The sequence below is a fragment of the Pseudorasbora parva genome, chromosome 4 (assembly GCF_024679245.1).
Source record: "Pseudorasbora parva isolate DD20220531a chromosome 4, ASM2467924v1, whole genome shotgun sequence".
NCBI classification, from domain to species: Eukaryota; Metazoa; Chordata; class Actinopteri; order Cypriniformes; family Gobionidae; genus Pseudorasbora; species Pseudorasbora parva.
This window is the reverse complement of record NC_090175.1, coordinates 1,894,841-2,014,840: the sequence shown is the minus strand read 5'-3', so window position 1 is coordinate 2,014,840 and position 120,000 is coordinate 1,894,841. Positions and strand designations below refer to the sequence as shown.

Below are 120,000 nucleotides of genomic sequence, written 5' to 3'. Positions count from 1 at the left end.
CCATAATCATTCACAAACACAATCATTCACAACCATAATCCCATCATTCACATTCACAACCATAATCCAATCATTCACAATCATTCACAACCATAATCCCATCAATCATAATCACAACCATAATCATTCACAACCATATTCCCATCATTCACAATCACAACCATAATCCAATCATTCACAACCATAATCCCATCAATCCCAATCACAACCATAATCATTCACAACCATATTCCCATCATTCACAATCACAACCATAATCATTCACAATCACAACCATAATCCCATCATTCACAACCATAATCATTCACAATCACAACCATAATCCCATCATTCACAATCATTCACAATCACAACCATAATCATTCACAACCATAATCCCATCATTCACAATCACAACCATAATCATTCACAATCACAACCATAATCCCATCATTCACAATCATTCACAATCACAACCATAATCATTCACAACCATAATCCCATCACAATCATAATCATTCACAACCACAACCAATCCCATCATTCACAACCATAATCATTCACAATCACAACCATAATCCCATCATTCACAATCACAACCATAATCATTCACAATCACAATCCCAATAATCACAATCACAACCATAATCATTCACAATCATAATCATTCACAATCATTCACAACCATAATCATTCACAATCACAATCCCAATAATCACATTCACAACCATAATCATTCACAATCATTCACAACCATAATCATTCACAATCACAATCATTCACAATCACAATCATTCACAACCATAATCCCATCATTCACAACCATAATCATTCACAAACACAATCATTCACAACCATAATCCCATCATTCACATTCACAACCATAATCCAATCATTCACAATCACTACCATAATCCCATCATTCACAATCATTCACAACCATAATCCCATCAATCATAATCACAACCATAATCATTCACAACCATATTCCCATCATTCACAATCACAACCATAATCCAATCATTCACAACCATAATCCCATCAATCCCAATCACAACCATAATCATTCACAACCATATTCCCATCATTCACAATCACAACCATAATCATTCACAATCACAACCAATCCCATCATTCACAACCATAATCATTCACAATCACAACCATAATCCCATCATTCACAATCATTCACAATCACAACCATAATCATTCACAACCATAATCCCATCATTCACAATCACAACCATAATCATTCACAATCACAACCATAATCCCATCATTCACAATCATTCACAATCACAACCATAATCATTCACAACCATAATCCCATCACAATCATAATCATTCACAACCACAACCAATCCCATCATTCACAATCATTCACAATCACAACCATAATCATTCACAACCATAATCCCATCACAATCATAATCATTCACAACCACAACCAATCCCATCATTCACAACCATAATCATTCACAATCACAACCATAATCCCATCATTCACAATCACAACCATAATCATTCACAATCACAATCCCAATAATCACAATCACAACCATAATCATTCACAATCATAATCATTCACAATCATTCACAACCATAATCATTCACAATCACAACCATAATCATTCACAATCACAATCCCAATAATCACATTCACAACCATAATCATTCACAATCATTCACAACCATAATCATTCACAATCACAATCATTCGCAACCATAATCCCATCATTCACAATCATTCACAACCATAATCATTCACAAACACAATCATTCACAACCATAATCCCACCATTCACAATCACAACCATAATCCAATCATTCACAATCACTACCATAATCCCATCATTCACAATCATTCACAACCATAATCCCATCAATCACAATCATAATCATTCACAACCATATTCCCATCATTCACAATCACAACCATAATCCAATCATTCACAACCATAATCCCATCAATCACAATCACAACCATAATCATTCACAACCATAATCCCATCATTCACAATCACAACCATAATCATTCACAATCACAACCATTAGGGATGCACCGAATGTTCGGCAACCGAAATTATTCGGCCGAAAATAGCCAAAAAAAGCACTTTCGGCATTCGGCCGAATAAGTAAAAAGGCCGAATAATTTTGGCCGAACAATGACGTTTTTAATGACGCGATCAAAAAGTAACCCACGTAGAGTGAGAGCCGCGTGCTTTATGCAGCAAACATGTCAGCAGTGTGGAAGCACTGTTTAGTGCTGCATCTCATGTCATCGATGAGAAGAGGAACCGACTTTCATGTGAGAAAGCAGAGAAGCTACTTTTCATAAAGAAGAACCTGCCACTTTTCCTGAAGAAGTAGGCTAAGTAGGCTTATGTCTAGGACAGTTATTTATTTGTTGTGGGTTCATCCACATTTTTTGCACTATTCAATGCACATTTGTTGTTGTAGACATACAGAGTTACATTCTTTCAGCAGTCAGTTATAGGCCTAACATAGGCTATTCAAGAAGGGGGGCTTCTAAGATGGCCAAATAAAAATATATTTTTTATTTTACTAATTATTTATTTTAAGTTATGTTGTGCTTAGTTTGTATAATATCTGCTGGAATGTTAAAAAAAATTCAGTGTTAAATAAATATTTTGAAATTGTATTTTTGTTATTTGATTTATTTCTCTGAAAAGCAACACAAAATAGTAAAAAGCACATTTTTACTATTTAATTATTGTAATGGTAAAAAAAAATTGCCAAATAAATGGAAAAAATGCGAAACACCGCGTTCGGTATTCGGCCTTCGGTCTTCGGCCAAGAATTTCATTATTATTCGGTTTCGGCTTCGGCCAAGAATTTCATTTCGGTGCATCCCTAACAACCATAATCCCATCATTCAAAATCACAACCAATCCCATCATTCACAACCATAATCATAATCCCATCATTCAAAATCACAACCAATCCCATCATTCACAACCATAATCATAATCCCATCATTCACAATCACAACCATAATCATTCACAATCACAACCAATCCCATCATTCACAACCATAATCATTCACAATCACAACCATAATCCCATCATTCACAATCACAACCATAATCATTCACAATCACAACCAATCCCATCATTCACAACCATAATCATTCACAATCACAACCATAATCCCATCATTCACAATCACAACCATAATCATTCACAATCACAATCCCAATAATCACAATCACAACCATAATCATTCACAATCACAATCCCAATAATCACAATCACAACCATAATCATTCACAATCATTCACAACCATAATCATTCACAATCACAACCATAATCATTCACAACAATAATCCCATCATTCACAATCACAACCATAATCATTCACAATCACATTCACAACCATAATCATTCACAACCATAATCATTCACAATCACAATCCCATCATTCACATTCACAACCATAATCCCATCATTCACAACCATAATCCCATCATGCACAATCATTCACAACCATAATCCCATCATTCACATTCACAACCATAATCCCATCATTCACAACCATAATCCCATCATGCACAATCATTCACAATCACAATCCCATCATTCACATTCACAACCATAATCCCATCATTCACAACCATAATCCCATCATGCACAATCATTCACAACCATAATCATTCACAAACACAATCATTCACAACCATAATCCCATAATTCACAATCACAACCATAATCCAATCATTCACAATAATTCACAACCATAATCCCATCAATCACAATCACAACCATAATCATTCACAACCATATTCCCATCATTCACAATCACAACCATAATCCAATCATTCACAATCACTACCATAATCATTCACAACCATAATCCCATCATTCACAATCACTACCATAATCCAATCATTCACAATCACTACCATAATCATTCACAACCATAATCCCATCATTCACAATCACAATCCCATCATTCACAATCACAATCATTCACTACCATAATCCAATCATTCACAATCACTACCATAATCATTCACAATCATAATCATTCACAACCATAATCCCATCATTCACAATCACAACCAATCCCATCATTCACAATCACAACCATAATCCCATCATTCACAATCACAACCATAATCCCATCATTCACAATCACAACCATAATCATTCACAATCACAATCCCAATAATCACAATCACAACCATAATCATTCACAATCATTCACAACCATAATCATTCACAATCACAACCATAATCATTCACAACCATAATCCCATCATTCACAATCACAACCATAATCATTCACAATCCCAATAATCACATTCACAACCATAATCATTCACAACCATAATCCAATCATTCACAATCACTACCATAATCATTCACAACCATAATCATTCACAATCACTACCATAATCCAATCATTCACAATCACTACCATAATCATTCACAACCATAATCATTCACAATCACTACCATAATCCCATCATTCACAATCACAACCATAATCATTCACAACCATAATCCCATCATTCACAATCACAATCATTCACAATCACAATCATTCACTACCATAATCCAATCATTCACAATCACAATCATTCACTACCATAATCCAATCATTCACAATCACAATCATTCACTACCATAATCCAATCATTCACAATCACTACCATAATCATTCACAATCATAATCATTCACTACCATAATCCCATCATTCACAATCATTCACAATCACAATCATTCACAACTAGGGTTGGGTCGATTCTGATTCCAATTCTTACTTTCGATTCTCGATTCCGATTCTTTGAGGGGTGGAGTCAAAACATGTCACATCGATATTCAATGCTATTTTCAATACCATGGGGGAAAAACACTGCATATACTGTCAATTAGATATTTTTTATATAATTTTTTTTTTTTGTCTGTCTTTTGAAAGTCTAGGCAATCAAAAAGTTCTTCTGAAGAGATAATATAATATATAAACATTGATCAATTACTATTAAAATTCTCTCACAAATATTTGCTATCTCAGTGTATTTTTACAACGGGGTCATTGTGTTGCAATAGCTTACACACAGCACAAGAAAGCTTGATTTCGAACGGTAAATTGAATTTAAAAAGACGACTAAACAGTCATTAAATAAGAACGAATAAACATATTACAAGAAATAGCACAAATAAATAAAATAGAATAAAATATATAAATGAAATAGACTGCTTTATTTTGTCAGGTAAGTCTAGCATTCTGAATTTAAAAAAACGCAAAGTGGCTAATTAAATTTAAAATAACAGTGGATAATGTTTTTTGCAAAAAATTAAATAGTTTCAGATGCGCTTCAGATGTGAGTGCAAAATCTGAGGGATTCGTAGACTTATGTGCGATCCCGCACGAAATTCAGACCAAACACACACTAATACTAACACGCTGTCGTAAGGAAAAGTCCAGCAGAACGAGCTTTCGCTGTGTTCAAAGGGTTAACCGGGCTGAGTGAGAATATGCGGCTGCGCGTCAACTCGCTGTCGGTCAGAGAAGGAGAGGAGAGGAGCTGGGATCGATACTGTAGAAACTGAGCAGGCTATCGTATCTTTTCAGATATTGCACTGTGCCGACCCAGGCTTTTTAAAAGTGAAATAAATCCACACTTCAGAGCCGCTTACCGGGCTTCCATGGCTAAAAGAACAATCGGGCGCGCAAGCACCGGAAATCAGGTGGCCATGGAAACCAAAACTTGCGCGTTTGGAACCGAAAACAAAATTATTTTTTAAGCGGTTCCAAGTTCCATGCCCAACCCTATTCACAACCATAATCCAATCATTCACAATCACAATGTCTCCTCACCTGAGGGTCTCTGTGTCGATGATAAAGAGGATGGGGTCGTCATCCGGCTTATCATCCTTCAGTATGCACACCTCGTTCTCCTCACCCTTAGGGAGGACACACACACACACACACACACACACACACACACGGTCAGATCAGAAACACAAGGACCGGCCAGAGAGAGAGAGGCGTGCAGATACTCACAGTGTAGGGCAGGACCCCGTTCACTCGAGACCGAGCCAAACTAAAGCCCACCTGCAACACAGACAAGCGTCCTGATGAGAGACCACACACACACACACACACACACACACCTGATGGCAGGACGGGCGCTTACCGGGGATTCGCCCTTCCCCGACGGCAGAGTCAGAGACACCACGTCGACGTCCAGTGTGCCGTTAGCGAAATAACCGAAGGTGTTCAGATGGACGACAAACCGCGTCTCGTTCTGAGGGACAAGAGACGGTTCATGAGGGAAAATATGATTCAATAATCATTTCATGAGGAAAACATTATTACAAAACATCCGATGTATGATTATAAATGATAAAAATGATAAAATAAAAATAAGCTAAATTAATTAAATAGGTAAAATAATTAATAATTTTTTTAATAATTCATCCTTAAAAAAGACAAATCATCAGATATGACAAATAAATGACAACCATGAAAGATAAAGATTAGCTAAATATATTAGGTAAATCATTAAATAGGTAAAATTCCTAATTTTATGAATAATTCACAATTAAATTACATTAAGCATCAGATATATAAAACAAAAGCTAAAATAAATGATAAAAATAAGCTAAATAAATTAAATAGGAAAATTAAGTCATAATTTTATTAATAATTCATCATTTAATAACATAAAACATCAGATGTGTGAAATAAATACTAAAATAAAACAGAAACAAATATTTAAATGAGGTAAATCATAAATAGTTAAAATAAAACTATAATTTTATGAATAATTCTTCATTAAATAACAAAACTTCATATGCTACAAATGATAACAAGAGAAAAATAAGCTAAATAAATTAAATAGGTGAAATAATTTATTGTTTTATGAATAATCATCATTAAATTACATAAAACAACAGATATGTGACACAAATGATAAAATAAGATAGAAAAATAATAGAAATAAATGAAATAAATTAGGTAAATTATAAATAGGTAAAATAAAACTGTATGAAATTAATCCTTAAATAACAAAACAGCAGATATATGAAACAAATGCTAAAATAAAAGAGAAAAATAAGATACATAAATTAAATAGATAAACAAGAATAAACAAGAATAAACAAGACACATAATCAGATAAGACAAACAAATGCTGAACTAAAGCTAAATAACGGAAGTAGGTACAATAAGCCATATCTTCATGAATAAACCCTGGCATGAGATGAAACATGAAATGTGTGCCGTAGAGGCAGAAAGAATGATAATAAAGCAGATTAGCGAGATATGTTTATGCGTAAATAAGTGCGCGAGACCTTGAGTTTGAGCTGGTGGATCCGCGCGCGACTCACGGACACGGCCAGGATTAACAGCAGCAGCGCGCACGCGGCGACGGAGCGACCCATCCTCAGACACACACAAACACTCACACACACCCGCCTCTCGGTCACTTAACGTTACACGGGCCCGTCAAACGACTGAAATTTACTCAACCGATCGCCAGCTTGTTTCCAAAACTTCTTCTTTTTCTTCTTCTTCTTCTTCTTCTTCTTCTTCTTTGATGTTTAACGGCGGTTGGCATCCAAATTCAATGGTGCATTACCGCCACCTACCGTACTGGAGTGTATAGATTCAATAGATTCAATATTACTACAAAATTCACACACTCCTTATATATGTTTACCAATAATGCATAAATATTTATTTAACCCACAATGTCCAACCCTCAGTCTAGTAATTTCTTCCCTTCGATTCCTTCCATTGATCTTCCTTGTTCCAACCTTTTGTTGTATACTGTATAGATGTCTCCCTTTCACCTCTGCATCCCAGCATCTCTGCCACTTTCCCATAATTTTCATCCAAATTCGGACCTTAGCTTTACTTAATAAAATTGTTATTTCAACAGCTTCCATTTTGCTGGCTCGCTTTGCCAAACCATCTACCATTTCATTTCCTTTAACCCCAACATGTGCTGGTACCCATGTGAATTTTATTCTTATACCCAACTGGCAAATGCGTGAGTAACATTCTAGTACCTCATATATTATATCCTGCCTTGACAACCATACTGGTTATCAAACTGCAAACCACATGGCTATTATTACACATACGACACATCACCTTTATAACCAGAGCATTAGAATCTGAATGAGCTCAGTGATTCAACCACTACATGACGATTATTTAATCATCACTAAAGAGCCAAATCACCTGGCCATGGTTCTTTCTTGGCTTTCCATGCTGTAATAAAAGTGCTTTGTAAACACAGTTAAAGCAGCCAGAAAACTAATGTGAAAGAGATAAGGGTCAAGAGCCCAACTAAAGAAAACACTGCTCACCATCATGGTTATCATCAGGTGTTCATCATTAATGCTCAATCATCGCTTAATTATCTCATTAACGTCAACACTGCCTCAGTGGTACTTTAACTCAGTAGTGAGCACACACATCAACACCGGGAAGTGTTAATTTAACATGAGCATTTTTCAGTGTGCTTTTCCATAATTCTTAACTGTTTAATTTACGTATAACTGGCATATATCAATCACATTCAGTTTATTAATACAATTACACAAATCTTACCTGTTTCATTTATGTATACTTACAAATATGAATCACATTAACTTTATTAATTTGTTTATGTAAAAAAAATCCAAATCCATTGAAAATTTATATGCAATATAAATACATAAATCTTATGCTTTTTGTTTCCTTTTTTCTTTTAGTCTTTAAATTTTTATGTAATACTTACTGGTTTTATATGTATGTAAAAAAAAAAGCAAAAAAAAAAACATTGCCTCCTCTAACCACGCCTAATTTTGAATTTCATAGTGTGCATAGTTTCATAATTCTCTGGTAACGGCAGCTGCCAGCGTTTTCCCGTAAAAACAACAGTTTTTCCCCATAAAATTTACGGTAAAAAAAACGGCAGCAGTGGTTGCCAGAACTTTACCGTAAAAAATACGGCAGTAACGTTTTAGGTTTTACGGAACAGCACCATATAATTTAAAGGTTTATACTGTAATTATTACGGTTAAAAACCATTTATTTTACAGGTTAAAACTGTATAATTTAAAAGTTTATACATTTTATTTTATTTAACAGTAAAACACAGTTAAATGTACAGTTTTTCGAAGCGAAAAAGAACAGGTCATTGTGTGATTAACAGTGAAAAACCGTAAATTGACATTCCCAGAATTCCCCACGTGACACTTCGCATTTGATGCATTTTCATTGAATGAACTATGTTTCTTTTTAGTTTTTTCTAATCACTTATGTACATTAAGGTTTTATTTTACATCTAATGTTGTTAAATTAATGTTTATTGCATTTTTAAAAAGCCATGTCTGTAACAATGATGGTGTTTGGTGGTTAGTGTTTGTGTGTGCACCTTCTATATGTTAATATTGTCCCTCCAAAAGCTGCTTGTGATGAGCTTTGATTCCTCATGTGATTCTCATCACCACCAGAGAGATGTGTTGATGATGTGTGTGAGTGCTGGTTAGAGTGTAGGGGAGATGGTTTGTAGAAGATGTGAGGGGATGGGATCTAGAGGGCAGGTAGTGGGATGGCTGGAGAGGAGAAGTTTAGATACTTCATCCTCAGTGAGTGTAGAGAAGGAGGAGAGAAGATGTTTGGCTGTGGATGTGGCTGATTTAAAATTGTGTGTGTGTGTCTGAGGTGCTGTTGATTTTGTTGTGGAAATATGAGGATTTAGCTGTATGGACATCATGTCAGAAGGAAATGAGCAGAGATTGGTACTTACTCAGGTCAGATGGGTCGTTTGATTTGCGCCATTTTCTCTCTGCTGCCCAAAGTTTGGTCCGGTGTTCACGAAGAACATCAGATAACCAAGGGTTAGAGGGAGTAGAGCGAGCTGGCCTGGAAGACAGAGGGCAGATACTATCTAGACAAGAAGTTAAAGTGGAACATAAAGTGTCTGTTGCAGTGTTGACATCCATAGAGGAGAATTGTGTGGGTGACAGAAGAGAGGATGACACAACGGAGGAGAGGTGAGAGGGAGAAAGAGAATGCAGGTTTCGTCTGAAACTAACTGGTAGAGGAGGTGGAAGCGTACGAGTAGTGAGATGTAGATTAAATGTGATGAAGTAATGATCAGAGAAGTGTAAGGGTTGGACCAAATTGTTTTCTGTAGTGTAGTTGCATATGTAGACGAGGTCAAGTTGGTTGCCAGATTTGTGTGTGTGTGAGGTAGTAAGGAGTTTGAGATCGAATGAGGATAGGAGGGAGTGAAAATCTGTAGCATACGGTTTGTCCAGGTGGATGTTGAAATCACCAAGGATTACAAGAGGGCTGCCATCCTCAGGGAATGAGAATAGCAGCACATCTAGTTCCTCAACAAAGGTGCCCAATTTACCTGGAGGGCAGTAAACGACTACAAGATGGATTTTAGCAGGAGCTGTAACTGTAATAGCATGGTATTCAAATGAGTTGTTATTACATAGAGAGGTGTGGGTTGAGTATTTCCAATTGTTTGAGGTGAGAAACCTGTGCCTCCACCTCTGCCAGTGTGGAGAGGGGTGTGTGAGAAAGAGAAATTATTAGAGAGAGCAGCAGGAGTTGCTGAGTCTTCTGGACGGATCCAGGTCTCAGTCAAGGCCAAGATATTCAGATTGGAATGAGTGGCGAAGGCTGGAATGAAGTCAGCTTTGTTTACAGCTGACTGACAATTCCATAGACCCAGAGAAAAGGAGGGAGGAGTATTAGTAGAGGAAGGAATAGGACGCAGATTAGCAGTGTTGCGCTGCCGTCTGCGTCTGATAGTGGAGCGAGGGGTAGATATAGTGGGTGTGTATTGAAAGCACATTGTGAGATTAGAGAGAAGGAGAAAGAGGGCAGAGAAATAAATACTTAAGTGCGTTCTCTGTGTTCGTTCTACGGTGGAGTCGATCGTAGGTAGAGTCGAAAAAGATGTCTTTAGACCCGTAGGTCTTAGTCGATCGTAGGTTGAGTCGAAAAAGATGTCTTTACACTTGTCGGTCTTCACAAGAGGCGGCTGAACACGAAGGCTGAATGCTCCCAATACACACTGATCAGTACTTGAGCTGTGGATGCTTTTATAATTATCCCAAAGATTAATCAGCGCAACAGGCTGCCAATGACTCAAATCGAAACCAAACTATGACTCACTACCTGTGCTAAAAGCCACCAATTATTATTTGATAACGGCTGACAATTGCGTACAGCGCACTTCAAACTGCCCTGGTTAAAGTGCAATTGTAAATAGCTCACGTAATAAAGTTATGAATAGAAAAATAAGTTCAAAATCGAAATGTATCTTCCTTCTAGTAATTAATACACAAAGCAATACAGCAAATACAGAGTATTTCAGAAACACTTACTTGCGATTCGAGCTCCTTCACTGACCGACGCGCTTCTCCAAGATTTTAATCCATGATGGTGTAGTGTGTTACTAATGGTTTTCTTTGAGACAGTGGTCCCAGCTCTATTCAGATCATTGACCAGGGCCTGCCGTGTAGTTCTGGGCTGATCCCTCACCTTCCTCATGATCATTGATGTCCTACGAGGAGAGATCTTGCATGGTGCCCAAGAACCAGGGAGATTGACTGTAATCTTGAACTTCTTCCATTTTCTAATAATTTTGCCAACAGTTGTTGCCTTCTCACCAAGCTGCTTGTCTATTGTCCTGTAGCCCATCCTAGCCTTGTGCAGGTCTACAATTTTATCCCTGATGTCCTTACACAGCTCTCTGGTCTTGGCCATTGTGGAGAGGTTGGAGTCTGTTTGATTGTGTGTGTGTGGACAGGTATCTTTTATACAGGTAAAGAGTTCAAACAGGGGCAGTTAAAGGTACAGTATTTTCCCCTACTATGGTAGTCAATGGTTGTTCCATCTGCTTGGTGACAAACTTTCTTACTATCCCTTTAATGCAGGTAATGAGTGGAGAACAGGAGGGCTTCTTAAAAAAAAGCTAACAGGTCTGTGAGAGCAGGAATTCTTACTGGTTGCTAGGAGATCAAATATTTATGTCATGCAATAAAATGCAAATTCATTATTTAAAACTCATACAATGTATTCTGGATTTTCGTTTTAGATTCTGTCTCTCACAGTTGAAGTGTACCTATGATAAAAATTACAGACCTCTACATGCTTTGTAAGTAGGAAAACCTAGGTAGATTTCAACAGATTCTTACATAATGACATTTCCTCTTCCTTTACTTGGTTAAAATCTTACTTGAAACAAAAATCATCCATTGATTTTTGGTTAATATCTGATAGTTTAATCTCTTTTGTTAAATCATATACTATTTCAACTGCACCGTTAACTAACCACGCAGGTATTGAGTAAGACATTTCGAAACTCTTAGCTCTTTAAGCTCTTTAACTCTTTCCCCACCAAACACAAATTTCCGTTATTTGTGAGAAAATGCTTCCCTGCCAAACACGTTATTTTCCGTGTTTCAATATTTTCACTGTTAGACGCTAGGGCTGTTAAGCCTCTTCTGAATGAGTTCTGAATCTCCTGATCAAAACACACGAAGAAGATGCAGTTAAACAAGCGATCGTATGTAAACAGATGTAAATGTAAAAGATTGTGATGATCATCATTAAACATCATATAAATCAAAACTATCTAATGTTACTGAATGAGATGTGGACCCAGGATGAGCTAGAGGACTGTGAAGTATTAGGGGTGTTGATGGACTTGATCCGTTTTTGATTATCTCCGAATCTGATCTGGATACAGTCTTTCACAAACACAGGGATTTTTCAGCTTTTTGTTCAAAATGTTGCTTTTTTATGAATCTTACCCATATTCAAGTCTTGATAAAAAAGGAACGCATGAAGCGAGAAAAAAAAATTGTTTAAAAGTGTCAGCTCTTTCTTTTGATATATTGTATGCCTAGATATTCCTAAAACAAAATATTCCATGGGCTATTACATTTTTGTGGAAACGGTCAAAAACCCTGGCGGTGGCTGGCAACTTTTTTTTTTTTTTTTTTTACGCAGGCGGTGAAAGAGTTAAGTAAGCCAAGGTATTGGCTATGGAAATTAAATACCTCATAATTTTAGTTATTATTTGGGCATTAAAGGTATAATTGGGGCAGAGTGGACCTGATTGGCAGATAATCACAAGTGGCAGGTTTAGAAGGGAACAAAACAGATAGTCTTTGCTAAGTATTCTTGAGCAAACACAAAGGATCCAGCATCAGTGCTAGGTACAAATCCATACTGGATGATGCACGCAAAAGAGTCCAATTACATAAAACAACCATTACCAGAGAAGCTGGTCAAAAAGGTCTGAGCAAAAGTCTTTCAGGGTAGACCAAACAAGTCAACACAGAAGCATAGGCTAGGCAAGAGAACTTCAAGACTGAGCAAAGTTAAGCTTGGAACATACTCTGCAAGAACAAAGAAATGCGTTTGTTTTCTCGAGGTGGCAAGAACAAGAACAAAGTTCATTCTGGCTAGCACATTCCATACTTCATGAGAAAAGCAGGTGCCAATCATCTGTGTTTCTCAGCATTAACCACGCCCACTTTAAATCTCTGACCAATCACACAATAGTTCTCGGACACCTGCAAGAAAAAGGTTCTGCTCAGGCGGTGTCGAGAAGAAGCTGCAAGAACTCCCAAACCAGGGCTGCGAGAACAAACTGACGTCATTTTGTGATATGTAACTGTAATGCGGTCATAAGAGCTGCCTGGAACTACGTTCGCTGTGCGTTTCCCAGAAAATAATTGCACACCTCACACCAATCAGCCAATCAGATTCTAGCATTCAACAGCCCCGTAGTATAAATGTGGATCTTCGCTCTCTGTTACTTAATCCTGATTAAAAAACTTGTCAGTTTCCATACTTTATTAAAGGGGAACTTCAGCGCTGGGAAGATGGCTCTGTATTTAAACTGGGTAATCAGTGTAGTAGAAATGTGAAATTATTTTTGAATTTGGTGCCTTATAGACTGAGAAAAGGCAGAAAATATATTTTTGTCTCATGGGGATGAAAGACTACAATTCCCAGAATGCTTCGCTGCCCTGTGAGGCCACTCCCACAGCCACCGCTACTATGACTGAGTTGGAGAAGACACTACAATTAAAAACTGAACGTGTGTGTTCAATATAATGAGTGAGTCGCCGCGCGAGTCTCACAGCACTGAGCACTGACTGCAGGAGTGAGATAAATGAGCTGATGAGCTCTCGTGATGAGAGCTGAGGTAATCGCGACTACACTCGGGGCATACATTCACAACGCGAGTTCAGTCTGCCGCATTTCATTTCATGCCTTTGCAAGCTTAACTTTCATAGAAATTAATTAGAGAAGTTAAAAGACTTACATTGCTCACATTAGCTCCGTTTAAATGATCCTGTAGCTGAGCTGAGCTGTGAGTGTGATCTCCATCCTCATGCGCGGGTTCAAAACATGCGGGAATGGCTCCCTCTGCTGGCTGTAGTCTTTAGTCTTTGGCCAAACATTCCTCCTATGATGCAAATATCGTCAATTTGCATCATAGGAGGAATTTTTCCAGAAATAAAAGGCATAAATCTCTCGTCTCAGGGGGGTGTGAGGGGGAAAAGCACAATCATTTGAATATACTCCAGGGTTTCTACTGATACAAAGCCATTTGCTAATCGCTGAAGTAACCCTTTAAGCTGCACAAGTAACTGTATACTGTAATAGTAATATGATTTTTGAGCAGCAAAGCAGCATTATTAGAATGATTTCTGAAGGGGCATGACACTGAAAACTGAATGCAGCTTTGGCTCACTGAAAAAAGTTAAAATCAGTGATTTCACGATTGTACTGTTTTTGCTTCACCCCTCTACAGAAGTCAAGTCGTGTGCATCTTCACCATCCTCCAGTTCATTTCATCATGCACTGCCTGCTGTCCAAACACTTGAACACACACTACACAAACACACTAAAAAGGGAAGCACAGTACCTGATGGTTTTCAGACCAAATGTGACGGCTCTCATCAAATTCTAGTCGCATTGACCAACTTCAGACAATCGGTATTAATATTGGTTAAAATGTTTCTGTATTCAGGCCAAGAGCCGACTCCGCATTGAGGCAATCTGTGTTATGAGAAGTGCTATGAATGTGACTCGACGTGACATTAGACATGAAGAGAGTCTGCCTGACATATGAAGTGTTTTTATGTGCCGCCCCCTTCAGCTCAGAGAGGAGTGTTGCAAGCGGAATGGTAGGATCTGCTTTGTTTTTTGGAGAAAAATGTTTCTGGCTGTTATTTTGTGCTTGATTTGTCATGTTCAGGGCACCATTATATGTTACTGTACCTGTAGTGTGTGTGTCCATGACTGGATCATTTCAGCTTTGTGTAACAAAAAGTGACTTACTGAAATAAGAGTCATTTCATGCCATCATGTTTTTCAGTAAAGAACTGCTAAAAGAGTTAAGGCTTGTCATTCTGTCAGTGTGATTAAATACCGCATAAACACACTTTAATCCAATATCAAACACTGATCTACACATTACAGTGAATTTAAAGTTGTCACAAAGAAACAGATTTTCATCCAGCGCACTCATTTCTACACAGTAAACAATGCTCTAGAACTATTCTTGTTTTAGGTTTACCTTTTACAAGCATAAAGTAGCGTTACTGTAAGAGTGTAAGGTGTTTTTTACACAACAATAATGACACGATGAAGCTATGATGGTTCAGGGTCAGCGAGTTTCTTCTGGTGAGTCTGAAATCCCCATTTAAAAGCGAATCTCTCGCCACAGATGGAGCATTGTGAGCATACAATGTGAGCATTTAAAGGGTTTTTCTCCTGTATGTATATTTTTAAGTCACTTAGCTTATAAAAACCCTTCCCACATTCACTGCAGGGATACGGTCTTTCTCCCGTGTAAACTCTCAGATGAACTTTGAACGGATATGGACTAGCAAAGCTTTCCAGTCAGAACACAGGTACGGTTTCTCTCCGGTGTGAATCCTCTCATGGGTCAAATGATGGAAACGTTTCTTAGTGTATTTCTGGTGTGACTTCAGAAGGTTTTTCCACATTCACTCCACTCTCTTTGGAGTGTGTGAGTAGATGTTTCTTCAGTTTAGATCCTTTGGTGAAGCTTTTCTCACATTGAGGGCACTGGTGCAGCTTTTTCTCCCCGTGGTATCTCATGTGACTAGCAAGATGTCGTTTGGTGCGTAAATACTTGTTGCACTCGCTGCATTGGAAAGGTTTTACGCTACGGTGAGTCTTCTTATGGCGGAAGAGGCTAGCAGAGGAATTAAAATCCTTCCCACACGGACCACAACGAAACTCTTTCTTCATACGGTGCTCTTTTGAATGAAGTCTCATCTCTTCTGAGGTAGGAAAGCTGATGTCGCATATCTTGCAGGTGAAGTCTTTCTGTTCTGTGCATTTTCTCTGACGTTTTCTCTGACGTTTTCCACAGTCAGTCACTGTCCGTCGCTTTTTGGATGTTGAGGCAGTTTCTCCATCAGAAGATGAACCTGCGTTGTCATCTGAAAGGAACAAAATGGGCTTAAGTAACTTTTTTCTATAACTTCCAGAGCTGAACTATCAGTACTATCTGGAAAGTATTCACAGTGCTTCACTTTTTCCACATTTTGTTATCTTACAGCCTTATTCCAAATTCTAGATCTGAAGGATCAGTCAAAAGCCATTAATATCCGTGCAGAGCCAAGCGAGTGTTTTCAATGAATTCATTTGGAAGTTGAGCTTTCATAGGAATGAACTGAAAACACTCGCTCTGCTCCGCGCCTAGATTCGCACCATTATGAAAGCCGTACACATTTTACTTCCGCCTTAGACACAACAAAACAGCGCAATGACAAACTCCCCTAAATGGGCGCTTTTACATGTCGCTTTGAAACCAAATCTTCCGCCGTCGTCTTGTCAGTCAGCTCCTCACTCTCTGATGAATTAAATCTGACTAATGCCAGAGGTGGACAAAGTACACAACTCTATTACTTGAGTATCAATATTACTCCGTTACAAGTGAAAGTTGTAAAAACAGATTCATTTTTCAAAAGTACTTAAGTATAAAAGTACATTTCCTTTTTTATGCCAATGCATTATTGTATTATAGTTGTATAAATGCACATTATGCCATCATGGTTTAAGCCCGTCAGTGACGCTCCATCTGACACACTAGCAGACGACTAACTTAAACTCATTTAAATACTTGTAGAAAAGTTACAAAGCTCTTTATAAAGCTGCTGTCACTTTAAGGCCGAATGCACGGATCCAATACACTGATACACATCTGATATTCTCCCAACTTTACCATTCTCTTTCTCCCAGATGTTTATATTTTTTATATTTTATATAAAATGCGCGTCAAGTTTAAACATCTCCCCAAACGGACGAGCCGTGCGCAGTCAACGAGACGAGGAAAACAAACAAGCATACAAATGGAAATTATCGCGGCCGGAAAAATTATTGAGCTCATTTTATTCATCGTGCGATTACTTGATTTATTGACTATCGCGATAGGCCTACTCACGCTGCATTGAGCAGACATGTTCGGGTTTTATTTGTAGTGTCTTTTCTCTAACTGAACTAAATTATTTGTATTACTATTAAAACTAATCAAAGCAACGGTAGGCGGTGGGCAAGTGATGTAAGTGGAGTTGCGGCTGAACTTTGGTAACAGAGTATCACAGCCAGACTAGATGAAACACACCTGAAATAAGAACATCATCATCCTCAATCTGATCTTCATCCTCATCCTGATCATCATCTTCATCATCCTCCTCCTCATGGCTCTGCTGTTGTTCGTCTGCAGTGGTTTCATCTCCTCTGCTCTCTATCAGGTTTCTACAGTCCTCCAGTTTGATGAAGCAAATCTTCAGCGGCGTCTCCTGGATCTGCTGTTCTCCAGCGTTACAGTCAGAGGTTTGATCAGCGGATCCATGATCCTGAGCTTCTGTCCCATCATTCCCATCATTGTCATTATCATCAATCCAATCATCTTCCTCCTCATGGCTGTGCTGTTGTTCATCTCTTCTGTTCTCTATCAGGTTCCTGCAGTCCACCAGTTTGATGGAGCACATCTTCAGCGGCATCTGCTGTTCTCCAGCATTACAGTCAGAGGTTTGATCAGCGGGTCCATTATCGTCAGTATAACACAATAAAGTGAGGCTGAGCTCTGAATCCTGAGCCTTTGTCCCATCAGTCACACACACTGAAACCTTCTCCAGATCCTGACAAACACATCACAGATAAACACAAATAAAGGTCAACCTGTTGATATTAGCCTCATTACTCAGCTGTTATCTCTAGAGGTTATACTGATGGCATATTTTGCCGCTGGCTTAATTTGAGATGTGTATAAGAAGTGAGAAGCTAACAAAACTTTGATTTGATTGAGCTGAAGGATGAAATGATGAGCGGCTCAAACCTCTCTGTTGGGTTTGTCTCCTCTTTCTCTCAGCTTTGCCTCCAGTGACGCCACCTCTTTCTTCAGCTGACAGATTTCACTGATGAAATCCTCAATATCCAGCATGGACAGATCAGTTCCTACTGATTTACAGCAGATCACATCCATCTGCGCTTTCATGGTCAACATCTGAACACAAACACATCATTACTATAGAGACACATTTATTATAATGGACTTATTTGCATATGATTCAGTGTTTTGTTATGAAACAAATGGATTTACTATCATTTTACTCTATTTCCTTCAAATACCATAGCTCATTTAATCTAATTTCTTTATCATTTTCACACAATAAATACTTAAAGTGAATGGTAGAATATTTTATAATACATCACCATTATCACAAAACACATTTATAATACTCAAGGCTCAAACGATTATTTGCATATAATTATCTAAAGTTTAGTTTCTTAAACTTTAAAAACAATGGACTTACCTTAATTTCACTCTATTTTATGTAATTATCAAGTCTCATATTTTATCTCAAGGACAGCCTTTATATATAATTTTCACTCACAACTAATAAACTCACTTATTAGACTGAATGTTCAAATATTATGTATATTTAACAGTTGAAAGACTTCATTCAAACTCCATTACTGTCTGTACACTCATATGTTAGTGCTTCTTTGTTTACATCATTATAGTTTTACCTATGTACATATATTTAATACAAACCAGTATAAAGAAGCAAACCACAAAGGTATAATACAACGTTGTGACTTTTACACAACAAAAACGTTTAAATAATAATATTACCTTAATTTAAGATCGTCAGCTGCTGGATTTATCAGTTTTCTGCTCGTTTCTCCTTAAACTATAAGCACATAATAATGTAAAACCACATCATCGATGTAAAAAACGATAAAAACACACAAGGGATGAATATATTTACCAACAGAACTGCTCCCGCGGTTTCACACAGCAACGAATGACGCACTTCCGCCTCCCGCTGGACTGGAGCGACTGTACAGCTCAATACTTCTGACTGGGTTATCCATTGTCCTGAATGATTAATGCAAGTAATGTATTTTTACTGTCCCAATCATACATTTAACAATTTTAATAAATATAATAATTTACACTCAGTACTGTTTTACAACACTGAGGTACAAATTGTAAGTAGAAATATCATCTTACTACTATTTTACACAGTTTACAATAGTGCAAATATCTAACGCTAATTAAAGTAAAATTATACATTTCAAAGTTTATGGCCAAACTTTCACCAAGAAAAATGTACATCAGCAATTAATTAATCAACAATTATTTAATGCACAGTTACATATAAAGATAAATCTTGCTATGCATCTGTTTTGACATTGAACATTGAGATTTATCTGTCATGTAGAACATCATCTAAAAAACACTTCTGATGATTCAGTGCAGGTCCACATTAATACTGCCTGGCCTTGAACATGGGCTGGTTATATGCCAATTTGGGGAGGCGTAAATATGAATGATCCCGATGGTTCCTTTAAAGGGATAGTTCACACAAATAAAATGTTGTCATTTACTCACCCTCATGTCTTTCCAAAACCAAAGACTTGTCCATTTTCGGAAAACACATGAATTTTTTTTTTTCCTCATCATTTTTTGTTAATCCGTTTACAGTCTAGATAATCAACATTTCCAAGCTACAAAAGTCAGTAAATTATAACGATTTCATTTTTTGATGAATCAGCCCTTTAAAGAGCAGCCCTCCAAATTCCTCAAAATGTGTGAGGTATGTGTGTCATGTCTGTTTTAATACTTCAACAAAGTTTAGAAAAGAGATTTGCAAATGAAAATTTTGAAAAGTGATTTGAATGTAGGGAAAACATGATAGGCTAGTCTACAACACTGGACAAATTGCCTTATCCAATCATTGAAAAATCCTAGGCCTAGGCTACTGAATTTGTTTCCAAGTGTGCAAATATGTTTAACTTAAAGTAAATGTTCTGCATTGTGCTTCTGTTTTCTATCTTAGATTTTGATGTTGATTCAGTGAGTTAATGTTGACAACAGAATGTTGATTTAACATAGTTTCAATGCTGTTTGCTATCTGGGGCTGAGATTCATCAAAAATATCAATGCCCAAATCTGCTTGGTTGCAAACATTCTTTCAAATATCTTCCTTTGTGTTCAGCAGAACAAAGACATTTGTACAGGTTTGGAACAATTTAGAGCATGAAGAAATGATGAAAGGATTGGGTGAACTTTCGTTTTAAGGACTTAAGGACAGAGCGTTACAAGCTCTTGAGGTAAACCACACCCATTTTTCCAAAACACCAGTAGATGATTCATTGTACAGAATTGCACACAGGTAAGATGTATTATCTTTCAGGATCTTTTGAAGTCCATGTAGTCGAGTCAAACACAGATCAATGAAGTAATTACTCATCGGAAGAAGAGCTTCATTCAGTCGAGTTTAATAAGAGAAACATCAGAAATGTGCTGAGGAGGAAACCTTGCACATCTGATCTGTTCTTGTACAGCAGGAAGGTTTAATTTACGCCGGTTTTCAACGAGGTATGATCTCATTTTCTCTGTATCACTTGTGAAAGAAATATTTCTCTATTAAAAAATGTATTTTTGCTTGAATTTATACATTTACATTATACACAAAATACTCACTCTCTTAGAGACAACCAAGATGAAGACCAGTGAGGTGCAGAAAGTGAGATTTAGGCTCTGCTGATCATAAAACACAAGAAACTGCAATAGAAAAACAGTTGAGAAACATTGCAATGACCAATACAAATGATTAGTCCAGTAGAGGTTCTGTCTTTTTCTGATGTAGTAAAGCTGTGTCAAACACTTTAGTATGGGAAACACATACTCAATATGAACTATGAATGAACTGCTTATTAATAGTAAGATAGTTGTCAAGTTTAGATATTGGGTGAATTAAGGGATGTAGAATAAGGTCATGCAGAATAAGGCATTAATATGAGCTTTATAAGATCTTATAAACAGCCAATATTCCAGTAATATGCATGATGATAAGCAACTGAAAATGAGAATTGTTTCCCATACTAAAGTGTTGCCTCAATTTGCTGGTATTTTAAACAAGATTATTTATTACACTATGACTTTATGGAGAACGTTTTGACTGGTCAAAATGGTTAGAGAGTAAACTTGGTCTTCATGATAATATTTACAATTAAATATTGAGACACAGAAAGTCTCTTAATGAAACAGAAGCAGATTAATAATCCTGATATTAATAAACGCTGTAATGTTAGAGTGTATGCTTTGTTAGGCCAGTTGTTTTCTACATTTTAATGGCCTTTTTTTCTAAGAGGCTTTGAGAATCTACAAATAATTTAGAGGTGTTGAGAAGAGTTTAGATGTCAAATATTTTACACAGTTAAAGGTGCCTATCCAAAAACATACTTGGGGGAGAAGTGTCCATATTTCATTGTTTTGAACTATAGTATTGAAAAGTAAACATTTATCTTAGATTTTTTTTATCAACTTTTTAATTTTTTCTCATTTTAGTATTGTGAAAAGAACATTGTAAAGAAACCGGTCCAACCAGTCATCACCATATTTGAATTGCTTTGATTATGCTAGACTCTTGGAAACGTAAAACTGAAAACTGAAACCTTTCAGCAGATGATCTTACAGTGCTAGACATTTGAATATAGTGACCCTCTGAAGAAAGTCATGCAGGTTTGGAAGGACACATATTTATTCATTTTTGGGTGAACAATTCTTCTACAAAATGCTGCCTTATCAATACTAATAATAAAATGCATGTCATTGGATTAAAAAAATGACAGTTATATTTATGCAAGTATGGAGAATTAGAAAACAAACATTTGTTATCATTACGGAAAGATGCAATCCATGATGACAGAACATATTCCAAAACATTCCTCAAAATAATACTTACTTTAATAGTGAAGTCATTTTACTCAAAAACTGTAATACCCCAATAAACAATACTCTCTGAAATAAGTTTAATTTATTGTTAAAACAAAAGTTAAAATTATTCTAACTTGCAACTTATTGGTCGATATCGAAAAGTAATAATTATTTATATTTGATATTATAGCCGATAACTGATAAGTGGCCAATAAATCTAAATCCAAATTTTTGTATAATTTAGGAGAGAATTTAGATAATTTTGTATAATTTTGATTTCAGAAACAAATCTCATCATTAAAAACCATGTCCTAAGCACTTTAACATAAATCAAACATATACAGGACAAACTGGTTCAAACTCAGTTTGAACCAATGTAAGTTTTAAAATTGTACACTTCTATTCTTAATTTTTTTATATATATATATGCCGTATTATACATGCGAACCCCCCACCCCACTACCCTAAACCTACCCAAGAGAGCGTGTCATATATACGCCATAAAGTGCGTATCAAATGCACGCCAAAATGAGTTTTGCCGTATACATTCCACAACATTGCACACTCGTACTATCTTGAGTGTGTGTGTGTGTGTGTGTGTGTGTGTGTGTGTGTTGACTTACAAAAAATAAAGTAATGCCTAAATAATGCAAACAAGTCATTGGACTATATTATTTGCATACAATAATAAAAAATCATATGCCATTAATAAATAAAATGGAATAGCTTCCACATCTGCTTAAGAATGTGATTGCACAAGTGAATGTTCTAGTTAGTATGTGTAAGTCCTGTTGTGGAGGTGCTCTTCCTGTAACAAAATGCTGAAACAAGGCTACGAACAAACAAACAAACAAACAAAAATATTACATTATAATATTCTCATTATACCTGACAAGTGTAAAATTTGGTAGAGGGGGATTATGGGGTGGGGTTGTTTTTCAGGGGTTGGGCTTGGCCCCTTAATTTCAGTGATAGGAGCTCTCCAAGATATTCTAGACAATTTCATGCTCCCAACTTTGTGGGAAAATTTTGTGGACAGCCCCTTCCTGTCCCAGCGTGACTGCGCTCCAGTGCACAAAGCGTCGCTCCATAAAGACATGGATGAGGAGTTTGGTGTGCAGGAACTGGACTGGCCTGCACAGAGTCCTGAGCTCAACAGCTTTGGGATGAATTAGAGCGGAGACTGAGAGCCAGTGCCCGGTTGCATAAAACACCTTAAGATTTTCCCTTAAGTATGATACGTAAGGCGTGATTTCCCCTTATCAAAGGGAATGATTTAAGGGTGTTGCATATAATCCCTTAAACGGTTCTCTTAGGTAAGGGAAACCGTTAAGTGTTTCACGACTGCGACCCAGGTTTTACCGTTATAAAATTCTATTGTTGCCATAGACACGCTGGCGGGTTAGAGAGTGAAGCTGAGATTCAACAAGAGGATAATTACACGGAGTGAGAACATTATTGTCTTAAATCAAATAAAAATGATCACTGCTGAGGATAAACGATTTGAAGATCACGACAAAATAAAATATGCTTGGTAACGTTATTTGTTTCACACGTTAGACCTTCTCAGCAAAAATCAGCTTCAACGCCGGCAGAGCGCCAGCAGCACGCCAAACCATGCAGCAAAGTGAGGTTTTATTGCTTGTTAACAATTATTTTAGTCTATTGTTAATTTTACTTAGAACGGCCTTGCTATTATTTTTTCGATTTTTTTCATTATTCCTTCAAAACACTGCAATTAGAGATCGAAAAACTTAAAAAGGAGAAGGAAAATCAAGACCTTTACAACTTCATTCTTAATAACAAACTAATGCAGCTACAAAGTGAAGGAAAAATAACAATCACATCAATTGATGAATAATTTTTTATATATTTATTATTCACGAATAATTATTTTAATAATTTTTTGTATGACAGATCTGACAGGTTTTATATTTATTTATATTTTATTTATTTATATTTATGACTGTTGTCCATAGGCTACTAGCTAAACTAATTAAAGAATGCATTTACGATGGCATCTCTGACAACAAATCCAGCCCGTTGGAAATCTTGTTGATTTTCTTCATGAGCCTCTTCTGCTTCTGCTTCTTGAGCCTCTTCTTCGACATCATCTCCCTCTTCACAATACATCTTTGACATGTTAAAAAGAACAACGCTGGCGACAGTAATTCTGCAGCCCTTGGAGGCTCGACGCGCAGCTCGCTGTGGAGACAGTGAAATCTGCGTTTGAGCTGTCCGATCGTCCTCTCAATTATAGACCGTGTGTGTCAACGCATTGTTGTATCTTTCCTAGGATCAAATGATGACCATAATTATCAACAAGTCAAAATACATTTTAATACATTGAAAAAATATGATCAATAAGTTGACAATAGCCTATATGTTTTTACTTAATTTTCAATTTTTAAAGTTAATAGGCTATAGCCTAAAAATCTCAAGTCAGTTTAAGTTGAAATGATTTGTAAATCTAAGTTGTCTGTAACATTATTAAATACATGCCTGTGCAGCGTTACGGGGATTCATGAAGGGCGTCATGAGCCATGGTCGGCAGGGGTAACCACTGTCCCCTAGCAGAAGACCACCGTCCATCCCAGCCTCAAAATCTCTTCCGATCTTGCTCTCTGTCAAAATCCTAGAGTCACGTGTACTCCCTGGCCATGATGCAACATTTCTAATTTTGCACAGATGGTCACACTAGCTGCACATTAACAGAATGGTCATTTTTTCTGTTAACATACTGATCTTCATGCGTGCGGGGAGCCTGAATTCTGGCATGTGTGCCATCTATTACACTTATTCGAGGAAACCCCGCTTTCCGAAAAAAAGAGGTTTGAATAGCATCCAGTTCAACACGCAATGGAAATGTCACAGTTTGGCTTAAATGACGGCAGAGAGCCCCTGCAACTCGGTGAATAACTCTACTAACTGACGATTTATGAACATGGAAAACATCTCCCACTACAGACTGGAAACTCCCAGTTGCAAAGAACCGAAGTGCTATAAGCAACTGTAACACAGAGGGTAGTGAGCGGTTGGGTAACATGATCAAAATCGCCTTCCAGTTTGTTAGCGATCTCATTCGCGAAGCAGTTTTTCATCGCTAAGATGGTCCAGAGCAGGGCTATTCAAATCTTACCCTGGAGGGCCAATGCACTGCAGAGTTTAGCTCCAACCCTGATCAAACACACCCACCTGTGATTTTCTAATGATCCTGAAGACATTGATTAGCATGTTCAGGTGTGTTTGATTAGGGTTGGAGCTAAACTCTGCACTGCATTGGCCCTCCAGGGTAAGATTTGAATAGCCCGGGTCCAGAGGATTCTCCCTATCGCAAAAAATTCGCCTTGGCACATTTACATCTTCAACAGGATCAATAAACTCAGCCATTTTTTTCTCATTAATGTTCGTCAACTCTTAAGGTAAAGTTTTCCTAACCTTAAACTATACTTAGGAAAATGACAGCTAAGGGGTTTTATGCAACACTTAACGGTTTTTAAAGGATTACTTAAGTGAAAAATAGACATTTGAGGATAATTCTAAGGGTTTATGACGTTTCAGTTTAAGAAACCCAGATACAGATATACAGATATAACAGATAAAACATTCTTTTACAGTAGTATTCTCATATTTTTATGACAGTCTTGTTCCGCAAATGTGGAACTGAACGGTATTTTCCTTTTTGAAGTGATTCAAATCCTATTTCGAGCAATTAAAAACCATCATAGTGAGAAGAGTGCATTTGAAGTGTCTCATCTGAAGGAAATAATGCATTGCCCCAATATGTAAGGGATAAGTTTAAAGCCAGTGGCTCGACCAGAATCTTCCTGTCAGTATCATGAAGCATTATAAACTCATATTATACAAGGCGACAGGATAAAGCTATAAGTCTGTTTAAGAATCAAATTGTTTTACTCAAGTCAGAAGTGTAACAAATTAATACATAGTCAATTTATACAATTTATCCAGCATAAATATTTACCTGTATCCTATTTCAAATTCATAGTTGTTCATAGATGGATATTTTACAATAATATACCAGCTGCTGAAATTTATCTTTGAAAGGTGTGACATCACCTTCCAACACAATACTTTTTTCCTTCCATCATCTGATGATGCACCAATACTCGACATACAAAACACAACAATGGTGACACTCAGCAAATAGTGATAATAAAAAAGACAAATTCAGAACATTACAAAATAAACAAACACTAAACTGCTAAAAGTGAAACAAAACTAAGTTAAGCACACATAAAACCAACAAGAATCAAGAAACTCCTCAGCATAATCTATATTCATGCCTCACCACATGCTAGAAACTTTCATAGTACATATGCAGAAATACTAGCCTGACAAGCCGGAGCCACATCCAGATGTTTGGTCTGGAAACTCACCATTGACGGCTCAATCTGAGGGGCGGATTAACGGCTGTCTGTCAAACTCCCTCTGCACGCGATAGGATAGCGCTACACCAACCAGAGCAATGAAGGTGAAGCGCAGCTGACAGATTAAACATTCGCCGTATTCGGTCGGCTAAACTCGAACACATCTTCCCTTCTTAAGAATGACTTCAGTGCCGTTCTTTGTTCTTTTCTCAGAGAAAAGCTTAACTCCAAGTCTTCCAGTCAAAGCGGATTCGAAAGACCGCCGTTCGCCAGTTTCTTTGTTTACTAGAAGCACACAAACACAACTCGGCCGTCGTCATTATGGCCCCGTCCGCCGACTCTATCACGATGTGATTGGTCCGTCCAGATTTTGAGGAACACAGCTCAGAAGTGTATTGAGAGTTCCTAGACGACACTTGCGGGCAAATTAAATTTGCTGCCACTAGGGTGCGTCTAGATTTCTAGGCTACAGAAATTCAGTATAATATTGTGGATTTGACAAGAAATTTCCAAGAGAGCAATTAGATACAAGAGGATATATGGAACATACTGTCATTTCATATCAAAAAAAATTGTTAACAGTGTATATATATTCCTCTCTCCTCCTAAGGTTAAGGACCATGATTGAAACATTAAATGAATTAGCCCATCTGAGAAACGCTAGGTTTGGCCAGCCCTGGCCCAGACACGGACTCAAACTCCTCTACTGGTTTGCAAATGAATGCATTTTTTTTGAAAATGGAAATATCAAGAGTGAATGTGATCCACACAAAGGAGATTTCGGTTTTCACTATTTTGAGAACAGATATGATGACGATGGGGATAAACTTCTCCCAGACATAGATCTCCCTTACTATGTGGTTGGTAATCTAAATTCACCGGGAGCTGAAAAACTTCCTGAATACGTCTCAGAAGACAAATCTCCTGACCTGCACAACAGCAACACAGACCGCATCATTGTCAGTCTCGACGATGAGGAGCAGTTTCATAGGGTTTATTTGACTCAACACCACGACCGATCAAACTATGATCCAAACGCCACTTACCGGATCTCCAGAGGTCTTCTCATGATCATCAGGAGGCAGTGTTTAAAGGACTTTCTGGAGGAGATGGGTTATTATACATCCATACAGCCTTTCTTACCAACATCGGTCATCAACTACAATCCTCAAACTAAAAACACAGTCAGGCCAGATGTCACTGTGATCGCTCCATCATCCAGTGATTCAGAGGACAGTGAGCCTCCTGAAACACAGAGAAATCACACCAACATACAGAGAGATGACAACAAGACAACAGGTTATCACATTCAGCCCGCCTTACCAACATCGGTCATCAACTACAATCCTCAAACTAAAAACACAATCAGGCCAGTTTTCTCTGTGATCGCTCCATCATCCAGTGATTCGCCACACAAACAGCCTCCTGCAACACAGAGCAAAAACACACACAGCATAATCCAGATGCCTACCCCAGATGCATACCCCTCAGAGAACTTACCCACCAAGGGATTCTGGGAAAGTTTCTGCACCATACTTTAAAACAGACTATCATCTACTGCTGCACAGTATGTCCGTTCCAGTAATTTTGGTTGGACTTGGTTGGATTTTGGTTGGACTCACAATTTCACGTTTCTCTATCCCATGGCTACAAAAACAGAAGCAAATAATGAACATTAACATGTTTACACTTTCTTGCAACCACAAAGATTGATGGGAAATAAAATTGTGTTTTTGGCACCTGTAAGGTTGCCAGAATAATAATCATACACTGTGTGTTAATAGGCCAGAGGAGAACTGGCACCCCGACTGAGTCTGGTTTCTCCCAAGGTTTATTTTTCTCCATCATGCCCTGATGGATTTTTGGCTCCTTGCCACTGTCGCCTTTGGCTTGGCTTGTTTAGTTCGGAACACTACATTTTCAACCAAATATCCAAATAAATGTACTTACTAAACTAAATCAATTACATCAACTAAATTATTGATCTGCTGCATTGTCGCTATATGATAATTGAAATGAACTGATAACATTGTTTTCTCCAGATCAATATTGTCCTGTTTAACACTGTGAAGCTGCTTTGAAACAGACAGTCATCATTGTAAAAGCGCTATATAACGTAGACTTGACTTTTGCTTAGGGTCCATTTTATGATTTGTGCATCCTGTTGTGTACGGCCTTGTTGAGCACTGTTGGATCTGGCCTCCTTAGTAAGAGTAAGTAAACTCAAATTTGACTGTACATAAATGTATTGTTTCTTTCTTTTTATTTTGATTCTGTTTGCAGTGTAATACTGCGTCTTAATACCAGGAGTGTGATTTTCCTAAATTCATCTCATTGTAACTTGCCATGAATGACGACGTAGGTGTTAATTGTTCCTCTTTGAAATGGCGTCTTGAGAAACTCTGTTCTGTACTGAGTGTGTTCAGACGGAAGCATTTGAGAAAAACAACTGAAACCTGTTATTCAAGAAATTCAAGACATCCGAGTGAAACTATAGCCCTATTCGCAAAAGATTAGTTTTATCTGGGGACCTCATGCAAATTAGAAATGACGTCCCCATATCTAAATTTGGCGCATTTGTAGCAAAGCCTGTGATTTTACTCATATTTACTGACTTATCTGTCAGACGTGTGGACACTATTTCGGGATTAAAAATACATAAACACAAGCAATGAGTGACTATTATTGTGTTGCAAGGACCTGAGGAAGAGCCGATGGCGGATGGTTTTATCTTTGGTTGTCCAATCAACAGAAAAGGGGAGTTTCATTCCTGTCTAAATGTTAGTCAAATATTCTACACTTCTAATGGTTCATAACAGAACAACATTAGGGTTCTTCAGCTTAACAATAGCAGAACCCTTTTTATAACTGAAAGTACAGGAAAATTTAGTTTTTTTACAGGACCTTAATGGGGTTATACATAACATTTTTAATAATAATTTAGTTTTATTTATATTATTATATCAGTATCCTTAATAATAACATTTTATGTATTATTTTTCAACATTGCTTTTTTTAATGTTGAGTTTTATTTCCATTCATTCTGTGTTCAGTCACCTAAAGTATCTTAATGCACAGCTGCTCTGAGACTCCTGAGAATGTGTTGGTGCTCTGCACCAATAGGGGGAAAGCGATTGTATCATATGGGTGGAGTTAAAGGAAAACAAGCTCTAACCAGGTAGAAGTGAAAGTAAATTAGGAAATGAAGACAACCTTTCGAGGCTTTAAAGCTGCGTACACTGGGTGTTGAAACTGCACCATATTCTGTGGTAAGTTCAGAATTTATTATTCATGTGAGCATGTAGTCATGAATTTAAACTTGCCTTACTTTTGATATTTACTCCGAGCTTCATGTATAACATCATTACAATCAGAGGTGGAAAATTACTAATTACAAATACTTTTGTTAAAGTACTTGAGTAAATCTTTCAGTACTTTTGGTACAATTAATGCTTATTTTTTTATTAATATTATATTAGTATTTTTATATATTATTTATTTATACTGTTTTGTGTGTGTCTGTGTGTGTGTGTGTGTGGGGGGGGGGGTGTTTCTGACTGGTCTTATAAAATTGGCCTCTATTTTAGTTTTACATTTATGTCAATTAGCTACTTTAAAAAAATTGACATGGCAAATTGTTGCAAATTGTAAATGACGTTAAAAGATGTTAATTGTTCCTCCTTTGAAACGGTTTCTTGAGAAACTCTGTTCAGTTCTGTACTGAGTGTGTTCAGATGGAAGCATTTGAGAAAAACAATTGGAACCTGTTATTCAAGAAATTCAAGAGAGTGGAGCTATGTTGAGATGGTAATCAAAACACCCACATACATCATATCTGATGTAACAGTAGATTAATTGAGAAATTACAGGTAAAGAGAGACAGCGTTGATATAGACAGATACACAGAGAAAGGCAGACAGTTGAGAGACTTTTTTCCTGCATACAGAATTATGAGGTGATTTTAAAAAATATATATATGAAAAAAATATTATAAACAAATTATTATTATTGCACCCATGAGATCAATTCTCTACTAAGTGTGTTCCCAACAACTGAAACACATTTACATCAAACACCTTACAGAGCGGCATTCATGTCTTTCCTTCATTGGTGAGAGCCAGATAACAACAGAAGTGATGCGCCAACATTCTGGTCAATGACCAAAACGATGGACGTTTAATTAATGCTTCTACTTTACATGCCAATGTCTATTTCATGCAATCAAATTGTGGCACTTTTACTTGAGTTGAATACAAAGTATTTTACTTAAAAAGTACAGTACTTGAATACAAAGTATTCAACTTAAGCTACATTTGTTTTTTACCAAAAGTAAAGTCAAAAAGACAAAGGCGCAGATGGAGCAACAGGGTTAGCTGGCGTGTTAGCTGCGCTTCAGACAATACCAAACAGGCCAGACTCAGGTGCAAAACTTCCAGCTCAGCTTAGGGGCAGGGTGATAAAGAGTCTATGCCCAAATTGTAATTTTGGCAGCTCCTGAAATGGGTCATACGATTGACATTACCAGAGAACTGTGCAGTTAAAGTAAATAGAAAACCCAGCTTATACGTGAAGTTTTATTAACTAATTTCGGGAGGAGCACATACATATAATTAAACCAATTAAACAACAGAGCCGTCAGCTAATCAAACCTAATTAACAAGGGGAGCATGTCAGATAACGCAACCTATTTAAACAAGTGGAGCATGTCAGATAATTAAACCTAATTAAACACAAGTGGAGCATGGTAAGCTAATCAATCTAATCAACGACAAGAGGTGTACATATACAACAGATTTACCTTCTCTCGTGGGGGGGGGGGGGGTACTCTGGGTTCGGGCAAAAAATTCAGAGCCCGGAGCGCTCCCCTGGACAGCACGCCAAATACGCATTATCTTTACTCTATTTAATTTGATGTAAGTGTGAACTCATGAAAAGGACAAAGTTACTGCAGTTATTGACAAAGCAAGAACAATGTAAATGTCTAAAATGTATGTACACAATTTTAAAACCTCTTGCATCTTTAATAATGCAGTTAATACTTCATACAAAGCAAAAATAACCTCAACATTTACAACAACACTAAATTAAAAGTGCATGTTTTCTGATCAGATGCAGGTAAAAAAGCATGCTCTTTTACAAAGCATAGTGTGCTACCATAGCAACAGTGTACTCCCAGCACATTTAACATGTTTAATAAAGCATTTTAAACATGTTAATCTTTACCCCCTTTATTATTCTTTATTATTATTGGTTTTGTTTATTGACACCTTTTTATTCATACAATTGTAATCCCTCATTTATTTAATCAAACCTCTCACTTACCATTCTTTGCCTTTGTCCTTAAAGACACAAATACTTTTTAGAGTTAGATGTTAAACAATCGTGTTTGAAATAAATGTATTGGTCCCATCTTGCATCTTATCACAGAATGAGACAGAAAATGTATGATTTCATAAAATTTTATACTGTGATAAAGTATATGTCAATTAACGTTGCATTATAAATATACTATATTCTTAGGAAAATACCAGAGATGGCTGGAAGAACATAAACAATATATAGATAAAAGATTATTCATCTCATGTATGTGTTTATTGTCTATAAATTAAAATGTCTCTATCTGCATGTTATTAAGCTGCAGTAAAGTCTGAATAACTTATGTATGAATAACTTATGAAGTAATGAACAACTGCAGTTGTTGTTATGAACAATGACTTTGAGTTTAACGGATGCATGCAGGTAGGAAGACGTAGACACAGAAGATGAAGATTCAAACAGGTAACTTTACTTATAACCATCCAATAGGTGGTGATCCATAGAATGAAGACAAACACACACCCCATAATGTTAACGTGACCGGACCGAGAATGAATGTGAGGGTACAACTTAAATACGAACTCAAAGACAAGATGATTAATAGAGCACAGCTGAACCAAAAAGGCTCATAATGACGGTGAACATTGATAGATAAACTCCTTCAACACATAGGCTTGTGGGAGAATGCTGCTTTATTCCACACCATGGTGAATATATTGAAACAGAGTGAAACTACAGAAAGGAGATGTAAATGATGGAGTTGCTTACTTATCTCCAACAACATAACACTTATATAAATTAATTGTATATAGTTCTTAAATGTTTAATCTTCTGCACAACATAGCTTTATAAATAGTAAATAGAATACAAATGAATCATAAACTTACAGACAATGCTTTCTACAGCGGATTATAAGATGAATGTCTGCTTCAAGTTTCTTCTGTGTTGAAATAACTTTAACTGATGCAATTAACTGAATTTAATTTTGGAATGTTTCTATAGCAACCTTTCTTTTTTTAAAAGAAAGCTACTCGACTAGGCATTGGAATCAATATCAAACACTAAATAGATAATCCAGAATAGGCGGGAAAATCAAACAAAGGATCATATGAGAATGAATGAAAACAAAGTCCATGATAAATAAGAATAAAATTGGACATAACTGTGACATAGTCTCTCTATTTTAAATTTTAATAGTCTCTTGTCTGAACTGCAGTTGTTCTGAAATGTAGTGTACTGAACTGATAAATATGTGCTGCTCCTCTCTTAAGCTGCATATTTGTATGTCTCCATGATTACCTTAAACATTTGTGTAGTTTAAAGGTGCACTATGAAGTATTTTTTTCAGTAAAATATCCAAAAACCACTAGGCCAGTGTTATATATTCTGTTTAGTTGAGTACCTACAATATCCCAAATGTTTCCAACTATTTGTAAATTATGAGAAAATTGCTATTTTAACCAAGGACCGGGACATTTCAGCATAGCGTTTGAGCGAGTCGCCTGTCAAACGCGTCATATTTGCGCTACCCTCGGTTTTATTCTGCAGAGGCGCTTTTCTCTTAGCAGTGTGAACATGTCACAGAAGCGCCAAGCGAACGCACAGAGCAACATCATAACAATTTTAAACACACTAAACTGTATCTGATATGATAAACAGAGCTGCTTTACCTGATCGGAAAAAGCGGAAGTGCCAGCGCCCGGCGACTGTGTCCTGTCCCATCATAATAAAAGTCCCGGTGCTTGCAAGCCGTGTGCTTGTATAACAATCGCTCCAGCGGCCGTGCTTAGCTTCACAACATTCGGTCCTGTTCTGCTTTACACTAAAGTAACGTTAATAACCGCATCCATGAACATGATTTCTGCCCGTGTCCTATTTTCCACCGGCTGTGAGGTGAAGACCACATGTCCCAAGATGCTGCGCTCACACTTGGCGTCATCAAACTGCGCCTTTGTTTAGAATAGGCGCCCTCCAGTGGACAGAAAGTTGCATAGTGCACTTTTAGTGTACAAGGCATATATGCATCATGCCACAAAGATAAGTAAAAGATGACAAAATTTTCATTTTGAATAAACCATTTTCTCAAGTTCTATGAGTTGAAGCATTTTAAATGCAATACAGTTTCTCATGATGTAGTGCAACGTTTTTGTACAACACAAAACTGCATAGAGACATATCTAAAGCAACTATTAAATGTCTTTTTCTTTTTTTACTCCTTCCAAAGAAAAAGTCAATCTCTCAATGCTATTTTGAGAAATAAGCGTAGGAGGAAAGGGCCTCTAAAATGAGTGTCCATAAGAAGACAGCAGATCAGGACAATGATTCTCAAATGAGTTTTCCATCTCCTGAATCAGACAGCGTGTCTATGAAGAGTGATATAGCCATTATGGAGCCTGCTGAGTTCAATGATGCAACAGTGACCTCTGACCCCAGGTGAGACACTAACTGTTTTAGCATTTGGCTGATGTGTTAATTCAAAGTGAATAACAGTACATACAAGAAGTCTGTGGTCAATCTCTGTGCTTTATATTACATGTTATTGAAATGCTTTGATGTATTTCTTATTTACTGTTTGTAAAAGTAAATGATGCATTTAATAGGTGTACATGTCTATTCAATTTATAATGCATGTGTTTAAAATTATGTTTCACTTTGCTTGTATCATTATCAGAAGGAGGAAAAAACTCAAATTAGAGTCTCCAGAAACCAGCTGTGTGTCTATGAAGAGTTGCAAATCCATGAATTTGCCATTTGGTTTTAGTGATGGACCAGTGACATCTGACCCACCGTAAGTATAAAAACAATTTTGCTAATTTATTATAGTGCATCTGTCAAGAGTAATGGTTTAAGAAATCAGTAAACTTACACTGAATGTTCTCTAAAATATGCCACATATGCTCTGTACAGGGGTGAAACAAAAGGATTGTCTAAGTCTTATCTGTTAAATGATGTGCTTCTAATGGTCTCCAGTGATCATTGTAATCACTGTTATATATTTTTTCTACAGAACTTTTTTAACTTACACTGTATGCCAGGAGATAGGAGACCTGCATAAACAAGTGGATGATGTCCTACAGAGAGTCAAAGACCAGCACAAAACCAGCATGAGGAACAATTATGAGAGATTATATGAGGGAACCAAACTCCAAAAGAATGAAACCCTCCTGAACAGGATCTACACACAGCTCTACATCACAGAGGGAGAGAGAGAAGGAGTGAATGAAGAACATGAGGTTTTACAGATGGAGAAAACAGCCAGAACACAACACACACAAGACCCTCCAATCTACTGCAATGACATCTTTACAGCCTCAGCTGAACCAGAATGTGAGGAGAAACAGCAGATCAAGACTGTTCTTACTAAAGGCATTGCTGGAATTGGTAAAACCGTCTCTGTGCAGAAGTTCATTCTGGACTGGGCTGAGGGAAGAGCCAATCAGGATGTAGATTTTATGTTTGTGCTTCCATTTCGAGAGCTGAACTTGATCCGAGATCATCAGTACAGTCTTCACAGACTTCTGCTGGACTTTCATCCTGAACTTCAAGATCTGGACTCAAAGATTTATGAGGAGTGTAAAGTTGTTTTCATCTTTGATGGTCTGGATGAAAGCAGAATCACACTGAGGTTTTCAGATGCTCTGGAAGTTTCTGATGTGACTGAGACTTCATCAGTGGATGTGTTGATGTCAAAGGAAGTTTATGATGTGACTGAGACTTCATCAGTGGGTGTGCTGATGTCAAACCTCATGAAAGGAGAACTTCTTCCCTCTGCTCTCATCTGGATCACCTCCAGACCAGCAGCAGCCAATCAGATCCCCTCCAAATACATCAGCCGTCTGACAGAGATTCAGGGATTCAATGAGCCTCAGAGGGAGGAATATTTCAGGAAGAGAATCCTTAACGAGCATCAAGCCAACAGAATCATCTCACACATCAGAAGAACAAGAAGCCTCCACATCATGTGCCACATACCCGTCTTCTGCTGGATCTCATCCACTGTGCTTCAAAAGCTCCTGGAAGAAGATCTGAGTGCAGAAATCCCCCAAACTCTGACTGAAATGTACAGCCACTTCCTGCTGATTCAGATTACCATGAGGAATCAGAAGTATGAAGAGAGAGATCCAGAGAAACTCCTGCCGTCCAACAGAGAAGTGATTGTGAAACTTGCTGAAGTGGCTTTCAAACAGCTGATGAAGGGCAATGTGATGTTCTATGAGGAGGACCTGAGAGAGAGCGGCATAGACGTCACTGACGCCGCAGTTTATTCTGGGATCTGCACTGAGATCTTTAAGGAGGAATCTGTGATCCATCAGAGCAAAGTCTACAGCTTCATTCATCTGAGTGTACAGGAGTTTTTTGCTGCTTTATATGTGCTTTACTGCTATTTAAACAGCACCATGGAGGCCCTTAAGGTTTTTGATGCAATGCATAATTTGCTTAGAGGAGCAGTAGATAAAGCTCTTGGCAGTAAGAATGGACAGCTGGATCTGTTCCTGCGGTTCCTGCTGGGTGTCTCGCTGGAGTCCAATCAGAGACTCTTACAGGATCTACTGACACACACAGAGAAAAGCTCAGAGAGCATCAGGAGAATCACACAGTACATTAAAGAGAAGATCAAAGATGAACATGAACTCTCCACTGAAAGGTCCATCAATCTGTTCCTCTGTCTGCTGGAAGTCAAAGATCAGACTCTGTCTAGAGAGATTCAGGAGTTTGTGAAATCAGACAAACACTCAAAGAAGAAACTCTCTCCTGCTCACTGCTCAACAATCGCCTACATGCTTCAGATGTCAGAGGAGCCGCTGGATGAGCTGGACCTCAAGAAATACAACACATCAGATGAGGGTAGAAGAAGACTGATACCAGCTGTGATCAACTGCAGAAAAGCCATGTGAGTGTTTAATTGATTTTTAGTTTGACATATCTAAAGAGTCATAATTGGAATGATAATTTATGATGTTTACAATGTTATGTTAAAATTTGCAAACAACAATTTGCAGAGTCAGATTAACAATATATTAACAAACTGTTTTACTATCTTCTAGTCTTCGTAGATGTAATCTCACTGTTCTGGACTGTGAAATTATGTCATCAGTTCTACAATCGTCAAACTCTGTCCTGAGAGAGCTGGATCTGAGTAACAATGACCTCCAGGATTCAGGAGTGAAGCTGCTCTCTGATGGACTGAAGAGCTCAACCTGTCAGCTGCAGATACTAAGGTGTGTAAGAAAATATAAGGGAAAATGTACAGTCAGTTGGTCATAATGTTTGTGCGTGTATATGTTATTAATCTAACTGTGTGTTTCTAAAGGTTGTCTGGCTGTATGGTGACACAGGAAGGCTGTGGTTATTTGTCTTCAGCTCTGAGGTCAAACCCCTCACACTTGAGAGAGCTGGATCTGAGCTACAATCACCCAGGAGATTCAGGAGTCAAGCTGCTCTCAGACAAACTAGAGGATCCAAACTGCTCACTGCAGATACTCAAGTATGTTGAGAACTATAGATTAGTTGAGAACATTACATTAAAAGTCCATGCTCATTCCTACAAATGCTTCTAAACTATTCAAGTCCCAAAAGACAAACTAGAACACACTGTCTGTAAATCTCCTGACACACAAAAAGATGCACAGAAAGACGTGTGCCAGAATCAAGTTCTCTTTTGCACTTGAACAAACAATACTGCACAAAATTGTGCCAAAATGTCCCTTTGGTCAAGTATTCTCATAAGAGCAGTGGTAAATGTGTTACATGATGTTTTAAAATATCTTAAAGAGTTTTGAGAAAATTAGATGATCGTGACAGCACATTAGATCTGCACCATGTTCGTCAGCGGCAGATCTTAAAGAGACAGCAGCCTGATAAACCAGTGGCTGTGATGTTTGTCATTAATGTTAATCAAAGGACAAAGCTAACAGAGAAAATTTTAGCTTTAATAAGGATTAATATATATTTAATTAATTATTTATGCAGTGCACACTGCTTGATAAAGTTATCCAATTACTGTATATTTCCTTTCTGTTAGAAAGGTAGGAAGGTCACAGGTAAATATGACATTAATTATAATGGGTTTATGTAAAGATTGTTTTAAGTTAAATTAAAAGTTTTTTTAAAAACCTAATAAATGTTGAAATTGATCCAGCTTCCAAATATACTTTATAATTGAATGTCTATCATTAATGTTTAAAAAAATCAATTTCATTGAGAAATTCAGTAAAAGTGTTAGTATCAACAATAGCCTTCATTTATAAAAAGTTAATGCAAAATATATTGTCTTTAATTTGTTTCCACATTAATTTGGAGAGTAACTGAATATATGAATTAGTTCATTTTTTGTAATCAATTGACACAACTACTAATAACCCTTTGAGACATTTGGATCACACCAGTGTGATCTGAAACTTTTTGACATTTTTAACATTTTGTCAGACGCTCTAGTATATTAAATTGTAATTTGTTCAGTAGCATAATGTATTAAAATGTATCTCTATCCTATGAAAAAAAAAATTCTCAATTTATCCAAAATATATCCAAAATTGTGTAGCTGTATGGAACACTAACCATGCTGTAGTCTGTGTGACTGTTTTTCTGACTGGGAAGCTGCCAATTTAACCTAAAGTTCACCCTGATATCAACCATTCATCATCAAAAATATTCATATTTATGTTGTTACATTTTTTTTCTATTTACTCAATACAGGGGCTGGTCATATAATTAGAATATCATTAACAAGTTGATTTATTTCACTAATTCCATTAAAAAGTGAAACTTGAATATTATATCCATTCATTATACATAGACTGATATATTTCAAATGTTTATTTCTTTTAATTTTGATGATTATATCTAACAACTAAGGAAAATCCCCAAATTCAATATCTCAGAAAATTTGAATAATACTTTTAATATTATAATATCATATTAATTTATAAGGTTTTTTTGAAATATTGTCGAACTGAAAAGTATGAACATGAAAAGTATGAGCATGTACAGCACTCAATGCTTAGTTGGGGCTCCTTTTGCCTGAATTACTGCAGCAATGAGGCATGGCATGGAGTCGATCAGTATGTGGCACTGCTCAGGGGTTATGAGAGCCCAGGTTGCTCTGATAGTGGCCTTCAGCATTTCTGCATTGTTGGGTCTGGCATATCGCATCTTCCTCTTCACAATACCGGTCAGGCGAGTTTGCTGGCCAATTAAGAACAGGGATACCATTAAACCAGGTACTGGTTGCTTTGGCGCTGTGTGCAGGTGCCAAGTGCTGTTGGAAAATGAAATCTGCATCTCCATAAAGTTGGTCAGCAGCAGAAAGCATGAAGTGCTCTAAAACGTCCTGGTATACGGCTGTGTTGACCTTGGACCCCAGAAAACACAGTGGACCAACACCAGCAGATGACATGGCACTCCAAAGTAATCATCACTTTCCTCTGACTCTCCTCTCTTCCTCCAGACTCTGGGATCCTGAATTCCAATGGAAACACAAAATGTACTTTCATCAGAGAACATAACTTTGGACCACTCAGCAGTCCCTTTGTCTTTAGCCCAGGCGACACACTTCTGACACTGTCTGTTGTTCAACAGTGGCTTGTCACAGGGAATGCGACCGACAGCTGAAACACGTCTTCCATACGTCTGTGCGCAGTGGTTCTTGAAGCACTGACTCCAGTTACAGTTCACTCTTTGTGAATCTCCCCCATATTTTTGAATGGGTTTTGTTTCACAATCCTCTCCAGGGTGTGGGTATCCCTACTGCTTGTACACTTTTTTCTACCACATCTTTTCTTTCCCTTCACCTCTCTATTAATGTGCTTGGACACAGAGCTCTGTGAACAGCTAGCCTCTTTTGCAATGACCTTTTGTGTCTTGCCCTTCTTGTGCAAGGTGTCAATGGTCATCTTTTGGACAACTGTCGAGTCAGCAGTCTTCCCCATTATTGTGTAGCCTGTAGAACTAGATTGAGAGACGATTTAAAAGCCTTTGCAGGTGCTTTGAGTTAATTAGCTGATTAGAGTGTGGCACCAGGAGTCTTTAATATTGAACCTTTTCACAATATTCTCATTTTCTGAGACACTGAATTTGGGATTTTCCTTAGTTGTTAGTTATGATCAGTCCCTCCAGTTTTTCGCGATTCCGTGATCGCTAAATACAACGCAAAATCAGCAAAATTTTGCATTTTTTTGCGATCCTGCATAATTTGCCATTTCACCGCAAAAATAATCAAAAATTATTTAAAAAATATCTTCAATTACAAAAAAATAAATGAATATCGAATTGAACTATGTCTAATTTATTTAAAGCTTTAATACATTGTTTTTTTTAGGATTACAGACGTTGTGGTGCTTGCACTGTCTTTGTAAAAGCGAAAGTGATTCTCTCTCGCCTGCCGTCGCACGTTTCGCATAGGGCTAAGTGCCAAGGACCAGGCAAATTGATTACTCTAGATGGATGAATGACCAAATAAAAGTAATATCTGCGAGATCACAATTAAAATAAGAGTTAATAAAAGCGCTGTATACCATGAACTCAATTCGCTCCATCCTGACACACGGACCGGTGTCAGACTGGCTGAGGATTCTGTGTGTTTGTCGCCTGTCAGCGCTCGCAAGTATACAGATCTGTTCTATAGGCTTAATGCCCTTGAACAATCATAATCAAATACACCCATGTTTATGCCTAAATGTCCGTCTTGGAGGTGTCTTAAGTGAATAGGTTTGGGACGTGTGACAGGCTATTAGGTCCATGTATTCCTGTAGGCAGTAATATTTAGTGAAGCAATCTATAGGTTATATATAGCAGATTATAGGCTGTTTGTATCTTTATGTTGTATTTATTTGTCCTCATATCATTTGTTTATTAGTTCTTATTTTATTACTGACTGTTTAGGCTACTTGATAAATTAATTATTTGAGAAGGTTTTATATTAGACTATTTTGCTTATTGCTGTGATTTACTTTTCCCAGATATTTCCCACCCTAAGCGATCATGTTATTAAAGCTATAGAACACCACTGGGCTAGCCTTTTTTCTAAAATACCAAAATAAAGAAGATTTGTGCATTTTTTTGTTCTAAAAAAATTGTTAAGTATGACTATTGTGCATTTAGTTTGTTCTATTGTTAAGTATGACTATTGTGGATTTAACATAATATATAATATGGTAAATGTGGTATCTTAATTATAAAAAAAAACATTGCAAATTTTTTCCCAAATTTCTGGAAATTACCACCGCAAAATCAGTCATATTGACCGCAAAAATCATAAAAAAATATTGCGAAATCCTGGAGGGACTGTGTAATCATTCAAATTAAAAGAAATAAACATTTGAAATATATCAGTATGTGTGTAATGAATTAATATAATATACAAGTTTCACTTTTGAATGGAATTAGTGAAATAAATCAACTTTTTGATGATATTCTAATTATATGACCAGCACCTGTATAATAATACTGAGACTCTAAGTAGAGTAAAGTTGAACAGACATCAGAAATAGTGGTTGGACTCCACCTGCTATTATATAAATAATCAAATGTGCTTGTGTATACTATCTAGTTTGGAACATGGAGAACATTTCAGGATTACACCAGGACTGCGAAAATGTAGGTTATATACCTCTCTCTCTCACACACACACACACACACACAAACACCGCACACACACATATATTTAAGCATGTCGGGAATTATCTTTGACACATTTCTAATCTCTCTTGTTGTGTTCAGATGCCTGTGATCTTACTCTGGACCCAAACACAGCACACCCTCAACTCATCCTGTCTGAAAACAACAAAAAGGCAACACGTGTAGAGGAGCCGCAGCCATATCCTAATCATCCAGAGAGATTTGATGGCTGTGAGCAGATTCTGTCTCAAGAGAGTCTGACTGGACGCTGTTACTGGGAGGCTGAATGGAGCGGCTGGAGTTTTGTAGGCATGTCATATAAAGGAGTTAACAGGAAAGGAGGGAGTGACTGTTGGTTTGGATACAATGACAAATGCTGGAGTCTGGACTGCTCTGAAAACAAATATATGTTCTGTCACAATAAGAGCACTGATGTAACTGTCCTTCCACATGGCTCTAATAGAGTAGGAGTATATCTGGACTGGCCGGCCGGCACTCTGTCCTTCTACAGCGTCTCTGACACACACACACTCACACACTTACACACAGTCAACACCACATTCACTGAACCGCTCTATGCTGGGTTTGGGGTTTATGGCTCATCTGTGTCGCTGTGTCAGATTTAACAATACACACAACTAACTGAAAGAAACATCCTCACTTAATCTTTAATAGTGCACATACACATACAAAATGTATTTGTGTGTTATTTGTGTACATGTAATTTTTTGTTTCTTTGAATTAAGCCACACAGACTACACAGACATAGGTTTTCTATTTTTGTTGTGACATTGTTGTCTCTTTAGTCTGACACTGCAGATTCACAGTTCAGATGTGTGTCTGTCTAGATTAAAATATTTAGTATAACATTTTATCTTTATGTTCTACAGTCTTAATGCGCAGATCTTTTGACCATATCTGAATTTTTGGCCCATGTGTTTACATTTACTTTAAATTGGTATCCGATATCTGTGTTTCCATTAATTCTCAAAGACTGCTTTACTATTCATATGGTAGACCCTCTGGGTTTGCATAAAATGATTTGTATAATTCATGTCAGTGGCCATGATTATTTACCAGCATTCGACAGCTATAGACCGAAATATAATAGTAGTTATCTTTTATAGATCTAGACATCTGAATTGAAATAATGTAGCACTGTAAGATTGCATATTTTTTTATTTAAATAGAGCAAATTTTGAGAGAGTAGCCTAGTGAAGCTTGTTGATTCAATAACAGCAAAGTTATCACCTCATTGCTGAAAAATATGATGTAGATTTCATTATTAAAGCTGTTTTATTTATACAACCCTAGGGGCAGAGGTTGAAAACCCGCTCCTGAATGTGTGTACAATTTCTTTAATTTATGATGTTATCTCCCCGATAAAAAAGTTGTGAGTGAGCGCATACGGATACTGCTTCACAATCCAACATTCAAAGTCAACTTGGCTCAGATCTGGTGCGAAAAAATCATATATCATGCAGATTTTGGTGTTTAGATGGGAGTAAAAAAAAATCTGATTTTTTTTTTTTGTGGCAGTGTAAACGCACCCCAATGTCTGATTACTTTTTGCATTCAGTATGTTTTTTACACCGGAAGATTGCGTTCGTCACATGTAAGTTTGTAACCTGCTAAGTTGTGCTTCCACAAAGTGATAAAATAAAAAAAGATGACAAATTATAACTGTATACTTTACTTCCAATATCATTTTAAAAAAATCCATAAAGTAGTACTCAATAAGGACAGACAATGTAAACACAACCATATCTGTATGAAACCAGACAATGAACATAAGAAAAGCATGAACTTAAGTAATGCAGATAACACAGTGATAATTAAACACAGCTGAACCCAATGAACTCATAATGATGTGTGACCATGGAGACGGAAGACAGGCGGGAACTCGAAGGACTACATGTGATGAATAACAAACTAAAAGTCCATGAAATAAAAACAAATGAACATGACTGAACATAATCGTAACACAAATAGCTCTGTTTAATTTTTATCATTACATTATGGAAAATAATTAACTTTATCACAATATGCTAATTTTTGAGAAAGACCTGTATATACAGTGAAAGCTGAAATTCAGGGTTTTTGCTTCTTATCAATCAGATCGAAGTACTTGAGTAGTTTTTTCATCGAATACTCTTTTTTTACTCTTACTCAAGTAACTATTACGATTGTTACTTGTACTTTTACTTGAGTAAATATTTCTGTAAGTACTTGTACTTTTACTTGAGTAAAGATTTCTGTAAGTACTTGTACTTTTACTTGAGTAAAGATTTCTGTAAGTACTTGTACTTTTACTTGAGTAAAGATTTCTGTAAGTACTTGTACTTTTACTTGAGTAAAGATTTCTGTAAGTACTTGTACTTTTACTTGAGTAAAGATTTCTGTAAGTACTTGTACTTTTACTTGAGTAAAGATTTCTGTAAGTACTTGTACTTTTACTTGAGTAAAGATTTCTGTAAGTACTTGTACTTTTACTTGAGTAAAGATTTCTGTAAGTACTTGTACTTTTACTTGAGTAAAGATTTTGGCTACTCTACCCTTCTCTGCTAATCAGCTGAGGAGGTCATTCAGTCGGGTTCAATAAGAGAAACCTCTGAAATGTGTAGTGCTGAGGACAATCTAGAATCGGTTTTAATTCAGTCAAAGTGTGAAGTTAACTCACTTTCCATAGAAACGACACGCCCACACCGGCATCTGGCGAAGTGTTTCTCAGATTGTCAGCGAGTTTTTCAGGTTATCTGCTCTTCTACAGGAAACAAACTGATTTAAACATAAGACGCTTTTCAAAGAGGTATGGTCTCATTTTCTCTCTATTTGACTTTTCTCTATTTATTTATTTTTTTGTTGTGCTTTTTATAAATATACTGTATGCATTATATGCACATTCACATTATTATTGATTTAATGTAATTTTTGCTATATGCTATTTACTTAAAATATTTAATAAGTCAACATAACAACCAGAGAATCAAATTAATTGTAGAGATGTTTAAATAGAACGACTAATGCAAACATAATAAATGATACTATTATTGAAAGGTGTTTGAAACAAGACCCGTATGAAGACGATCAGAGAGCTGAACTCATCTGACACTCATTTACACGTTCTCTCTATTTTTGCTATTTAAAATGCAGATGTAGTAAGGTTGTGTGAGCTCCCTTAAAATTGCTGCCATTTCAAAAAAGAGTGTGTATTACACTATGACTCTAGGAAGCAGTCTATGATTAGACTGTAAGACTGGACTTGAGTGGAGAGAACAAAACAATACAGCTAAACAAGGAACTAGTTAAAGAAAAAGATCTGAAAGAAACAGAAGCATTCATAATAATAATGATATAAACATGATTACTGTAATGTTGGCGTATATGCTTTAGCCAGTTGTTTTCTATTTTAATTGACTTTTTTAAAGTGTAAAGCACAGATTGTCCGTTTCTACTTAAAAACACGAGACGGCAGCGATTCTCTGATTTTAGTATTTTTAATGTTTCAGTTTTGAAATGAAACCGTCAAACCTGTTTTCTCATTATTCTTTCTGTGTAAAACACTCGGACACAGCAGATCTTAAAAACAAAACCAATTTCATGAAACCTGTTATCTAAATATTTTTGATAAAATTTGCAGCAGAGACTTTTGCAGTGGTTTGACATTTTAATATAGTGATTTTTAATAAATCATCAAGACTGATCATGACCTGTTTTCAGATTTAACTCAAGTTCATTTATCTATCGAGTATTCTTAAGAAAACACATTACTATACTTTATGGTCTGTGTCTGAAAGGGATCGGAAAATGAACATTGTGTCTTTAATTACACACCCTCATGTTTTGAAACTTGAATGAGTTTCTTTTATGGATGGTCCAAACTGCTCTTAAAGTGAGCAGAGACTACAGCTATGCTGTCAAGCCAGACTTTAAAGTGAATAACACATTTCTTCAGAAGTGCTTTCCTTTTGTGATTCCCTGAAGAACGTCATGCAGGTTTACAATGAATTGTAAATAATTTTGCTTTTTAAATAAAAGGAAAGTTAAGTTTATGTGAGCATCATTTGAACCGCTTGTTAGGGAATTGTTTTGCCAATATGGCAATATTTTTGAAGAATAAAGTTTTTCCCTCATAAATGTAAATGTACAAGTATTTGTTTTTAACAAGTACAGATTCGCCAAAATAATACTTAAATTATTTGTGAAGTGATATTAGTGAAATACCTTACACATCTGAAATAACCTCAGAATAAAGTCACTCATTGTCAATTGCCTGACATGAGGCAGAATCTCACTGTCAGGGTTTATTTTGCATCAGTTATATAAAGTCATATTTTACCAAGCTACAGGTTATAGTTCAACTGTTCATATGCAGTGGACCTGGCAGGACTTCAAACTTTACCAATCAAATCCAAAATACACAATGACTGACGACAGATCCATTCAGGATACAGCAAATGATAACCGCTGGAGAAATGCAACGACATATTAAAACATTGTAAAAGAGCCCTAGTGAAAAATACCATTATTGAGATTCATATGCTGATCCTTGACATCTGTGTGTGTCTAAGTATTGTGTAGATGAAACGTTTTTTTTTATTTGATTACCACAACACTGCTGGATCTCATTTTGTAGAATCACACTATTATGAATATAAAATCATAATAATACCATATTACATATAATATGAGATCAGAGATGCATGCCACGACATGATTATGTCAACAATAAATAGCCAACATCATCTGAACACATTTTCTCTTGTTTTTTTCTTGCGATAACAAATGTGTCAGATAAACGCAGTTACAGCAGCCAGAGAAACTGAATGAGTGATTTTTCTCCTTCTCAACTTTACTGTTGTTTTACTGATGATTTCAGAGACAGCAGGTGATCTAATAAGCTGCATTCACACTGATGCACAGCTCTCTTTTGAAATATAAGATTAGGGTAAAAGTCTCACGGGTATCTGTGGCAATAGCCAACAATACATTTATGGGTCAAAATTACACATTTTTATCAGATCATTATCCATGAAGAAATGTTGTAAATTTCCTACTGTAGATGTATGAAATATTTATTTTTAGTAATAATATGCATTGCTAAGTACCTCATTTGGTCAACTTTAAAGGAGATTTTCTTAATATTTAGAGTTTATTGCACCCACATATTCCAGATTTTCAAATAGTTGTATTTTGGTAATATATTGTCCTATCCTAACAAAGCTTGTTTATTCAGCATTCAGACACACACACACACACACACACACACACACACACACACACACACACACACACACACACACACACACACACACACACACACACACACACACATATATATGATGCTTTCTTAGAGCAGTTACGGAAATACCTTCAGAGGAAAATACAGGCGGGCTAGAACGTGCACTCACTGAGTGTACATCACGCAAAGCATGCATATGTCAATCAAAATTCATGTTTTTTAATAGATGATTATATATTCCTCTCTCATCCTAAGGTACAGGACCATGTTCGAAACATTACATCAATTAGCTGATCTGAGAAACAAAGAGTTTGGCCGACCCTCGCCCAGACATGGACTCAAACTCCTCTACTGGTTTGCCAAGGACTGTGTTTCTTTTAGCAATGGAAATATCAGGCTCTCTAAATGTGACCCAGCCAAAGGAGATTTCGGTTTTCACCCTTTAAAAAACAGACCAAATGAATTTGTGAATAAACATACTTTAGGTTTAAATGAAGGTTACGATTGCTATGTGGTTGGAAATCTAAATGTTAAAAAATATCCCAAAGCTAAAAAACTTCCTAAATACATCTCAAAAGACAAATCTATTCACAAGCTCAAAGGCAACACAGACCGCATCATTGTCAGTCTTTCCAAAGAGAGACAGATTCATCGAGTTTATGTGACTCAACATATCGACCAAATTAACTACGATCCAAAAGCCACTTACCAGATCTCCAAAGGCCTTCTCACAAACATCAAGGATATGAGTTTAGAGGCCTTTCTGGAGGAGATGGGTTATTATACAAACAGACAGACTTACAGTCCTCAAACCACAAGCACTGCATTATCCAGTGATATAGAAGACATTGAGTCTGAAACAGAGAACAGTGACAGCATACCCCTGATGAACATGGGCACGTCTACGAAGGAAACCTCAAGGAATGACTATAAGGAGAAGGAATCATGCAACGAATGCTGCATCATACTTTAAACCAGACTTCCTCTATTACTGCACTCAAACGCTCCTGGGAAATTAATTCAGATGTGAAAATCATCATTACCACAGGATGTGCCTTCCAGTGATTTCGATTAGACACACTAGACAATTACATATTAAATTCAAAGATTGATGGATTTTTTCCCTCCTCATCAGAACCAAGTGTTTTATTGTGTTGAGCTTTATCACCATTCTTCACCAACGCAACACTAAATGTGAATAAACTTATTTGTACAGTCAGCATTCACAACTGATGATCAATATAATTTGCAGTAACACTTTACTTGAAGTCTTTATATATAATGCATGTAAAGGTATTCATAATGTACATTATGAGGCATGTATATTTTCATAAATAATAATAATATTCATTAAAATATTCACATATTCCTTTCATCTGAAAATGGTTGTGTCGTGTTTTAATGCATTATACTTAGGTGTATCATAAGGTATTATAACTGTGGTTAAAATTATTCATAAGAGCATACAATACATTATTAGGTACATTACAAAGCATAATTCGATTAAAATACTTCTATAATTAATTTTACATAAAGGCTTTTTATCAACAATAACCTCTCACGTTTGCCAATGACGACAATCCAAAAAATGTAAGCCTGATGCTATTCACCGAAAGCAAGAACCGAAATTCAAAGAAAAAACCCAAAGCTCACTACCACCTTACAGACCAGATGAATAAGTGCACTAAAAGAGCAGCTTCAGACTAATTTACGTGTGTAAAACCGCTCGTGACTTAGACCCTCAGACTGGCTGTGAGGAGGTGGTTAAGAGTATGAATAACAGGAGTTAAACAGCCCACAAAGTACACTTAAATTAATATCACACGTTACTTTTAATAGTTTTAGTGATGATGTGATTAAGTAGAATTAGAGATGTCAAGACCTGCAAATAAACCTTTTATCATACAGGTCTGACATGCTTTACCTGACGTGTATGAGAAGGACTGTATGATCCTTTCAGCAGTTCAGCCAGATTATCACACATAAACAGTGATGAATAATCCAGCAAATGAGAGTCCAGTGTCAGTTTAGTAAACATCTCCCTCTAGTGGCGCACATCACCATCACTTCTCAAGTAACATAACACACATGTTAAAGTGACAGCTCACACAAAATTAACATTATCATCATTTGCTCACCTTCATGCTGTTCCAAACCTGTGTGACTTTCTATATTCTGTGGAATAATACGATATTTTGACATTGCCATCTTTGATATGTACTGTAGACACCAGGGGCGTAGCAGCGCTCTCATAACATATCCAATCGGAAAGGTGTTTATTGTCAAATAAAGACGAACATATTTGAAAAGTGGAAATAAAGTGTCTAAAGTTTGTTGAACCGCTGATCATGTTTTGTATCTGGACAGGTTGTAGCGACAGTTTTGGTTTATGTAGAAATTTAATATAAAAAGATTTTTTATAAATATCGAATATGGCCCTATATGATGTCATAAAGGGTGGAACTGCTTGTATGGACACATTTCCCGGAAGATATTTTGATATTGTTGGTTTTTATTTTTTGGAGTTGTGTCTCCCAGTAGTCTCCCAGCACTGCCCAATTAGGGTATACAAATGTAAGAAGCAAAACACACTGCATTTATGACATGTCTAAGTGTCCTAAATTTGAAGCATACACATTTCTTTCTTTTTTTTCACTTCTGAACTGTCTTGTCCTCAACCTCAGGGGTGGGAAACTATAGCTTTAGAAGTCCAGTGTCCTTCAGGGTTCAGCTCCATTCCTAATCCATCATATCATGCAATTTATACAAGATATCATTTTCTAAATAATCCTGAACACTTTGGTTAATTTTTCAGGTGTGTTCCGCAAGATGATAGCTCTGAACAAGGTTCTAAAAGTGCCTATAAGGGTCGTCCATAAGGGCCCCGGTCCTGGGACAAGATTTCTACTGGCACCCCAGAACACACAATAATGCAATAATCTGTACACTGGGCTCAGTTTAAAGCAGAGGTGCATCTACAATCGACAACAATTTAACCATGTCATCATAATTAGAATTTTACATACGTTTCTGAGAGTTTTTGTTTTCTTCACACAAGCTTCTACAGATTCTTGAGATCAGGAATCTCTAGATTCAACTACTACAAACTGGGAATCCAGGAGCATCCAGAAGATGATTGAGTCACAACTATGACGATTGCTTACATAGAGTTGTGCTGAACATTATCAGAGTTATGTTTTTCTAATTATATCTGTTGCTGACATCCATGATTGAAAAGTTTCTAGAATCTTGTTTATGTCAGTTGTTTCTCGGCCTCTACAATGTCCATTAAAATGTAGTTACACCTGTGCCTATGTGACACAGAGACACTGAGGAATCATAAACCCTAAATCCAGCATAGAGGGGTTCAGTGAATGTGGTGTTGAATGTGTGTAAGTGTGTGAGTGTGTGTGTGTCAGAGACGCTGTAGAAGGACAGAGTGCCAGCAGACCAGTCCAGATACACTCCTACTCTATTAGAGTGGTGTGAAGGGACAGATATGTCAGTTCTGTTATTATTGTGCGAGACAGTGAATCCATTAGCAGTGCAGAACAAATTCCAGGATTTGTTGTTGTATCCAAACAGACAGTCACATCCACCTTTCCTCTGGATTCCTTTATATGTCACAGATATTCCTGTCTCCAGTCCATCCCATTCTGCCTCCCAGTAACAGCGTCCAGTCAGACTGTCTTCACACAGAACCTGACACCACGTATCAAATCTCTCTGGATGATCAGGATATGGCTGATGCTCTAATACACGCGTAATTTTCCTTTTCTTCTCAGACAAAATTAGTTGAGTATGTGCTGTGTTTGGATCCAATAAGAGATCACGGGCATCTGAACACAAAAATAAAGAAATAAGAACACAACAGCAACAACCCATGGCATAAAGATGTGTGTGTGTGTGTGTGTGTTTACACCTACATCTTTGTGGTCCTGTTGTCATTCTGATCTCTCCTCCATAATCTACACTATAACACACACAAATCTGGTCATAATCTCTCATGTTCACTGTCAGGACAGCTATCACATTCAGGTTTGCTTATTAACATCCTAGCCAACACTTTATGGTGGAGCCAATGTTTGCATGATATGGGCTTGAGCTATGGGTTTGTCAATGGGTTTAATTTTGGCTTTACATGAATTAATTTTAGAATGTGCTCAAGTAGACATAATTACTTTGTTTATGAATTATATCTGTCATGGTTGAGGTTAGGCGTCAGGCGACAAGTCAAAAATGCATATAAATGGGTTTTAATAATAATAATAAAATAAAACAAGACAAGACAAAACAGACAAAAACTAACTGAGGGGAAAAAACAAGACTGGACTTGGCTTGGCACAAGGAAGAGTGAAATGCAAGGCATTTCGTACGACAATGATCCAGCCCAGGACTGCAAACACAGGGAGAATAAATAGTAGAGGTGGGGGACTCGAGTCAGACTCAAGTCGCACTTTTGAGGACTTGAGACTTGCTTGACAATTATTAATAAAAGACTCGACTTGACTTTGACTTGATATTCATGACTTGAGACTTGACTCGGACTTGAGACTTGCTTGACAATTATTAACAAAAGACTCGACTTGACTTTGACTTGATATTCATGACTTGAGACTTGACTCGGACTTGAGTTAAATGACTCGAAATTACTTGTTTTTGTCAATAAATATTGTTTTTTGAACGTAGTGGAACCTAACCTTGTGACGCAGCAGGCAAGCAATATAGAAATGTTTCTATATAAAAATGTTGACACAATGTAAAGTATTTGCTCTGGCTCTTATTTTCAATACATTTGCTCAGTTTTTATGCTTCTTGTTGTAAACTGTTGACATTGTACAAGCAAAATGTGATGGTTGGTCAGTGTTGTGTTTGTGAGTAGACGGCTGGGTTAAAGTCACTCCAACATTTCTGTGTGTGTTCTGCATTGGAGCTGATTTTTGACAAATTATGTAACAAAAAGAAATTGCTATACTCTCCCATTGACTGAAATTATATAAATAAAAATGCTGAAATCCAGCCAACACTGCACACATGTAAAACATTTTAGTGAAACATGATCTAAATGAGTAATATTAGCTACATTTTGTCTATTTTTAACACATCTGTGTTCATTAAGTTTATTCATTATAATATTATTCATCACCTGGTCACGCTGTACAGAACTATAGAGAGAACATTTTTTAGATTTTTATTGTATTAATAACTTAACAACTGTATTTAGATACCTTTTTTTGGGTAGAAATGCATATTGCATTTTTTGTTGCAAATAAAAATCTCATAGTCCTACTGTAGATGTAACTAATTTTAATATATAAATTCAGTTAAATCATCGAACATTATATGACTTGCCAGTGACTTGCTTGACCCAAGCTATGACTTCACTTGACTTGATTGTAGGGATGGGTATCGTTAAGGTTTTAACGGTATTACTACTCTTACCGATACTGCTTATCGGTCCGGTACTTTAACGGTATTCTTATCGGTACTTTTTGAGATTTTATATATATATATATATATACACACACACACACACACAATTAACAAAAATACACAGCCTATACATTCAGTGCTTTCATTTCAGGAAGAATTCTTCTAATCAAATGTAAAATAACACTGTTCGTCATAAATAGCCAAATTAATGCTTATTAAAGCTGAAGTTATTCATGCAAGAGCTGTGAGTGATTTTCTCTTTTCATTTGGTTGTTTAATTCGCAGTAATTCGTCAGCATGTTTATTTACACCGCTGCCTCTTTAAGACAGATGTGCAGATCTATAGGCGACTGATAATAGGACTATATTTTCTCCTGACTATATCCATAATAACTACGTCCATTTTAGACACAAACTGTGTTGTGTTTAAGAGACTCTCCAAGCCGGTCATTTTGCCATAGATGTTTGTGTACATTTGATCCTTTAGACGCGAGTGTGAAACCGAAAGTGTAATTTGCTCGTCTCGCTGCGGGCTGTTTCAGAGCGCGCGCCGACTTGGGAACAATCTCTTGCGCACATTTTTGTGCATTTAATCGCTCTTTTTATTATTAAACGCGTCCCACAATTTACCAACAGTGGCTAGACTGTATTTTACAACAATCACTGATCGTGCTGATTCTGTCATTACGTTTTAGTTTTATGGAGAAATGACAGCGTAGGCTACTGCTGCAAAGGGAATCAAGTTGGGCTAGGCATAAATATTATTATTATAATCTTTGGAAGACAAAATCTAAAATAAAAGCAGACTATCACAGATCTAAAGTGTAACCAGGCTACGTTTGAATGTTTGGTTCTGTCCTCGGCTGTCGTTTGCGGAGCTCTCTCTCTCTCTCTCTCTCTCTCTCTCTCTCTCTCTCTCTCTCTCTCTCTCTCTCTCTCTCTCTCTCTCTCTCTCTCTCTCTCTCTCTCGTCACGTGTATTTTCAAAAGTACCGACAGCAGAACCGATAACGTCCGAGCTTATCGATACAACGGTCTTTCAAAATTCAGCCCCGGGGCCCGTTTAATACCGGTTTTCGGTACCCATCCCTACTTGATTGTCACAACAAATGACTTGGACTTGCTTGAGACTTGCAGATGTGTGATTTACTCCCACCTCTGATAAATAGGGAGCAAACAAACTAGGGAAGACAGGTGGGGCAAATTAACCAATAATCAGGAAACAAGGTGGGCGGGGCAATACAATAGACATGAGAGCACATCGCACAAAGAAACACAAGAAGTGCTGGAATCCGAACACCAAGCTCTCAACACAAACTCACAAGGACAGGATACAAGACAGACAATACAGTGTCAGGGTTCTGTCACAAAAAAAAAAAAAAAAGAGTAAGCTAGACCGAAGTGTCAGTGACTGACTGACTATATTTCAGTGAAAAAGTTTACCAGAGGTCCCAAAAATATATATTTTTTAATCAGATTTTACCCCTAAATACAGTCTGGTCTCATTGGAAAAACGCACCCGTGGCAATGTTTTTGCAAACCACAAAATACTTACCAATATGTACATATTGTGACAGTTTCAAAGTGAAATGTCCACTGGGTGGTGTTAAAAGCTTCGTTTTTTTCCGGAACAGAAAAAAAAGAACAGTGTGAATCTGACTTGTTTTGTTATGTTGTTTTTTTAACGGACACCCACACTAAACCCTAAACCTACCCGATAGTGTTAACAAAAGCAAATGTGACAAAAATAAATATGTACCTATGACATTTAGCATGTGTTTTGAACTTGTCTTTAAGGTCTTTTATCATGCCCCTTTTTGATGGAATTCGTTCCCGAGCCTTCAGCATTGCAATTACAAATCTGTACCAGCTGAGCTATCGAACAAGCTTAATAGGTCAGAAAATCTGAATATATGGACCTGGTTAAGTGACGCAAATTTCAAAATGTATTCATTTCCAAATCATGGACTATGAAAAAAAAAAAAAAAAAAAAAAGCACGATAAAAAATGCTTTGCTGTTTTACTGCCTCTACTGTTCATTTCTGTTGAAAACTGCAGTGATATGTATGTATTGGTATGTATTTTGTGGTTTGCACGTTTGCCAACGAGACCATGTTGCCCAAATACAGTATTTTATATGTATAATTCCCACATACCTTAGTATCTCCAGTGAGCAGTTTGGATCCTCTCGTTTGTCCGAAAGCAGCTTGACTCCTGCCTCTCCTGGGTGATTGTAGCTCAGATCCAGCTCTCTCAAGTGTGAGGGGTTTGAACTCAGAGCTGAAGATAAATAGCCACAGCCTTCCTCTGTCACCATACAGCCAGACAACCTACAGACACACTGTCAGATCATCTACAGACACATGACCAGCTGACTGTACATTATGTTCTTACACACCTCAGTATGTGCAGCTGACAGTTTGGGCTCTTCAGTCCATATGAGAGCAGCTTCACTCCTGAATCCCGTAGATCATTGTTGCTCAGATCCAGCTCTCTCAGGACACAGTTTGAGGACTGTAGAGCCGATGAAACAATTTCACAAGACTGACCAGTAAGACTACAGGACTGCAGTCTGTGGAGAACGAAAATAGATGTATATTAGACAGGTTTTATAATCTGGAGCACAGATTTGAGGTTAAAAACTGAATTAATTTTAAAGATGGCTTACAGTGCACTGCTGGAGTTTTTGATCACTGGCATTAATCTTGTCACTGCTTCATTACATCTTATGTATTTATGGAGCTCAAACTTCTCTTGAGTGTCTTCTGACATCAGGAGCAGAAACACCAGAGCTGACCATTGAGCAGAGGAGAGATTCTGTGCTGAAAGATTTCCTGAGCTCAGATTCTCCTGGATTTCCTTCACAGAGTCATCTTTCAGTTCGTTTAAACAGTGGAAGAGGTTGATGGTCCTCTCTACTGATTTTTCCATCTCGATTGTCTTTTTGATATAGTCAGCAGTGTCTTTAACATTCTCTGTTTTTAGCTTCAGTTTTGGCAGCAGTTCCTTCAGGTCACTCTGATTGGACTCCAGTGAGAGACCTAAGAGGAACCGGAGGAAAAGGTCCAGGTGTCCATTCTCACTTTTTAAAGCCTTGTTAACTGCAGACTTATGAAGGTCAACTAGTGATGTTCTGGAGAGTTTCCACGTCAGTTTTTTTCTCCAAGATTGAAGAAAATGATTTCTTCCAGAACATTTGTGTTTGAAAAACACATAGACAGCAGCGAGGAACTCCTGGACACTGAGATGAATGAAGCTGTAGACCTTTCTCTCTGAAACAGCCTTTTCCATTTGAAAGATCTGGGTGCATAATCCAGAGTACACTGACCCTTCACTGACATCTAGTCCACACTCCTCAAGATCTTCTTTGTAGAAAATCAGATTACCTTTCTGTAGCTGTTTAAAGGCCAGTTTCCCAAGCTTCAGAAGAATCTGATCAAAAGACTTGGCTTTGGGATTAGGTTCAGAATTACCACAGTATTTTTTTTTCATCTGTTGCTTCTGAGAAAGTAAGAAGTTTGTGTACATCTCTGTGAGAGTTGTGGGTGTTTTGTCATTGCTCTCTTGAGCCAGTTGAGGCTGAAGAACAGTGAGAGAGATCCAACAGAAGACCGGGATGTGGCACATGATGTACAGGCTCCTGGATTTCCTCATGTGACGAATGATGTTTCCAGCAACCTCAGGACTGCTGTTTTTGTGGAAGTATTGCTCCTTTTGCTCATCGTTGAATCCTCTCATCTCTGTCACCTGATCAATGTAGTCTCTGGGTATCAGACCGGCTGCTGCTGGTCTTGATGTGATCCAGATGAGAGCAGATGAAACCAGATTTGTCTCAATTAGATTTGTAACTATCTTACTCACTGTTGTTTTTTCATGCACATCTGTAATTCTTCTGTTATCTTTATAGCTCAAAGGGAAGCGGCATTCATCCAGCCCATCAAAGATGAACATGACCTTACTGTTATCTTCAGGAAGAGAAGGCAGTTCCTCTGGACCACTAAAGAAGCATTTGTTTAGCAGTTTCATGAGACTGTACTTTTTTGTAATTAAATTCAGTCTACGGAATGGGAGTGGGAATATGAAGAGGATATCCTGATTTCCATTTCCTTCAGCCCAGTCAAGGATGAATTTATTGACAGAGATGGTTTTTCCCACCCCTGCGATTCCCATCGTCAGCACTTTTCTGTTTTGTCGACCCATGTGTACTTTGAATATGTCATTGCACTGGATTACTGTGTCCTTGTGAGAACATTGGTTGCGTTTCGATTCAATCCGTCTTACCTCATGGTCACTCACTATTCCTCCAGTTTCATTCTCCACCACATATAGATCAGTGTAAATATCATTTAGGTACTGCCGATGACCTGTCTGAGAATTACCAACCAATATCCGCTTATAGTCCTCTTGTAATTTGTTCTTCAGTCTGAGGCTGATCTTTCTGTAATCATGAAGATCAATAGTACTGTACTCTGCAGTTGAGGCTGTAAGGAAAAATGGCATTGAGTATATAATGTTTTTTGTAATACAGTTTCTTTTTAAATTCTAACCTGTTACAACAGCTTGCAAAGTCATGGAAATGCTTGTTTTCTATTTAGTTTTTTAGGGGAAAAAACACTTTTTCGAATTCCTCCTAGACCATTCACCAAAAATAAAATGCACATTTGTATGTGCCATTGTAATCATGCCCTGACAATGCAAGTTTTGTCACAGTTTCAACTACTGGTTAAAATTCTAAGCATTTTAAAGGTGTCATGAACTGTCGCTGACGTTCGCATGGTTTTTACATTCAAAAACATCATAACTAATAAGTAATAGGCTATTTTCTTCACTGGCTTTGAGGCTGTCTCCAGAACGCTCAGTTTTGATGGGCATCTTTGCCTTTACGTTTTGGTAACCCATCTGGAAAACACATAGCCCTGGGACATTGGGCTTTGCGAGCCCCCTGGCCAATAGCATTACATGTCTGATCTGATGAGAGATATATCCAGCTGCAGCCCCATAGCACCGAAGTTTAGAACAGCAGTTTTAGAACAGCAGTTTCAGAACTGGAACTTAGGAACGGGACTTAAAAAGTCATAGTTGCACTACCCATACACATGATTTTCTTATAAGCTGTTTTCACATGGATTTTGTCATATAGTCATATAGCATGCATATCATGATGTAGCTACAATGATCAAAATTTTAAAACATTTTTAATGTCAATGAACGGATACAAACACAGTAGTTTAAACTTCATGGATACAGGCTACAACTATACACCATTTTTACTACAAAAAAATAAACATTATGTGTAACATGTATGTAAACAGTATTTATCTGAAATGGAAAGCTTTTGCAACATTGTACTACCGTTCAAACGTTTTGGTTCTGTAACATTTTTTTGGGGGAAAGAACTTACTACATTAATACATTTAAAACATTTATTTAACTATTACTAGTGATAGTATAGACATATATTATAATGGGACAAGTTCTTTTGAAATTTCTATTCATTAAATAATCCTGAAAAAATGTAAACAAATGTTTTTAACATTGATAATAATCATAAATGTTTGTTGAGCATCATATCATCATATTAGAAGGATTAAGGATCATGTGACTCTAAAGACTGGAGTAATGGTGATACATTCAGTTTAGCTAAAAAGAGAATTTAACAAAATAAAAATGGGATACACTTTATATAAAGGTGACAGTTACATTGTACTTACTCAAATAAGTATTGAGTTATATAACTACATGTACTTAGAGGAGTTACAGTTATGGTTTGGTTTAGTTACTTGTAATTATGCATAATTTACTGTTATTACTAAAGTAAGTACAGTAGTAGTAATGTTTATCTATTTACCTTAAAAATAAAGTGCAACCTAAAATACAATGACATAACACATTACCTGAGCACAGGGGAAAGATAAAGCTGAAAGCCAACAATTTCTTTATTTACTTTAAAAATACACTAATTAAATAAAATAGATTTCCATGGAATTAATGTAATTTTAATGTTACCTTTTTTATGTTCATTCTCTAACTCTTCAGCCCGAAGGTTCTGGTTCATCTTCCTCAGGATGTTCACGGTGACCTTCACAGCTTCCTCTGGTCTAAATTGTGCCACCATTTTATCCACTGTGTCTAAGATATCTGCGTTCTCCATTTCAGAATTTGAAACACCCTCATGATTCTTCAAGTACCACTGAAACGTCTTCAGATCATCTTTTACTAGTTCCTTCAGTGAGTTCACAAGCAGCTCTTTAACAGATGCCATCCTCATTCACCAAATCAATACTGCATGACAAGAAAAAAAAACATCTTTTTCTTAACATGAGGATCTAAGTGCCCAAATGGATAAAGAAATGAAGCTGGGATTAAATCGCTCATTTAAATCGCTCATTTAAATAAGCTGGGATTAAATCGCTCATGGGATTAAATCGCTCATTAAATCGCTCATTAAATCGCTCATTCCAAATTAATTTGGAATTTCAAACAAAACATTTTTAAAAATGTATTAATTTATTAAAATCTCAATATTATCTACAATCAATGTAATCTAATACATGACACTTTGAATCTACACAGTAATATGTTTGATTAAGTTGCTTTTTTATTAACTTACCATGAATAATGAGGATATAGATGTTTCTTCTTCCTCTTGTAAACTGTTGTGTCATTGAGCCGAAGCTCAGAAAGTTGTTCCACTTCTGCATTTTCATAAAGTGGGAGTGTTTTTTTTTGTCAGAATTTAAACCAGTAAAGGCAGAAACACTTCAGAAAAAAAGAAAGTTTTTCCCCAGACTCCAGATTGATATGAGTGAAAGTATGTGGAATGGAGAGAATCAGTAAACATGTAGAATTGAGTACAAACGAAACATACAGATAAAGATAGACAGACAGAACCAGAAGAGACACTCTGGTTTATAAGGTGGAGGGATTCATTTCAATATTTACAAATATGAATATGGTTGTAGCCTAAAACTGAGTAATGAAGTCATCTAATCTGAGACTTTTGTTTGTCTACAAAAACACAACTATGAGTATACATAAATTAAAAATTCAGCCACGGTGGCAAAACAAAACCAGTGCATGAGGCACAGACACAATTACAATGACAGTTGTGAGTTTAACTTGAATTTTAATGAACTCTGAGCTGCAAATGTACCGCTTTGAACTATATTTGTACTGCAGTGACGCGCAGATACATTTTAAGATGTAAATTATCATTGCATTATAAATGTACCTTATTCTTACGGAGATGACTTGAAGAACAGATAAAACATGCATTGGCACAATTGTTTGTTTATTGTCTCAATGTTTCATCAGTCAACACTGATTGATAATCTGTTATCTTTAAAGGCTACACAAATATGTATTGTATTATAAAAAAACCAACCAACTTTACGTAAGTGGATGATCAGATACCACCAAAATAAATTAGTCCAGGAAAAACCCTTCCTGAGTGAAACTGAAATTATTTGCGTGGCACGTGCACGTCAGTCGATGACACTGCGAAAGGTATTTAAAATATGTTTATGATGCTCTTTAATTTTTACAAAAATAATAATAATTAGTATTAGTATTATATTGTTATATTTGTTCTGACATACTCTTTTTTTTATTTGTAATTATGAAAATGTGATTGTAATGGTAATATTTCTTATTTTTAAAAATATTTTTAACAGTAATAATAATCATAAGATTTATTATTAGTCACATTAATATATAAACACAAAATGTTATATACACACACTTCATTTGTAAAAAATAATAATAACAATAATCACATTTTCAGGCCCTCTAGGGGTGTCCAGGGCATGCGCCCCCGGGATTAAAAAAATAAATAAATTCCATATTTTAAAGCATCAATCTGATCTTTTTTTGCCAACCTGGGGAGAGCTGGAGAAACATAACTTCAGCCATGAGTCAAAAATTATCTATTCTACCCCGTCATTGAGTTTGTGTGTGTGTGTATGTGTGTGTGTATATATATATATATATACACACACAACAATTTAAAGGCTGGTGAAAGTTAAACTATACAAAAACAGCACCTACGCCACATTACAGTCTAAACACAAATAGCAAGAGTAATTGCATCTAATAGGGCTGTGAATCTTTGGGTAGGCAGTGAATCGATTCGATTCACGTTTCTTAGGTTTCGATTCGATTCACGATTCATAGGTTTCGATTCAATTCAAGAGCGATTTTTGCCAATTCAGAACGATTCGATTCTCTTTAAAATTCAATAAGATTTGATTAATTTGATTCGATTATGCATTTTCTTATATGGATTTATAGGATTATTAAAATGCTTCCCCTAAAGTGTCTTGTGAATTACATTAAATACATGAATACATGAATTAGCGGCCTTCAGGGATCAGAGAGTGGGCAACACGCCCAGTAAGAATTTAAAATAAGGTTCATTAGTTACCATGAACTAATAATGAACTGCACTTATAAAGCACTTATTTATCTTTGTTAATATTAATTTTACCATTTATTAATGCATTATTAAAATCTTGGTAACATTAGCTTATGAACTAACATGAACAAACCATGAACAGCTGAATTTGTATTCACTAATGTTAACAAAGATTAACTAATGCTGATCATAGGTGTTTTAATGGTTAGTTCATGTTAACTAATGCAGTAACTAATGAAACATTGTAAAGGGTTACCAAAAAAAAAAAAAAAAAAAAAAACTGTTACACTTTACAAAAAGGTGTCATTAGTTACCATTAGTTATTTTATTGACTAACATGAACTAACCATGAGCAGTACATTTGTTACTGTATTAGTTGGTAAAAATCCAGCTGTTGATGATGGTTTGTTCACGTTAGTTCACAGTGCATTAACTAATGTTAACAAGCTTTTAATAAAGTATTGGTAAATGTTGAAATTAACATCAACAAAAATAAATAAATGCTTCATAAGTTCAGTTCATCATTAGTTCGATAACTAATGAACCTTTCTGTAAAGTTTTACCCCCCCCCAGCCCCCCCCCCCCCGAAAAAAAACCTTTTTCCATTGTTAAAACTCGATTGTTTGATTATTATTACACACTTTACTTTAATAGCCTATATAAAATGTCATTTGTAGAAATTTAAATAAGCCACACAAAAAAAGGCTTTAAAAGTATTGTTAGTTAATGCTTACTATTGTGTATGATAGTGTTAGTGTTACAGACACAATGCTTCCATGGAGAGGAAATATCAGGCACTTTTCCAGCTAATCCTAAACTAACTTTTCTTCACGGAATAGAAAGAAAAGTCTTCTTTGTTCTCTTTTATACGGAACATTTTCCTTATGTTGATGATTCTGAAGTAATCAGGCTGGTGTACTGTTGCTATAGTATCGGACGCAACTTGCGCCTCTGAATAACAGATAACCCTTATGATAAACCTCATTTCAGTGTTGTTAATGTTGTAGTTACTTTAACAGTTTGCTTCGTATGTTCACTTAGACGATATTATGTTAATTTCATGTATATTCATCAGAACTGTGCATATGGATTTTAGACACTTACAAATGTGTTTACTCCGTCCATGCAATAAATGTGCGCCTTCAATAGACGGGGTTTACACTTCAAATGCTCAGGTATTTCCCTAAAACTTCAGTATTGAATATAAATGAGACGGACACAAGCACAATCCAGTGAAGGCGGTAAAGAGCGCAGCGCATCCGTCTGTGAAGGAGAGCTGTGACTGGCACGCGCTCCTGTTCGCAGTTCACTGAATCGCCGTTCGCTCTCGCCGTTCGCGCTCGCAGTTCACTGAATCGCCGTTCGCGCTCGCAGTTCACTGAATCGCCGTTCGCGCTCGCAGTTCACTGAATCGCCGTTCGCGCTCGCAGTTCACTGAATCGCCGTTCGCGCTCGCAGTTCACTGAATCGCCGTTCGCGCTCGCAGTTCACTGAATCTTGCGCTCCCTTCTGGCACGCGCTCCTGTTCGCAGTTCACTGAATATGAACCCCCCCCCCCCCCATTTTTTTTTCTCATCGAATCTACACGATTCACGCAGGTCACCTATTTTGGTTTCAAAACGGCGAATTTCGCCGAAAGGTTAGGGATTTTCATGTATGCATTTTAAATCACAATCGCAATTTTACCCAGAATAATCGCAAATATATATTTTCACCAAATTCACCAAACTCTTGGTCTTGTCTTGGTCTCAACCCATCAAACTCTTGGTCTTGTTTTGGTCTCACCCCTTCAAAGTCTTGGTCTCAGCATACATGGGTCTTGGTCACAAACCCTGAAACTCTTGGTCTTGTCTTGGTCTCAGCACACATTGGTCTTGTCTTGGTCTCATCCCATCAAACTCTTGGTCTTGTCTTGATCTAAGCACACATTGGTCTTGTCTTGGTCTCAACCCATCAAACTCTTGGTCTTGTCTTGGTCTCAGCACACATTGGTCTTGTCTTGGTCTCAACCCATCAAACTCTTGGTCTTGTCTTGGTCTCACCCCTTCAAAGTCTTGGTCTCAGCATACATGGGTCTTGGTCACAAACCCTGAAACTCTTGGTCTTGTCTTGGTCTCGGCACACATTGGTCTTGTCTTGGTCTCGGCACACACTGGTCTTGTCTTGGTCTCGGCACACATTGGTCTTGTCTTGGTCTCGGCACACACTGGTCTTGTCTTGGTCTCGGCACACATTGGTCTTGTCTTGGTCTCAGCACACATTGGTCTTGTCTTGGTCTCAGCACCCATTGGTCTTGTCTTGGTCTCGGCACACATTGGTCTTGTCTTGGTCTCAGCACACATTGGTCTTGTCTTGGTCTCAGCACCCATTGGTCTTGTCTTGGTCTCAGCACCCATTGGTCTTGTCTTGGTCTCAGCACACATTGGTCTTGTCTTGGTCTCAGCACCCATTGGTCTTGTCTTGGTCTCAGCACACATTGGTCTTGTCTTGGTCTCAGCACACATTGGTCTTGTCTTGGTCTCAGCATACATTGGTCTTGGTCTCAACCCCTCAATCTCTGGGTCTTGTCTTGGTCTCAACACACATTGGTTTTTGTCTCAGATTAGGTGGTCTTGACTACAAAACAACTGTTTGCTCAAAAAGCTTTTAGTAAACAATAATTTCCACCCAAGCTACAGCACAACAACATTGAAGGTTCAAGAAAGCATTAGGAAAACTGACCAGCGGCTTTAACAGCGCGAGGTGTTCGCTTGCGTGGGTTTTTTCTAAATGCAGAATGTTTTAAATTTACACAATTGTGAGTCACACTCAGTAGCTATAGCGCTGCAGTTGTTCACATGTACTTCTACATTATATGACTATATACGTCTAATTTGCATTTTTGTAGCTGTATTGTGTAAAATAGTAGCCGTTTCTCAATACCTTACCAGGTTAGACTCAGGAGAATGAACTCCAGAGGATGGGCTGATTTTTCAAAAAGAAGAGCAGTGTTCTTGATAGCGACACCATCCTATTTTTGTGTACATGTAAAAAATATTAAACATTAATATTTGGTTCAGGCAATGTGCGCATATGTACTCTGATTATCTTCACAGTAATGAAATGAAATATGACAAAACACAACCCAGTCTCTTTTTGTTAAAAGTTTTAATAATCAATAAAAGCTATTATAGTATAAGAAAAAAGGCAAACAATTTAGTCAAACACCAGTCAGCGCATGGCTTACATTCATCCCTAAACCCCTGTCATTTTTCACACAGAAGACTCACAAGAGCACATGCTAATGGCTAGAATGGCAACACTGCCTAACACAGGTGTGTAAAATGATCATTCGTCAAAATAATTATTAGCTATTGCGCTAGTAGAAACCCTTACAAGGAGAGGTAAGGTTAAACTCTTATTAAGGTTACAACAACATTTTCACAAGGAGTCAGCAGGAGGGACTCTTCCTCTAATTCTCCACACTCTCCAACGTTCTCTGTTCTGCTTTTGACTCCAAGAAACTCCCACAATGAACCGGAGAAAAGTCAAATACATCCTGGGACGTAACATCTCCACCCCTAGATTACGAACTTGAGCTTGCGGTAGTATCGTGAAGATGTTGTAAAAGGTACAGCTCCTCTTTCTGAAGAACGGAGATGAATTTCGCTTTCATGGCATCACTGTGTTTGCGTATAATGTCACAGATCTTTCTCATGCTCTCCTGACTGGTAAAAAAAACTGTGTGATTTCTGAATATGTTCCTCATTAATAATTGTTTGATTATGCAGTTTATCTGCAATTATCCAGACAGCTTTAACCCTCTGAATGAGATCTGGCCAATTGTTATAAAAAATTGTGGTTTATCTGCCTCATTACTAAGACGTGACTCGTTTCTCTTTCGATGAATCTGTTCATCTACTCAAGTTCATTTTTCTCAATTGTTGGAGTCCAAACAGTCTTCTTATCCTCTGCTCTGATAAGCGTCATCTGAAGATCATTCTCCAGACGTGTCTTGATCTTGAAGAAGTTTGGGGGAGTTTCTCTTCTGAATGTCATCCCTTCTTTGGGATGGATAGTGGCACCAGGAACAGCAAGAAAGTGTGGCTTTTTCATCTGAAATGGCCGGTCAGGTCTAGGATACTTGATTTGGTGACTTGATTTTTCATCCTTCTCAACTTTTTCTTTTTCACTGTCATCAAATGGAAAAATGTAGACATGTAGAATGAGAGGATCTTTATAAGGCATGTAGATAAGAAGATCGCAGTGTTCGTACCATTGCTTTATCCAACTTATAATCAATGTTTTCAGAGAGAAGGATGGTTGGACAATCTTGGCATGGAATCGGGTCAACTGCACAGGTTCTGTGGTTATTCCCTCTTCTTGTACGGTCAGGAGTTTCACAGCATCTTTGAGAGAGGGGTCAGACTCTCCTAAACAGGCGTAATGGGGCAGATGAACTTCCTCCAGTTTCCCTGAGATCACCGTCACGTCCATCACTGGAGCGATCCGGTGGCTTTGCAGCCTCTTCAGCTCTGTGTTAAGGAAGTATCCATCTACGGTACGGTACTGAAGGGTGACATTACAGTCACAGACCCATCGTATTCTGGTCCTGACACACTCGAAACGACCTGGGCCAGTGCTGACGCTGAACTTTGACCCTCTATCTGTACAGGCCGACGGCTCAATCGGAACCCACTGATCAGAATCAGCGATATGGACACAAGACTGACAGTTCAGCAGCGGGGGAACATTGAGCCCAGAAGGTTTGGACCTGTGGAGAACCAGAAGAAGACGGAATGAACAAGTGAGATGGTTATAAATAAAGAGAGTACCAAATTAAATAAATGATAAACTAAAAAAAACAACTCTCACCAGCTGGCTGGCAACTAACAATGATAAATACTTATAAAGAGTTTATTAAATCTCAGTTCACATTAATTTCAACATTTATTAACGCATCATTAAAATCAAACGTAAAACAATAATCTTTCTTCCCTTTCAGTCAAGTCACGTTTGACATTCAGGGAATGAGGGTTACATACATAACTGAGACGTTGAAAAACTGAAACTGAAATAATTTCTGAAAAACTTTCAACACACACAGGCAGATTGTCAACAAACAGGTTCCACTCCAAGGCATAAGCTTGTCTCGTAGATGGTGCTATCAACATTTGGTGGCATCCAACAGTGTTCCAGGAACGAACAAGGCAGAACTCACATTGCATCCCAAAGGAGTTATGTGAAGTATAACTGCTGATCCGTATGTCCACAATGCAAAAGAGGGGAACCAGCCCTCCTGAAAGGGGCTTTCTTAAGGAAACGACACAGGTTTCTGTTTAGGAGCTGCCATGGAAAAATGTATGGGATCCCCCCTCAGGGTAACTGATATATACTCAGCCTAACACTGGTACTCAAGGACTCAGTGGGAATAGGCCTGATGCCAGATGCTCCGCCACGTCAAGCATCGAGGGTGATGGAGGACTTGATAGTTCAGGACGCAGCAAGCCGAAAAGAACCTGGGCCTCCCAGTGATTCTACATATTTGAGGAGGCTATATAATCTGGCGAATGTGTTAGGTTTCGCCCAGCTTGCAGCTCTACAGATATCTGACAGCGAGGTGCCCTGTGCCAGCGCCCAAGAGGATGCAACCCTTCTAGTTGGGAAATTGGTGTTATTAAAGACTCACCCTAATGCCGTTCCACACCTGTAAGACCTCCGTTCATCTTCACACACAGTTTAAGATATTTTATATTTAGTCCGAAAGCGTATCCAAGTGTATACACACTATACTGTCCATGTCCTATGTGACATCAGTTGGTTAATTAGAATCTCTTGAAGCATCGAAAATACATTTTGGTCCAAAAATAACAAAAACTAAGACTTTATTCAGCATTGTCTTCTCTTCCTTGTTTGTGTTCAAACCTCAAATAAAGATTCAAACTGTTGTGAATCAGTGAATCGATCAATGATTCGGATCGCATGCCAAACTGCTGAAATCACGTGATACTGGCGATCCGAATCATTGATCGATTCACTGATTCATAACCGTTTGAATCCCGCTTAATAACTAAATATAAAACTGTTTCAATCCCACTTCCCGCTTCATAACTAAACATAGAATATCTTAAACTGTGTTCTGAAGATGAACGGAGGTCTTACGGGTGTGGAATGACATTAGGGTGAGTCATTAATGACATCAATTTCATTTTTGGGTGAACTCACCCTTTAAGTGTGCTCGCACCGAGCGGACAAGGCACACCTTGTGCTTGGTAAACCAAGGTGATGGCTTCCACTGTCTATTGGGCCATCCTCTGCTTGGAGACAGCCTTTCCCTTCTGCTGACCTCCATGACAGACAAAGAGCTGATCTGAGGTCCTGAAACTTTGAGTTCTCTCCACATACAGTCGCAGAGCGGGGATGGTACAGAGCAAGGCCAGGGGTGAGTCCTCCTCTGGAGGCAGTGCTTGCAGGTTCACTACCTGGTCCCTCAATGGAGTGGCAGGAATATCAACTGCATAGTCAGGCCGGGATCTCATTACCACATAGGTGTCACCCGGCCCAAACTCTAGGCATGGCACCCGAAAATGCCTGCAGGTCCCCATTCCTCTTGATGCAGCCAGCAGCAAAGTCTTCATAAAGAGAATCTTTAGCTTTTCTGACTGCAGAGGCTCAAATGGGGCATTCTGAAGTGCTCCGAGCATCAGAGCAAGATCCCAAGAGGGTATGGAGGAAAGTCAAGGAGGATTTAACCGTCACGCCCTCTAAGGAACCTGACCAGGTGGTGCTTCCCAACCGACTTACCTTCTACGGGGTTGTGATAAGCGGATATTGCAGCAGTATAAACTTTGAGGGTGGAGGGAGACAGCCTTTGCTCCAACCCCTGCTGCAGTAATGAAAGCACTGACATGATCAAACATCTTCGGGGGTCTTCTCGAAGAGAAGAACACCACTCCACAAACAGGTTCCACATCAAGGCATAAGCTGGTCTCATAGACGGTGCTCATGCAGTAATTATGGTGTTAACTACCTCTTGGGGTATGTAACCTAGAACCTCCGTGTCCGGTCCAGGGACCAGATATGGTGTTTCCAATGGTGATCCTTCCTCGGGAGAATGATTCCTAAAGAATCATTATGGGGCGGCCTGCTTGCGTCCAGCTCTTAAGTTTCTTAGGTAACCTTTCTTTCTGGAATACCCAGCACTGTTGTCACTACACATGTGGTAGTATGTTTTAAGGGGAAAGTATTAACAGGATAAAAAAAAAAATGAATAACCAACATTGGTCCTTGGGGGTACAATTTAAGGGTACCACCCCAGTGATGGCTACTTGCATATTAAAGTGTACAGTTTTGTAATCTTATTTCTTAGTGTGCAGCCGAAGAGTTACATGTTACATTTGCCGCCATCTACGAGTGGTTTTAATTTCATAATTAAAAGTATTTCAAAGTTTTTAAAATTATCAAGTTTATTATCCCTCTCACACTTGTGAATTTACCTTTAACTATTTTATCTTCAAAATGTTAATATAGTAAGATTAAGAAAGTCCATCATTTCTGAGGGAAAAATAACTAAGTTTGAGGCCAATATAAACTCCACTTGTTTCTGTTTGGTACTCTGACTGGACTTGCTTGGTTTGTGTGCACTGAGACTTACTTGTGACTTGAACATGTGTCACTTGTTCCCACCTCTGCTGTGTAATCATGAAGATCAGCTTTGCTGTCCACAATAGAGCCTTTGATAAAGAGCAAAAGACAGTAAAGAGTAAGCAAACTATTTTTTAATCTGTTGTACATGATAGTGATGAGAAGTTTAGATCATTTTATCAGCTCTTTCACACAATCATATTCAGTCTTTTTTGCTTTGTGAATTTGTGCAGTGTTAACGTGTGTTCATTTCAACAGCCAAACTACCACAACACATTCAGCTATGCAATAGCTTAAGTCTAATTACAGACTAATTCCAAAATGGATTGCCTTAATTATTTTCCTCAATTATCCAAACAATACCCCATAATGAAAACGTGGAAGAAGTGTGTTTTAAATATATATATATATATATAATACAGCTCTGTAAAAAAATTGAGAGACAACTTAACATGGATTTCTCAATGTTAAGTGGTCTCTTCATTTCTTCCAGAGCTGTATATATATCACAATTATTCACAGTTCAATGGTCTGTAGACCTCAGAGACAGGACTGTATGGAGGCACAGATCTGGGGAAGGATACAGAAACATTTCTGCAGATTTGAAGGTCCCAATGAGCACGGTGGCCTCCTTTATCCGTACATGGAAGAAGTTTGGAACCACCAGGACTCTTTCTAGAGCTGCAGCCCAGTCAAACTGAGCAATTGGGGAAGAAGGGCCTTAGACAGGGAGGTAACCAAGAACCTGATGGCCACTCTGACAGAGCTCCAGTGTGTTCTGTGGAGAGAGGAGAAAAGTCCAGAAGAACTACCATCTCTGCAGTTCTCCACCAATCTTGTTTGGAAGAGTGGCCAGACGGAAGCCACTCCTCAGGTAAAGGCACATGACAGGTTGCCTGGAGTTTGCCAAAAGGCACCTGAAGGACTCTCAGACCATCAGAAATAAATTCTCCGGCCTGATGAAACAAAGATTGAACTCTTTGGTCTGAATGGCAAGTGTCATGTCAGGAGGAAACCAGGCATCACTCATCCTTAGGCCAATCCTAACAATAAAGCGTGGTGGTGGCAGCATCATGATGTGGGGATGTTTTTCAGCGGCAGGAACTGGGAGACTAGTCAGGATCACGCTCTGGACCTCAGACTGGGGTGAAAGGTTCATCTTCCAACAGGACAACGATCCTAAGCACACAGCCAAGATAACAAAGGAGTGGCTACAGAACAACTCTGTGAATGTCCTTGAGTGGCCCAGCTAGAGCCAAGACTTTTAACCCGATTTAAGAGTTCTGGTTACAAATTTGGTGACAATACCACCTATTGATTAAAAGTTATAAGCCATTGTTTTACACAGCAAATAGCTTTATGTTTTTAACGGCTAATTAACCATTTAATGAACACTTGTTCTAACGGATGCTTGCAGGTATTTTCTCTTGTACCTACATAAGATTCGGTCCATGATTTGAGTGTGATTATTGGGTATAAATGTATTGTTCTGGAGAGACAGTGATCATTATTTCGGTTTTGAATCAGCTCCAACAGTGGAAGAAGCCTTTAAACTGATCAGATCACACACACACATCAGCTGAGCAAAGAGTATTGTTTGTTTCACAATTCACAATTACTCCATTCTTCACATTGAATCCATCACTGTACTAAACAGTCACTCCAGACAATGAAAGAAAACATTTCAACTTAATTTCTGAACATTACCTTCCTTGTGTTTTTTCTTTAACTCTTCAGCCAGATCATCCCGGTTTATCTTCCTCAGGAAGTCCACCGTGATCTTCACAGCTTCTTCTGGTCCAATACACGCCACCATCGTGTCCACTGTATCAAAGACATCTGCCTTCTCCATTTCAGGTGGAATGTGTTCATTATTCTTCAACTGCCACTGAAACTCCTTCAGATCATCTGGTCTTAGATCCTTGAGTGACTTCACGAGCAGTTCTTTAACATACGCCGTTTTCTTTCGCTGATTCATTTCTGCAGGACAGAGAGAAAAAGACCTTCAGTATTTCACTCTAGACACATGGATCTGAGCACTCAAATGTTATTTAAAAGATGAAGCTGCGATCAGATCAGATCAGGTCTCGTCTCTCAGAGGCTTCTCATCCAAACTCTTCTGTCAGTGATTTCTCAGAAAAAGTGTCACACACAAAACTAAAAAAAATAATAAGTGTGAAAAACTTTTTCTTGAAAGCCTGCTGCGTGCAAGAAGTGCCCCACACTATACACATTTCACATCACGACACTGCAACAAGTACTGGGAGAGGTAAATGTGTAGAGACATTAATAGGCATATTTATGAACATATTTATCTAAGTGTCTTCAACATGAATATTTACACAAATTTACGTGAATATTCTCGACATGTTTTATGGCATAATATAATATTCAAACCGGAGAGAAGTTTCTTGCAGATTTGCATTCTTCTACATTACACAATGATAATAATAATGACTAATTCAATCTTTTTCAAGAATACACAATTATAACATGTCAAGAAACCAGTCATTTTATGACAACAACTAAAATTAAGAGCGCATATACTCTAAAAGAAATCAAAGTAGCCTATTCCCTCAGTTTCCCAGCCACGTTCAGCACTGGCTCCCTCAAGATTTATGTGTAAAGCCATTGGTAAACATAACTCGACTAAACTTTGACGTTTTTTTTGACTGGCATTTTTTGACGGGTTTGACGTTGGATATTCGCAAATTTAGGGACTGTCTCTATTTCTATTTCTAAATAATCTTATTCCTGTTTGGGACAGAAACAAGATTTTAATCAGTATTTTGCCAAACCTCACTTCATTTTGATTTGATTTCCAGAAAACAAGAAAAAATATGTAATTTTATTTTATAGTAAATGCATCTTGATTTATGAATTTGTAGGTAATTAGACTGCAAACAAGACAAAAATACTCAATAAGAAAAGCATTTTACTTGATGTTGCTGTGTTTGGAAGGATTTCAGGACCAGAAGGAAGTTGGCCAACACCTTCCTGTCAAACAGAGTCTAATGAAATCTCCAAAGTTATGACATTGGTATACATGTTTCTAACTTTAATCACATTTGAAGGGAATGGCTTACAGTCATAAAACCAACTGTTAAGTGTTTATCTAGATGTCTGCTATGATCCACACCTTTTACATGTTTTGTATTTACTCAAATAAGCTGTCAAATCATGTGTAAATGTTGCTGTTTTCCACTACTGTATTAGACTGGGTAAACCCAGCCCGATCGGCAGCGATTTGATTTCCCTTCAGCTCGAGCTGGAAACCTGCACATACTTTTATCCTACAAATTTGAGGGGACCAATCATAAACCGGCTTATCCACCTGGCGCCATTGGCAGGGTTAACACGATGACGGATAGAGAAACGATGGATCGTTGGTCTGATTGGTTGAAGGACTATACAATTTTGTACAGTCATTTGAACTATGCTCGTTGATCACGCCTCTTGTGGTCTGATTGGTTGATGGTAGGGCTGTCAACGAATATTCTAAATTCAAATATATATTTGAATAGTTTATAATAAACGAATTTGGAAGGCGAAAATTATCATTCAAATAAAAAAAAAATTGGGAAAAAAAACGCCCGCGTTAGTAGAGGCCTGGCTGTCTGCTTTGCGAGTGGGCGCGCCTGAGGGTCCAGCAGGTCAGGCACAGCTTCAATGCTGAAAGTTGACGCGTCTTGCAGTGAAGATGACAGAAAGTGTAGAGCCCAACTCGGCCGCGGCAGAGAAAGCGATTTTTTAACCCTCCAAAATCTAAAAAGCCATGTCTGGAAGTATTTTGGACTTTGGTCGGTAGGAGGTAAAATTGTTGAGCCGCGAGATAAAGCTATATGCAAACTATGCAAGATACAGTTAGCATACCATGCCTTATTTTATTTAACGTTAAACAGAAACATTACTAAAGTTTAGGCTGCTGTACTGACTGAATAGATATTGCATGAATAAAGGATAAATGCACTGCTTCCACCTGTTTGATTATTTACCATTTCATGTCAAGGAAAAGTTCTATGTTTAGCAGAGCAGAGCTCGCTCGGAGCGCTCAAAATGCTGTAAAACTTAAATTAATATTAATAATATTTGTTTCAATCACTGATTGAAGCCTGCTATAGTTGGGACAAGAGTCGCGACCTTAAATTGTTGCACGAAACTCTTTATCAGCACTCAAAAGTTTGTTCATTTAAACCGTTATGCGCAGAGAAGGTGAGGGCGAGAGAGAGTGAGGTCTGCGGTCTGAGGTCTTGGTTATTAGTTGATTTACTTGTTTTTGTGTAAGTAATATGTTGTCAAATATGTTTAAACTTAAATAGACTACCTATACAAGTAGTTTTAATTTGTCCTGTTATTGACGTAATTAACAAAATGTGGAACCAGATGTCCAAATATTCGTGTTTTTTTTTTTTTTAGAGGGAATATTCAAACGTCATTTTTGAGCAATTTTGACAGCCTTAGTTGAAGGACTCTCCAATTTCGTACAGTCATTTGAACTATGCTTGTTGATCACGCCTCTTGTGGTCTTATTGGTTAAAGGACTCTCCAATTTCGTACAGTCATTTGAACTATGCTTGTTGATCACGCCTCTTGTGGCCTGATTGGTTAAAGGACTCTCCAATTTCGTACAGTCATTTGAACTATGCTCGTTGATCACGCCTCTTGTGGCCTGATTGGTTAAAGGACTCTCCAATTTCGTACAGTCATTTGAACTATGCTCGTTAATCACGCCTCTTGTGGTCTGATTGGTTAAAGGACTCTCCAATTTCGTACAGTCATTTGAACTATGCTCGTTGATCACGCCTCTTGTGGTCTGATTGGTTAAAGGACTCTCCAATTTCGTACAGTCATTTGAACTATGCCCGTTGATCACGTCTCTTGTGGTCTTATTGGTTAAAGGACTCTCCAATTTCGTACAGTCATTTGAACTATGCCCGTTGATCACGTCTCTTGTGGTCTTATTGGTTAAAGGACTCTCCAATTTCGTCAGTCATTTGAACTATGCTCGTTGATCACGCCTCTTGAGGTCTGATTGGTTAAAGGACTCTCCAATTTCGTACAGTCATTTGAACTATGCTCGTTGATCATGCCTCTTGAGGTCTGATTGGTTAAAGGACTCTCCAATTTCGTACAGTCATTTGAACTATAACCGTTGATCACGTCTCTTGTGGTCTTATTGGTTAAAGGACTCTCCAATTTCGTACAGTCATTTGAACTATGCCCGTTGATCACGTGTCTTGTGGTCTTATTGGTTAAAGGACTCTCCAATTTCGTACAGTCATTTGAACTATGCTCGTTGATCACGCCTCTTGAGGTCTGATTGGTTAAAGGACTCTCCAATTTCGTACAGTCATTTGAACTATGCCCGTTGATCACGTCTCTTGTGGTCTGATTGGTTAAAGGACTCTCCAATTTCGTACAGTCATTTGAACTATGCTCGTTGATCACGCCTCTTGAGGTCTGATTGGTTAAAGGACTCTCCAATTTCGTACAGTCATTTGAACTATGCCCGTTGATCACGTGTCTTGTGGTCTTATTGGTTAAAGGACTCTCCAATTTCGTCAGTCATTTGAACTATGCTCGTTGATCACGCCTCTTGTGGTCTTATTGGTTAAAGGACTCTCCAATTTTCGTACAGAGTCATTTAAAATGACTCAGAACCTCTTTATTGCATCGCAACAGCGTTAGACCAAAGATAAAAAGATTACTACTTCGATACACAGAAAAAGCAGGCAGCAAGTATGATGCTGCAAGCACAGTTGGGTTTGAGCAACGAAAGTGGTGGAAAAGACACGGTGTGCCACCCAGAGGACAACCCAAAACCCAAAAATTCACGCAAGGACAATCAATATGCACCTATTTGACATGTTTGACAAAGTTCTGGAGGAAAATGTATCGCATGGATTTAGGATTAACCCTACCACGTCACAAATGGATGCCTACCTCGCAGAAATCCCAAAACCTCTTCAATGCTGGTGTGTCAATTAAAGCAGAAAAGCTTATTTTTATAAAGAAGCACTTGCCCTGTTTCTAAAGCAGTAACCTTAATACTTTATAACAGCAAACAAACTGTTCATGAGTTTTGAAATGCGTCAAGTCATGTCTTAATCTTTATGTTAAACAGATATATGTTGATTTGAAATTATTTAATGTTCTAGTCCACAATACACAAGGACTTAATGAACTGTTCATGAATTATTAAGTAATTTTATCATAATATTCTATTGTTAAGAAGTAATGTTTATGCTCAATTTATTATTATCATTGGCTCAAACGTCTTGGACAATAAAAGAAAACAGACTGCACTTTAAGGGGAAAAGCAGACCATTTTGGCATCTGTTAAGTTTAATAAATAAATATGTTCTAATTTTTGTCAAATATGAGTTCATGTTGTTAATAAAAGAAATACTGTATAGCAAGTTTTTTTTTTTTTTATCTTGCTTCTCTTATAATGTTGGTCAGATGAACGTTAAATGGATCAAACCCATGTTTAGTGAAAATAATTTGATAAAATTAGTAATAACTAGCTAGTACTGTATAGTATTGTATGCAAGTGACAAGTATCGGCCAATAATAATTTGTTAAAATCGATATCAGCCCCAAAAAATCATATTGGTTCATCCCTACATCATAGTATTTTTTATTCTTGAAATTGATTATTAGGTACAGGTACTTTTTAACCCATTGGTTAATGGTAAATAATACAACATAAAAAAGGTACCATTGAATTCCAGCGGGAAAAATAAATGATGTCATTTCCTGAAAATGGTCTCCGTGGAATTGTGGTCTTTTTTGGAAGTCAGGAAATACATACTAACCAGATAGAAGATGTCTTCAGGGACACGGCAAGTTAACAAAATTAATAAAAACCTATAGTTTCACTTGATTTATATGAACGATTAGAGGCAGATTAGCCTAGACTAAAACATCATCTAAAAATATTTGAGATTTTTGTCACTTTATGGTATGTAGTTGATTACTTTGCACCGAGGACATGATAAAATACAAAAAAGTGTGTAAAATACCTCAAAATACTATTGTTTTAATGTCTATTATATCTTTTAAAGTGATAAAGAAGACCTGTAGGCCATTTCTTATGTGACTCAGTAAAAACGAGCAAGAAAATCAGAGACAGAAAAGTCACTGTTTAACAAGAACGACTAACCTAGTGAAGTTAAACGTCTAAATGTCGTGTAACTTTAGAGACGGTTCCTAAATCTGCCCATATCGAAGGTCAAGCCAACTTTATATGCCAGTGAAGTAGCGTATTAAAACGTGTATCAGACGCACCCATAGCCAAACCGCGAATTTTGTAGTAGTTAATAAGAATTATGTACTATTTAGATATTAATACGTTAATATGTTAATTGTTAAAAACGATTCCCATACATGTTTAATAAGTATAACTGTTAATGCATGCGAGTGTGTGCCGTGTTGTAGAACAAACCGTCAAAGTATTATCTGGGGTTTTGTTTACCACAGGCTTAATGTGTAGATTATTCATCGTCGTCTTGCCTCCCTCAAACTCATCATCTCTCTTATGATCCCCTGTCACTGCTTAGCACGAAATGTTCTGATGAGTTAAAATAATATTATCGCTGTTATTTAGAAACTTACTTTAGTTCCGTCGTGTTTTCTAGCCTACCTCGTGCAGCCCAAACGCAACCTCCTTCAGTTTCTGTTGAAGACAATACGGAAGTCATTTACCCTGCACTTCATCGACAGGCCACTATGACAAGCTCCAGAAGGAGCAGAATATCATTGAGCCTCATGTAAAAACGCCCAACTTTACAGCAGAAAACCACATATTTACCGCCTGGGACACATTGTGCTTTTGGGTTAATTTTCCCCTTCATGAGAACTGTGAGGGGGTGCATTTTAAATTATATTAAAGGGATAGTTCGCCCAAAAATTAAAATGATCCCATTATTTACTCCCCCTCAGATCATCATAGGTGTATGACATTCTTCTCTGAAAAAATAATGAGTTACATTAAAAATGTCCTGGCTCTTCCAAGCTTTATAATGGGAGTGACTGTGCATCCATCCATCATAAAACTGCTCCGCACGGCTCCGGGGAGTTAATAAAGGCCTTTTGAAGGCCGAATTTATGCGTTTATGTAAGAAAAATATCTATATTTTAAACTTTATTATGTAAATTATCTAGCTTCCCGCGAATCACCTTCCATGGAGCAGTTATATGATGGATAGATGCACTTTTATTGACTTCAAAAATGACCCAACAGTCGCTGCCATTTTAAAGATTGGATTAGCCATTTTTAATATAACTCCGATTGTATTCATCTGAAAGAATAATGTCATACACACCTAGGATAACTTCATGAAGTCATACATAATTATGGGCGTGGCCACTTGAGTGACAGGTGGATTGCCGTTGCTGTCACTACTGGCTGTTTGTCTGCTGTCTGTTCACTCCACCCACTCCACATGATAGCTCCACCCATTCCACATGTTACCCCCACCCACTTTGCATATAAACTCCACCCACTCCATTTGTTAGCTCCAGCCACACCACCTCTTAGCCTCACCCACACCATCTGTTAGCGCTACGTTAGCCCCACCCACTCGACCTCTTAGCCCCACACACTTCACATGTTAGCCCCACCCACTCTTAGGCTTTAGAAATGCTTTAGATTTTACTGGCGGCTTAAAAGGTGCATTAACGCCACCTACTGGACTGGAGTGTGGACAACAGCTTATTATGAAGGAAATATGATATCTATAAGGGGCGTGTCCACTAATGATGGTGAGAAGAGAGATATAGCCAATCAGCAGATAAGGGGCGTGTGTACTAATGATGGTGAGAAGAGAGAGTTAGCCAATCAGCAGTAAGGGGCGTGTCTACTAATGATGGTGAGAAGAGAGAGTTAGCCAATCAGCAGTAAGGGGCGTGTGTACTAATGATGGTGAGAAGAGTTAGCCAATCAGCAGTAAGGGGCGTGTCTACTAACAATGGTGAGAAGAGAGAGTTAGCCAATCAGCAGTAAGGGGCGTGTCTACTAATGATGGTGAGAAGAGAGAGTTAGCCAATCAGCAGTAAGGGGCGTGTCTACTAACAATGGTGAGAAGAGAGAGTTAGCCAATCAGCAGTAAGGGGCGTGTCTACTAATGATGGTGAGAAGAGTTAGCCAATCAGCAGTAAGGGGCGTGTCTACTAACAATGGTGAGAAGGGAGAGTTAGCCAATCTGCAGGTAAGGGGCGTGTCTACTAATGATGGTGAGAAAAGAGAGTTAGCCAATCAGCAGTAAGTGGCGTGTCTACTAATGATGGTGAGAAGAGAGAGTTAGCCAATCAGCAGTAAGTGGCGTGTCTACTAATGATGGTGAGAAGAGAGAGTTAGCCAATCAGCAGTAAGGGGCGTGTGTACTAATGATGGTGAGAAGAGTTAGCCAATCAGCAGTAAGGGGCGTGTCTACTAACAATGGTGAGAAGGGAGAGTTAGCCAATCAGCAGGTAAGGGGCGTGTCTACTAATGATGGTGAGAAAAGAGAGTTAGCCAATCAGCAGTAAGTGGCGTGTCTACTTACAATGGTGAGAAGAGAGTGTTAGCCAATCAGCAGTAAGGGGTGTGTCTACTAATGATGGTGAGAAGAGAGTGTTAGCCAATCAGAAGGTAAGGGGCGTGTCTACTAATGATGGTGAGAAGAGTTAGCCAATCAGCAGTAAGGGGCGTGTCTACTAATGATGGTGAGAAGAGAGTGTTAGCCAATCAGAAGGTAAGGGGCGTGTCTACTAATGATGGTGAGAAGAGAGAGTTAGCCAATCAGCAGTAAGGGGCGTGTCTACTAATGATGGTGAGAAGAGAGAGTTAGCCAATCAGCAGTAAGGGGCGTGTCTACTAATGATGGTGAGAAGAGTGTTAGCCAATCAGCAGTAAGGGGCGTGTCTACTAATGATGGTGAGAAGAGTGTTAGCCAATCAGCAGTAAGGGGCGTGTCTACTAATGATGGTGAGAAGAAGGCTCAGAGCACATCCTTATTCACAACACACGACACACATTAGCTGAGAACTAATATATGCTGCTTTTGCTTGAATATGCTCGTGTGTCATGTTCGCTTGTTTGTCCATTTGCGATCGTATTGTGTCTCACCTCAGCGATGATAAAGACCCGTTCATTTCCACACCGTATGAGCATCTAAATCTCCTCACTGTCTGTTTCAAGATCAGCTCACTAAATGTGTCTGACAGGTAAGATACTATACTCCTAATGTATGTTTGCTTCCACTTTCATGATCTATATAACCCTAATCCAGTTATAATTGTAATAAGTCGTTAGCTGGACTGTCGGCTCGTGTACTATCCACAGGGGCGTAGCTAGCAGTTTTGGGCCCTATGAAAGAATATCATACCAAACATACAGGCCAACCGATATCAATCCAAAATCGTTGTCAGACATTTAATTATATTTACACTACTCAAACTAAAGTTTGAGAATTGTTTGATTTTTAAAAATGTTTTTAAAGAAGTCTCTTCTGCTCACCAATGCTGCATTTATGTTATTAAAATACAAAAAAGCTGTAATATTGTGCATTATTCTTCAAATGTAAAATAACTTCTCTATGTGGGTCTATAGTAAAGTGTAATTTATTCCTGTGATCAATGAGACATCAGTGGGTTCATTAGAATCTCTTGAAGCATCTAAAATACATTTGGGTCCAAAAATAACAAAAACTACGACTTTATTCAGCATTGGCTTCTCTTCCAGCAGTTTGACACACGATCCGAATCATGAATCAATACGCTGATTCATAACCGTTTGAATCTTTATTTAAGGACTGAAAACAAACCCATAGACACTTGAGGCAAGGATTCAGTTCCAGACTTGAATTAGTGATTAGGCATTGATAGTAATTGACAGCACAGTCAGACCACAGGGCATCGTTTATTCTTAGATAGTGGACATAGTATAGATGTGCTCTGAAATCAACAAAGATAACAATCAATAGACAGCAATAACAATAAATTGTCATAATAGTCAAGAAACAGTCATATATAGGCCTAATTATAGTCAAATACAAGTATTCAAATACAAAAAAGGAACTATATGTAAGAAATGTATTTCAATTGATCATAAAATGGCCCTGATATGTCTCTAGACATTGAGAAATCATGTTCATTTCAAACACTTCTATCACTGCCAGCAGTAGTCCGGCAGGATATTGTCATTATAAAGTTGTTGTTGCAGCCCTCAACTGATGTTGATGATGTCATGTTAATGGTTTGGCCTGAAGCTCCGCCCTCAACCTATCCACCAATCATGAGTCAGTAGTGTTTGGGGTTGCCAGATCTGCTCTAGTTCCCACAGCTGCAGATCTACAAACGTTCGGCTGATCCTGCAGCCAATCTGGCAACCTCGAGTCAGGGGGAGGGGGAGACACCGCTCTAGTCATTGGAAAGGGATCGCAGTACCAGTTTTCCGCTGTGGAGGTACTGATACGCCTCAGTACTTTTGTAACTGCGCATTGTAGACCCATCCGCACCAAGCGACAACACAAAATAATTAAATATGTCCTCGTGCGTTATATGAGGCCACTTCTTCATGTCATCCTCCCACTCGTGAAGAGTTTGAGCGTGTGGCACTGACCTGCCATTTAGATTATGCAGCGATTTTTGGAAATGTTCCCACGACATAGTTCCCTAATTTAGTTCAGATAACCTTCGTTAGCCCAGGGAAGCGAGGGAACGGAAGTGCCGCACAAAAACCGGAATTGGACCCTACTTCCGCGTTCGAAAATAAGAGGAATGTTAGAAAATGTTAGAAAAAAAAAGAAAAAAAATGTGCAGCAGGCGTGACGCCTCTGTTGTGAGTGCGACACACACTGTTTTCTATAGTTTGCTCTGTAAATTAAATTGAGAGTATAACTAATGCATATATGCTGTTTTAAATACTGTGTATTCCAGATATAGCCTACATTTTAAAATAATAAACGCTAAAATATCTCATAAGCACCGTGTTTATTTTCTGTCAGTGAAATAACAAAGCCTGCAAAACAGTTAAATGATTATAAGTAAATAATGGTAATCTTAAGAATATAAGAAAATTAAATATTTGTTTTATGGCCTCTTGCCCCGCAGAGATGCGTCGTGCCGGTCTGCGCGAGCTGGATTATAGACACTGTCTCGAATATCTTCGTCTTCATGTTTTGTCCGGATGTTGTTAAAGGGCTAAAGAGCGAATTTGATTCAGGGTCAAGACATTTAAGGTTTGATGTAGGTGTCTGATTATTCCCTGCTAGAGAAAACGAAAGTAAAACCGCTGCGTGGGAACGGCGCTTTTCAAATCCACTTGACGCGCCTCTAATAACAAGTCTAATAACAAGCACAAATGTGTTCAATAATATTTCGTCCTTCAGTGTTTTTCTACTTTACCACAGTAAAGATGTGAATGGGTGTAATAGACTTAAGCAGACGAAAGGAAGTAACGTTTATAATTCCCTGTGAAAATGAGTGCGACGCGAGTGAAGATTTGGGAAAGAAACGAGATGTCCCGTGGGATGAAATGGACTAACGTCAGGCCTATTGTTAAAATTCACGGAAATCGGAATATCGGATGACCAGATCGCAAAACAGAAATAAAAAGCTGGCGAATCTTAAATTGGGCTCAGCTCCCTCTCTCATTGGGCAGAGCCGGTGTTCATGGCGAATATATTTCCCTTGTAAAAGCTGTGCTTCACCCCTGTGGTAAAAATCACGTAAAACATGCGTTCACATACAAAACACTGGGTCAATATTATAGTTCAAAATTATAGTTAAGTAATAGTATGAAAGGAGATATTAAAATAAAAAGTGCACAACTCCTCCTAAGTGGAAGCAAGCACACCCCCCCCCTTCCCTCACGTGCAAACTAGCGCAGATGCGTCCTTATTTTGGTTATAATACAGTTTATAACAAAATATAGTTTTTAAGTACAAAATAGTATTTATATAAAGAGATAAAATACAGAGTAGCCTATAGTAATTTTTTTTATACAAATAAAAAAATTCAGAATAAAGACCTGAAATATTTCAGTTGGTGTGCAATGAATCTGAAATATATGAAAGTTTAATTTTTATCATTACATTATGGAAAATAATGAACTTTATCACAATATTCTCCTTTTTTGAGAAGGACCTGTATATATAAGCAAAATTAAACATATGAGTGTGTCGAGGTGGTCCTGGATTTCCTCATGTGATGATGATGATGATGATGATGATGATGATGATGATGATGGGGTTCAGTTTCATGTCCTCTGGAGTTGAGCCTTTGAGAAAGAGGAAGAGCGATAACATGTCAAAGAGGACGAGATCTCACCATACTGGTTTTAAAACCATCAGCTGTGTTTGGACTGAAATGCTGCTACACCTCAGGTGTGCCTCATTATTTTCTTATTATTCAATGAACCGGAGTCCATTATTCCACTCATATTACAGTTCCCACGCCAAGAACAGTGCTCTTATTCTCACTAGTGAGAAATGTCATGTAGCTTTCAAGAGTTTAAACTATTTTACTGATTAAATGATCAGAGCAGTGCTGACAACATGATTCTGTGTGAGTGTGTGTCCGTACTGTGTGTGTGTGTGTGTGTGTGTGTGTGTGTGTGTGTGTGTGTGTGTGTGAGCGGGAGAAAGAGAGAATGAAGCTAAAAGTATGTAAATAACGTGTGGTTTTTCTCCTATTATTTACTATATTTATTTGCTTGGTCAGTGTCATTTAGGGTTTCGGCTCTTTTGGCTAGATTATTGTAATGCTCTACTGTGTGGTTTCTCTGCACGCTTAACCCCTAAAGGTCGATGATCGCGCGGCGCGACCGCCTCTATTTTTCTTATCAGTGCCGAAGAGAAGCGGTGAGGAATAATCCTGGAATAATTTACCTCAGAAGAAAAGCTGTTTATTTCTAAGAGCAACAAATTCAGCCAATTTCGCTGGGTTTTGATGGGCGTGTCACTGGAGACTTGGAAGTAAACGCCCACAACTGGGATTGGATAAGATTTGCATATTTAATGAGCTTCAGCTCTGTCAGTTCTCATGAGGGATTGATTTGAAAGCGGCACCAGAATGATTCTCTCGACCACAGGGCTCGTAAACGTCTTTATCAAACAAACACAATGATTTATTTCTCATCCACCTGCGATTGATTAGACTATTATTTTTGTATTACATGGCCCGCCCGATCGGTCGATACAAGCGCGAACCGCGCACACACGTTCAATGTCAAGTCAAGAGAGAGTGAACAGCGCAGATCAAGAAAGGAATATTATGAGATTCACCGCCTGCCGAAGGGCTTACGTTTCGGTAGCTCGTCTGTAAAACACACAGCCCCGGGACGTTGGGCTTTGGGAGCCCTGGCCCATACATGTCTGAGTCCAGCGTGCTAAAGGTATGCTCTGTTAGACACGTACACATAAGCAGAACGATCTATAACAATGCAAAACTATTACATATAAAAACACGTTTTACTCACGTGTTGCATTCCTGTCTGATCCAATATAGAAGGCAGAACATTGTGTTTTAATCTCAAATGTCTGCAAATCCAGCATCGACCGGAGATTAGTTTATAAACGATCCCGCAGTGAACTGAAGTGAACATGTCTTCCCCACGTGAGCTGGAACTTCATTAAAAATAAAGTTCAACCACTCATTCCTAATATTAGGATCCGAAGGAGGCTTATGCAGCGACTGTGTTCTTCCACAACCAGGAACAGCGCAATATCTTGCTATCTTCTTCTGCAGGTTTATTACTGCTGGCTAGCGTGATCCGAACGGCTCCATGCGTCGGTGGGCGGGGCTACTGAATTAGATGAGTCAGTGGGCGGGGCTACGGAATTAGACGAGTCAGTGGGCGGGGCTACTGAATTAGATGAGTCAGTGGGCGGGGCTACGGAATTAGATGAGTCAGTGGGCGGGGCTACAGAATTAGACGAGTCAGTGGGCGGGGCTACTGAATTAGATGAGTCAGTGGGCGGGGCTACTGAACTACACGTGCTTATTACTCTGTAGAGGCGGCGTTTCGTCAGTCGATAACGTCAGGATGAAGCACACGGTCGTTTTCTGGGCCTGGTGTCTATAAAAGCTTTTCTTTGACTAACAAGGAAGTTTTCAGCTCTGAAACTTACAGGATATATTCTTATATTACCATGACCTTTAATATATCAATGTCTCAAGGGAAAGGTGATTTCTCAATCCATCAGCCCTTTTTAAACGCATTTTGTTTCATATTGATGTTCAAATATTATAGCCTAATGTTATTTTTTATTTCATCTATTGATTATGAAAAGTGAACAGCACGAGTAAGAAAGGACACTGATCATAAGATGTGCAATATGTCAGAAGAGCGGGTCAGACATGACTTTGAACACTTCATTAAGTTTTGTTTTGTAGAAAGCCTTTCTTTAAAGTGAATTTCGTTTTGTATAAATTGTATCTTAATTTTAATCAATGTTTCATCAGCCAATTGTTTGTATTTAATGAATGAGAAGCAAATATAGCAGACAATAGCCTATAATAGGCTCATGTATTGCAAGGCGGGTCTTATAAATGAACTGAAACTTGAAATGATATTTGAGTATTGTACGTCTCAAAAGTGAATGGTTGGGGAGGCAATAACTGTGTCTGTAGATCATCAACGTCATTTTCAGTCAAAACACATCTGGTCATTACTTGTAAGACATTGGAAATGCAATCGCAAACAGACTTTGCTTTTCCATTTGAAAAGCATCTGAAATGTTTCGTGCAAGACGCTCAATTCGTGCCATTTGAACTGGACGCGCGAATGAGGCGGAATCGCGTCCATCAGGACCTCCAGGCGCGCGTCTTTGACTTAACATGGAAATCATTCGCTCCAGACGCTCTATTTGCGCTCGGTGTGAACGTTCCTTTAGACAGGTTCAGATATTTATCCTGCTAAATACAGGGAGTGCAGAATTATTAGGCAAGTTGTATTTTTGAGGATTAATTTTATTATTGAACAACAACCATGTTCTCAATGAACACAAAAAACTCATTAATATCAAAGCTGAATATTTTTGGAAGTTTTAGTTTTAGCTATTTTAGGGGGATATCTGTGTGTGCAGGTGACTATTACTTTGCATAATTATTAGGCAACTTAACAAAAAACAAATTTATACCCATTTCAATTATTTATTTTTACCAGTGAAACCAATATAACACCTCAACATCCACAAATATACATTTCTGACATTCAAAAACCAAACAAAAACAAATCAGTGACCAATATAGCCACCTTTCTTTGCAAGGACACTCAAAAGCCGGCCATCCATGGATTCTGTCAGTGTTTTGATCTGTTCACCATCAACATTGCGTGCAGCAGCAACCACAGCCTCCCAGACACTGTTCAGAGAGGTGGACTGTTTTCCCTCCTTGTAAATCGCACATCTGATGATGGACCACAGGTTCTCAATGGGGTTCAGATCAGGTGAACAAGGAGGCCATATCATTAGATTTTCTTCCTGTACCACTGCTTGAAGAAGGTGTCTTCCAGAAACTGGCAGTAGGACTGGGAGTTGAGCTTGACTCCATCCTCAACCCGAAAAGGCCCCACAAGCTCATCTTTGATGATACCAGCCCAAACCAGTACTCCACCTCCACCTTGCTGGCGTCTGAGTCGGACTGGAGCTCTCTGCCCTTTACCAATCCAGCCACGGGCCCATCCATCTGGCCCATCAAGACTCACTCTCATTTCATCAGTCCATAAAACCTTAGAAAAATCAGTCTTGAGATATTTCTTGGCCCAGTCTTGACGTTTCAGCTTGTGTGTCTTGTTCAGTGGTGGTCGACTTTCTGCCTTTCTTACCTTGGCCATGTCTCTGAGTATTGCACACCTTGTGCTTTTGGGCACTCCAGTGATGTTGCAGCTCTGAAATATGGCCAAACTGGTGGCAAGTGGCATCTTGGCAGCTGCACGCTTGACTTTTCTCAGTTCACGGGCAGTTATTTTGCGCCTTGGTTTTTCCACACGCTTCTTGCGACCCTGTTGACTATTTTGAATGAAACGCTTGATTGTTCGATGATCACGCTTCAGAAGCTTGGCTATTTTAAGACTGCTGCCTCCCTCTGCAATATATCTCACTATTTTTGACTTTTCTGAGCCTGTCAAGTCCTTCTTTTGACCCATTTTGCCAAAGGAAAGGAAGTTGCCTAATAATTATGCACACCTGATATAGGGTGATGATGTCATTAGACCACACCCCTTCTCATTACAGAGATGCACATTACCTAATATGCTTAATTGGTAGTAGGCTTTCCAGCCTATACAGCTTGGAGTAAGACAACATGCATAACGAGGATGATGTGGTCAAAATACTCATTGCCTAATAATTCTGCACTCCCTGTATTTCATGGGTATCTGCGATGCGTCAGGATTTCTCTCAGATCTTGTCGTCGATATTCACATTATGCACGAACAAGCACAGATTAGCCTCAGATTTCAGGCTTTTGTTGGCGATCTCCAGAAAACTGCCACTGAGTGAAAATTGGGCTTAAAGGGATAGTTCACCCAAAAATGAGACTTCTGTCATTATTTCCTCACTCTCATGTCGTCCCAAACCCGTAAGACTTTCATTCATCTTCAGAACACAAATCCTTTTGATCCCCATTGACAGCCACTCAACTAACACTTAAAAAAAGTCACTTAATACATTGATATTTGCACTTATTTTCTTTTGTAACTACATGAGATTAAGTCTTAAATATGATAATGGGGTAAATATGTATTATCCTGAGCAGACAGTGATCATTACTTACCCTCGATCTGTTTTAAATCAGTGGAAGAAGCCTTCATACTGCCTCAGTCTGAGCTTTGAGAGAAAGATGAAACTGAATGAAAGTGACATCAGATCACACACACACACACACATCAGCTGAGGAAAGAGGAACGTTTGAGTCTAACAATTACTCCATTCTTCACATTGAATCTACCACAGGACTAAACAGTCACTCCTAACTAAACATTTCAACTTCATTTCTAAACATTACCTTCCCTGTGTTTGTTCTCTAACTCTTCAGCCAGATTATTCTGGTTCATCTTCCTCAGCATGTCCACCGTGATCTTCACAGCTTCTTCTGGTCCAAAACGTGCCACCATCTTGTCCACTGTTTGTAAGACATCTGTGTTCTCCATTTCAGAAGCTGGAATGTGTTCATTATTCTTCAAGTGCCACTGAAACTCCTTCAGATCAGCTGTTGTTAGATGCTTCAGTGACTTCACGAGCAGTTCTTTAACAGACGCCATATTCCTTCGCTGAATCACTTCTGCAGGACAGAGAGAAAAAGACCTTCAGTATTTCACTCTAGACACATGGATCTGAGCACTCAAATGTTATTTAAAAGATGAAGCTGCGATCAGATCAGATCAGGTCTCGTCTCTCAGAGGCTTCTCATCCAAACTCTGTCAGTGATTTCTCAGAAACTCACACAAGAGTCACACACAAAGCACGACACAAAACTAGAATAATAAGTGTAAAAAACGAGTAGTCAAGTGCAAAATCAGACTAACATTATATGTTTCCATGGAAGGACTCAATAATGAACACATCTACATTATCTTAATGAATTATATGAGCTAAATAATGTTGTAAAATGACCATTACTTCTAGTACGAAGCCCAGATTTGAGCTTTAATGAATAATTTACGTGTCCACAAGAAACAGTGTTGTGAAAATTAACTCAACAGCAATAATGTGTGCATAATTCATGGGTTTATAAAAAAAAAAAAATGGTGGTGTTCAGGCTCAACACCGGTTTCATCGCTTGGCCACCACGGCACCGCTCCACCGTTGTAGGTCTGTCTGCGACTAAGGATTTACACATCTGAATCCGAATTGTCGAATCTTTCTATGGTTGACTGATAGTTGAATCATCTATGTGTGTGTGTGTGTTGGGAGGGGCACGACACTAGTCAGCAGGATGGTAAAACCATTTTTATTTTCCTTTACACACTGCACACAGCAACAAATTTAATAAAGCGACCAAAACTGCCTGCCAACTGACAGACGAACTGACAACGGCTTTATTCTTATTTAGGTTTAAATAAAAGCTAATGTGGTGGATAAACATTCGTAAAACGTTTTCTCATAACATTTTAAAGCCGCGACCGTATTACAGAACATCACACAAATATATAAAATAACATTTTGATAAATAAACCTAAAGAAAATAACTACCTAGAGAGGAAAATAAGACTTTGAGTGCGTTTACATATTCTTAAGCCGACTGTGCCTAAAGGCGTTCGCACTCCGGATGCGAAGCTCAGCGCAGCGTCTTTAAAATATTGAGCACCCCCATATTGCCAAAATGGTATGATCCTCGTTTCCGCCTCCGCATATCGATGCATCGAATCCGAATCCGCCTCCGCATATCGATGCATCGAATCCGAATCCGGCTCCGCATATCGATACATCAAATCCGAATCCGCCTCCGCATATCGATGCATCGAATCCGAATCCGGCTCCGCATATCGATGCCTCTAATCCGAATCCGCCTCCGCATATCGATGCATCGAATCCGAATCCGCCTCCGCATATCGATACATCAAATCCGAATCCGCCTCCGCATATCGATGCATCGAATCCGAATCCGCCTCCGCATATCGATACATCGAATCCGAATCCGCCTCCGCATATCGATGCCTCTAATCCGAATCCGCCTCCGCATATCGATGCATCGAATCCGAATCCACCTCCGCATATCGAATCCGAATCCGGCTCCGCATATCGATACATCGAATCCGAATCCGCCTCAGCATATCGATACATCGAATCCGAATCCGCCTCCGCATATCGATGCATCGAATCCGAATCCACCTCCGCATATCGAATCCGAATCCGGCTCCGCATATCGATACATCGAATCCGAATCCGCCTCCGCATATCGATACATCGAATCTGAATCCGAATCCGCCTCCGCATATCGATGCATCGAATCCGAATCCGCCTCCGCATATCGATGCATAGAATCCGAATCCGCCTCCACATATCGATACATCGAATCCGAATCCGCCTCCGCATATCGATGCATCGAATCCGAATCCGCCTCCGCATATCGATGCATCGAATCCGAATCCGCCTCCGCATATCGATGCATCGAATCCGAATCCGCCTCCACATATCGATACATCGAATCCGAATCCGCCTCCGCATATCGATACATCGAATCCGAATCCGCCTCCGCATATCGATGAATCGAATCCGAATCCGCCTCCGCATATCGATGAATCGAATCCGAATCCGCCTCTGCATATCGATGAATCGAATCCGAATCCGCCTCCGCATATCGATGCATCGAATCCGAATCCGCCTCCGCATATCGATACATTGAATCCGAATCCGCCTCCGCATATCGATACATCGAATCCGAATTCGCCTCCGCATATCGATGAATCGAATCCGAATCCGCCTCCGCATATCGATAAATCGAATCCGAATCCGCCTCCGCATATCGATGCCTCTAATCCGAATCCGCCTCTGCATATCGATACATCGAATCTTTGACTATTCGGAGTCAATTTTTATAGTAATATAATCATTTCAGAACAGACCACAATTAAAAACTGAACATGTCTGCTTAAAGGGGGCTCACTATTGGCTGGCTCCTGCATCAGCATCACATGCATGCATCATGGTGCTCACATGAACAGCACCGGCCAATGGTAAACCGGCGTTCTGACTCATTTATCTTTCACAGCATCTCTGTGTTTGCGTCTAATGTCACAGATCTTCCTCATGCTCTCCTGACTGGTTAAACTCTGTGTGATTTCTGAATATTGTTCCTCATGAAATAGTTCCTGCTGACACAGTTTATCTGCAATTATCTGGACATTTCTAACCCCCTGAATAAGTTATCAAATAAGCCAATGGTTATCAAAAAACTGTGCTTTACCTGCTTCACAATTCAGAAGTGTCTCGTTTCTCTTAGCATGAATCCGATCAAGATCATCCTTCAATATTTTTGCAGTCCAGACCTCCTTCTTATCCTCTCCTCTAGTAAGAATCATCTGAATAGCATTCTCCAGAAGTGTGTTGACCTTGAAGAAGTTTGGGGGAGTTTCTCTTCTGAATGTGATCCCGTCTTCGGGTTGAATGGTGGCACCAGGAACATCTCGGATGGCAAGAATGTGTGGCTTTTTCATCCTAAATGGCCGGTCAGGTTTGGGATGATTGATTTGTTGACTTGATATTTCCTCCATCTTAATTTTTTTTTCTTCACTTTCATCAAATGGAAAAATGTAGACATGTAGACAAGTTTTATAAGGCATGTAGATAAGAAGATCACAGTGTTCATACCATCGCATTATCCGACTTATAATCAATGTTTTCAGAGAGAACGATGGTTGGACAATCTTAGCATGGAATCGGGTCAACTGCACAGGTTCTGTGGTTATTCCCTCTTCTTGTACGGTCAGGAGTTTCACAGCATCTTTGAGAGAGGGGTCAGACTCTCCTAAACAGGCGTAATGGGGCAGATGAACTTCCTCCAGTTTCCCTGAGATCACCGTCACGTCCATCACTGGAGCGATCCGGTGGCTCTGCAGCCTCTCCAGCTCTGTGTTGAGGAAGTGTCCGTCTACGGTACGGTACTGAAGGGTGACATTACAGTCACAGACCCATCGTATTCTGGTCCTGACACACTCGTAACGGCCTGGGTCAGTGCTGACGCTGAACTTTGACCCTCCTTCATCTGTACAGGCCGACGGCTCAATCTGAACCCACTGATCAGAATCAGCGATATGGACACAAGACTGACAGTTCAGCAGCGGGGGAATATTGAGCCCAGAAGGTTTGGACTCAGAGAACCTGTGGAGAACCAGAAGAAGACAGAATGAACAAGTGAGATGGTTATAAATAAAGAGAGTACCAAATTAAATAAATGATAAACTAAAAAATAAAACTCTCACCAGCTGCCCAACAACTTTAACAACATAAGTTAACATCGACTAACAATGATAAATACTTATAAAGAGTTTATTAAATCTCAGTTCACGTTCATTATAACATTGATTAACGCTTCATTAAAATCAAATGTATGATTATTGTAAAACAATAGTCTTTGTTTCCTTTCAGTCGGGTCACGTTTGACGTTTCAGGGAATGAGGGTTACATACATAACATAGACGTTTTATTTATAACTTTGAAAAAACTTTCAACACACACAGGCAGATTGTCAACAAACAGGTTCCACTCCAAGGCATAAGCTTGTCTCATAGATGGTGCTATCACAAACACCAACACTAACAGTTGGTGGCATCCAACAGTCTTCCAGGAACGAACAAGGCAGAACTCACATTGCATCCCAAAGGCATTATTTGAAGTATAACTGATGATCCATATGTCCACAATGCAAAAGAGGGGCACCAGCCCTCCTGAAAGGGGCTTTCTCAAGGAAACGACACAGGCTTCTGTTTAGGAGCTGCCATGGAAAAATGTATGGGATCCCCCCTCAGGGTAACTGATACATACTCAGCCTAACACTGGTACTCAAGGACTCAGTGGGAATAGGCCTGATGCCAGATGCTCCGCCACGTCAAGCATCGAGGGTGATGGAGGACTCGATAGTTCAGGACGCAGCAAGCCGACAAGCTTCTACCTATTTGAGGAGGCTATAGAATCTAGTGAATGTGTTGGGTGTTGCCCAGCTTGCAGCTCTCATTATGGGGCGGCCTGCTTGTGCCCGGCTCCCTGACGCCATTTGGATTTCTTAATTACTACACATGTGGCGAGGTAGTCGAGCGAGAGACATGGAAGGAGCGAGCGAGACCAGGGGGGTGATTGAGAATGAGCATCACCTGCGAGGCACACCGGTCTCGAGTCCTCTCATGAGGGAGCTCGGAGGCATATAAGGACGAGCGACACCAGTGAAGGACGAGAGAGGACCAGGCCTGGACTTTATGTTGTGTTTTGTTTACGTTTTATTATGTGTGTGCGGCAGTCGTCCGTGAGGGGCTGCCCGCATGTACTGTACTTTCGTTTTGTTTATTTTATTTGATTAAAGTTGTTGAACGTTCGCCAGTTCCCGCCTCCTTCTTCCCACACGAACATGCTACATTACAGTATGTTTTAGGCAGAAAGTATTAACGGTATAAAAAAAAGGTCCTTGAGAGTGCCCATTAAGGCTACCACCCCAGTGACGGCCACTTGTACCTTAAAAGGTAAAATTTTGTACTCTTATATTTGAGAGTGCAGCAAAAGTCTTTGTGGAAAGTGATGTTTCGTCACTAAACAAACCTGAGGTTTTAAAAGAATCGGTTCAGTAATTCAGGGACCCAGTTACTTCCATTGTTCCAGAACAAATCAGCAGAATGTATGCTTCTATGACTCGTTCATTACAACAGAGGCCGATGTAAACTCCACTTGTTTTTTTTTTTTTGGCACTCTGACTGGACTTTCTTGGTTTGTGTGCACTGAGACTTACTCGTGACTTGAACATGTGTCACTTGTTCCCATCTCTGCTGTGTAATCATGAAGATCAGCCTTGCTGTCCACTAGAGTTGAGCCTTTGATAAAGAGGAAAAGACAGCAAAGAGTAAGCAAACTACATGTTATTACATGTTTATTTTGTAATAAACATGGTCTATGATTTCCTTCACTAGCAATTACTGATTTTTAAACTGTTGTACATGATAGTGATGGGAAGATTAGATCATTTTATCAACTCTTTTGCTCAATCATATTCAGTCTTTTTCACTTTGTGAATTTGTGCAGTGTTAATCAGCACTGGGTAACTTTTGCTCTTGGGGTCCCCCTACAGTTGGGAAAAAATAATGTCCTCAACTACTGTCGTAAACTCTGTCGTCCTACATCAGGGGATGCCATCGCGCGTGCATTTGTTGACATGACAATCCTGATAGCCCTGAACTAGTGATGCGTGGGTCGTCTCATAACCCGCGGACCCCGTATGTCTATTTAATGGTCGCGGGTGCGGGCGGGTTGTAAAAATATATACAGTGGTGCGGTGCGGGCCAAATAACTTCATAAAAGCGTCCCGCGGGTCGGTGCAGCGCTAACAGTTCCCCTGAACACTGCAGGAGGAGTTCACATGCAGGTGTTCTTCTGGCGGCACGTGGGAAATGTCTTCATCCCAGGTGCAGTCAGTGGCATATGCTTCAGCATGTCATATGAATATCATTTCATGGGTTTTATTTTTTTCAAACGCCAAATAATCACAATGCTCACGTTTACAAGCCAGCGTCATTATAGTAGTCTATTGGTTAGCGTTTTACAAAATCTATATGATACTTCAGTTCAATGTTTGAGTGGTCGGTAATCACCGTAACAAGCAGGACAGCATCGGTCGGGCACGCCTCCTTCACCTCACGCCGACGAGCAAACGCTGGTCACATGCTGATCCTCGTCCTGCCTTTAATCCCATCACTCTCTCGTTTCCTCTTATTGCTTTCCTCCAACAAAACCTTTTCTTTCTTATTTGTCTGTGCTGCTTCGGACATGACTATATTATCCGACGAACAAAGTTGGGCTCGCACATCCGAATGTAAGGAAGTGTGTGTGTTGGTGGAAGTGACGTATATGCCGTAAAGCAGTCGAATTTTGTAGTTCTTTTTGTTCTCGGGTTACTACACGAAACCCGAAGTTTTAAAGTACGATTAAAAACGATACAGACCCCGTGTCATTCAACCTATTGTAAGTCGATGTATCATCACAAGAGTCTTGAAAATATATTATGAAGGTTGAAAAGTTACCTAGTGCTGTTTAACGTGAGTTTATTTCAATAGCCAAACTACTACAACACATCCAGCTATGCAATAGCTTAAGTCTAGTTACAGACTTATTCCAAAATGGATTGCCTTAATTATTTTCCTCAATTCTTCAAACAATATCCCATACTGAAAATGTGAAAGAAGTTTGTTTGATTTCTGCAGCATTGAAGGTCCCAATGAGCACAGTGGCCCATTCATGGATAAAGTTTGGAATCACCAGGACTCTTCCTTGAGCCGGCCGGCCAAACGGAGTAATTGGGGAAGAAGGGCCTTAGCCAGGGAGGTGACCCAGAACCTGATGGCCCCTCTGACAGAGCTCCAGTGTGTTCTGTGGAGAGAGGAGAAACGTCCAGAAGAACTACCATCTCTGCAGTTCTCCACCAATCATGTATGGGAGAGCGGCCAGACGGAAGCCACTCCTCAGGTAAAGGCACATGGCACCTGAAGGACTCTCAGACCATCAGAAATAAATTCTCCGGCCTGATGAAACAAAGATTGAACTCTTTGGTCTGAATGGCAAGTGTCATGTCTGGAGGAAACCAGGCATCACTCATCCTTAGGCCAATCCTAACAATAAAGCGTGGTGGTGGCAGCATCATGATGTGGGGATGTTTTTCAGCGGCAGGAACTGGGAGACTAGTCAGGATCACCCTCTGGACCTCAGACTGGGGTGAAAGGTTCATCTTCCAACAGGACAACGATCCTAAGCAAACAGCCAAGATAACAAAGGAGTGGCTATGGAATAGGGCTGAAACGATAAGTCGACATTGTTGACAACGCTGACAACAAAACATCTCAATCAAGTTTAATTTTTGGCCCTTCATAGGAAAAAGTTTTGGGCACCCCTGTTCTAAATAATTGGTAGATTAGTCGATTATCAAACTAATCGTTTGTTGCAGCCCTACACGGAACAACTTTGTGAACGTCCTTGAGTGGCCCAGCCCGAGCCCTATTTTCTCTTGTACCTACATAAGATTCGGTCCATGATTTGAGTGAGATTATTGGGTATAAATGTATTGCTCTGGAGAGACAGTGATCATTACTTACCCTCTATCTGTTTTGAATCAGCTCCTAAAGTGGAAGAAGCCTTCATACTGCCCTCAGGCTGAGCTGTGAGATAAACCAGATGAACATCAGATCACACACACACACACATCAGCTGAGCAAAGAGTAATGTTTGTGTTTCACAATTACTCCATTCTTCACATTGAATCCATCACTGTACTAAACAGTCACTCCAGACAATGAAAGAAAACATTTCAACTTAATTTCTGAACATTACCTTCCTTGTGTTCGTTCTTTAACTCTTCAGCCAGATCATGCCGGTTTATCTTCATCAGGATGACCACAGTGATCATCACAGCTACTTCTGGTCCTAAACGTGCCACCATCCATTCCACTGTATCAAAGACATCTGCGTTCTTCATTTTATAAGCTGGAATGTGTTCATGATTCTTCAAGTGCCACTGAAACTCCTTCAGATCATCTTTTGCTAGATCCTTCAGTGACTTCACGAGCAGTTCTTTAACAGACGCCATATTCCTTCGCTGAATCACTTCTGCAGGACAGAGAGAAAAAGACCTTCAGTATTTCACTCTAGACACATGGATCTGAGCACTCAAATGTTATTTAAAAGATGAAGCTGCGATCAGATCAGATCAGGTCTCGTCTCTCAGAGGCTTCTCATCCAAACTCTGTCAGTGATTTCTCAGAAACTCACACAAAATACGTTTTCTTGAAAGCCTGCTGCGTGCAAGAAGTGCCCCACACTATACACATTTCACATCACGACACTGCAACAAGTACTGGGAGAGGTAAATGTGTAGAGACATTAATAGGCATATTTATGAACATATTTATCTAAGTGTCTTCAACATGAATATTTACACGAGTTTACATGAATATTCTCGACATGTTTTATGGCATAATATAATATTCAAACCGGAGAGAAGTTTCTTGCAGATTTGCATTCTTCTACATTACACAATGATAATAATAATGACTAATTCAATCTTTTTCAAGAATTTACAATTATAACATGTCAAGAAACCAGTCATTTTATTACAACAACTAAAATTAAGAGCGCATATACTCTAAAAGAAATCAAAGTAGCCTATTCCCCCAGTTTCCCAGCCACGTTCAGCACTGGCTCCCTCAAGATTTATGTGTAAAGCCATTGGTAAACATAACTCGACTAAACTTTGACGGTTTTTTTGACTGGCATTTTTGCTTATTATTGGTCGAATACACTCAAAGAACTATCAGTGCACATCTGGAAGAGTATTAACGTAAACACAGTCGCAAACAGTTCAGGAAGAGCGAGTAACAGGAGCAGTGTTTAGGATCCATGCGTCTGTTAGTCTTAAAGGGACCGCAGTCATTTGTTATTCAGACTACAAAAAGACAAACGATCAACTGCTCTTGACTGATCAACTTGTGTAACTTTAATAGATTCATCTGTACGCTATTGCATTTTTACAAAGAACATTATCCAATGTTGTTTTAAATGTAATTATTATGCACTTTTTTATTCAGTTTCTTATCTGAATGTTAGACCTACCTGAAAAAATAAAGCAGTCTATTTAATTTGTATCTTCTATTCTATTGCATTTATTTGTGCTATTGTTTGTAATCTGTTTATTTGTTCTTATTTTATTACTGTTTACTCGTCTTTTTAAATTCAATTTACCATTCGAAATCAAGCTTTCTTGTGCCGTGTGTAAGCTATTGCAACACAATTACCCCATTGTAAAAAATACATTGAGATAGCAAAAATTTGTGAGATAATTTTAATAGTAATTGATCAATAATTGTTCAAATCAAAACGATGCCCAACCCTAAGGAACATGCTGGCCACATGAATTTTTAGTAAAAAATAACAATGAATAATAACAAGTTCTGTTGTCATTTTAAGCATCTTATCTTTTTTTTTTTTTACTGTGGTATCGATTTAGTATCGATATATCGATATTTTAGTCTGGTATCGTATCGAAGTCATAAGTTTGGTATCGTGACAACACTACTTGTAATTAGTGTTTGCAGGTTAACATTTTACCATTCTTCGTGTCCTGAAGTAAATGTCCCGTTTAAGCAGCACCTATCATTGATCACTTTTTTCGTCAGAGGAATTGCAGCTGATTTTTTATTTTATATTTTTCAACTGGAAGAGAACAGAATATTTAAACTATGCGTAGAAAACGTGTGTGTGTGATTTGAGTTGGACAGAAATCTGAGAACTTAAAGAGAATCAACTGTTTAGTTGGTTCAAAGTTCATTAAAACAACCATTTCGTCGAATAATCGTCCAAAACGTACTGATTAGTCATCAATGGCGATGATAAACCAGATGAACATCAGATCACACACACACACACACACACATCAGCTGAGCAAAGAGTAATGTTTGTGTTTCACAATTACTACTTACATTCTTCACATTGAATCCATCACTGTACACTGTACACAGTCACTCCAGACAATGAAAGAAAACATTTCAACTTAATTTCTGAACATTACCTTCCTTGTGTTTTTTCTTTAACTCTTCAGCCAGATCATACCGGTTTATCTTCCTCAGGAAGTCCACCGTGATCTTCACAGCTTCTTCTGGTCCTAAATGTGCCACCATCGTGTCCACTGTATCAAAGACATCTGCGTTCATCATTTCAGAAGCTGGAATGTGTTCATTATTCTTCAAGTGCCACTGAAACTTCCTCAGATCATCTGGTCTTAGATCCTTCAGTGACTTCACGAGCAGTTCTTTAACAGACGCCATATTCCTTCGCTGAATCACTTCTGCAGGACAGAGAGAAAAAGACCTTCAGTATTTCACTCTAGACACATGGATCTGAGCACTCAAATGTTATTTAAAAGATGAAGCTGCGATCAGATCAGATCAGATCCGGTCTCGTCTCTCAGAGGCTTCTCATCCAAACTATGTCAGTGATTTCTCAGAAACTCACACAAAATACGTTTTCTTGAAAGCCTGCTGCGTGCAAGAAGTGCCCCACACTATACACATTTCACATCACGACACTGCAACAAGTACTGGGAGAGGTAAATGTGTAGAGACATTAATAGGCATATTTATGAACATATTTATCTAAGTGTCTTCAACATGAATATTTACACGAGTTTACATGAATATTCTCGACATGTTTTATGGCATAATATAATATTCAAACCGGAGAGAAGTTTCTTGCAGATTTGCATTCTTCTACATTACACAATGATAATAATAATGACTAATTCAATCTTTTTCAAGAATATACAATTATAACATGTCAAGAAACCAGTCATTTTATGACAACAACTAAAATTAAGAGCGCATATACTCTAAAAGAAATCAAAGTAGCCTATTCCCCCAGTTTCCCAGCCACGTTCAGCACTGGCTCCCTCAAGATTTATGTGTAAAGCAGGGGCGAGGCTACATAAGGGCCAGGGTGGCACTGGCCCACTCAGATTGACGGCTGGCCCACCCAATCAGAACAGACCAAAAAAAAAATAATAATAATTGGGATAGCAGAAAATAACATGCCTATGTGACAACACAAATCACTTTTTCTCTGGGTCTATGGAATTGTCAGTCAGCTGTAAACAAAGCTGACTTCATTCCAGCCTTCGCCACTCATTCCAATCTGAATATCTTGGCCTTGACTGAGACCTGGATCCGTCCAGAAGACTCAGCAACTCCTGCTGCTCTCTCTAACAATTTCTCCTTCTCACACACCCCTCGCCACACTGGCAGAGGTGGAGGTACAGGTTTTCTTATCACAAACAATTGGAAATACTCAACCCACACCTCTCTCTGTAATAACAACTCATTTGAATACCATGCTATTACAGTTACAGCTCCTACTAAAATCCATCTTGTAGTCATTTACCGCCCTCCAGGTCAATTGGGCACCTTTGTTGAGGAACTAGATGTGCTGCTGTCCTCATTCCCTGAGGATGGCAGCCCTCTTGTAATCCTTGGTGATTTCAACATCCACCTGGACAAACCGTATGCTACAGATTTTCACTCCCTTCTATCCTCATTCGATCTCAAACTTCTTACTACCTCACACACACACAAATCTGGCAACCAACTTGACCTCATCTACATACGCAACTGCACTACAGAAAACACTTTGGTCAAACCCTTACACTTCTCGGATCACTACTTCATCACTTTTAATATTCATCTCACTACTCTTATGCTTCCACCTCCTCTACCAGTTAGTTTCAGACGAAACCTGCGTTCTCTTTCTCCCTCTCACCTCTCCTCCGTTGTATCATCCTCTCTTCCGTCACCCACACAATTCTCCTCTATGGATGTCAACACTGCAACAGACACTTTATGTTCCACTTTAACCACTTGTCTAGATACTATCTGCCCTCTGTCTTCTAGGCCAGCTCGCGCTACTCCCTCTAACCCTTGGTTATCTGATGTTCTTCGTGAACACCGGACTAAACTTAGGGCAGCAGAGAGAAAATGGCGCAAATCAAACGACCCATCTGACCTGAGTAAGTACCAATCTCTGCTCATTTCCTTCTCACAGGACGCCCATACAGCTAAATCCTCATATTTCCACAACAAAATCAACAGCACCTCAGACTCACGCACACTTTTCAGAACTTTCACCTCTCTCCTCTGTCCCCCTCCACCACCTCCCACCACCTCTCTTTCTGCAGACGATCTTGCCAATTTTTTTCACAAACAAAACCACACTCATCAGCAGTCAGTTCACACCTCCACACAGACACACTTTTGAATCAGCCACATCCACAGCCAAACATCTTCTCTCCTCCTTCTCTACACTCACTGAGGACGAAGTATCTAAGCTTCTCCTCTCCAGCCATCCCACTACCTGCCCTCTAGATCCCATCTCCTCACATCTCCTACAAGCCATCTCCCCTACACTCTTACCAGCACTCACACACATCATCAACACATCTCTCTCCACCGGCATCTTCCCCACCACATTCAAGCAGGCTCGGGTAACCCCACTGCTTAAAAAACCCACATTAGACACATCACTTGTAGAGAACTACAGACCTGTTTCTCTCCTACCATTCATTGTGAAAACACTTGAAAGAGTTGTTTTCAACCAGGTCTCATCTTTCCTCTCGCAGACTAATCAACTGGACGTAAACCAGTCAGGCTTCAAAAAGGGCCACTCAACTGAGACGGCATTATTGTCAGTTACTGAAGCCCTGCGGCTGGCTAAAGCTGCATCCAAATCATCAGTCCTCATCCTCCTTGATCTGTCTGCTGCCTTTGACACTGTGAATCATCAGATTCTTCTGTCCACCCTCTCATCACTGGGCATCACAGAGACTCCACTCCACTGGTTTGAGTCCTATCTCACAGGTAGGTCTTTTAAGGTTGCCTGGAGAGGAGAGGTATCCAAAACACATCAACTGACCACGGGGGTTCCTCAGGGCTCAGTGCTTGGACCTCTCCTCTTCTCCATTTACACTACATCACTGGGACCCATCATTCAGGCACATGGCCTCTCATATCATTGCTATGCTGATGACACACAGCTCTACCTCTCATTTCAACCAGATGATCCCACAGTAGCTGCACGAATCTCAAACTGTCTAGCGGACATCTCGGCATGGATGAAAAAACATCACCTGCAGCTCAATCTGGCAAAGACTGAGCTGCTTGTTTTCCCTGCTAACCCCACCATACAACACGATTTTACCATCCAGCTAGGTTCATCTCTGATTACTCCTTCGGGGTCGGTCAGAAATCTTGGAGTAATCTTTGATGACCAGCTGTCCTTCAAAGACCACATCTCGAAGACGGCTCGGTCATGCAGGTTTGCATTGCACAATATCAGGAAAATCAGACCGTTCCTTACGGAGCATGCAACACAGCTTCTTGTCCAAGCCCTGGTCATTTCTAGACTTGACTATTGCAACGCGCTTCTGGCTGGACTTCCATCTTGTGCAATCAAACCGTTGCAAATGATCCAGAACGCTGCAGCACGTCTTGTATTCAATGAGCCCAAAAGGGCTCATGTCACACCTCTATTCATCTCTCTGCATTGGCTACCACTCGCTGCCCGGATCAAATTCAAAGCCCTGACTCTTGCTTATGGATCTTCCACAAGCGCAGCACCCGCATACTTCGACTCACTCCTACGCGTCTACACACCCACCAGAAGCCTTCGCTCAGCTAATGAACGAAGGCTTGTGGTACCATCACAGAGAGGCATGAAATCCCTCTCTCGAACTTTCTCTTTCATTGTTCCGGGTTGGTGGAACAACCTTCCGTCCTCCATACGCACAACAGAATCACTCACTTCGTTCAAAAGACAGGTAAAAACTCATCTCTTCCATGAGCACTTAATCTTACATTTAAAAAAAAAAAAAAAAAAAAAAAAAAAAAAAAATATCCCCCTCTATTTCTCCTTTCTTCTTTCCTTTTCTGGTCTTTGCTACTCTAAGCAGTGTACAAATCTTAGTATTTAGGGCACTTTTTGTGTTTCGTTGCCTCTTCTTGACGGATCGCTTCCTGTTCTCCTGAGTTGTAAGTCGCTTTGGATAAAAGCGTCTGCTAAATGCATAAATGTAAATGTAAATGTACTTAAACACGTACAAAAAGTTTCATTAAAAAATAGGGCTGTCAAATATGTTAATAACGCGTTCATTTTAACAGCACTAAATTTATTAACGCAGCGCGCATTTTCTGTTTGATCCGTGGCATAGGGCGTGAGAGCAGTCAGACGCAAAGGATGCAGCAGCAAACATTAATAGGGAAAGAAAAGGGTTGACATTAATATTCTAAACCAAAAGTGCAGTTATTGCCTACATAAGCTACCACATAAGCTACCACATTTTTTGTTTAACTTTTATTAGACTTCAGAAACAAAAGGGCGTTTTTTCACTGAGCACATTCTCTGCAGTCTGAGCGCGATGCACTGCAGCTCACTCTCGCTCATGTCTGAGGTAAATCATTAACACCATCACCGCTTACAGTACACCTGTTTTATTGAACTAAATACATTACAATCGGCTAAAACGAATGCACAGGTTACTTTTCTGAACAAGAGCGCTCCCGAGTCCATGTTCTTCACACTGTCCACGTAATGGGTCCTGCACACTGTGCGATTTTTCAAAATCCTTTGCGAATGTCCCTTGTCAGACTGTACGAACATGATCCCCGTGTCACACTGTAAGATCTCAGTTGTCATTAATGTCAGACTGCACGATAGTTTAGGCGCGCTAAAAACGGACGCGCGCAAGAAAACTCACCCGGAGTTTTATATCATCAGTGAATGACGCGTTTGGTGACGGTGAGCTGCATTACACGCGGGACTGAAATGCTGGCTACAAATAAATTTCTAGCTCTCGTCGTGGTCATAGTTTGTCTTGAAAAACGGAGATATTTGACTGTTGTCGTAGGAGAAGTCACACTGCAGGATTGTGTGCCAAATCTTCTGACACTGCCAGAATTTCGTCTGAGGTAAAATTTGATCGCATCGCTCATTAATCAGCTGCCGGTGAACATGTCAAACTAACGACCAAAGACGTCAGATTTTAGCCTAGGATCTGAGGAATCTTTTAGGATTTCCTAAATTTGTCTCAGACGGCCAAATCGTGGCCAAAATCGCACAGTGTGCACCCGGCTTAATACAGCCCAGTTCGGCGCGCACACGCAAAATACCGGCAGTTCAATAGGGAGCGCGCGTCTCTTAAAGGGGCCGCACTATATTCCTACTCGTGTAATATGGACCTCCTCCAGGTATGGTGTGGTTCTGGTGCGCTCACTGGTACACATTAACAATTTTTCATACGAACTGTGCCCTGCTCTGAATTAAACTGCCAGTGTAAAAACTCCCTTTATATTCTTAAAATGAGAGAAATCACTGCTTACTCTTGATTTTTAAGTTTAGGCTTAAGAGACATGAACAATTTCTTAAATAAACATCTATGACCTTTGATACATCTAATCTTCATGCTGTATTGATTATTATTGAATAAGTATGATTTCACTAATAAAAAATGCACATTTGCATAAAGCATGCATATTTGTCCATACTCATGTTGATTAGAGTATTAAAAACTTAATTTTAGATTTACAATTGCTAAAAATGTGCGATTAAATTGCGATTAATCGCGAGTTAACTCATGACAATCATGCGATTAATAGCGATTAAATATTTTAATCAATTGACAGCCCTATTAAAAAATAATTACTGTAGAGCGAAAACATTTTCATATAACTGACTTATTGCAACAGCCAATCAATAAGCTTAGTAGTAATGTTTAGCCAATCGCGTATTGTTGAGGGGATGGGAAGATGAGTTTACGCCTGCTAGTGAAATAAACTTTTAACACTGGCCACGGTGCATAACACAAGACGAAATTCTCACAGGTTAAGCTGCAAATACATGTTTGACAACAGTTATACTGAGTTGCATTAGTTGACAAGAACTGGTTATTCCATTTTAAAATTACTGAACACTGATGTCTTGTTAGTGGTCATATAGCAGCACAATATCTATATTTGTCTTCCATGCAATAGGCTTTGTAGCTGCTTATTATAAATTAATTTTTATGAATTATATGAATTTGTTGGCAAAAAATAAATCATATATAGCTTATATTTACTATCAAGTGATTTTTGTCCCATATTGTTAAATTTCTGTAATTTGAGAGTAGTCATTGAGGTCCACCCTATTCCACCAAGGTCCACTCAGTTAAAAATTTCTGGCCTCGCCACTGGTGTAAAGCCATTGGTAAACATAACTCGACTAAACTTTGACGGTTTTTTTGACTGGCATTTTTGCTTATTATTGGTCGAATACACTCAAAGAACTATCAGTGCACATCTGGAAGAGTATTAACGGAAACACAGTGGCAAACAGTTCAGGAAGAGCGAGTAACAGGAGCAGTGTTTAGGATCCATGCGTCTGTTAGTCTTAAAGGGACCGCAGTCATTTCTTATTCAAACTACAAAAAGACAAACGATCAACTGCTCTTGACTGATCAACTTGTGTAACTTTAATAGTTTCATCTGTACGCTATTGAATTTTTTACAAAGAACATTATCCAATGTTGTTTTAAATGTAATTACTGTGCATTTTTTTAATTCAGTTTCTTATCTGAATGTTAGACCTACCTGAAAAAATAAAGCAGTCTGTTTAATTTGTATCTTCTATTCTATTGCATTTATTTGTGCTATTGTTTGTAATCTGTTTATTTGTTCTTATTTTATTACTGTTTACTCGTCTTTTTAAATTCAATTTACCATTCGAAATCAAGCTTTCTTGTGCTGTGTGTAAGATATTGCAACACAATTACCCCATTGTAAAAAATACATTGAGATAGCAAAAATTTGTGAGATAATTTTAATAATAATTGATCAATAATTGTTCAAATCAAAACGATGCCCAACCCTAAGGAACATGCTGGCCACATGAATTTTTAGTAAAAAATAACAATGAATAATAACAAGTTCTGTTGTCACATTAAGCATCTTATCTTTTTTTTTTTTTTTTACTGTGGTATCGATTTAGTATCGATATATCCATATTTTAGTCTGGTATCGTATCGAAGTCATAAGTTTGGTATCGTGACAACACTACTTGTAATTAGTGTTTGCAGGTTAACATTTTACCATTCTCCGTGTCCTGAAGTAAATGTCCCGTTTAAGCAGCACCTATCATTGATCACTTTTTTCGTCAGAGGAATTGCAGCTGATTTTTTATTTTATATTTTTCAACTGGAAGAGAACAGAATATTTAAACTATGCGTAGAAAACGTGTGTGTGTGATTTGAGTTGGACAGAAATCTGAGAACTTAAAGAGAATTAACTGTTTAGTTGGTTCAAAGTTCATTAAAACAACCATTTCGTTGAATAATCGTCCAAAACGTACTGATTAGTCATCAATGGCGATGGCAATAATTGATGGTTAGTCGATTAATCGTTCTAAATAATCGGTAGATTAGTCGATTATCAAACTAATCGTTTGTTGCAGCCCTACACGGAACAACTTTGTGAACGTCCTTGAGTGGCCCAGCCCGAGCCCTATTTTCTCTTGTACCTACATAAGATTCGGTCCATGATTTGAGTGTGATTATTGGGTATAAATGTATTGCTCTGGAGAGACAGTGATCATTACTTACCCACTATCGGTTTTAAAGCAGCTCCAAAAGTGGAAGAAGCCTTCATACTGCCCTCAGTCTGAGCTGTGAGATAAACCAAATGAACATCAGATCACACACACACACACACATCAGCTGAGCAAAGAGTAATGTTTGTGTTTCACAATTACTCCATTCTTCACATTGAATCCATCACTGTACTAAACAGTCACTCCAGACAATGAAAGAAAACATTTAAACTTAATTTCTGAACATTACCTCTCTTGTGTTCGTTCTCTAACTCTTCAGCCAGATCATACCGGTCCATCTCCCTCAGGATGACCACCGTGATCTTCACAGCTTCTTCTGGTCCAATACACGCCACCATCTTGTCCACTGTATCAAAGACATCTGCGTTTATCATTTCAGAAGCTGGAATGTGTTCATTATTCTTCAACTGCCACTGAAACTCCTTCAGATCATCTGGTCTTAGATCCTTCAGTGACTTCACGAGCAGTTCTTTAACAGACGCCATATTCCTTCGCTGAATCACTTCTGCAGGACAGAGAGAAAAAGACCTTCAGTATTTCACTCTAGACACATGGATCTGAGCACTCAAATGTTATTTAAAAGATTCAGATCAGATCAGATCAGATCAGGTCTCGTCTCTCAGAGGCTTCTCATCCAAACTCTGTCAGTGATTTCTCAGAAACTCACACAAAATGCGTTTTCTTGAAAGCCTGCTGCGTGCAAGAAGTGCCCCACACTATACACATTTCACATCACGACACTGCAACAAGTACTGGGAGAGGTAAATGTGTAGAGACATTAATAGGCATATTTATGAACATATTTATCTAAGTGTCTTCAACATGAATATTTACACAAATTTACGTGAATATTCTCGACATGTTTTATGGCATAATATAATATTCAAACCGGAGAGAAGTTTCTTGCAGATTTGCATTCTTCTACATTACACAATGATAATAATAATGACTAATTCAATCTTTTTCAAGAATATACAATTATAACATGTCAAGAAACCAGTCCTTTTATGACAACAACTAAAATTAAGAGCGCATATACTCTAAAAGAAATCAAAGTAGCCTATTCCCCCAGTTTCCCAGCCACGTTCAGCACTGGCTCCCTCAAGATTTATGTGTAAAGCCATTGGTAAACATAACTCGACTAAACTTTGACGGTTTTTTTGACTGGCATTTTTGCTTATTATTGGTCAAATACACTCAAAGAACTATCAGTGCACATCTGGAAGAGTATTAACGTTAACACAGTCGCAAACAGTTCAGGAAGAGCGAGTAACAGGAGCAGTGTTTAGGATCCATGCGTCTGTTAGTCTTAAAGGGACCGCAGTCATTTCTTATTCAGACTACAAAAAGACAAACGATCAACTGCTCTTGACTGATCAACTTGTGTAACTTTAATAGTTTCATCTGTACGCTATTGCATTTTTACAAAGAACATTATCCAATGTTGTTTTAAATGTAATTACTGTGCATTTTTTAAATTCAGTTTCTTATCTGAATGTTAGACCTACCTGAAAAAATAAAGCAGTCTATTTAATTTGTATCTTCTATTCTATTGCATTTATTTGTGCTATTGTTTGTAATCTGTTTATTTGTTCTTATTTTATTACTGTTTACTCGTCTTTTTAAATTCAATTTACCATTCGAAATCAAGCTTTCTTGTGCTGTGTGTAAGCTATTGCAACACAATTACCCCATTGTAAAAAATACATTGAGATAGCAAAAATTTGTGAGATAATTTTAATAGTAATTGATCAATTGATCAATAATTGTTCAAATCAAAACGATGCCCAACCCTAAGGAACATGCTGGACACATGAATTTTTAGTAAAAAATAACAATGAATAATAACAAGTTCTGTTGTCACATTAAGCATCTTATCTTTTTTTTTTTTTTTTACTGTGGTATCGATTTAGTATCGATATATCGATATTTTAGTCTGGTATCGTATCGAAGTCATAAGTTTGGTATCGTGACAACACTACTTGTAATTAGTGTTTGCAGGTTAACATTTTACCATTCTCCGTGTCCTGAAGTAAATGTCCCGTTTAAGCAGCACCTATCATTGATCACTTTTTTCGTCAGAGGAATTGCAGCTGATTTTTTATTTTATATTTTTCAACTGGAAGAGAACAGAATATTTAAACTATGCGTAGAAAACGTGTGTGTGTGATTTGAGTTGGACAGAAATCTGAGAACTTAAAGAGAATCAACTGTTTAGTTGGTTCAAAGTTCATTAAAACAACCATTTCGTTGAATAATCGTCCAAAACGTACTGATTAGTCATCAATGGCGATGGCAATAATTGATGGTTAGTCGATTAATCGTTCTAAATAATCGGTAGATTAGTCGATTTTCAAACTAATCGTTTGTTGCAGCCCTACACGGAACAACTTTGTGAACGTCCTTGAGTGGCCCAGCCCGAGCCCTATTTTCTCTTGTTCCTACATAAGATTCGGTCCATGATTTGAGTGAGATTATTGGGTATAAATGTATTGCTCTGGAGAGACAGTGATCATTACTTACCCACTATCGGTTTTAAAGCAGCTCCAAAAGTGGAAGAAGCCTTCATACTGCCCTCAGTCTGAGCTGTGAGATAAACCAAATGAACATCAGATCACACACACACACACACATCAGCTGAGCAAAGAGTAATGTTTGTGTTTCACAATTACTCCATTCTTCACATTGAATCCATCACTGTACTAAACAGTCACTCCAGACAATGAAAGAAAACATTTAAACTTAATTTCTGAACATTACCTCTCTTGTGTTCGTTCTCTAACTCTTCAGCCAGATCATACCGGTCCATCTCCCTCAGGATGACCACCGTGATCTTCACAGCTTCTTCTGGTCCAATACACGCCACCATCTTGTCCACTGTATCAAAGACATCTGCGTTTATCATTTCAGAAGCTGGAATGTGTTCATTATTCTTCAACTGCCACTGAAACTCCTTCAGATCATCTGGTCTTAGATCCTTCAGTGACTTCACGAGCAGTTCTTTAACAGACGCCATATTCCTTCGCTGAATCACTTCTGCAGGACAGAGAGAAAAAGACCTTCAGTATTTCACTCTAGACACATGGATCTGAGCACTCAAATGTTATTTAAAAGATGAAGCTGCGATCAGATCAGATCAGGTCTCGTCTCTCAGAGGCTTCTCATCCAAACTCTGTCAGTGATTTCTCAGAAACTCACACAAAATGCGTTTTCTTGAAAGCCTGCTGCGTGCAAGAAGTGCCCCACACTATACACATTTCACATCACGACACTGCAACAAGTACTGGGAGAGGTAAATGTGTAGAGACATTAATAGGCATATTTATGAACATATTTATCTAAGTGTCTTCAACATGAATATTTACACAAATTTACGTGAATATTCTCGACATGTTTTATGGCATAATATAATATTCAAACCGGAGAGAAGTTTCTTGCAGATTTGCATTCTTCTACATTACACAATGATAATAATAATGACTAATTCAATCTTTTTCAAGAATATACAATTATAACATGTCAAGAAACCAGTCCTTTTATGACAACAACTAAAATTAAGAGCGCATATACTCTAAAAGAAATCAAAGTAGCCTATTCCCCCAGTTTCCCAGCCACGTTCAGCACTGGCTCCCTCAAGATTTATGTGTAAAGCCATTGGTAAACATAACTCGACTAAACTTTGACGGTTTTTTTGACTGGCATTTTTGCTTATTATTGGTCAAATACACTCAAAGAACTATCAGTGCACATCTGGAAGAGTATTAACGTTAACACAGTCGCAAACAGTTCAGGAAGAGCGAGTAACAGGAGCAGTGTTTAGGATCCATGCGTCTGTTAGTCTTAAAGGGACCGCAGTCATTTGTTATTCAGACTACAAAAAGACAAACGATCAACTGCTCTTGACTGATCAACTTGTGTAACTTTAATAGTTTCATCTGTACGCTATTGAATTTTTTACAAAGAACATTATCCAATGTTGTTTTAAATGTAATTACTATGCACTTTTTAATTCAGTTTCTTATCTGAATGTTAGACCTACCTGAAAAAATAAAGCAGTCTATTTAATTTGGATCTTCTATTCTATTGCATTTATTTGTGCTATTGTTTGTAATCTGTTTATTTGTTCTTATTTTATTACTGTTTACTCGTCTTTTTAAATTCAATTTACCATTCGAAATCAAGCTTTCTTGTGCCGTGTGTAAGCTATTGCAACACAATTACCCCATTGTAAAAAATACATTGAAATAGCAAAAATTTGTGAGATAATTTTAATAATAATTGATCAATAATTGTTCAAATCAAAACGATGCCCAACCCTAAGGAACATGCTGGACACATGAATTTTTAGTAAAAAATAACAATGAATAATAACAAGTTCTGTTGTCATTTTAAGCATCTTATCTTTTTTTTTTTTTTTACTGTGGTATCGATTTAGTATCGATATATCGATATTTTAGTCTGGTATCGTATCGAAGTCATAAGTTTGGTATCGTGACAACACTACTTGTAATTAGTGTTTGCAGGTTAACATTTTACCATTCTCCGTGTCCTGAAGTAAATGTCCCGTTTAAGCAGCACCTATCATTGATCACTTTTTTCGTCAGAGGAATTGCAGCTGATTTTTTATTTTATATTTTTCAACTGGAAGAGAACAGAATATTTAAACTATGCGTAGAAAACGTGTGTGTGTGATTTGAGTTGGACAGAAATCTGAGAACTTAAAGAGAATCAACTGTTTAGTTGGTTCAAAGTTCATTAAAACAACCATTTCGTTGAATAATCGTCCAAAACGTACTGATTAGTCATCAATGGCGATGGCAATAATTGATGGTTAGTCGATTAATCGTTCTAAATAATCGGTAGATTAGTCGATTATCAAACTAATCGTTTGTTGCAGCCCTACACGGAACAACTTTGTGAACGTCCTTGAGTGGCCCAGCCCGAGCCCTATTTTCTCTTGTTCCTACATAAGATTCGGTCCATGATTTGAGTGAGATTATTGGGTATAAATGTATTGCTCTGGAGAGACAGTGATCATTACTTACCCACTATCGGTTTTAAAGCAGCTCCAAAAGTGGAAGAAGCCTTCATACTGCCCTCAGTCTGAGCTGTGAGATAAACCAGATGAACATCAGATCACACACACACACACATCAGCTGAGCAAAGAGTAATGTTTGTGTTTCACAATTACTCCATTCTTCACATTGAATCCATCACTGTACTAAACAGTCACTCCAGACAATGAAAGAAAACATTTAAACTTAATTTCTGAACATTACCTCTCTTGTGTTCGTTCTCTAACTCTTCAGCCAGATCATACCGGTCCATCTCCCTCAGGATGACCACCGTGATCTTCACAGCTTCTTCTGGTCCAATACACGCCACCATCTTGTAAACTGTATCAAAGACATCTGCCTTCTCCATTTCAGAAGCTGGAATGTGTTCATGATTCTTCAAGCGCCACTGAAACTCCTTCAGATCATCTGGTCTTAGATCCTTCAGTGACTTCACGAGCAGTTCTTTAACAGACGCCATATTCCTTCGCTGATTCACTTCTGCAGGACAGAGAGAAAAAGACCTTCAGTATTTCACTCTAGACACATGGATCTGAGCACTCAAATGTTATTTAAAAGATTCAGATCAGATCAGATCAGATCCGGTCTCGTCTCTCAGAGGCTTCTCATCCAAACTCTGTCAGTGATTTCTCAGAAACTCACACAAAATGCGTTTTCTTGAAAGCCTGCTGCGTGCAAGAAGTGCCCCACACTATACACATTTCACATCACGACACTGCAACAAGTACTGGGAGAGGTAAATGTGTAGAGACATTAATAGGCATATTTATGAACATATTTATCTAACTATCTTCAACATGAATATTTACACAAATTTACGTGAATATTCTCAACATGTTTTATGGCATAATATAATATTCAAACCGGAGAGAAGTTTCTTGCAGATTTGCATTCTTCTACATTACACAATGATAATAATAATGACTAATTCAATCTTTTTCAAGAATATACAATTATAACATGTCAAGAAACCAGTCCTTTTATGACAACAACTAAAATTAAGAGCGCATATACTCTAAAAGAAATCAAAGTAGCCTATTCCCCCAGTTTCCCAGCCACGTTCAGCACTGGCTCCCTCAAGATTTATGTGTAAAGCCATTGGTAAACATAACTTGACTAAACTTTGACGGTTTTTTTGACTGGCATTTTTGCTTATTATTGGTCGAATACACTCAAAGAACTATCAGTGCACATCTGGAAGAGTATTAACGTTAACACAGTCGCAAACAGTTCAGGAAGAGCGAGTAACAGGAGCAGTGTTTAGGATCCATGCGTCTGTTAGTCTTAAAGGGACCGCAGTCATTTCTTATTCAGACTACAAAAAGACAAACGATCAACTGCTCTTGACTGATCAACTTGTGTAACTTTAATAGTTTCATCTGTACGCTATTGCATTTTTACAAAGAACATTATCCAATGTTGTTTTAAATGTAATTACTGTGCATTTTTTAAATTCAGTTTCTTATCTGAATGTTAGACCTACCTGAAAAAATAAAGCAGTCTATTTAATTTGTATCTTCTATTCTATTGCATTTATTTGTGCTATTGTTTGTAATCTGTTTATTTGTTCTTATTTTATTACTGTTTACTCGTCTTTTTAAATTCAATTTACCATTCGAAATCAAGCTTTCTTGTGTTGTGTGTAAGCTATTGCAACACAATTACCCCATTGTAAAAAATACATTGAGATAGCAAAAATTTGTGAGATAATTTTAATAGTAATTGATCAATTGATCAATAATTGTTCAAATCAAAACGATGCCCAACCCTAAGGAACATGCTGGACACATGAATTTTTAGTAAAAAATAACAATGAATAATAACAAGTTCTGTTGTCACATTAAGCATCTTATCTTTTTTTTTTTTTTTTACTGTGGTATCGATTTAGTATCGATATATCGATATTTTAGTCTGGTATCGTATCGAAGTCATAAGTTTGGTATCGTGACAACACTACTTGTAATTAGTGTTTGCAGGTTAACATTTTACCATTCTCCGTGTCCTGAAGTAAATGTCCCGTTTAAGCAGCACCTATCATTGATCACTTTTTTCGTCAGAGGAATTGCAGCTGATTTTTTATTTTATATTTTTCAACTGGAAGAGAACAGAATATTTAAACTATGCGTAGAAAACGTGTGTGTGTGATTTGAGTTGGACAGAAATCTGAGAACTTAAAGAGAATCAACTGTTTAGTTGGTTCAAAGTTCATTAAAACAACCATTTCGTTGAATAATCGTCCAAAACGTACTGATTAGTCATCAATGGCGATGGCAATAATTGATGGTTAGTCGATTAATCGTTCTAAATAATCGGTAGATTAGTCGATTTTCAAACTAATCGTTTGTTGCAGCCCTACACGGAACAACTTTGTGAACGTCCTTGAGTGGCCCAGCCCGAGCCCTATTTTCTCTTGTACCTACATAAGATTCGGTCCATGATTTGAGTGAGATTATTGGGTATAAATGTATTGCTCTGGAGAGACAGTGATCATTACTTACCCTCTATCTGTTTTGAATCAGCTCCAAAAGTGGAAGAAGCCTTCATACTGCCCTCAGTCTGAGCTGTGAGATAAACCAAATGAACATCAGATCACACACACACACACACATCAGCTGAGCAAAGAGTAATGTTTGTGTTTCACAATTACTCCATTCTTCACATTGAATCCATCACTGTACTAAACAGTCACTCCAGACAATGAAAGAAAACATTTCAACTTAATTTCTGAACATTACCTCTCTTGTGTTCGTTCTCTAACTCTTCAGCCAGATCATACCGGTTTATCTTCCTCAGCATGTCCACCGTGATCTTCACAGCTGCTTCTGGTCCTAAACGTGTCATCATCGTGTACACTGTGTGTAAGACATCTGCGTTCTTCATTTCAGAAGCTGGAATGTGTTCATTATTCTTCAAGTGCCACTGAAAGCTCTTCAGATCATCTGGTCTTAGATCCTTGAGTGACTTCACGAGCAGTTCTTTAACAGACGCCATATTCCTTCGCTGATTCACTTCTGCAGGACAGAGAGAAAAAGACCTTCAGTATTTCACTCTAGACACATGGATCTGAGCACTCAAATGTTATTTAAAAGATGAAGCTGCGATCAGATCAGATCAGGTCTCGTCTCTCAGAGGCTTCTCATCCAAACTCTGTCAGTGATTTCTCAGAAACTCACACAAAATGCGTTTTCTTGAAAGCCTGCTGCGTGCAAGAAGTGCCCCACACTATACACATTTCACATCACGACACTGCAACAAGTACTGGGAGAGGTAAATGTGTAGAGACATTAATAGGCATATTTATGAACATATTTATCTAACTATCTTCAATAGGGATGTCCCGATCAGGTTTTTGTGCCTTCGAGTCCAAGTCAGAGTTATTTGATTTTGAGTATCTGCCGATACCGAGTCCCAATCCGATACTTCTATAATAGGCCTACATAAAAAAAGAATAAAAAAGAGTGAAAAAACGAACCAGGATGTTCCTTATTTTTTATTTTATTCACCTTATTTTAACATTCAACAACTCTAACAAACAGAGCACTTCTGTGAGGTAGATTGAACAATCAAGTAATAAAAACAAATTCTTCACTTTTGGGTTTTAGTGCAAAAGTAAATATAAAAAAGTCTGGGACCGGAGTTGCGCAGAGCAGGAAGTACAACGGCGATATCAAAAGCACACCCATACTCTCACAGAGGCAGAACAATTAATTATGTTGGTGTGAAATAAACAGTTATGTAAATTACCAAAAATCCTGAAAAAAGTCTGTTAGTGCCTCAGTGACTACTTCACTCAGAGAAGCCGTCAGTCTCAGCTGTCAATCATGACGTCACACCCCCCGTTTTTATAGCATCAAATAACTAACTAAACTAAACTTACTTAAAAAACGAACACTTGAAATGAAATCATCGTGATGATAACTGCCTACAATGACATTTGGGGAAAAATAACTCAACTTTGGGGGAAAAAATATTTGAAGTGTAATTTGACTAAAGTGTAATTAACAATGCTTTTCAGGTTTTTATAGGTTTAACGTTAGTTTTTAGGTAGATAATTTGAATAAAGTAGGCTAATCAAATGTAAATTAGCTGCATATTGAACTGTTTAAATTAAAGACTAATCCTTACAAAAGCTATTCAATCAAGAGCAGTGAGTGATTACAGCAGCACTCGCATGAATTGAACAAAGTTTACACAGATAGACCGTTTTGCCCACGTTTTTCTTTTATTATCGCTGTTGTAATGTATCACCGAGGAGCCAGCACGTGTATCCATCTACAGAAAAATACATAAAGCATTATTTTCAAGTTACAACCCATATTTTTGATGCGTCATCAGATGTGAGATGAAACGCGGTGCAAGTGCGCACCTTTCAAACGGCACCCCTGCTCACCTCACCCCAGAATATACATATATATCCGATTCCGATCGAGTCTGAAATCACGTGATCGGATCGGGACATCCCTAATCTTCAACATAGTTTACATGAATTTTTACACGAGTTTACATGAATATTCTCGACATGTTTTATGGCATAATATAATATTCAAACCGGAGAGAAGTTTCTTGCAGATTTGCATTCTTCTACATTACACAATGATAATAATAATGACTAATTCAATCTTTTTCAAGAATACACAATTATAACATGTCAAGAAACCAGTCCTTTTATGACAACAACTAAAATTAAGAGCGCATATACTCTAAAAGAAATCAAAGTAGCCTATTCCCCCAGTTTCCCAGCCACGTTCAGCACTGGCTCCCTCAAGATTTATGTGTAAAGCCATTGGTAAACATAACTCGACTATACTTTGACGTTTTTTTGACTGGCATTTTTTGACGGTTTTGACGTTGGATATTCGCAAATTTAGGGACTGTCTCTATTTCTATTTCTAAATAATCTTATTCCTGTTTGGGACAGAAACAAGATTTTAATCAGTATTTTGCCAAACCTCACTTCATTTTGATTTGATTTCCAGAAAACAAGAAAAAATATGTAATTTTATTTTATAGTAAATGCATCTTGATTTATGAATTTGTAGGTAATTAGACTGCAAACAAGACAAAAATACTCAATAAGAAAAGCATTTTACTTGATGTTGCTGTGTTTGGAAGGATTTCAGAACCAGAAGGAAGTTGGCCAACACCTTCCTGTCAAACAGAGTCTAATGAAATCTCCAAAGTTATGACGTTGGTATACATGTTTGATGCACACCTTTTACATGTCTTGTATTTACTCAAATAAGCTGTCAAATCATGTGTAAATGTTGCTGTTTTCCACTACTGTATTAGACTGGGTAAACCCAGCCCGATCGACAGCGATTTGATTTCCCTTCAGCTCGAGCTGGAAACCTGCACATACTGTTATCCTACAAATTTGAGGGGACCAATCATAAACCGGCTTATCCACCTGGCGCCATTGGCAGGGTTAACACGATGACGGATAGAGAAACGATGGATCGTTGGTCTGATTGGTTGAAGGACTATACAATTTCGTACAGTCATTTGAACTATGCTCGTTGATCACGCCTCTTGTGGTCTGATTGGTTAAAGGACTCTCCAATTTCGTACAGTCATTTGAACTATGCCCGTTGATCACGCCTCTTGTGGTCTGATTGGTTAAAGGACTCTCCAATTTCGTACAGTCATTTGAACTATGCCCGTTGATCACGCCTCTTGTGCTCTGATTGGTTAAAGGACTCTCCAATTTCGTACAGTCATTTGAACTATGCCCGTTGATCACGCCTCTTGTAGTCTGATTGGTTGAAGGATTATCCAATTTCGTACAGAGTAGGGATGTAATGATTACTGATTTCACGATAAACCACGATAAAATGTCCTGATGGTTAGTAATATCGTTTAAAATGTAATTATCATTAAACCGTCAGTGATTATCACGATTTTGAAAACTCGCGGTAAATCCTGACCAGTCTGGTGCAGACGCGCGCAGCACGTGACGCAACGCTGTTTTCTGAATGAGAAGAAATGACAGAAGGCAGTGACAGCACCGGGAGATTTTCCAGCCTTCTAAGAGTAAAAAATCTGAGGTGTGGCCATATTTTGTCTTTTACAAAAGTCCTAAAGGGGCAAATGAATCAAAGAGGCTCTGGTCACCCTGTCTGCAGCAGAACATGCCAGAGGAAAGTCGCTGTAATAGGGGAAACACTTCAAATCTGCGAAGATTTGCGAACGCAAGGCAAATGGACTTTGACCTCAATACCAAACGTACGTCTGGGAACTAATAACGTGAAGCTTGAGCCAAAGACGAACAGTCGTTCAGACACGGCTAGGGTGACATTTAAGGAATAATAATCAGGGCTTGACATAATAACCCCCGTTTGTTTGGTGTATTTCGGCTGTGGCGTGTAACGCAGCTCTAAAGCTATCCATTATAATCGCGTTGCGCATTATAACCTATCAGACGTTTCTATTGAGTTTATGAATGCAATGTCTAATAATCAGATGCCTTCAGATTAGCTGAGTTTTGTTCAGAGCGCTCTCGCTGTAATCTGCACTCAAAGCCGAGATGAACGTGCGACGTCCGCAGGAGATTCATCCAGCATACGGTTGAATGTTTTTGTTCTATTTCAGCAGCGAAAATAGTTTCAAACAAACACCGCAGAACCAGCGCATCTGATATGACTGGCATAAAGGTGGCTTGACGTTCGAGATAATTTAGGGACGTCTCTAAAGTTACATACATTGGTTATGCACGTTTATATAAAACTGTAGTGTTCATAGGTGTCGGGTTTAATGCACACCTTTTTGATTTTTGATATTTAATAAAATAAACTGTCAAATCATATTAAAATATGGATATGATTTATTTTCCTGGGATGCTGTTTGGACTCAAAATATGCTAGATTTAAATGTGCCATAGCTGATAGGACACTGATGAGAATATTGCTTGAACATATTTATAGAGATAATGTTAGAGATTATATTTACACCAAATTATTATTTATGCATGTGGTGCTATTGATGCCGGCCAATATAAGGAAGGAAATCCCACAGAATACAATGTTGCTTTTAAAAAGTGCATAGAGCAGCTTGATTTATTTGTTGTGTGTTGATTTTCAAATATAAAACTTGTTGACATGTTCTTAGTGTGTGCATTGGGTGTTTTTGAACACTTTATCTAATTTGAACAAAACCAAAAACTCAATACCGTTACATCCCTAGTACAGTCATTTGAACTATGCTCGTTGATCACGCCTATTGTGGTCTGATTGGTTGATGGACTATCCAATTTCGTACAGTCATTTGAACTATGCTCGTTGATCACGCCTCTTGTGGTCTGATTGGTTGATGGACTATCCAATTTCGTACAGTCATTTGAACTATGCCCGTTGATCACGCCTCTTGTGGTCTGATTGGTTAAAGGACTCTCCAATTTTGTACAGTCATTTGAACTATGCCCGTTGATCACGCCTATTGTGGTCTGATTGGTTAAAGGACTCTCCAATTTTGTACAGTCATTTGAACTATGCCCGTTGATCATGCCTCTTGTAGCCTGATTGGTTAAAGGACTCTCCAATTTTGTACAGTCATTTGAACTATGCTCGTTGATCACGCCTCTTGTGGTCTGATTGGTTAAAGGACTCTCCAATTTCGTACAGTCATTTGAACTATGCTCGTTGATCACGCCTCTTGTGGTCTGATTGGTTAAAGGACTCTCCAATTTCGTACAGTCATTTGAACTATGCCCGTTGATCACGCCTCTTGTGGTCTGATTGGTTAAAGGACTCTCCAATTTCGTACAGTCATTTGAACTATGCCCGTTGATCACGCCTCTTGTGGTCTGATTGGTTAAAGGACTCTCCAATTTCGTACAGTCATTTGAACTATGCCCGTTGATCACGCCTCTTGTGGTCTGATTGGTTAAAGGACTCTCCAATTTCGTCAGTCATTTGAACTATGCCCGTTGATCATGCCTCTTGCGATTGGTGGACGTAGCTGTCAATGAGGGCTTGTTATGTCAATGGAGCATATCTGATTTGCTAGCAATATGCAGACGAATAGTAGGCCACATTAAGCATTCTTTATTCATAAGGTTTTATTTTGATTTGTTCATCCGTCAGTGATTAGGTAGGCTTTATTCAGCCTTTCAGTATAGGCCTACAGCAAAGTAGAAAGTTTGGCCAAAAACAATACATTTTATAATACTGTCACTAATTGATATATTCATCACAATCGAAAATATTTTTGTTTTTAGAATATTTATTAGTGATGCATGCAATGATTACAGCACATCTATACTCGACACTCGTTATAAATCTCCTCAGTGTCCAGTGTTGGTGTAGTAGGTCTCAGATGAGCGGACTGCTGGAAGAGGATGGGGTGGGGTTTTCCTGTTTGTAGTTTTTTTTAAATGCGTGTTTTATTTCAAATAAAGATAAACTTATATTGACCTCACAATGGCTATTCTACTTGTTGCTCTGTACATATCTATAGTTCTACATTGTGATTATTTCCTATCCTGTTTGAGCACTGGTTATCCATATTTGGTGATCCTGAAAAGTTCCTATCCGGTTTAGATTGATCAAAACCGATGTTGCTTTAAAAAAAACTGGCTCCAAAAGTAAGATGGGAATTGGGAAGGAAGGAAGTAAAAGTAAGACATGATCACGGATCGCAAAAAATGGATTACTAAATCCGGATCAATTTTATCATGATTAAACATTTTGAAAAAGCGGGACCTGGGGTTTTTGTTTACCACAGGCTTTAGCCTATTTGTAGATTATTCATCGTCGTCTTGCCTCCCTCAAACTCATCATCTCTCTTATGCTTCCCTGTCACTGCTTAGCACGAAATGTTCTGATGAGTTAAAATAAGATTATCGCTGTTATTTAGAAACTTACTTTACTTCCGTCGTGTTTTATTGCCTACCTCAAACGCGTGCAGACCAAACGTAACCTCCTTCAGTTTCTGTTGAAGACAATAAGTCATTTACCCTGCACTTCATCGACAGGCCACTAGGGACAAGCTCCAGAAGGAGCAGAATATCATCCTCATGTAAAAATGCCCAACTTTACAGCAGAAAAACACATATTTACCGCCCGGGACACATTGTGGTTTTGGGTTAATTTTGCCCTTCAAGAGAACTGTGAGGGGGTGCATTTTAAATTAAAGGGATAGTTCACCTAAAAATGACCACATGATTTCCTCTCCCTCTGGTCATCCTATCTGTATATGACATTCTTCTTTCAAACACAATCTGAGTAATATTAAAAATGTCCTGGCTCCTCAACCTTTATAATGGGACTGACTGAAGTGACTGTTTTGAAGTCCATAAAAGTGCATCTATCATAAAACTGCACCGCACGGCTCCGGGGGAGTTAATTAAGGCCTTTTGAAGGCCGAATTGATGCATTTGTGTAAAAAAAATATCCATATTTAAAACTTTATTATGCAAATGATCTAGCTTCCCGTGAATATGATGGACAGATGCACTTTTATGGACTTGACCCAACAGTCACTGCCATTATAAAGCTTGGATCAGCCAGGACATTTTTAATATAACTCCGATTTTATTCGTCTGAAAGAAGAATGGCATACACACCTAGGATAACTTCATGAAGTCATGCAGAATTATGGGCGTGGCCCCTTGAGTGACAGGTGGATTGCCGTTACTGTCACTACCTGTTTGTCTGCTGTCTGTTCACTCCACCCACTCCACCTGTTAGCCCCACCCACTCCACCTGTTAGCCCCACCCACTCCACCTGTTAGCTCCACCCACTACACGTGTTAGTTCCACCCACCCCCCAAGATGGCAACGGCCACACTTTAGGCTTTAGAAATGCTCTTCAGAAACCTACGGGTGACGTCACAGACACTACGTCCATATTTTATAACAGTCTATTGTGCAGACACTGGACTTCTGCGCATGGCCGTTTGTGTTTTCTGTTAAACTGCGTTGATTTTTCAAGAATTGATTGGGTTACTGCATTGCATATCCATTTTTTTATTTGTGGGATTATCAATCTAAATGCATTAACAAACATAACAAAATGTTAAAATTCAAGCCTGAGATTTTCTTCTTTTGATTTCATTGGCGGCTGGCAAACCAACTTAAAAGGTGCATTACCGCCACCTACTGGACTGGAGAGAGGACAACAGCTTATTATGAAGGAAGTATGATATATATTTCCCAGCAGATTTTCTAATGTCAAATTTAGTTGTCCACATTATAACTCCACATTCTTTCTTCTGCATTAACATTTTAATAAAACATGCTTTACTGATCCTATATTGCAGTGGATGCAAAGTTCAGTCTTGTCCTGACAGAAAATTAAAAACATTATTATTAATAATATTTATTCCTATCAATTTGTTCACATATCACCTCTCATCAAATAACATTCCCAATAATCTTACAAACCTGTTCAAGATCTAGCTTTAGATGTAAGGGGTCTAGCGACGCCCCTGATCGGGACACTTAAATAACAAGTTATAAAAAACTGAACAAATATGACCACAGGCCTTCAAATCTTTTGATTTTGTATCGGTCAAATGGCGTCTTGACTCATTTGACTTCACAGGCGCAGTCAAACTTTCGATTTCGTTTGAGTGCTTCAAAAACATTCGGAGCGGAAAACCCTGTGATTGGTCCATTGGGTCACCAAACTGACTGTGATTGGTTCACCGCTCGCCCTCAGGTTTAGCAGCCGTTGGTACGGACATTTTGAATCCAGTAGATGTCAGTGTAATGTCACAAACATGATCACACAAACGCTCTTATCACCTCATAATAAATAAGTTCGTACATTTAACTGTTGTTATGT

The 120,000-nt window shown here is 38.3% G+C and overlaps 7 protein-coding genes across 17 annotated transcripts in view; 2 read left to right on the top strand and 5 right to left on the bottom strand.

Annotated features, from left to right (window-relative positions):
- LOC137072683 (protein GPR108-like) overlaps positions 1–7,554 on the bottom strand; it is a 25,308-nt gene extending 17,754 nt beyond the window's left edge. Inside the window, exons 1-4 of the mRNA XM_067440599.1 lie at positions 7,305–7,554; positions 6,146–6,256; positions 6,013–6,063; positions 5,827–5,912 (exon numbers count right to left, since the gene is read on the bottom strand). Coding sequence (XP_067296700.1) covers positions 5,827–5,912; positions 6,013–6,063; positions 6,146–6,256; positions 7,305–7,394 — 338 coding nt within the window. The 5' untranslated portion in view covers positions 7,395–7,554. The remainder of the gene's footprint in view (positions 1–5,826; positions 5,913–6,012; positions 6,064–6,145; positions 6,257–7,304) is intronic.
- Positions 7,555–15,776: 8,222 nt separating this feature from the next.
- Positions 15,777–19,384, bottom strand: LOC137072693 (uncharacterized). 2 transcript variants are annotated; one of them, XM_067440616.1, is made up of 5 exons: positions 19,302–19,384; positions 19,166–19,223; positions 18,365–18,532; positions 17,648–18,167; positions 15,777–16,463 (listed from the first exon to the last, which is right to left on the bottom strand). In XM_067440616.1, the coding sequence occupies exons 3-5, from the start codon at positions 18,530–18,532 to the stop codon at positions 15,961–15,963; spliced, it is 1,191 nt and encodes a 396-aa protein (XP_067296717.1). In that variant the 5' UTR covers positions 19,166–19,223; positions 19,302–19,384; the 3' UTR covers positions 15,777–15,960. The 2 variants fall into 2 exon arrangements, with proteins under 2 accessions (XP_067296717.1, XP_067296716.1); XM_067440615.1 differs by lacking the exon at positions 19,302–19,384 and having other exon boundaries at positions 19,166–19,297.
- Positions 19,385–29,844: 10,460 nt separating this feature from the next.
- Positions 29,845–43,242, top strand: LOC137072659 (NLR family CARD domain-containing protein 3-like). Its single transcript, XM_067440563.1, has 8 exons — positions 29,845–29,915; positions 34,187–34,395; positions 34,634–34,750; positions 34,970–36,853; positions 37,008–37,181; positions 37,274–37,447; positions 41,510–41,556; positions 41,680–43,242. Exons 2-8 carry the CDS (start codon positions 34,247–34,249, stop codon positions 42,201–42,203), a joined length of 3,069 nt encoding a protein of 1,022 aa, XP_067296664.1. The 5' UTR covers positions 29,845–29,915; positions 34,187–34,246; the 3' UTR covers positions 42,204–43,242.
- A 5,493-nt stretch (positions 43,243–48,735) lies between these two features.
- LOC137072622 (protein NLRC3-like) lies at positions 48,736–58,895 on the bottom strand. Of its 3 annotated transcripts, none has more exons than XM_067440488.1 (7): positions 58,862–58,895; positions 58,258–58,533; positions 54,920–56,732; positions 54,650–54,823; positions 54,408–54,581; positions 50,746–50,792; positions 48,736–50,658 (listed from the first exon to the last, which is right to left on the bottom strand). In XM_067440488.1, exons 2-7 carry the CDS (start codon positions 58,517–58,519, stop codon positions 50,108–50,110), a joined length of 3,021 nt encoding a protein of 1,006 aa, XP_067296589.1. In that variant the 5' UTR covers positions 58,520–58,533; positions 58,862–58,895; the 3' UTR covers positions 48,736–50,107. The 3 variants fall into 3 exon arrangements, with proteins under 3 accessions (XP_067296589.1, XP_067296590.1, XP_067296591.1); XM_067440489.1 differs by having other exon boundaries at positions 50,521–50,658; positions 50,746–50,787; XM_067440490.1 differs by lacking the exon at positions 50,746–50,792 and having other exon boundaries at positions 50,528–50,658.
- A 4,901-nt stretch (positions 58,896–63,796) lies between these two features.
- On the bottom strand, positions 63,797–76,041 carry LOC137072629 (NACHT, LRR and PYD domains-containing protein 1 homolog). 2 transcript variants are annotated; one of them, XM_067440508.1, is made up of 4 exons: positions 75,933–76,041; positions 69,995–70,267; positions 68,298–68,376; positions 63,797–65,417 (listed from the first exon to the last, which is right to left on the bottom strand). In XM_067440508.1, exons 1-4 carry the CDS (start codon positions 75,988–75,990, stop codon positions 64,562–64,564), a joined length of 1,266 nt encoding a protein of 421 aa, XP_067296609.1. In that variant the 5' UTR covers positions 75,991–76,041; the 3' UTR covers positions 63,797–64,561. The 2 variants fall into 2 exon arrangements, with proteins under 2 accessions (XP_067296609.1, XP_067296610.1); XM_067440509.1 differs by having other exon boundaries at positions 75,905–76,035.
- Positions 76,042–81,515: 5,474 nt separating this feature from the next.
- On the bottom strand, positions 81,516–112,240 carry LOC137072626 (NACHT, LRR and PYD domains-containing protein 1 homolog). 7 transcript variants are annotated; one of them, XM_067440499.1, is made up of 7 exons: positions 111,954–112,240; positions 111,717–111,779; positions 91,712–91,793; positions 89,183–90,096; positions 86,282–86,557; positions 86,051–86,103; positions 81,516–81,551 (listed from the first exon to the last, which is right to left on the bottom strand). In XM_067440499.1, the coding sequence occupies exons 1-6, from the start codon at positions 112,207–112,209 to the stop codon at positions 86,084–86,086; spliced, it is 1,611 nt and encodes a 536-aa protein (XP_067296600.1). In that variant the 5' UTR covers positions 112,210–112,240; the 3' UTR covers positions 81,516–81,551; positions 86,051–86,083. The 7 variants fall into 7 exon arrangements, with proteins under 7 accessions (XP_067296600.1, XP_067296599.1, XP_067296602.1 ...); XM_067440498.1 differs by lacking the exons at positions 111,717–111,779; positions 111,954–112,240 and adding exons at positions 94,062–94,124; positions 96,530–96,801; XM_067440501.1 differs by lacking the exons at positions 111,717–111,779; positions 111,954–112,240 and adding exons at positions 94,062–94,124; positions 96,530–96,801 and having other exon boundaries at positions 89,183–90,089; positions 91,714–91,793.
- A 7,685-nt stretch (positions 112,241–119,925) lies between these two features.
- Positions 119,926–120,000, top strand: part of trip10b (thyroid hormone receptor interactor 10b) — a 21,787-nt gene continuing 21,712 nt past the window's right edge. Inside the window, exon 1 of the mRNA XM_067440507.1 lies at positions 119,926–120,000. This exon is cut by the window's right edge and continues 192 nt beyond it. The gene's annotated coding sequence lies outside the window, so the exon portion shown is untranslated.

Bases quoted from the DNA above. Each gene is read 5' to 3' on its own strand.
- LOC137072693 (XM_067440616.1), bottom strand. From the start codon at position 18,532: ATGTTGACCATGAAAGCGCAGATGGATGTGATCTGCTGTAAATCAGTA. The intron at 18,168-18,364 runs GTTTGAGCCGCT...TGTGTTTGTCAG, and splicing joins GAGACAAACCCAACAGAGAG to GATCTGGAGAAGGTTTCAGT. The intron at 16,464-17,647 runs GTGTGTTTCATC...TGTTCCTTTCAG, and splicing joins TGATGATGTTCTTATTTCAG to ATGACAACGCAGGTTCATCT.
- LOC137072659 (XM_067440563.1), top strand. From the start codon at position 34,247: ATGAGTGTCCATAAGAAGACAGCAGATCAGGACAATGATTCTCAAATG. The intron at 37,182-37,273 runs GTGTGTAAGAAA...GTGTTTCTAAAG, and splicing joins TGTCAGCTGCAGATACTAAG to GTTGTCTGGCTGTATGGTGA. The intron at 41,557-41,679 runs GTAGGTTATATA...TGTTGTGTTCAG, and splicing joins TACACCAGGACTGCGAAAAT to ATGCCTGTGATCTTACTCTG.
- LOC137072622 (XM_067440488.1), bottom strand. From the start codon at position 58,519: ATGAGGATGGCATCTGTTAAAGAGCTGCTTGTGAACTCACTGAAGGAA. The intron at 56,733-58,257 runs GTAACATTAAAA...TTTTCCTTACAG, and splicing joins AGAGAATGAACATAAAAAAG to CCTCAACTGCAGAGTACAGT. The intron at 50,793-54,407 runs GTATGTGGGAAT...TGTGTGTTATAG, and splicing joins TGCTCACTGGAGATACTAAG to TGTAGATTATGGAGGAGAGA.
- LOC137072629 (XM_067440508.1), bottom strand. From the start codon at position 75,990: ATGACTTCCGTATTGTCTTCAACAGAAACTGAAGGAGGTTGCGTTTGG. The intron at 70,268-75,932 runs GTAGGCTAGAAA...TCTGTCCTGCAG, and splicing joins TTGCGTTTGGGCTGCACGAG to AAATGAATCAGCGAAAGAAA. The intron at 65,418-68,297 runs GTAAGTCTCAGT...GGTTCTCCACAG, and splicing joins GACACATGTTCAAGTCACAA to GTCCAAACCTTCTGGGCTCA.
- LOC137072626 (XM_067440499.1), bottom strand. From the start codon at position 112,209: ATGGCGTCTGTTAAAGAACTGCTCGTGAAGTCACTCAAGGATCTAAGA. The intron at 86,558-89,182 runs GTAAAGCACAGT...TCTGTCCTGCAG, and splicing joins ACTTCTGAATTGTGAAGCAG to AAGTGATTCAGCGAAGGAAT. The intron at 86,104-86,281 runs GTAATGTTTAGA...TTTCTCTCAAAG, and splicing joins AGAGAACAAACACAGGGAAG to CTCAGACTGAGGCAGTATGA.